The 144,179-nt window shown below is 30.6% G+C and overlaps 14 protein-coding genes and 1 non-coding gene across 22 annotated transcripts; 8 read left to right on the top strand and 7 right to left on the bottom strand.

Moving 5' to 3' along the window:
• The first annotated feature begins 27,998 nt into the window (after nt 1-27,998).
• Nucleotides 27,999-28,652, top strand: LOC126669205 (pterin-4-alpha-carbinolamine dehydratase 2, mitochondrial-like). Its single transcript, XM_050362610.1, has one exon. It carries the CDS (start codon nt 28,076-28,078, stop codon nt 28,454-28,456), a length of 381 nt encoding a protein of 126 aa, XP_050218567.1. The 5' UTR covers nt 27,999-28,075; the 3' UTR covers nt 28,457-28,652.
• A 7,899-nt stretch (nt 28,653-36,551) lies between these two features.
• Nucleotides 36,552-38,668, top strand: LOC126666742 (trihelix transcription factor DF1-like). The gene is made up of 2 exons (XM_050359602.2): nt 36,552-37,139; nt 37,226-38,668. Exons 1-2 carry the CDS (start codon nt 36,733-36,735, stop codon nt 38,421-38,423), a joined length of 1,605 nt encoding a protein of 534 aa, XP_050215559.1. The 5' UTR covers nt 36,552-36,732; the 3' UTR covers nt 38,424-38,668.
• Nucleotides 38,669-39,519: 851 nt separating this feature from the next.
• On the top strand, nt 39,520-46,153 carry LOC126669479 (E3 ubiquitin ligase PARAQUAT TOLERANCE 3-like). Of its 3 annotated transcripts, none has more exons than XM_056104467.1 (16): nt 39,520-39,809; nt 39,904-39,988; nt 40,080-40,155; nt 40,595-40,731; nt 40,834-40,904; nt 40,989-41,070; nt 41,153-41,283; nt 41,551-41,718; nt 41,823-42,065; nt 42,396-42,440; nt 42,591-42,634; nt 42,743-42,833; nt 43,134-43,320; nt 43,442-43,564; nt 43,761-44,381; nt 44,649-46,153. In XM_056104467.1, the coding sequence occupies exons 1-15, from the start codon at nt 39,635-39,637 to the stop codon at nt 44,353-44,355; spliced, it is 2,253 nt and encodes a 750-aa protein (XP_055960442.1). In that variant the 5' UTR covers nt 39,520-39,634; the 3' UTR covers nt 44,356-44,381; nt 44,649-46,153. The 3 variants fall into 3 exon arrangements, with proteins under 3 accessions (XP_055960442.1, XP_055960441.1, XP_050218915.1); XM_056104466.1 differs by having other exon boundaries at nt 44,570-46,153; XM_050362958.2 differs by lacking the exon at nt 44,649-46,153 and having other exon boundaries at nt 43,761-44,602.
• Nucleotides 46,154-55,860: 9,707 nt separating this feature from the next.
• On the bottom strand, nt 55,861-58,441 carry LOC126669560 (NAD(P)H-quinone oxidoreductase subunit U, chloroplastic). Its single transcript, XM_050363048.2, has 4 exons — nt 58,094-58,441; nt 57,706-57,857; nt 57,465-57,608; nt 55,861-56,094 (listed from the first exon to the last, which is right to left on the bottom strand). Exons 1-4 carry the CDS (start codon nt 58,392-58,394, stop codon nt 55,999-56,001), a joined length of 693 nt encoding a protein of 230 aa, XP_050219005.1. The 5' UTR covers nt 58,395-58,441; the 3' UTR covers nt 55,861-55,998.
• Nucleotides 58,442-58,550: 109 nt separating this feature from the next.
• TRNAD-GUC (transfer RNA aspartic acid (anticodon GUC)) lies at nt 58,551-58,622 on the top strand. Its single transcript has one exon. It is a non-coding gene; the product is annotated as a tRNA-Asp (tRNA).
• Nucleotides 58,623-58,758: 136 nt separating this feature from the next.
• On the top strand, nt 58,759-62,092 carry LOC126669559 (peroxisome biogenesis factor 10). The gene is made up of 9 exons (XM_050363047.1): nt 58,759-59,035; nt 59,135-59,224; nt 59,307-59,603; nt 59,702-59,771; nt 59,857-59,935; nt 60,085-60,215; nt 60,872-60,966; nt 61,389-61,480; nt 61,602-62,092. Exons 1-9 carry the CDS (start codon nt 58,814-58,816, stop codon nt 61,702-61,704), a joined length of 1,179 nt encoding a protein of 392 aa, XP_050219004.1. The 5' UTR covers nt 58,759-58,813; the 3' UTR covers nt 61,705-62,092.
• A 1,385-nt stretch (nt 62,093-63,477) lies between these two features.
• Nucleotides 63,478-66,337, top strand: LOC126670362 (40S ribosomal protein S3-3). Its single transcript, XM_050364071.2, has 6 exons — nt 63,478-63,594; nt 63,811-63,958; nt 64,090-64,261; nt 65,547-65,601; nt 65,706-65,837; nt 65,952-66,337. Exons 1-6 carry the CDS (start codon nt 63,565-63,567, stop codon nt 66,117-66,119), a joined length of 705 nt encoding a protein of 234 aa, XP_050220028.1. The 5' UTR covers nt 63,478-63,564; the 3' UTR covers nt 66,120-66,337.
• Nucleotides 66,338-76,135: 9,798 nt separating this feature from the next.
• LOC126670536 (thermospermine synthase ACAULIS5) lies at nt 76,136-78,514 on the top strand. The gene is made up of 10 exons (XM_050364289.2): nt 76,136-76,354; nt 76,436-76,502; nt 76,594-76,688; nt 76,808-76,910; nt 77,037-77,125; nt 77,404-77,560; nt 77,654-77,729; nt 77,938-77,996; nt 78,082-78,218; nt 78,304-78,514. The coding sequence occupies exons 1-10, from the start codon at nt 76,194-76,196 to the stop codon at nt 78,380-78,382; spliced, it is 1,023 nt and encodes a 340-aa protein (XP_050220246.1). The 5' UTR covers nt 76,136-76,193; the 3' UTR covers nt 78,383-78,514.
• Nucleotides 78,515-78,758: 244 nt separating this feature from the next.
• On the bottom strand, nt 78,759-79,782 carry LOC126670538 (uncharacterized). Its single transcript, XM_050364291.2, has one exon. The coding sequence runs from the start codon at nt 79,681-79,683 to the stop codon at nt 79,336-79,338; it is 348 nt and encodes a 115-aa protein (XP_050220248.1). The 5' UTR covers nt 79,684-79,782; the 3' UTR covers nt 78,759-79,335.
• A 414-nt stretch (nt 79,783-80,196) lies between these two features.
• Nucleotides 80,197-83,488, bottom strand: LOC126670534 (mechanosensitive ion channel protein 10-like). The gene is made up of 5 exons (XM_050364287.2): nt 83,025-83,488; nt 81,851-82,943; nt 81,370-81,663; nt 81,091-81,293; nt 80,197-80,857 (listed from the first exon to the last, which is right to left on the bottom strand). The coding sequence occupies exons 1-5, from the start codon at nt 83,159-83,161 to the stop codon at nt 80,548-80,550; spliced, it is 2,037 nt and encodes a 678-aa protein (XP_050220244.1). The 5' UTR covers nt 83,162-83,488; the 3' UTR covers nt 80,197-80,547.
• Nucleotides 83,489-86,101: 2,613 nt separating this feature from the next.
• Nucleotides 86,102-91,694, bottom strand: LOC126670539 (mechanosensitive ion channel protein 10-like). Its single transcript, XM_050364292.2, has 6 exons — nt 91,387-91,694; nt 88,781-89,014; nt 87,601-88,696; nt 87,117-87,410; nt 86,839-87,041; nt 86,102-86,664 (listed from the first exon to the last, which is right to left on the bottom strand). Exons 2-6 carry the CDS (start codon nt 88,966-88,968, stop codon nt 86,355-86,357), a joined length of 2,091 nt encoding a protein of 696 aa, XP_050220249.2. The 5' UTR covers nt 88,969-89,014; nt 91,387-91,694; the 3' UTR covers nt 86,102-86,354.
• A 657-nt stretch (nt 91,695-92,351) lies between these two features.
• Nucleotides 92,352-96,458, bottom strand: LOC126670531 (mechanosensitive ion channel protein 10-like). The gene is made up of 5 exons (XM_050364284.2): nt 96,137-96,458; nt 94,368-95,888; nt 93,315-93,608; nt 93,026-93,228; nt 92,352-92,815 (listed from the first exon to the last, which is right to left on the bottom strand). Exons 2-5 carry the CDS (start codon nt 95,847-95,849, stop codon nt 92,548-92,550), a joined length of 2,247 nt encoding a protein of 748 aa, XP_050220241.1. The 5' UTR covers nt 95,850-95,888; nt 96,137-96,458; the 3' UTR covers nt 92,352-92,547.
• A 1,683-nt stretch (nt 96,459-98,141) lies between these two features.
• Nucleotides 98,142-102,951, bottom strand: LOC126670530 (mechanosensitive ion channel protein 10-like). Of its 2 annotated transcripts, none has more exons than XM_056104465.1 (7): nt 102,535-102,951; nt 100,806-102,247; nt 100,585-100,705; nt 99,187-99,480; nt 98,874-99,076; nt 98,382-98,680; nt 98,142-98,203 (listed from the first exon to the last, which is right to left on the bottom strand). In XM_056104465.1, exons 2-6 carry the CDS (start codon nt 102,188-102,190, stop codon nt 98,413-98,415), a joined length of 2,271 nt encoding a protein of 756 aa, XP_055960440.1. In that variant the 5' UTR covers nt 102,191-102,247; nt 102,535-102,951; the 3' UTR covers nt 98,142-98,203; nt 98,382-98,412. The 2 variants fall into 2 exon arrangements, with proteins under 2 accessions (XP_055960440.1, XP_050220240.1); XM_050364283.2 differs by having other exon boundaries at nt 100,806-102,234; nt 102,535-102,950.
• Nucleotides 102,952-133,681: 30,730 nt separating this feature from the next.
• Nucleotides 133,682-136,723, top strand: LOC126670537 (myb family transcription factor PHL8-like). 4 transcript variants are annotated; one of them, XR_007638750.2, is made up of 8 exons: nt 133,682-133,859; nt 134,617-134,674; nt 134,942-135,112; nt 135,223-135,298; nt 135,389-135,458; nt 135,862-136,030; nt 136,261-136,418; nt 136,504-136,723. XR_007638750.2 is itself a non-coding variant. In XM_056104468.1 (8 exons), the coding sequence occupies exons 2-6, from the start codon at nt 134,649-134,651 to the stop codon at nt 135,901-135,903; spliced, it is 291 nt and encodes a 96-aa protein (XP_055960443.1). In that variant the 5' UTR covers nt 133,683-133,859; nt 134,617-134,648; the 3' UTR covers nt 135,904-136,030; nt 136,261-136,418; nt 136,504-136,723. The 4 variants fall into 4 exon arrangements, 1 of the variants encoding a protein (XP_055960443.1); XM_056104468.1 differs by having other exon boundaries at nt 133,683-133,859; nt 135,080-135,156; XR_007638752.2 differs by having other exon boundaries at nt 133,685-133,859; nt 135,080-135,112.
• A 1,008-nt stretch (nt 136,724-137,731) lies between these two features.
• On the bottom strand, nt 137,732-142,518 carry LOC126670532 (mechanosensitive ion channel protein 10-like). Of its 2 annotated transcripts, XM_056104464.1 has the most exons (6): nt 140,989-142,518; nt 140,791-140,911; nt 139,473-139,766; nt 139,165-139,367; nt 138,529-138,835; nt 137,732-137,871 (listed from the first exon to the last, which is right to left on the bottom strand). In XM_056104464.1, the coding sequence occupies exons 1-5, from the start codon at nt 142,317-142,319 to the stop codon at nt 138,568-138,570; spliced, it is 2,217 nt and encodes a 738-aa protein (XP_055960439.1). In that variant the 5' UTR covers nt 142,320-142,518; the 3' UTR covers nt 137,732-137,871; nt 138,529-138,567. The 2 variants fall into 2 exon arrangements, with proteins under 2 accessions (XP_055960439.1, XP_050220242.1); XM_050364285.2 differs by lacking the exon at nt 137,732-137,871 and having other exon boundaries at nt 138,384-138,835.
• Between the last annotated feature and the right edge of the window lie 1,661 nt (nt 142,519-144,179).

Raw genomic sequence — 144,179 nt, 5'->3', positions numbered from 1 at the left:
AAGTAGGGAAAAGGGTCATTTATACCCTTAAAGTTTGTCTTTAGGATCAAGCAAGCCCTCAACGTCCGGAAAGATTTCAAATATGCCCCCAACGTCTTGAAAAATGAACAATCAGACCCTTCAATTTTGACAATCAAGCCCCCAACGTTTCATTTATAAGTCAAAATGGGGGCCTGGTTGTTCACTTTTTAAAACATTGGGCCTATTTGAACCTTTCTAAATGTTGAGGGCTTACTTGATCCTTGAGGTAAACGTTAAGGGCATAAATGACCCTTTTTCCTTTAAAGACTAGCTCAGAGAGCATCCCCAACGGTACTCTTTAAAATAAAGAGCATCTTTTGTAAAATAAAGAGCATTTTAAAGATGAAGAGTGATATATAAAATTTTACTCCAATGGACTCTTTAATATCAGTTTTTTATTGTATATAATTTTAATAATTAATAATAAAATAAAATTATTAAATAATAATAATATTAAATTAATTGACTCTCTAATATTAAATTTTATTTTATTTTCATAAAAAATATTAATAAAATATTAAATATTAATAAAATAATATTTTTTATGTTTATTTTTTATTCATTTATTTATTCAGTTTTTTTACTAAGAGTAAAAGTATAATATTTAAAAGTAAAAATAACCATCTTATTTTTTAAAATTTTAAATTCTACTATTTGAAAATTGAAGTAGAGAGTGAAAATGACTCTCTACATGTGGAGAGCTATTTTCACTCTCTACTCTAAATATAAAGAATTTGGGATGATGAAAAAATTACCTAAAATTTTAAAAATATTTACAAAAGTACCTGTAAATTTTTTTTATTTACAAAAATACGACTGATTTAAAATTAATTACAAAAGTATCAAAAAATAAAAATTAATTACAAAAGTACGATTTGTATAATGTCGGTATAATTATGGTATAATTTTGGAATATTAAAACTATAAATCAGATAATTTAAAAATAATATTTGGTTTATTATTGGTATAATTTCAGTATATTTTTGATATATCGATAATAAATTTTTATATATATTTTCTAGTTCATAACATGTATATTTTTTTTATATGTATCTTTCACTATAGTTGGTAATGAACTAGAGAATTTGTATACTGTTGGTATAATTTTAGTATATTGTTAGGTTAATATTTAGTATGCGATGTGGTGTAATGTTAATGTAATAATAAAATTTCAGTATATTTTGATGTGTACACTCTTGGTATACTGTTGGTATAATTTTGATATATTATTAATTTAATTTTTAGTATACGATTTGATGTTATTTTGGTAAATTTTTATTTAATATTAATAAAATCTCAGTATGTATAATATTGGTATAATTTTGGTATAATGTTGATATAATGTTGATATAATGTTAGTTTATTAGTATACTGACATTATATCCACAATATACACCGTATGTCTGATATTATTTTTTATTTTTTTGTACTTTTGTAAATATTATCAAGTTTTTTGTAAATAAAAAAAGTCAACATATAGTTTTGTAATTTTTTTTATTTTTTTTTGGTAAATAGTGTAATTTCCTCTATATAGAATAGAGAGTCCATTGGACTTCTAATTTATTGTCAAACTCTTTAATTTAAAGAGTTTGATAATTTTAGAGAGTCCATTGGAAATGCTCTTCGTTTATAAGTAGAAATCGACTAAAGGCTAATTTTGTAATAATTTCGTATCTCCAGGGTTCAAAATAATACGATACCCATCATTGCTAACTCTCTCTATTTCATCTCCAAGTAAAAGTTGACTAAAATCTAACTCCTCAAGTCCGTCACTTTTTTTCTTGATGGTATTTCTGCTTTTTATTTTAGGGCTAAAAGTTGTCAATCTGAAGACAAATGCTTTGAAAGTTCATGGCTCAGAATGAACAATTTTCATTCAAACTTCCTGATTTTTTATTTATTTCTCACCAAAATCTTCTTATTTTAATTTATAACTGTAATTATTTAAATTTTAAATGATATACAAACTTTAAGTGAACTTTTATCGAACATGTTACTTAGTCAGCCTCTCTCGAAATGTTATGCAAAGTTTAGACGGAAGTAAAGATCTTAAGATGGCTAAAAGTGTGCGGGCTGCTATTACTTGATGAAGCAATAATTACACAAATGTTGGATTCACAAGATTTTTCTAATTTACAAATGAGGTTTTGAGAATATATCTATTTATACATCCAATCTCTTATCTTTAAATTTAACCTATTTGACACCTCAACTTGTAAATTTTACCTGCGTAACCTCTAAAATGTCATTGTTATAATTGTTAACCTTTTCTTATCTAGTTGGCGTAAGCGTTTGATTACAAATGAAAAATAGCGCATGATAGTACCTTTTTAAGTTGACGTGTCCAGGGGCGGATGCAAGTGCACAATGGTTAGGAAATACTTCTGCTGCTGATGTTATTAACAGGTACATCAGTTGTAAAATCCAACTTTGATCTAATACATATGGATATTTGGGGTCCTTTCAAAATAAGCTCTCATTATGGACACAAGTATTTCCTTACCATTGTTGATGACAAAACAAGGTATACATGGATTTATATGCTGAAATTCAAATCTGAAGTTCAAAGTCTCATTCAAAATTTCATTGCTCTTATTGAAAGACAATATGAATCAAAAATCAAATGTATTAGAAGTGACAATGGTCTAGAATTCAGTATGCCTCATTTTTACAAATCAAAAGGTATCATTCATCAAACAAGTTGTGTCTACACTCCACAACAAAATGGTGTTGTAGAGAGAAAACACCAACATATCCTAAATGTTGCTCGTGCACTTCGTTTTCAATCCTCTGTTCCTCTTTCTTTCTGGTCAGATTGCATTGTTCATGCAGTTTATCTCATAAACAGAACCCCTTCACCCATTATTCAAAACAACACTCCCTATTTCCTTCTAAATCATAACATTCCAACTTTCTGTAATTTGAAGACTTTTGGTTGTTTGGCATATGCTAGTACACTTAATCACTTGCGTTCAAAATTTGATGCTAGAGCATCTCAGTGTGTTTTCATTGGTTTTAGTTCAACTACAAAGGGTTTTAAACTTTATGATTTACAAACCAAAACTATTTTTCTTTCGCGCAATGTGATCTTCTATGAAAGTATTTTTCCATTTTCTGCTATGGCACAAACAAATGCTTTTTCTGATGTTACCAATATTTGTTCTATTAATCCTGCTATGAACACATCTTTCACTGATGATATTGATATAATTTCTGAAGATTTGCCTATACCCCAAAATTTCACACCACATAATGATACACAAGCCATTTCAAATCTATCAAATTCACCTACACAATCCAATTCTGGATCTTTTCAGCATGTTTCTGACCCAAACCATTCTACTTCTGTTTCTATACCACCTATAGTTGAGACTAGAAAATCTACCAGAACAAGGTATGCACCTACCTTTTTGCAGGACTATCATTGCAATATAAAAACTCCTTATGCTTCTTCTACTCCTCATCACATTAATTCTGTTTTGTCTTATGACAAACTCTCCCCTTCACATAGAGCTTTTTCAGTCTCTATTTCAACCACACCTGAACCAAAGAATTACAAAGAAGCTATTACTCATGAATGTTGGAGAAATGCAATGCAAGCTGAATTGGATGCTCTATTACAAAATGAAACATGGACAGTTACTACTTTGCCTAAAGATAAGCAAGCAATTGGTTGTAAATGGGTATTTAAGACCAAATACAATTCAAATGGGACTATTGAAAGGCATAAGGCACGGTTGGTTGCAAAAGGATATACACAACAGGCAGGTATTGATTACATAGAAACATTCTCCCCAGTTGCCAAAATGACAACTGTCAGACTCTTACTTGCTGTTGCTGTTACTAAGAATTGGTACCTGCATCAACTTGACATTAATAATGCATTTCTTCATGGGGATTTACATGAAGAAATTTACATGACACCACCTCAGGGCTTTTCTGTTTCAGCATCTAATCAAGTGTGCAAACTACAAAAGTCCTTGTATGGACTTAAGCAAGCAAGTAGGGAATGGAATTCAAAATTATCTCATTCTCTTTCTCAAAAAGGTTATTCACAAGCTGCTGGAGATTCAAGCTTGTTTATCAGACAAACTGCTTCTTCTTTTACTGCCCTCCTAATCTATGTAGATGATGTAATTCTTGCTGGTGATAGTCTTTCTGAGATTCAGTCTATCAAAGAACATCTTCATGACAGCTTCAAGATTAAGGACTTGGGTGATTTAAAATTTTTTCTGGGATTAGAGATTGCCAGATCTCAAAAAGGTCTCAATTTATGTCAAAGGAAGTATACACTTGATCTATTACAGGAAACAGGTTTTCTTGGCTCCAAACCTGTTTCCACTCCCATGCTTTCAACTCTGAAACTCTCAGATTCCTCTGGCACACCTCTTGCAAATGCTTCTGTCTACAGAAGATTGATTGGCAAATTGATATATCTGTGCACAACTAGACCAGATATCTCCTTTACTGTGCAGCAACTATCTCAATTCATGGACAAGCCAACTTCAGTCCATTTAACAGCAGTTCATCACTTGCTCAGATACTTGAAGTCATCTCCTGGACAAGGAATTTATTTTTCTGCTGCTACAGATTTAACTTTGAAGGCCTTCTCTGATTCAGATTGGGCTACATGTTCTGACACTAGGAGATCCATAACAGGCTTTTGTATGTTCCTTGGTTCTTCATTAATCTCCTGGAAGTCTAAAAAGCAATCTACCATCTCCAGAAGTTCTTCTGAAGCTGAATACAGGGCCTTAGCTGCAACAACTTGTGAAATTCAGTGGATTCTTTATTTGTTAACAGATCTTGGTATTTCACACTCCAAGCCTGTGTTGTTGTTCTGTGACAACCAATCTGCTATACACATAGCTCAGAATCCTGTGTTTCATGAACGTACGAAACACATAGAGATTGATTGCCATTTAGTTAGGCAAAAGCTTCAAGCAAAGGTCATTCATCTTCTGCCTGTTTCTTCAGAAAACCAATTGGCTGATTTTCTCACTAAACCACTCCCTCCTGCTGTATTCAAGACTTCTATATCCAAGCTGGGTATCCAAAACCTGTATACTCCAGCTTGAGAGGGGGTATTAACAGATATATCTTCTGCTGCTGAGCTGGACTGATGAGCTGGATTGATGCTGTGTGTATGAAGTCAGCTCCTTTTAGTGTGATTGAGTTAGTTATAGAATGATGTAAAGTGTGTGATTAGTTTGTTAGATTTCTATCCAATGTAATCATGACATCTGTCATGAGCAGTTATTTCTGCTAGTTTTCCAGCTCTCTATAAAAGCTGAAGATTGTATTCTTTTTCATTTTTTAAGAAAACAGATTACAATTTGTTCAATTCTCTGAAATGGTATCAAAGCTTATTTTTGGCAGTTACTGTTTTCTTCTTTCCCTTTAATTTTCTCGGGAAACAAACACACCATAATCACTTGATTCTCTTCTTCTTTTCACAAACAAATTACAGATCCAGAATCCTTGAATTGCTGTGATTCTTGCGATCAAATTTTCTTGCAAAAATGTCAACCGCTGCTACTCAAAATCCATGGAGACAGGAAGAGAATCCTGCTAGTCCATTTTACATTCATCCAAATAAGAATCCAGCTCTTGTTTTGGTTACACCTTTGTTGAATGGTGTTAATTACCATTCCTGGTCAAGATCCATGAAGAGAGCTCTTTTGGCCAAGAACAAGATGAAATTGATAGATGGATCAATTTCTGTTCCTTCTAAGGACAATCCTCTGCATTCTGTGTGGGAACGAAGCAATAATCTGGTAATGTCCTGGATCCAGAATTCAGTTTCTCCTTCTATCAGCAAGAGTATAGAATGGATTGATGCTGCATTGGAAGCTTGGATTGATCTTGAATCAAGATTTGCACTGGGAGATGCATATAGAGTTTCAGATATTCAAGAGGAGTTGAATAATTTCAAGCAGAACACATTAAGTGTAGTTGAGTATTTCACACATTTGAAGGAAATGTGGGATGAACTCATCAATCTGAGACCTATTCCAGGTTGTAGCTGTGATCCTCAATGTAAGTGTGGGGGTTATGAAAAGATAAGGGGTTATAAAGATAATGATGCTGTGATAAAGTTTTTGAAAGGGTTGAATGAGAATTTTAGCACACTGAAGTCTCAAATTTTGATTATGGATCCATTACCAAATCTCAACAAAGTTTTTTCCTTAGCTAGTCAACATGAAAGGCAAGTCATTGGCAGCTCATCAAAACTTGTTGAACCAAGTGTCTTCTATACTCAGAATGACAATACTAAGGCAAATTCTTCTACTTCTGCTAGTTCTACTTCTACTGGTTCTACTTCTGCTGTTGGAAATTTTCAGAAGAAAGGAAATTATAAGAGATTTTTTAACAATAGCACATTGAAGTGCACTCATTGTGGATATTTAGGTCACACAATAGACATTTGTTATAGGAAACATGGTTTTCCTCCAAACTATAAGCCAAAAGGAAAATCTCAGAATTCTTCCTATGCTAATCAAGTTGAAAGTGTTAAAACTGATCCTCATCATCAGTTTGAACCTCAGGGTTTGAATATGGATTCTGCAATGACAAATTGTATGCAGTTTACTCAGGAACAATACTCTCAGCTTATGCAGTTGCTGCAGAATGCAAATGTCTCATCACCATCTGTCAACACAGTCTCAACTTCAATCAACTCCATAGGCAAAGAATCAGGTATAATGTCTTTATCATGTTTTGAAAAATCATGTTCACAAAAGGAAAAATGGATCATTGACAGTGGTGCCACAGACCATATTATTTGCTCTTTGAGCTATTTTAAACAATATAAAGCTGTTTCAAACTGTTTTGTAAACTTACCAAACAATCAAAAGACTCCAGTTACTCATGTTGGTACTGTACATCTTTCAGACTCTTTCATTCTTCAAAATGTCCTTTATGTTCCTGCTTTTTCCTTCAACTTGATATCTGCTAGTCAATTGACAGATACAAAACAGATTTACATCCTCCTCTATTGTGATATATGTTTCATCCAGGATATCCAAACAATGAGGACGATTGGATTAGCTAGAAAGCTACATGGATTATACATCCTGGATAAACCTCATTTTCCTACAATCAAGCTTGCAGCTACTACAACTGCACATCAATCTTTCAAACCTCTTATTGAACCTTCTCAACTCTGGCATTATAGATTAGGCCACCTTTCTGATTCCAGAATGGATGTATTGAATTCAATAGATTCAAGAATCACAAAACCAAAAATTCATCATTGTAAAGTCTGTCATTTTGCAAAGCAAAAGAAAATTCCTTTTCCAATTAGTACATCAGTTGTAAAATCCAACTTTGATCTAATACATATGGATATTTGGGGTCCTTTCAAAATAAGCTCTCATTATGGACACAAGTATTTCCTTACCATTGTTGATGACAAAACAAGGTATACATGGATTTATATGCTGAAATTCAAATCTGAAGTTCAAAGTCTCATTCAAAATTTCATTGCTCTTATTGAAAGACAATATGAATCAAAAATCAAATGTATTAGAAGTGACAATGGTCTAGAATTCAGTATGCCTCATTTTTACAAATCAAAAGGTATCATTCATCAAACAAGTTGTGTCTACACTCCACAACAAAATGGTGTTGTAGAGAGAAAACACCAACATATCCTAAATGTTGCTCGTGCACTTCGTTTTCAATCCTCTGTTCCTCTTTCTTTCTGGTCAGATTGCATTGTTCATGCAGTTTATCTCATAAACAGAACCCCTTCACCCATTATTCAAAACAACACTCCCTATTTCCTTCTAAATCATAACATTCCAACTTTCTGTAATTTGAAGACTTTTGGTTGTTTGGCATATGCTAGTACACTTAATCACTTGCGTTCAAAATTTGATGCTAGAGCATCTCAGTGTGTTTTCATTGGTTTTAGTTCAACTACAAAGGGTTTTAAACTTTATGATTTACAAACCAAAACTATTTTTCTTTCGCGCAATGTGATCTTCTATGAAAGTATTTTTCCATTTTCTGCTATGGCACAAACAAATGCTTTTTCTGATGTTACCAATATTTGTTCTATTAATCCTGCTATGAACACATCTTTCACTGATGATATTGATATAATTTCTGAAGATTTGCCTATACCCCAAAATTTCACACCACATAATGATACACAAGCCATTTCAAATCTATCAAATTCACCTACACAATCCAATTCTGGATCTTTTCAGCATGTTTCTGACCCAAACCATTCTACTTCTGTTTCTATACCACCTATAGTTGAGACTAGAAAATCTACCAGAACAAGGTATGCACCTACCTTTTTGCAGGACTATCATTGCAATATAAAAACTCCTTATGCTTCTTCTACTCCTCATCACATTAATTCTGTTTTGTCTTATGACAAACTCTCCCCTTCACATAGAGCTTTTTCAGTCTCTATTTCAACCACACCTGAACCAAAGAATTACAAAGAAGCTATTACTCATGAATGTTGGAGAAATGCAATGCAAGCTGAATTGGATGCTCTATTACAAAATGAAACATGGACAGTTACTACTTTGCCTAAAGATAAGCAAGCAATTGGTTGTAAATGGGTATTTAAGACCAAATACAATTCAAATGGGACTATTGAAAGGCATAAGGCACGGTTGGTTGCAAAAGGATATACACAACAGGCAGGTATTGATTACATAGAAACATTCTCCCCAGTTGCCAAAATGACAACTGTCAGACTCTTACTTGCTGTTGCTGTTACTAAGAATTGGTACCTGCATCAACTTGACATTAATAATGCATTTCTTCATGGGGATTTACATGAAGAAATTTACATGACACCACCTCAGGGCTTTTCTGTTTCAGCATCTAATCAAGTGTGCAAACTACAAAAGTCCTTGTATGGACTTAAGCAAGCAAGTAGGGAATGGAATTCAAAATTATCTCATTCTCTTTCTCAAAAAGGTTATTCACAAGCTGCTGGAGATTCAAGCTTGTTTATCAGACAAACTGCTTCTTCTTTTACTGCCCTCCTAATCTATGTAGATGATGTAATTCTTGCTGGTGATAGTCTTTCTGAGATTCAGTCTATCAAAGAACATCTTCATGACAGCTTCAAGATTAAGGACTTGGGTGATTTAAAATTTTTTCTGGGATTAGAGATTGCCAGATCTCAAAAAGGTCTCAATTTATGTCAAAGGAAGTATACACTTGATCTATTACAGGAAACAGGTTTTCTTGGCTCCAAACCTGTTTCCACTCCCATGCTTTCAACTCTGAAACTCTCAGATTCCTCTGGCACACCTCTTGCAAATGCTTCTGTCTACAGAAGATTGATTGGCAAATTGATATATCTGTGCACAACTAGACCAGATATCTCCTTTACTGTGCAGCAACTATCTCAATTCATGGACAAGCCAACTTCAGTCCATTTAACAGCAGTTCATCACTTGCTCAGATACTTGAAGTCATCTCCTGGACAAGGAATTTATTTTTCTGCTGCTACAGATTTAACTTTGAAGGCCTTCTCTGATTCAGATTGGGCTACATGTTCTGACACTAGGAGATCCATAACAGGCTTTTGTATGTTCCTTGGTTCTTCATTAATCTCCTGGAAGTCTAAAAAGCAATCTACCATCTCCAGAAGTTCTTCTGAAGCTGAATACAGGGCCTTAGCTGCAACAACTTGTGAAATTCAGTGGATTCTTTATTTGTTAACAGATCTTGGTATTTCACACTCCAAGCCTGTGTTGTTGTTCTGTGACAACCAATCTGCTATACACATAGCTCAGAATCCTGTGTTTCATGAACGTACGAAACACATAGAGATTGATTGCCATTTAGTTAGGCAAAAGCTTCAAGCAAAGGTCATTCATCTTCTGCCTGTTTCTTCAGAAAACCAATTGGCTGATTTTCTCACTAAACCACTCCCTCCTGCTGTATTCAAGACTTCTATATCCAAGCTGGGTATCCAAAACCTGTATACTCCAGCTTGAGAGGGGGTATTAACAGATATATCTTCTGCTGCTGAGCTGGACTGATGAGCTGGATTGATGCTGTGTGTATGAAGTCAGCTCCTTTTAGTGTGATTGAGTTAGTTATAGAATGATGTAAAGTGTGTGATTAGTTTGTTAGATTTCTATCCAATGTAATCATGACATCTGTCATGAGCAGTTATTTCTGCTAGTTTTCCAGCTCTCTATAAAAGCTGAAGATTGTATTCTTTTTCATTTTTTAAGAAAACAGATTACAATTTGTTCAATTCTCTGAAAATGGTGGGGTCCATGGACCCCCCCTTTTTTTTAAAAAATAAAATTATTTATATATATGTATATATTAAAAACCTACTAAATTAATATAATAAACTCAACAATTGTTAATAACAATTAGTTATTTGTAAGTTATTTTATAACATTTAGCTTATAAATAATAAAACTTATAATCTAATAGATTTATGCATTATATAATTAAATACACTTTTAACATTAAAATAGCAATAAAAAATTGTTTAACCCTAGATTGTCGCACGCTTTATATCAAAATTATAGATTATATATAAAATATGAATAAGCATTGTACAATTATAATATAAATTATACTTTCATGTAAAAAGAAATCCGTCGAGTACAAATGAGAGTTTTAAGTAATTAAAGTTAAATATTAAAATACATGTGTAATATTAAGTGTTTTTAATATTTTTATATATTTATATATCATTTAAATTTTGGGTAGAAAATTATACATTTTTTATATTTTTTATCTATTAACTACTATTAAATTTTAAAAGTTTATGTTTATTTAATTTTATTTTACAATTTAGTTTTCAACAAACTTTTTTCAATGAATTACTGATATAACAATAAGATTTATTTGCAGTTAAATTTAATAAGTTATCTATTTTCAATTATTTGACTTGACATTTGAACAAATTCATATATGAAAAAAGACCGATAAAGAGTAATTTAAAAAGTACAATAAGAGATGAGTGGCTGAAATTGTATTTAATAATGTATATAAAAAATAATTTATTTAATAGTGTGAGTAAATATAAGATATTTTCATAAAATGAAAAATCATCGAGAATAATTATCAAAAATTATTTTATTAAACAATCTATATGTTTATACAATTTAAAATTTTAGTATATATGTGGACCCCACCATGCGGGATTTCTGGATCCGCCACTGGACGTGTCATACAATTAACATACATTTTGACCTTGAACTTATACTATTTACCTATATGACCCCCCAACTTTTAGTTTAACTTTTTTAGCATCCCAACTTTAAATATTATATATAATATTTTTTTTAAAAAATAAAAAAGTTAACTCTCTATTTTATATAATTATTGAACTTTCAATTTTTATAATATTTTTTTTTAAAATAATTTGTTTTACCTTTTCAAAAAAGTTAAAAAAAGAATGAAAAATAAATTATTATATTAAGATATTAAAATAAAAAATAAAAAATAAAAAATAAAAACTTATAAATTTAAATTTTATTTCTATTTCTATTTTTTTTATATATATATAAAAAATAAAATCAACTCCAAAACTAAAATCAAAATAAGAAATAAAAACACTTAAAAATTTAATTTTTAAACTACAAATAAAAATATGCTATCAATTTTTTAAAAAATGATTGTAATTTTTTTATAATTATGAGTTTGTTTGTTAAAATTATAATTTTTAAAAAATTGTACCTTTTCACTCATTTAACCCTAAATTTTTCCAGTTTAAGTCATTTGACCTCTCTTTTCGTGTTTATTAATGTGTCGAGTTAGGTGGTAGCCGAATCAATATTTTTTCACAACATCAACACATTTGTGCCTCACTTTTTTTTTTTTAGAAATTACATAAAAAATATTATAAATTGGAGTGTGAGATAGATTAATCTGAAAGATGAAGTGTCAGTTGGGTAAATGAATACAAAATCAAAAATTTAGAAATGTATTATGCCTAATTCAAAAAAAAAAATGTATTAAGCCAATGTTGCTCTTTGCTGCTATGTACATGCAGCTTTGTCTAACTTGGGAGCTTACCAATTTTTGTGGATGTAGCAATTAAAATAAAATATTTAATTTTTTTATCTTGACTCTCATTATTAAAAACTTAAACAAAAATAAAAGTCAATTGTTGCAATCTCAAGATATGATTCTCTTTTTGATTGTTTCCTATATACCAAACTTGTATGCTTCTTTGGTTGATTTGATACGTTTATGTTTAATCTCATCCTATCTATATTGATTTTGGGTTGAAATATCACTTTTATTCAAACATTATGTTTTACTATATAACTATGCACTTGCGATGGTAACTTAATTTTCTTGATTTTGATTGTGATTGTGATTTCCAATATTAGATAAACCAAACAAATTGATCGGTCTTGATCAATAGACAAGACAAGCCATTAAATGTTAGGTTTTTGTTTATCTTATATAAACATAAATTCTTAACTAATCCGAGTATCAGACTTTATATTTTATTTATGAAAATTTTATATATGTTTTTCTAATTTTTAATATTCCAACTTCTGATTAATTTAGTCCATGAACAAAATGTGGGCCCAAGCTAATTTCGTTAGAGGTAATTACACAATATACGATTAAACAACAAAATAATTTCACTAATACGGATCTTTATGTCTCGCTACAAATCAATATCAATAAGTGATAGGATGTATTATAAAAGTATTATTTATAATTTAAAGTCAATGACAAAATGTATTTAAATGATAAATAATGCTCTATTTTAATAATTTTACTACTACTTTAATAATTACTTAAAAAAATTAAATGAACATGAGATGTCAAATAAATTAATTAATTTTATACTATTAATATACATTTGTCTATCTTGAGTTACTTTTATAAACAATATACTAATCAGTTTATATACTATATAAATATCAATAAATGTATACTAAACATATACAAAAATTTAAATTTACAATTTTTTTTCCTTCAAAAAATCATATTTTTGATAGAAAAAATAACCAGTATGTATTTTTTAAAAATAAGGTTAGCTTTTTCAATATTTTTGAAAAGAAATTTACTTATTTTATAGCAAATATATGTATCGAGTTTACCACTAAAAACTTAAATAATCAAGTTTTAAATTTTGACAGGAAATCTGATTTCATGGTGTAAAGATTGAAATGATGTAACAAGTATTATTCTTGACAATGAGCTATGAACCATTTAGTAATTTCTTTTAATTTTTGAACAATTGCTTGATAGAGATATATAGATTTTAGGAAGAGAGCATGCGGATATAATTTCAAATCACTTGATTTTGTGATCAATTAAAGATTTCTACAAGTCATTATATTCTTATTAGGTTCGGCACGATATATCCATTTTGACATTTTTAAGTTATAGCATGATTACACACATTAAAGTGAAACCAGCTCAAATTTCTCTCCAACAAACTCTAGCCGCCTAGATCTTTTTTCTTATTTTTTTCTTCGGCAGCCGTCAATGGCTTAATTTTCTATTGACGGTAGCTACCCCTTTGTTTATGTTATTTTAATGTCATAGAACATAATAAATAGCCAATTTTTTTTCATTTTTCTGACGGATTAAAATTTATCATGAAACGCAATTCAATTGTCAAGAAACGACGATAGATTGAAGATCTTTCAGTAACAAAATGAATTCGTCTATGAGCTATACTAGTTTTATTTATTTTCTATTGTTTGTCTTTTTTATGAATGTTTTACTTTGTCCTTTCTTTATGAAAGGTTTGTTGTACTTTCTCTGTAAAAGGTTTGTTGTCTCCTTTTTAGAGGAGCTGTTGTCTCTTTTTTAAAAGGAGTTATATCAAGTGTTGATTGAATCGGATAATGTGAGTTTACTGCACTTAATTTGCGAAACAGTTAGTAATTTATTTTTATTTTCGTAAGTAAGATCTGCGAATCAGGCAGCATGTTGTCTGTTCCATATCAGGTTATCGGGTTTAATTTTCAAATTATCCCGAATTTCTTACAAATGTAACTGTTTTATATTCAATTTAATGAGATCCGATGAATTCAAAAAAAAAGTTATAGCATGATTTTTTAGGTTGAAAAGTAATGGCGTATCTTACCGTCAGCGACAGAGTCAGAATTTAAAAATTAAAGGGCTAAGTCGTAATATACATTCATTATATGTAGAAGACAGTTTTTTGAAAATTAGAATAGCCAAAGGCCTCCTCGTGTCCCCGAGCCCCATCATTATTTAGGGTTGGGCAAGGCGGGGAGCCATTCCATTCCGGTTTTAAGATATATGAGACCGATGGATACCAAATAATTGTTTTAAAAATATCATTTGTTTTCAAAGAGCTAAACAATGTCATTTTATCTAAACAAGTTATAAAAAGGCCAAATAATACATCGTTCTGCATATAAAAAAAGCCGAATAATATATAATTCGACCAAATAAATTCCACCCCACTTTGAAAAATATATGATTCCGCCCATGGATACAATAACAGAACCAAACAATCAAGTATAATAGAGCAAATTCATCACAAATGTACAATACTATCATAAATTTATGAAATATTTTTTTGTCACAGTTTGATTTAGTGTTCATGATGATGCCAAACAGGAAATGTATTTTTTCTCTTGTGGCTAATGCTGATGCTTACAAGATTTTGTTTCTGTAATCTTGGACCGGAGCATTTGATTCTTTAATTACCAGCATATTAAATTTTTTAATTGACAATTAGATCGGGTCAAGCCATTATAGATATTTGTCAAATCAAAATAGGCAATTAAAATGATATAAGAAAAATTAAATAACTACTGGAAACGAATTAAGATACTATGCTTACATGTGCTTGAATTGAAACTTCACCAATTCAATTCTTAATAGAAGAATTGGAAGCTTCTATGTATTATTAATTATAAAATGTTAGATTTTGCTATCAAATATTTGCCTTGAGCATGATTCATTCCTGTTATGACATGAACATATATATATAGTAATTATAATACTATTTTTTTCATCTTAAAAAAATGAAGATTCAATTCAAAATCCAGTACTCAAAATCAAAACAGAACTAGAAAAGAATTCTTAATAAATTAAGTATACCACTTAATATTATGAATCGTCCAATTAAAAGCAAATGACATGACATGATTATTTAGAATAATCATACGGTTTCCATTAAATTTTAATTATAAACAATACGTTATATATTGCACTTACTTACGTTGTATATTTGATCCAGCTTAAAAAATCTCGCACGTAAGAGGACTCGGAAGGCAAAGTCATCGTCTGTTTCTTACCTTTTCGATGTATTATTTTTATTAAAATGTCTCACATCTTCTTCAATTATTTGTTTTTATTCTTATGCGTTCTTTTAAAAAAAAATCCATCTCTATCTAGTCGTTTTTCTTGTTATATTAGAATCTAATGAGCATATCATCAATATTTGTTCGATTTTGACAACAATTGTCATCTCACATTATTTTTAATTTTGGTCAAGAATATCAACCTTATCTTATAATTATAGAGGCGTGAAAGATATGTTAAAATCAATAAGATCTGATACAGGAAATTAAGCATATTGGCATTAATTGATGTAAATTATATAGACCATCATTTTCTGGGTATCCAAACACTGTTTTGGATACCTACGATATTATGGTTGTTGAGCAGATAGATAATTGACTTTGTGCTGCTCTTAAACTTAAAGTCCTACCACAAAATCCTACATTGAACGAATACGAACAACTTCCTTCCAACACTCCACAAAATCATACATTATGAAAATTCTATTACTCTATATTTGTTATTTATTTGTTAAAAATATTTTTGTCGTTATGATAATTTTCGTGAAATGAAAGTGTTTTTGAACTTACGACTCGAGGTCAAATAATTCACTCTCAGTCACTTTGATCAGTTGAGGATAATACTCTATATTTTTAGATAAATTAAGGATAATCATTTCTATTTTTAGGTCAATTTTGGATAAAATTAGGTCACTTTGATTTCTAAACTTGTTCATATTGCACAAATTTATTCTTAAATAGCTTAGAAATAAAAGTATTTTTCTAATTAATTGATAAAAATGACGAGTTATTTTATAGACCGGATTAACACGTTATCCTATATATTCAGTTTTGAAAATAGAACAAAGGATCATTTTATCTCTTGATGTAGGAACGAACTATTAAAAAGTTTAAAGTAAATGGAAAGGTACAAAAAAAACTACAAGTATGGCAAGCCGTGTCAAAAAGGCTCTCCTAAAGTGAATTTCATAATTTATTTTAATTAATCATAATTAAACCAAATTAAATTGGACACTTTTATGTACTTTTTTTAATAATTAAATCAAATTAAATTAGAAACTTTTTTAGATTTTTTTCAATTAATCATAATTTAACTAATAAATCGTAATATAATTCTAACTAACTTCAATTAAAACACTAGATAAATATAATTAAACACTAATAAACCGCCGAAAAATTCAACCACCTGGCAAAATCTATCGCCAGAAAACTCAACCACCAGAAAAATCCACTCTTGAAAAACTCAACCGCTGACTATTTGAGAGGAGAAGAAGCAGATTTGAGGAGCTCTGCTCCTCCAAACGAGGAACTGATACTCCTCGTTTGAGACGATATGCTCCTCGTATGTTGTTTCCTAGACGAAGCTTTCTTCTTTGTTTGGGTTCAAATCCATTCGAAGATGAAAGCTTCGTCTGAGACAGTGGCGAAGGCGGGCTGTTGGTGGCTGCAGTCGAGAACACTCGAAAATGAAGAAGACAACTAAAAGGAAAAAAGACCAGAAAGGTTCCTCATTTTTTGTTTAAAATTTATGCATAATTAAACTTTTAAAATTATAATAAAAAAATAGAAATTTGAAAATTTTAAAGTATCAAATTGAATAATGAAACAAATTTAAAAGGATTTTTTTAAACTTTTTCTATACTAATAAGAGAGTGTGTTCACTTTTTAGGGTGAAAATGGGAGAGTGTGTCAGAGGAAGCTATTTAAAACGGTTTGTTATACTTCTAGTTTTTTTTTATAATTTTTGTAATTTTAACATTTTTGATACGTCCTACCAACATCAGAGAATAAAATGATCCTTTATTCTTTGAAATACTATAATTACCATAACAGTTTCTCACATAAAAGCAGATTCCTGATGGATGACTTGGCTAATCTTTTGAGTCTTTTCACAAGGAAGAAGAAAATAAAAAAGCAACATGGTTTAAAATTGATGTAAAAAAAACTTCTAAGGCCATCTCCAACAGCACACCAAATTGCCAATTTGGTGTGCAAATTCTCTCCAACAGTACTCTATATCCAACTCTATTATAGTGTATCTTATTTTTTTACTCTATATATAGAGCACTCTATTATAGTGTACCTTAAAATAGAGTACTGTTGGAGAACAAAATAGAGTAACTCTATTTTACTTTTGGTTTTCTATTTTATTATAAATTTCATTATTAAATATTTGTTTGTTTTTGTTACAATATAGTCCAAATTAAGAATGTTTGATTTAATCGAAAATTTAAATATGTAACATTAAGTAATTTTTTTGTATTAATTAATTGAACTCTTTATAAATAAAGTATATTTAATGTTTTTTATTATTTAATTAATATTTTTAACATTAGCAAACATAATTAAAAATATATATATAAACATATTTAATAAATATATTATTAAAATAAATAATATATTTTATTATAAATAAATATATGAATGTATTTTGTAACTGTTGAATAGTTCATGGGTGTAAGTGTAAAATGTTTAAAATTTTATTATTTAGGAATATGCTGAGAATATTTGTTTAGAATGAAAAATAAAGTTAGTTGTTGGAGATGAAACACTGTAAAAATGTAGTTTTAGTGTAAAAATCACACTATTTTGAGGGTTATTGTTGGAGATGTCCTGAGTCAAGGAAAAAAGAAAGGTGTGGAATAAATTCCTTACTAATTTTGTAATCTCTATAGTCCAATCAAACTCTTTAATTAGATAAAAACCCTATCACTTTGTATTAAATTGTTGATAATTGTATCTAATTTCAACCTAATAAATCAATTCCCTATGGCCATGTCAGTTGGTAGTCTATTGGAGATTAGTAACTTTCATCTCTAGTCTAGCATAGGCTGAGTCATACCTTAGCCTTTTTCAGCCTTAAAAACTAAGTTGTTTCAATGTGACAATTTAAGGGTCACTGTTTCTATTTTTAGGTACTTGCAGATTTATCTGTCATTCACATATAGTAGCCGGACCAACTAGAGTTCTATTATTAAAAATTTCAGCACTTGTGAGAGATATTTTACCTTACAATTTTAGTAGAATGTTACGTCATGTTTATACCATTTAAACTACTATATTTTATTATTCATATAGATTATTTTAAATGACTTTACTTGAAAAATTAGTGATTAAACGTTAGAAATTATAGTGGGAGAGAAATAATAATTGAGGGATTTTGAATGAAAAAGGTGCTAAGAATAGGAGTTAGGGATAATTAATCTCGCGAGATGCTAAATTTTTTAAATTGTTTTATTTTGATAACTAATTCTAATTTTATTTAATATTTTTGAGTTCAAGTTGAATTTGTGTTTATTCGGCTATCAATGATTGATTTGTACGTATATAGTAATTATTGTTTGATTATTTATATCAAATCATATCTTATTATTTTATTTAAATATGTACTCAATAATTACTCCCTAAGTGTTTTAGTGATAAAAAAAGTTCTAATTATTAGTATGAAGATAAAGTCTAGTCAATAAAATAAAGTAAATCTAAATTCGAAAACAAAACAAAATAATATAAAATTTTAGTGATTTTTAGAATTTACTCTGCCAAGAAACAATGCCTTAATGCATAAAAACTCTTGCTCGAAGAAGAAGATAAAAAAAGTGAATGTTGGTTGTCACTATTGATGATTCAATTTGGTGCATAAAAGAACAATCTCATCTCTGGTAAAGCAGGTTACCAAAAATCTGAAATCATTTTCTGTTCTTTGTTTTGTAATTGGTGCAACATGTGACTATTAGATTGATTCGACCTTTTTTAGTACATTTTCTGCTCTTTCTTTTCTTTCAATTCCAAGTTGTCATCCATAACACAATTTTTTAGGGACTAATCAACCAAAAAAAATTGACCTTTTACATTTTCAGTTACATTTCAATCTTGTGATTTTTCAAATTCACCCAAATTCGTAATTTTAATTTTCAATTTCACTCTAAAAAATTAAATTGATCCATTTTCACTTAAAAAAAAATCAATTTGAACCATTTATTTTTAACATATTTTAAATAAAAAAACACTTAGTATTATAAAAAAAACAAAAAAACTCTCTTCTTCATAAAAGTGCGGAACTCTAGTTCATCAATCTCAGTGAGGAATTCTAGTTCGTCTTCCACTAGGGAAGACGAACAGTTCGTCTTCCATAGTGGCCACCATAGGAGACAAACACTGTGTCTTCCTCACTGAGGCAGATGAATTCGTCTCATCTTCGGTTTTCCTCACTGAGGAAGACGAGTCAATGAGGAAGACAAACCAGATTTGGTTCGTTTGTACCAGATCTGGTTCGTCTTACTCGTGACGAACAAGTTTTTAAAAATAAGTATCATTTAAAAAAATTAATTAAAATTTTGAGTATATTAATTTATTAATTAGGAAATATTAAATTATTTTGGATATACGTCGGAGTCGGAAAAAAGGCGGCGAGGTCGAAAGAGTCTGGCGGGTGGCAGTTTCCGGTTGAGTGGTCTGATTTAGTTGAGTGGATTGGAATTTAGGTATGATTTGGTTATATGAATGAATTATGTTTGATTTAGTTGGCTATGTGACTTTAGATTTAGTTAGATTGGGTTGGCTTGGTTTTTCTTTTTGCTTTAAAGTTATGGGCATTTTTGAAAAAATAAGGGGTTTGGAGCGGTTTTTTGCAGCGGTTTTGGGGCAAAAGGAGTTTAGTTGATCATTAGGTAAAGTTTAGAGGGTTTAACGACCGATTATAAAATTCAGGGGGTTTAGTCATAGGACGCCCTAAGTTGAAGTGCCATTACTGATTGATAGGCGAAAAATCGACAAATTGCAATGTTGGAGTGAAACTGAAAAGGAGATAAAGGGTGCAGGTTTTTTTTGTGATTGAGCTTTTTTTTAGTGATGAGATAACATGTTAATTTAAAATTAATATGTACTTTACCAACTAATGATATCTGAATTAGTTAGAAACAAATGGCAGATGGTCGAAAATACTGGCTGAATTGCGGACTAAATCGCTTTTTTAAAAACGTTTCGCGACTTGTCTTTTTGTGAAAGCAGTTATACTGCTAAGTCGTCCCCAGTATAAAACAGCAAACTCCGTCAAGTATTGCTACTCAGTGGTTTATTACACTCTTTTGTATTACTGTTCAAAAACTCTATTTTATTTTTATTTGAAAAAACAAAGTGGATATTCATAGGGTTTTAAGAAAGTATTTTTGCACATGAGGAAGACAAATGGTGTATATAAAAATAATCAAAATGGTAATATAAATTAATGGTAGAAAATTCATTTTAAAAATTCAAAAGTAATTAAAATGTCTTTATAAAATCAAAAAATATATTTCCATAATTCAAAAGATGGTGGAAACGATTAGGGGATCGAATTTGACAAAATGAAATGTTACAAAAATAAATAACGTTAATAATAAAATAATAATAACACTCGAAAACCAACCAAACCATACCAAACCAGCCGATCGGATGACGTGAATTAGAAAGAATTTATCTTCTCTTCCACTCATAAAATTGGGTACCCTTTGAGGTCCAATCATATATGGAAGTCCACCCTAATAAACTTATTAGTTGGTTTATTTCCAAATAGTGTGGGTATCACATGCATTTTCTTTTTTTTAGAAAAAAATCATATAAAACTCATTAGTCCCCTATTTGAAATTTTTTGAAATAAATATTTTTCAAGTAATTCATGTATCAATAAAATTGCGCATAAATAAAGATATCTTTGAATTTGAACTTTTACATAGTGAATAAGATTTTGATTTAACAAAAGTGATTCATAGTCTTGAACTCTATCACAGACATCAAACCACATGAAACCTTTTCAAAGAGTGTATTCAAAAGCTGGTGCATTTTAAAACCATGCACGTACATCCCAGTTTAATGAACGCTATAGAAACTTTGCCATTAAATTTTATAGAAAACGGCCCCACTTTCATATTCACAAATGTGAAGTTATCAAGAGTACACTTGTAACTAGGCACCCCACTTTATATGGGGTATAAACTTCATTAAGAAATTATATTAATGCATCCTCTAATTGTTTCGGAAATCATGCTTCAATTTTGCATGTTCATACTCATATCACTCGTTACTTGTTATTGCCCATTAAACCTATTTTTTGAAATCTCCAATGAATTCCCATATTAAATGATTCATTCTATAAACAATAGTCTTATTCCTTTAGAAGTTTTATGGAGTTTCTCTTTAACTAATCCTTTTATTAAAGGATTTGCTAAGCTATTATTGGTGTGTATATAATTCACTATACTGTAACAGTACTGTGCTTACGTTATATCTGTCGTCTTTTATAACGGTTCTTAAATTTTTCAATAGCCACTGTGAAGGTCCCGCGAGGTTTCACTCGGGCGCCATTCGGTTTGGGCGACGTCAGTTTTTAGAGTAGATAAATTTATTTTATACAAAAATATATTTATTGAGTCGTCAGTCGGGGTTAACTGTGAAGGAAGAGATAATTAAAACATTATAGTCATCTTCACCTCTTTAGAGATTAAAGTTCAAAAATAACATCTTATTCAGTTTCTCGTTTTCTTTTTGATAATTATTGGTTAAATTTTTAACTTCTAACTATAAGAAAAAAGGTCCCAAATTAATATACATTCGTTGTTGATTGAAACCGAATTATTAGGAGTTTGTTTTAAGTGAGATTTTTCATGCAGAGCTTTTAGTTTCCATCTAAATGATATAGATAAAACCATCCATAGTTGGAGTAATAGTAACAGCTCTTGTTACAGCAATGTTGATCATTTAGTCAGCGTCCATAAAGTTGATGTTACCCGTTTTCGTCCTAAACTAAAAAAAAGGTTTATGAATTTAACATCAATTCATTTGTGAGTGTGTATTTAATATAGATAAATTAAAGTAAATAAATAAATAAGACAAATATACTAATATGACTTATTAGTAAAAAAATATTAAGTTTAACATGTTTGTAACGAATTTTTTTAGTTTAAAAAGACTGGACTTCGAACAGGATCCACAAATGCTTATGTCTCGGTCATGTTGGGAATCAAAATCAATGTAGTTCGAGTTGAAATATTTTAAAAAATAATTTAAAGATAGTAGATTTTGAAGAAAAAAATAGATTTGAGTATCATTCGAGACGCCTACGTATCCGTTATGCAAGAATCGATACCGACGTAGTTTGTAAAAGAACTAAAAATGATTTTGAGTCTCACCCGAGACATAAAGTCCATGTAGTTCGCAAAAGAACTAAACCCACAATTGGAAAAGGAGTTTGAAAGATTTAAATTTAAGTCTCGGTTTGTGTGTTGAGACGCCTACGTATCCAAAATATCAGTATTAAAGCCCTAGTAGTTGGTAAAAAAACTAAAACCACAAAGAAAATGTTCAATTTGTGAAAATTTAATTGGGTCTCTGTTTGAATGTCGAGACGCCGATATAAAAAGTTTTAACTTTGAATCTCGGTTTGAATGTCGAGACGCTGAATAAAAAGATTGTAGATTTGAGATAGAATAAATAATATTCTAACTCCAAAATATTACTTAATCATATTTAAATATAAATAAATTAACTAATTAAATTTTTAAAGTTTATAAATTAAAAATCAAATAATATTTTTACTCAAAATATTATCCAATCGGATCTATAAATAAATAAATAAAATACAGTTTTAAAGTTTACAAAATTAAAATAGATTGAATAATATTTTAACCTTAAATATTATTCAAATATTCATGAAAAAGAACAGACATTTTTTTATGAATGTGAATGAATTTATTATAATTGTTTAAAGGAAAATGGCTGAATACATAGTTTGACCCCTGAACTTGTACCTTTTACCCATCTAACCTCCAAACTTAACGTCTCACCTATCGAACCCATGAACTTGTTAAATAACTCGATTTGACCCCCGAACTTGATAAATGCGTAAAAATTTAACTCCTCCGTACAAAATTTCTTCTAGAACATTTCAAGTGACAGGTGGACACGAAGGGTTCAATACTTACATATTTATCAAATTCAGAGGTTCGATAGGTGAGACGTTAAATTTAGAGGTTTGATGGGTAAAAGGGTACAAGTTCAGAGGTCAAACTATGTATTAAGCCAAATGAGCGAAGATCTAAGTCTCAGGCTGGGCCTGAGGTGAGAGAGTCCAACTCCCTTGAAATATGGGCTTTTTATATAAAATACTGTTTTTTCTCTAACATTTACTTTTTTACTATCTTTTCTAAATTTTTACTTTTCATACCTACTTTCTTTTCTTTTTTATACTACTTTTTGAAAAACTTTACTTTCTATATTAACCCTTATTTTTCAGTAATTTTTTTTAATTTATTTTTTTACCATTATATTCCTGCATTTAATATATATTATATATTTTAATTTTAATTTTTTTAATTTTTTTATTTTTTTGACTTTTTTTAACTGTTGATGTTTTTCGTCAGTTTTAATATCAACACAAAATCAACACAATATCAACAACATTTAATAAACTAACTAATTTAATTTTTTTAAATCTTCTTTTACACTTATTTTTATTTTTTCATCATTTTTTCAATTTAATTTTTATTTTTTTTATTTTATTTCACATACAGTGTGGTTTTTTTTTATTAATGCTAAAATCAACTAAATATCAACATAACATCAACACGATATCAACACAAAATCAATATTGTAACATTACAATAATTCAACATTATTATTAGTTTTTCACCCACGCTAAAATCAACAAAATATCAACCGAAAATCAACACAATATCAACACTGTAACAATACAATAATTAAACATGATTATTTGTCTTTTTTTCAATACTAACCTATCATTATCCAGTTTCAGTTTCAGTTTAATTTTTATATTTTTAGTTTATTTCACGAATAATATTATCTTATTTGTTAATGTCAAAATAAAAAAAATATCAACACAATATCAACATAAAATCAACAACACTGTAACATTACAATAATTCATCAATCAACAATCATCAACAAATCGTACTGCAGAACTAAAAAAACACAGAAATACAACCAAACACAGTAAAAATGCAGAAATAACAGATTTTTATTCCATACAATCATAAATCATTTTATATAACATGAAAAGATAATCTTTATACATGTTTAATGATGAAAAATTATTGTTATACAAAAAAAAATAAAAAATAAAACGCAGATCTAAAACGAAGAAGAAGAATAAAATGATGAACTTCAGATCTGATAAAATTAAAATAAAAAATGGCGATAGTAAAAACGAGCGGAGAAAATGACTTCGATAGTGAGGCAAAGGTGGAACGGCGGAGATGGAGCGCGAAGAACAGATCTGAAAATGCCGATCTATTGAAGAAAAGATGAACAAAGATTATTATGGAGAATAAGAAATAGAAGCTTTGTAAAATTTTGAGTTGAGAGAGAGATGATAGAGAAATATGAGGAGAGAGAAAATAATTGTAATTGTGAAGGTTTGTTTGAGAGGAGGGGTATATATGTGAATTGTATAAAAGATATTATTTCACCCATGTACCGTATTTTAGAGATACAAAAGTTAGACCTGTATAAAAGTAAAATATTAGAGAAAGTTGGAAATTTCTTCTAGAACGTTTCAAGTGGCAGGTGGACACGAAGGGTTCAATACTTACATATTTATCAAATTCAGAGGTTCGATAGGTGAGACGTTAAATTTAGAGATTTGATGGGTAAAAGGGTACAAGTTCAGAGGTCAAACTATGTACTAAGCCAAAAGAGCGAAGATCTAAGTCTCAGGCTGGGCCTGAGGTGAGAGAGTCCAACTCCCTTGAAATATTGGACTAAAGAGCCCATCATAGCAGCCAATGCTCCCAGCATTTGCTGGGAGCTTTGGACCAGCGAGTGGACCTCGCTTTTCCAAAAGGAGTAAAGTATGGGCCTTATGGCCTATGCGGTAGGAAAGGGTAAAGGGGGTTTAAAAAAACTCCAATTCCTTTAAAAAAATTTATTTTTTTATTAGGTTAATGTCATAAAACTTCACCAACTTTACACGTTTTCTCATTTTAATCACGCAGTTTAAATTTCCTCATTTTTATGCACGAATTATCACTTTTTCTCAAATTTATACACGGTGCTGAGATGACACTCATGCATTGGTATAAAATGACTTTCACCACAGCGAATTACAAGCGAATTACAGTAAACTCTCTAATAGTTAATATTCAATAAATTAATAATTCTAATAATTAATAGAAAATTGAGAGAATCAACTTTGTTTATGTCGGATAATTAATAAATCTATTATTTAATAATTCTTAATATTTAGAACATATTCTATATAAATATAATTATTAGAGATATTTTTCTAAAGAGATTTGTATACTCACATATAAATATAGTAGATTAATTTAATTTATATGTGGGACATAAAAGTGTCATCTAATATTTAATTTAATTATTTACTAAAATAAAAAAATATATGTCTAATTCAAAAAGATATTAAAAGTTATTTTACTTTTTTTTTATCAATACAGCTTCTTGATAATAATTTTTTTATTAATATTAAGTTGATATAGTTATTTTTTTGAACTAAGTAATTGTGAAGTGTATTTAGTTGAACTTTTTAAAATATAATATTAATATTAGGTCTATGGATGTAAATATTTTAAAATATATTGGGGTAATGTTAAATAAATTTATAAATTATACATGTTTTTTCAATTTAATTACAAATTTTAAAACGTCTCAATTGTATGCAGGAAATTACATTTGTTTCAATTCGATACAATATGCTAAGATACTCATTCAATAAGGTAATTTTACTGAGGTGAACATCAGTTTTGTCAGTCACGTCAGCATATTATGACCTCGTGTATTGAATTGAGAAAAAATGAATTTTTTCATACAATTGAAACGTTATGAAGTTCGGGATTAAGTTGAGAAGACATGTATAGTTTATGATTTTTTTAACATTATCTCAAATATATTTTATATTTTATATAATTTTTTTATACAAATTCAATAAATTAATAATTTTAATAATTAATAAATATTTGATCCACCATGTATATTAATTATTAGAGGATCGACTGTATACCAATATTACCGGTATCGGTATAAATAATACGCTTCTGATACATGGCACCGTTACAGTTAGAATTCTCCATCAGACATGCATACTAAGGGTTATCTCCTCAAACCAAAATCAACTGCACAGTTAGTATACATATGTTTAGCACATAAATATGAAACACATTTTAAACTAAATTTATATACATGTTTTGGACATGGACGGTTTGTGGCTGCAACTCCCTTAAACGACGTTGGAATTATACTTATTATTACAAATCTAACTTACTAAATTTATCACTGGCTTGTGAACATCATATTTGAATCAAATTTTATTTTTTCTACGTTTTTCTTAATACAATTTCCATATCTGGCCCAGCATACCATATGTACAGCGGATCATTTAGCATTTCAGGTGGCACTATCCTATTCTTGAGTTTGGTTCTTACTTTGACTGTCTGTTTTCCTTGCAGCGTTTGATTAGCCATAAGATTTAAATGTCATATTGATATATTGAAATATGTTATTAATTGGATACGACACGTTATATATCTTTGAGAGGAATTTTCATATCTTTTTGTAATATAATAATATCATTGTGCTCTCATATATTTACTTATTATAATACTATGCTACTATTCTTCCATCTTATAAAAATAAAAAAGTGACTTCATAACGATTTTAACTTTAAAATTAAAAAATATTGTAGATATGTTTTAATAAATTACTATATTTCTTAATTTTTATGAAAATAATTTTTTTTTTATTTTATAGGATGGATTGAGTATTTATTGGTTATTTTTACTATAAGAGTAAATTATTTTTTCTGTTTTTATATTTTTATTTTAACTGCATTAATTATGTATTCAGGAGTATATGATTACATATACGGTATACCACTAAACTTTCATTAAAACCAATCTATTTGTAATGGTATATTAATTTTATTCTTGTGCATATAATTAAGACTATTTTAAATATATATTATTCGATTGGGTATTTATGATTACGGCTATTATTAAATATTTATTTGCTTTCTAGCATTCAATCAGTTGTTGTACTTTAATTTTGAAAACGAATTTTCCGAACCAACGAAAGAATTCCGTACTAATACTCATTAAAACAAAAAAAGGCATCATTTGCACAAATACTACCCGACCACTATCATTCTCTTCTCCCACCTCCACTTTTTTTTTATCAAATTAAACTTAATTCAAAATCGTTAGTTCTTTTTACGAAACTAGTTTCGCATTACGTGCTATGCACGTGGCTCGTAACGTAACTCGTCAATGAACATAATAGTAAATTTATTGTAATTATATTAATTTTTTATTTATAATTAATATTAAATTAGTTAAGAATTTTTGTAAAAATAAATGTTATTCGGTTATTAATTTTTTTTTCCATACTGAATTTATTCTTCTTTTGGTTTTATAATAACCATAATTAAATAATTAATTTAATTTTATTAATAATATCTTTAAAAATAATAAGATAAAAATTTAAATAATATTATATTAATCAAATACAGTATTTGCATTTTGTAGTTCAATCAAAATAAAAGATAGGCATTCCTACTAATTTGGAGACAATTTAGTTATTTTTTACATCTAAAAAGTAAATTGGAGATAATTTAGCTACCTATTCTAATTAGGACTTTAATTATAATAATGATTAATTAAATAACTAATTAGTTAATGACTATAAAACCTTTATTTAGTAATAAACTGAAAAGAGTCGGTTGTTGTCTCTGTCTCCACTACGCTTCTCTCTCTATAAATCTCAGGCTTCAATCTTCGGATTCTTGCTCAAACAATATGGACGATTTAGCTGCTAAGAAGTGTGTACCATGCAACGCAAAGGATATGCGTCCAATGACAGAAGAAAGTGCTACTGCATTGGTGTCAAAGGTTGATGGGTGGAATTTAGTGAAGGAAGATGGTAAACTGAAGCTTAATAAATCTTTAAAAGTAAGAAGTTTTATCAAAGGGTTGGAATTATTCCAGCTTGTAGGGAATGTTGCTGAAGCAGAAGGTCATCATCCAGATCTTCATCTTGTTGGATGGAATAATGTAAAAATCGAGATATGGACTCACGCCGTTGGTGGACTGACAGAAAACGACTTCATACTTGCTGCTAAAATCAATGGGCTTAAACTGCACGACTTACTGAAAAGGAAGCTCGAATCAGAGAAGTGAACGTAAATTTTGCAAGGTCTTTAAATGAAACAACGTTCCATCTGCGGAACAAGGAATTATCTAGGCTTTTTTTTAACTGGTACTAGTTGGCTGATTTTTTATTTCTTCATTTTTTTGGTTCCAGAAGAATGCCTATGTCGATGTGGCTATGTGTATGGATTTTGGTTTGCTGTTAGTCCCTGGTTTGAAAAAATAAGTCATGCAGCTGTTAAAAAAAAAAAAAAAAAAAAAACTGAAAAGGATTATTCAGTAAATTTGCCTGTCCCCCCCATCCGTGCTTTTATATATAGTATAGATAAAAGATAGGCATTCTTATTAATTTGGAGACAATTTAGTTATTTTTTACATTTAAAAAGTAAATTGGAGATAATTTATCTACTTATTCTAATTAGGACTTTAATTATAATAATGATTAATTAAATAACTAATTAGTTAATGACTATAAAACCTTTATTTAGTAATAAACTAAAAAGGACTATTCAGTAAATTTGCATGTCCCCCCATCCGTACTTTTATATATAGTATAGATTACTTCAAAAGTGAAAAGATAAAATTTTCTACATTAAATATCTAATCCCGTATCTAATGTTTGGAGAAAGTTAAAAGTCGTCTAATTAAAAGGAGCAAAGGATCACTTTACCCACTCAACTTGGCACAAAGCATTAAAAACGTTCAAATTGGAAAAACCGGATCACTTTTACCCCGAACTTGTCAAAACCGGCTAAAAAACCCTCTTTACTGATGTGACACCTTAGTTAGATAGTGAGTTTTATAAATATCATAATTATTCTAATTAAACTCTAATTAACCATAATTAAACTCTAATTAATTCAGGGGTCTTTTTGAATTTTTTGATTTTTTTTTGATTTCCGGTGAGAAGGAGGCTCCACCTCGTCGGAAAGAAGAGTTGCGTTGGGTTGTTTGGGTTTTCTCAGAAAGTGGCCGTCTGGGTTGTCTCAGACGAACGCATACGCGTCTAGATTCGCCTGAGACGAACCCGTGCGCATAGGCGAACCCAACAAACCCGCATCAGGCAAACCCAGATGACGATGAGTTTGCATTAAGCAAACCCATGAAAGAGGAGTTGTTGCTCCTCACTGGAATAGCATCTCATCTTCTCAGACGAGGAGGAGCTGAGAACGGAAAGTTTTAGAAAAAATATTTTTTTATTAAAAATAGAAAATATAGGGGTTAGTTTGATATATAAAATTTTAAAATTAAAAGGATTAAATTGTGTTTTTAAAAAAATTATTAGGTATTAATATAAATGTTAAATAAAAATTAGTACCATTTTAAACTGTTTACCATAAAAAAAACCATCCTTGAAAACAAAACCATTATTAAAATCGGAGAGTGTATCTCACTCTCTTAGGTGAGAGCGGGCAGGGAGGTTGTATCAAATTTGACAAGTTCAGAGTAAAAGTGATCTTATTTTGCTAATTTGGACATTTTTGATATTTTGTGCCAAATTCAGTGGGGTAAAGTAATCCTTTGTTCTGATTAAAGGTCATGTAAAAGCGATATTATTAATCAAAAGTCCTGTAATTAATAGCAACAACAAAAAATATCCATGTAGGATTGAAGTAATGGAGTCAGAGATGGTGTCAAACTGGGAGGGCAATTTTATTCAAAATTTCAAGCGTTGGAAGCATAACTGAATTTTTTTAAATGTGGTTCAATTGATCCTGTCCTTAAAATATATATACATAGATGACCCTTTTCAATTAAAGGAAAGCCATTTCATTAATAGCAACAGTGAAAGAAGCCACGTATGATTGAAGTAATAGAGTTAGAGACAGTGTCAAACTGAGGGGCCTAGTTGTTCAGACTTTAAACGTTAGGAACATAGTTGAACCTTCACCTCAAACCTAAAGGCATGGATGACCCTTTTTCCTTATCAATATCACTATTTAATTTTAATTTTTTAATTTCAATTTTTTAATTTCAAGTTAATTGAAAATAAATTTGTTTTATTGTATTTCATAGCACAAATGGAAAAGGAGACACAGAATTAAATGTCGGAGACAAGAGGACAAGGTATTGTACTGTGTTTCACGTGCACCCTCTTTTCTATATTTCGCCAATTCTCTCTCCTCTGTCGTTTCTTTTCATTCAGATGCTTCAAAATCTATCGCACGTGTCATCGTTTTGTTCTTACTTGGCCAAGATTTTTTTTTTTTATCAAAGGTGGGAATCGACTCTTTCGAGTCTCATTTGTTAGTTGTTAGTTATCGAGGCGTGGTTCGAACCCACAACCTCTTAATGCACTTAGAGGTGCCTTAGCCATTCAAGTTAGGCCCACATTGGCTTGGCCAAGATTAACAATTGCTTATTTTGGAAAATAATATTCCGAATGTTCTTAGATTTTTGGTCTTAATAGTAGTAATTTTCATTTCTAAATTGCTTTCTAAAATTTTGAAAGTATAACAAATAACCATTCTATGATTTATAAAAGAGATAATTACTACTAGTATTTATTCTATGAATTTAGGTCGGAAATATTAGTACTCCAACGATATTTTAAATGTTGACTATTTCTTGATCAAATTCACTATTTTTCCCTTTCTGTCAGTTAAGCCCATTAATCGACTAAGTTAAAACGTTTAACTATTAATAATTAAATTTAATTTAACTCCTAAATATATTTTTCTTTCAAAAAATTTCATAAAATTATTTTATAAAATTAAAGAATATTAGTAACAATAATATATTTACGATTATATATATTAATATATATATAGATTTTCAATGATTTTATGGAGTTTTTTGAAATAAAATAAAACTAACGGTTATATTGAACATAGTCTTTAACAATAATTTTTTTTGACAAGTCAACTAACGGGAACCAACTAACGGAAGGGAAAAGTCATGAATTTGATCAAGCATTAGAGTATAAACAGTTAAATTTTCAAACTCGCAAATTTCCTTCCGAGGCCTTTGTAGGCCGTTTTTGTCATCAAGTTTATCGCGCTTATTCCTTCATTGATTAGAATTATTTCCATGTTTCAATTTTCCACAATCATCGTCGCAACTAGGTTGTCGCTATGCAGGTTTTTGTGTTTTCAAAATCTTACGTGCTGAAAGTTTCTAGTCTTCTATTTTGTATCTTTTTTTTGTTGTGATACTCACTTGATATCATGTTGATCATTCCCCTCACAGGTGACAAAATTATGATTGAACTTTTGACTTTTTCCATATCGTTCTCGAGGTTAGTTCTGTTAGAATTCATCACGATCAATGAATTTCTTGGTTCGTAGAAAGCTCCTTCGAATGAGGTTTTGTAAAATTTTCAGAGTGGCGCCAATTGATGAAGTCAGGTCTTTGCAACATGATTTTGACCTGCAAAACAAGATAGATGGTTGATTGAACGGTAATTGTCTGATTAACTCTCTAATGCGTACGTCAGTAATGAGCTTAAAGGAGTATCATTCGTAAATTGTAATTAGTCTGTGTGAAGGCATACCTCGAGTTCTTTTATAGTATGAAAGGAGGAATACCTAAAATCCAAATAGAAAAGTATTTCTATTTGATAGAAGAGTCCAAGTCTAATTTAGAGAAGAGATTCCTATTTAAGAAGAGTCTTATTTAAGGAATTATGAATAGAATTATACTTTTAAGTAGGAACATATTTTCAAGTAGGAAAATATCTAAGAGATTGTAAAAGATATGGGTCTTGTAAAATCTCATATATTATTGGTATCGTAGTTGAATTGTACTTAGAATCCAGATCTTTGACGAGTCATGCTAGATCTGATTACTGAATCTTGTCGAATTCTATGGGATTCAGTTACTCATGTGTTTAGGTGAATCCTCTCTAATTTCCCTTAGCGGGCGAGCTTCTTGGGACTCGGTCACAACTTGTTTGGATAAGTCTTAGGCTTTGCTTCGATGACGAATCCTATGTGACTTGTTTGGAGTATTATCTAAGAATTCGGTTCTGGTCGATTACTATTTTAGAAACAATATTAAAAATTAAGTAAATATTATTAAAAAATAAATTTTTAATATTTTATTTATTTATTTAAAATTGTAATATTTACATTTTGATAGTTTAAATTAATTTTATATATATATATATATATATCAATGATTTATAAGCAAATAGTATAAGCACGGATAACATTATGTTTAGGTCGTGAGCAGTGTTTGAAAAACCAAACCGGTGGCCGAACCAGCAAGGCCATCGGTTCTCGATCCAAGCAGATGAACCAGTTTAATTTTTTTTTAAAGATTAAACAAAATTATGGTGCGTCGATTTTTTTACTACTTCAATCTCCGGTTTACCAGTTCAACACTCAGTTTTTTCGGTCTGATCTAGTTCAACCCAGTCCAACCCGGTTTAATGATAAGAATAAAATACTCCTATGTATTTTCGGTGTTTTTCATATGCTTTTACATGTTTCACCATACTTTTTGTTTACTTTGTATACCTTATTGCGTGTGTGTGTGTGTTGTAGGGCAAACAGAGCAAAACAAAATCTTTTTGGGAAGAATTAGCGAATCGGAAAAGGAACGAAATCTTGAAGTGTTTTTGGCGAGTTTTCTTCCCCTCTCAGATAGAGGACTCGATCGAGTCATTAGGTTTAATGAGGGGATCGATCGAGGCCTTGCATTTTGAGCTCAAGAGTGAGCTCTCGGAAACTGAGCTCGATCAAGCTCTTCTCCTGTAATGAAGAGCTCGATCAAGCCAAGGCTTAAAAAGGGGACCAAATTCAGATTTTTCACAAGACACATGATGAGGCCCAATTTCGGATTTGGCCCAACACACCTATTGTACTAGTTGTTTTATTTCCTTTTTTGTAAGTCATATATAAGGCACCTTATGTTTATTTTAGGTTAAAAAACATTTTCCAAACATAAATTTTTTTAGCTTATTGAATATTCCCTTTGTGTTGGTAATTCTAGGGCTTTGTGCCATTATCTTCAACCTTGTGATTTCCTTCATTATTGAATGCTTAAGAGTTTTAATTGAAGATTTAAAAATTGCTTTTATTTATTGTGCATGTTATTAATATCTTTAATGTTTGCTTTTGGGTTCTCTACAAAGGTAATTAATACTCTCACTTTAATGCTTTATTATTCTTATTGTGTGATTGTTGTTGACTTAGCCATGGTTAGCTAAGCCCCCTTATTTGGAGGTTGGTATGAAGCTTAGTTAAATGCATGATTGGATTAGGGTTTACTTTTGTTTTCATGTTCTAATTAATGTTCTTAATGCTTGCTTTAGATTAGCTACCTAGAGCATGATCCTAGATTAATTAAGGCTTTGAGAGAAGGTTAATTAATTGGATTAGATTGATTAGAATCTTAATTGATAACATAGTGAGAGTGGGTTAGAGATCAGGAAACCCTAGAGTTGATTATTAATTGTGAACTTGCTTACTAATCTTGTTTAGTGCCACAAGAGTGGGTTTAGGCGTGATCAGCAGGTTTGTGTTGCAGTTTTATATCTCTTTGAGGCTCGAGAGAGCGAGAGATACGCTTTAGAAACGTTCGGTTCACATTTATAGTCTTAGACCCGATTTCCAAGATTACATGACCTAAATAGAATATTGACCTGTAAACCTCTTTATCATTTGAATTCTCGTTAGTTGTTAATCGCTTTAATCTTTTATAATAGTTAATTTTGTTGTTGAATTGCAAGTTTGGTTACTTAGTTGAATTGTTAGTTGTTTAATTGATACTCCAAAACCATCTCTTTTCGTTGCTAAACGAACTGAAATTCAAGATCGATTTTGCTCACTTTAAACCTCTCATCTTCGTGGGATCGATTTCGTACTTACGGATTACTACAAGTTGGCATTAGCGCGTGAGCGTTTTTACCAACATTCAACCAAAACATCCGATTTTTTTACAGTTATAGACTAGACCACTGGCCGATTTCTGGTTTATTTGGTTCGACTGGCCAGTCTGGTTTAATCGTGAGTTCAGTTATTCACACAAATACTTTCCCTCTCTATTTATAAAAAAATAGTTTATTTAAAATAAAATATATATTTGATTTCATATTTTTCATAATTCATTTCATAAAGTATAGTATAAATTATAACGAGTGATTATATTAATAAATAATTGTAAACACCTATTTTCTCCCGCACCGCTCCCAATTATTATTGCACAATTTTATTTTTATCCAATACATTTAAGAAGTAACAGTTTGGAATTCTATCCATTATGGGGGTGTTTGGTTTAACTTTTTGGTGGAGTTTTTAACTTTTACTTTTCAAAAGCTCAACTAAAACGTTTGGTGAGATTATTTTAGGAGTTTTTTTGGAGCTTTTTAAACCTCCAATAGCTGTTGTTTGAAAAACTCAATTTTGGAGTTTTTTTACCAACAGCTGATAGCTGTTTCAGCTTTTTTTAATAATTTAGACAAAATTACCTCTATTAGAATATTTTTTTTAATATATAAAATTATTTAAATTATTTTTAAATACTCTAATTGTTTATAAATTACATAAAACTTTTTTATTTATATTAAAAAATTATAATATAGTAATTTTTTTAAAAATAAATCATAAATTTATCAAAAAAAAAATCTTTAAATAAATTTAAACTAAATATTGCTTCTTATAAAAATAATTATTAATATTTTTATTAAATATAATATATTTATAGATTAATAAATAAATACAAAAAATATGCCCTTTACGGTCATTTTATATATAAACAGTAACAGCTAATTAAATCTCACCAAACACGTATGGTTTATCAGCTATCAGCTACCAGCCAACAACTATCAGCTACAAGAAAAAGCTGAACCAAACATACCTTATGATCAATGACAGATGTGAATGTTTTATCTAGCGTGGTTATATTTTTGGAGCAAAATTCAAAACTTAAAATAAAAATTTAGGTATAAAATTCGAAAGTATGAATCACAGTTGATGAAAACATTTAAGTAAAAAGTTGGAATTGAAAAATATAGATATTTCTATTTTAGAGTTATTTTTATTAAAAGCCTAAATATCGTCCATTGAACTCTTTTTTTATATTTTATAAATGGACTCATTAATTCCATAAAGGATAAATTTTATTGTATTACAATTTTTTAATTTTTTTTGTGAACACGCTTTTTTAATTATTTTAAACTAATATATGGGTTTTTATCGAAAATTTACTTAAAATCTATCATAAGCGTATTTAAAAAAAAGTAAAAATAAAATAGACATTTTTAAAAATTATTCGACAAAATGGTATTTTTTATTTGTAAAAAGATCCTCTATGTAAGTGAATTGCCAATAATTATGATTTAACTTATAAATACATTATAATAAAGTGCTATAGCTCAAATGATAACAAATGGTATAAATATTGGTAAAAAACTGTTAGATGGTGAATTTAAATTCTTTTCCAGGCATTTCTTCCACTTCAATTATTAAAAAAGCAAACAAATAAACAAACTTTTAAATGCATTATGAGTATTATCCTTTTATCTAAAGAATAGAAATAAAGAGTCATTTGCATGTTTTGTGTTACAATTTAAGTTTAGTTTTATTTTTTCTTAATTTCATGGCAGTCCAGTGACCCCCTTTGCTCTATGCTCTATCCATCTCTGATTATGATGAGTTAGTGTAGTTGTCCTACTATCAGATATTCAGATTCAATCTAGTATACATGGAACATATGTTATTTATTTTTCTGCTATAATGGAAAAAAACAAGAGATTCTAAATCTAATTTCTTAAATCAAGACAATATATTTTCAATTCCATGTTACATTTTAAGTTAATCAATTATTGAGTGTGGAATTTAGCCAATCACACTATTCATTAGAGAGTAAAAGGTCCACGAAGTCCCTAAACTTGCAATCTAGAATCGAATAATTCACTTTTAACTATTTTGATCAATTAATTATACTCCTCATTTTTTAGTACCATTAAGGACAAAACTATATTTTTTGAACAAGTTCAAAGTTTGGAATGATCCAATTTTATCTTTAATTTATCTAAAAATTAAAGAATATCATCTTTAATTGATCTAAAAATTAAAAAATATCCTAAATTAGTCGAAATAGACGAGAATGAGTTATTTGATTTCGAGTCATAAGTTTAGGGACGGGGTTTAACTTTTATCGTTCATTAAAAAAGGCTAATTAACGAGCAAAAAGATACGACGTATAAAATATGTAACAGCTTTTATCTCTAAAAACTCTCCTCTATCACCACGTTATACTCATCTAATCTCAATCAACAACTCAGTTTCTACTACTTCTTCTTCATCTTCCCGCAAAGCGGGTCAATTCCTTTTTAGGGTTTCTAAAACTCAATCAAAGAAATGCAGTCCAGTTATGGCATGCCGCTACCACCTGAGCAATTTATGGAAAATGACGACGGTTGTTCATCGCCAGTTTTTCCTATTCAAAACCCACTTCAAAACTTGAACTATCATTATCCGCCACAACAACCACCGCAGCCTATGCCCATGACCCACCAACTGTTTCTAAATCACCAACAGAATCATTTTAGACCGCCGATATTTCACCCGGATGATAGATTACAGTCACAGTTACAGCCGCCGCCGCCACACCAGCAAACACCATTTTTTCCGATGAAATACCAGTTGGGGAATAAAGAGTGTGGTGTAAATCAACGGCAGCAGCCTCATTTTGTACCGACGGTAATGCAGCAGCCTCATTGTTGGAATCCCCAGAAAGATTCTACCTCTATGAAACAACCCTTTTGGTAATTTTAATTCTAATTATTCATTCGTTTAATTATTTTAATTTTTTTTATTGTAAAGAATGAAAATTGGTGAATTTTAATTACAGGAAACAGCTGAATACAAGTAACAATGAAGAGCAAGAAGCAGTTCAAGTAAACAACAGCAAGAATAGAGATAATTTTGACGGGCTGGAAGCTATTTATAGCGTAGCAAAAGCTGCGGCATTTAATCAAACAGGTTCCGGGTCTGCTCTAACAGGCGAAAACTCACCGGAAAACAATGTGAATCTTTCGGTTCCGTTTAGTGCTGGACATTGTACTGCCGCTGCTAATACTAGAATTGGAGTTGATCATTATGGATCAGAGAATTCGATCGGAGAAGAAGCTTCAGTTATGAGAAGGATTAAAAAGAGGAAATTAAAGGAGAATTTGAGTTCAATCTCTGGATTCTTCGAGAATTTGGTGAAGCAAGTGACGGATCATCAAGATGTATTGCACAGAAAATTCTTGGAAGCGATTGAAAAAATGGAAAAAGATAGAACAGAACGAGAAGAAGAATGGAAGAGAGAAGAATCTGCAAAGTATAACAGAGAAGCCATTTCTAGATCACATGATCAAGCTTTAGCTTCAATAAGAGAAGCACAAATTGTAGCCTGCATTGAGAAAATCACAGGCCAAAGTATCAAACTTCCTGCAAGAAAAACTCTGCCATTACTCCAACCCGAATTTTCGAAACAACCCACCAAGGATTTAACAACAAATTCAAGTCCAAATTCAAGATGGCCTAAAGCAGAAGTTGAGGGTTTGATCAAGGCAAGAGCCAGCATAGAGACGAAGTTTCAAGAGCCTGGTTTAAAAGGGCCATTATGGGAAGAGGTGAGTTCTTTAATGGCTTCAATGGGTTACCAAAGAAATGCAAAGAGATGTAAAGAGAAATGGGAAAATATTAACAAGTATTATAAAAAGGCTAAAGAAAGTTCAAAGAAACGGTCTCTACAGTCAAAAACTTGTTCATATTTTAATCAATTGGATCAGATTTACTCAACAAATTGTTCTGTTCCTCTTAGCAGCAGTGACATCATTGAAAAGCTGCAGCAAAGTGGCTATTCAGAGCTTTTAGAAGCCTTCAATGTTGCAGGGAGAGACAACAATGGCTCTAGCAAGAAGATTAAAGTTGATGAAATGGGGAATTTAGATATGGAATTTGATGAACATGAGAATGAAGAAGCTTACGAAGATGATCATAAGGATGATTCTTGTTATGTGGATAGTACTGATGAGGATCAAAGTGGCAGTAGACAGTAGTGAGGATGGAATTAATAAAACTGGTAACTAAACCATTTTTTCATAGATTGAGATTCTTTTTTGCAGATTTTTTGAGTTAGTTTTAGAGGCAAACAGTTTAACTTTTTTCTGGTTTGCAATTGTTTTGAGTATCGATTGAATTTTTTGATTAAATGACTGATATATGTAGAGATAAAGAACCATGCATGTATTTGACCAAAAATTCTTAAGCATGTGGGATTATGAACTTTCTATTTATACCACGATGTGATATTATAATTGGTTTAAAAGTCTTTAATCATGTCACGCGTATGATTATGAACTTCTTTTTCTATCGGTTGGAGATTTTATAAAAGTATGTCGTGTGTCATACTATTGATAGATGTTTCATAATCATACGCTAGAAAATGGATTCAAATCAGAATTTCTCTCGGTAAAATGCCACATTCTGTTGTTGCCTTAATAGAAGTAGATTGAAGTGTTTGGTAGTGTTTTTGCTACTCTTTCAATTAATGCACAACAAAATAAAAATCAATTTTTTTTAATGTTGAAATATGTATTATAGGCTTTATAGTACTTGATGTATATTTTATATACATCTAAAGATAATTGAATCCAAGATAAAGAATTTAAATTTCTTAAAGTTCACTTAAAATATGAACATAATTCATCTGTAATGGAAAGGAGACTTTGAAATCAAAATAATGAAATTACAAGAGTCGTGCAAACATCAATTATACTGTATAAGTATAATTTATTCATACTCTTTTTTTTTATATAACTTTCCGACAGTACAGTAGCAGCAATCCGCTTTAATTTTTATTTGTCGTAATTTTTTTTTCATTTAAAGTACATATGCATTTTACATCTGTATAACTAACATTCACATAACCTCCTTCAGAACAACAACAAAACTTTATTTTTCCCCCCTTCAAATTTGCCAGATGAAACTTAGCAGGAAAATACGTGGGCCACATATTGGCTTTTGGTGTAATGTTCTGAACCTAAAGGCCTAAAATATATAGATTTTGAGTTGGGCTCGATCTCCAAATTATAGGCCCACATTACGCTTAGAAGAGAAGATTCCGACGCCTTTATAAGCCAGACATTTCGGATATATCCGTACAACAAAAATAATTCATTTACACGAAATCAAATTCCAATTAGCAGTCACACGATAGATTTCATCTGTAAGGTTTTTTGATGTTTTGACTCGCCGGTTCAACTCAGCCATGTCGATAATTCGATTCCGATTCCGAAGCGCAGTAAATTTTGACTCGGTGGATATCGGAGAAGGCAAACATTCAATATCAGTACGCGATCTCAAATCCAAAATCGTGCTCAACAAAAACCTCAATCTGTGTCAGGATTTTGATCTTCTTCTATCTGATGCGCTAACTGGCCGAGGTCTGTAACCGTCGCTTTTCTAAGTCTTTGCTATTTTAAAACGTTATAGCATCAGCGTTTCATTTCATTTATGATAAATTTGATTGTATTGCAGAATATTGCGATGAAAATAATCAAGTTCCAGCTGGTTCAAGTGTGATTATTAAAAGAGTGCCTAAAGGAGCAGTTTATTCAGATATGTGAGTGTTTTCAGTTTAATTTGTTATATTTCGAGCAAACTGCTGGTTTACTGTAAATTTTATATGTTTTTGTTGCCTCTTTAATTTGCAGAGGTCGCGGCGAGACATCTGAGAATATTAGAATTAAGGACGGAATTTATGAAATAAAGACCGCCTCTACTTCATTGGTATGTTCATGATCACTGACTTATGAGTCGGTGGAACTAAACAGTTGCTTAAATAAAATGAAATGCATCTTTATTTTCATGATGGATGATAGTTTTAACTGGGATTGGATTGTTTGATCGCATGCTATAGTGTAGTTTTCAATTTGATTATGTTTCTGTTATTTCGTGTTTAGATGTTATCTAAATAGTAATTTAAAAGAGTTTCTTATGAGTTATGACTGAAAACGTATTAGCAATTTACCGGTTCTACATCAATTTCTTTCTCGGGCTTTATTTTTGATTATGATCTGTATGAGCTGCATTGATTCTTCTTTTATGTGTCTCCATTTTTTGGAAAGTCAATATTGCAATATGGTGCTAGTTGCATCACATTTCATACAAAAAATTTGGGCTGCTGTAAACTTTAATATTAATTCTAATTACAACTCAATCATCGCAGAATTTAGAAGATGATAATTTTGATGATTTTGGGGCTGAACTGTGTCCGAGCCTTGAGGCAACCATATCTGGTTCTGGTCTCAATGCAGATAACAAGTTGCTGTTTACCATCAATGAGACAACTAATGAAGTTACAAGGTAGTGCAATTTTTTTTCTGTTCTTATGATTTTCTATACTTTACGTAACAGATGCCTGGATTCCTACTTGTTTTGCTTTATTGCATTTTTTGAACTGCTCAGGTGCTTTGAGACACCTTTAGTAGGATATCAGAAACCTGAAGCCAGTGGACTTAGTGAAGCTACTCTAAGAGGTTTTTATGCTTCCTTAAATGTTTGTGTACTTGTATCTGATGCTTATTTTGAGTTATACTCATCAATTTACTTCTTTTTTTCAGGACCTTTATGTATAGATGGCAATCTAGACTTGCCTGGGACAAAATCAAAGTCTAGTGTTGTAGAGTATGCAAAACCAAAGATGTAAGAATTGCTTAGTTTTCCTATCTCGTTCTTGCAACTTAATCTGATATCTTATCTTTTAATGCTTTATGGACATTGAAAGGGTGGTTACTGCAAATCGTCAAGACATGGAGATTGGTTGTTTGCCAGCTGAACTTAAGTGCTCTTTGTGCGACACGTTTTTTAAGGATGCCGTGATGATTCCTTGCTGCCAGCAGAGTTTCTGTGAAAAATGTAAGTTTTTTTCCCCTTGTAAAGGTTCTTGGGTCATTTTTTCTAGTTTATTGTTGTCTATATTCCTTGTTTCCTTTGTCTAGGGTTGGCATGTGTGTGTAGAGATGTATAGAGTTCATATAATTATTATATACCTGCTTTTACACTCTTAAATTGATTTTATTGCCGCATATATATATCCTCTCGTATTTTGATGAACCATTAAGCTGAGATTGGTCATTGTTTGTTCTTGCTATGCATTAAGTCTGACATGAAATTGTGTGTTAGGCATTGATCTAGTGCTTATTGAGAAGGGAAGGTGTCCCAAGTGCCTATCTATGAAATATAAAGTGGAAGATTTGCTGCCAAATATTTCTCTTAGGCAAGCAATCAAACATTTCCTTGAATCTCAAAGTCTAATAAGAAGTTCAGAAAATGCATTTGGGTATGCTCCAGGTGAAAACAAATTATCTTTTCTTGAACTTTCTCAATACACCAACTTTTTGCTTAAAAAAATGGTATGCAAAATTGGTGCATAATGATTTGCTGATCAAACACAGATGGAGAGTCAGGTATTCAAGTCAAGGAAATGTCTTGTGCTGTGAGTATTCAACAAAGGGAAGCAGAGTCACCTCATTCTCCTTGTACTACAGGGCAGGGTTCCAACCAAATTATATCAAATGCTATTGGTGGGAAATCATCCTTTTCACCCAAGTTAAGAAAGATAAATGCAGAAAAGCATGGCTCTATGCATTCTGTGTTTTCGAGTAGCTGGCCTGAGAATTCAGCTGCTGATTTCCAAGGTGAATTTTAGTCCATTAATGAGGCCGTGTGAAGTCTGGGAGATATCGTGTTTACTTAATCTTTTGCAAGATTGAAATTTATTTTCTAAGTTACTATATATAGATTATTAATGGAAAGTTAGAAACCATACCCTGTGGTGATATTCAAAGAACAGAGTAAGAATAAAATAAAATTGTTGTCTATAAATGTACTTCTCCTGAGCTGAGTTCCTTCAGTAGGTCTTGATTGACATGCGTCTAGGTTTTATAGTTTACTGGCCTTGCTATCGCTCTCTATGTTTTTTTGGCTTTCATGAGCCCTAATTCTGTGCTTCTCATATGTCACTCCAGCTGAGTCCACTATTAAGAAGAGAGCATTGCATGTCCAAACTACAGGTAGATTCACGATTGTCTCTATTCATAAATTTTATATTTTAAAAGACATTTAAGCTTTTAAAAAAAAGTTTCCTATTAAATAAAAGTCTGTTCATACATCTGATTGAAGATCTCGTCTATTTTCTCAAATTCTTTGACTGAAATGTTTAGGCGCTGCTGATATGAGTTTTATGGAGACTGGAAGGTACAGAAAGGTAATAAGTTTTTTTCCAGATTGATGTATTCTTTATGCTGATTAACTCGCTCAACACTCAGTTTTCCACTTTGAAACATCTATTGATTGTCTATTTTGTTGGTGTCAGAGGGACCGTACGTGTTTCATGTGTGGATCGCCAGATCATTTGATAAGAGACTGCCCAGCTGCTTCAAGTCCGCATGTTATGATACAGACAGGTAAACTAATTCAGCCAAAGCTTTTGATAAATCTAACAACCTACATCTTTACGATGAATTTATTAATTGAAATTCTTATTGAATGGAAATATAGATTTAGCAGAAGTTGTTTTAAAGACCAATCCTAAAGTTTTTTTTTTTTTGGAAAATTTGTTTGGTAGTCTTGCAAATGCTCAATAAGCTATGTTTTTCCCTCCTGAAGGAAAAGTTTGCAATCAATTGAGTTGGAATACATATCTGTTGTCTGTTCTATTTTATATTCTAAAGGCGCATGTTTCCTTTTTTCTTTGTGCTATTCAGGAAGCAGTTTGTTTTCTAGAGCTGCGCCAGGCTATATGCCGCCTTTTTACAATGGGGCACCCTTTCATCAAATCAGCCCCTTTGCAAATCCATATGGGGCTCACTTCAATGCAACCATGCTTCCGCCTGCAAATTATGTGCTTCCTACTTACATGCCTCCTATGTATGGTGGCATGGCTGCATATCGGTAATGCTCAACTGTGTTAGTTGATTGTTCAACTCTGCTTCATTTGATTGATGCACTTCCATGATAAGTACCGACTTCTATCTGTCCATAGCATTATATGATGACTCTAAGCATCTTGCAGAGGCTCTACGACAATTGTGGGTACAGCATTTACTGGTCCAGAGTGGCATCTGGGCCTGTCTGATTGTCAGGAGCGTGCAGGTTATGAAAAAAGACAGAAGCTTGCACATGATAATCTGTTGAGGTAACATATCAGCTATATTACTAGCAAGTAATGAATTTGTGATGAATTTATGATTTATGCACGTACCGATCCCACAATTACAGCGTTCATTTCAAGAAAATATTTGTAATATAATCATTATTGATCTTCAAAGGTTGTACTAAAACCTCTGGTGCCAAAGCTCCTTAAATCTGATGTAAACCTTTTTGCTCATCAGGGGAAAATATCTCGATGATGACGACAAAGATAGTTATGATAAGCGAGGTCATTCTTACGAAATAGATAGATTAGATCACCCTAGATTTTATCGAGATCAGGAAGGCAGCGGAAGCCATTCCAAGATCAGCTCTACTGAAAGACCTCATAAGAGACATCGGCGCCATTATCATTATGATGATGGACTTGAAAGATCAAGTTCAGAAGTAGAGGATATGCCAAGTAGTTCCAATAAGCACAGTGAAGAGCAACACAAGTACCAACATCGGAATATTAAGGAGCGTGATAGTGATTCTAGTCTCAATCATCATCGAAGCACTAAATCGAAAGACGCTAAAAGAAAAAGTGGATCTGATGTCAAAAGAGACGAACAAAACCGTCATGGCCGATCAGGATCAGGTTTAGAACCATGCTTATCCATTGACCAGAAAAGAGGACTGAAAGATAAAGATTCCGGTCACAGTTCAAGACATTCTAAGCACCGGTCGAAGTCCACGAAAAATAAGCATATTCATGAAAGGTGGAAGATGGTTAGCGGTTCAGATGAGGATCGTGAAGATGACAATCATTATCATAATCGTAAAAGACATTATTAGAAGTTTCTACAGGACTGATTATTGAGGTAAATGTGTATAAAAGGTTGGATTTCTCATCTTAGGCAATATTTTGAGTTAGCTTTGTATCCATTAATTACTAATAACTTTATCATATATACTGTTGGCCTAGGATTGAGGTTAGAACGCTAAATTTGGATGGCAGAGGTTTTTATTATCTGATCTGGATTCTTTTCTGTTGGTTTTGTTGATACAGATAGTAAGCATTTGGAAGTGGCTTCATGATCAATCAGTTTTGTAGTATCTGCTTACTAACCCTACTTTTTTTTTCATAGCTTGAGCTTCGGAGCCTAGCCAACAAATATTTATATCAGAAAAGCAATCGATAGTTTAGGTTAGGGCTTGGATGCTTTATACCGTCACTGCCTGAATGTTTTGTGGACATTGCTGAAGATGGTGCAGGTATGTTTCTTTCAATTCAAAACAAATCTAAATTTACTATATGGAAAGAGACATGTAAAATGTCTTTTTCAATTTAATTACCGGTAGTTAAAAAATAAGATTATTATATTTATCTAAAATAGATTATTGGCATCCATAATGGTTATACGAAAATGAGTATAATAGCATGTATTTCACTCTATTACACTCTCTTCATTTATAATTTTTCTCACTATGAATTACACTTTTTAAAATTTATTGTATGTCCCACAATATCTATTTTTCTGTTTTACTATATAATTAATATTTATAATAATATATATTTTTTCAAATAATTTTAATATTATTTTAGAATTATATTATTATTAATTTCAAACAAATTTAACTAGAATAATGTTAAATCTTATTTATTTATATTTTTCAAAATAACAAATTTATAAATTATGTATAATTAATAATTATTACAATTTGATTTGTTTAGGTTACTATTTGAGTAATTTTATCTTTGGGAAGAAAAATTATTTTTATGTTACGAAAATTTAGCCCAAGTGGCTAAGACTCCATGTATTCTTGAACTCTCGATTTTGAGTCGAATTTAAAATTTGAAAATCTAACCACTAAACTACTAACTTGATTTGATTTTACCTCTGTAAAAAAGAAAGAAGTCTTTTATACATAATACAAAAATATTTAAATTTTCATTTATAAATTAAATTAATTTAATAAAAAATTAAGAAATGAACATAATAATATATTAAAATTTAAATAAAAAACTATAGTAATTTTTGTATGAAAATTTAATTGGATATATAATAAACAGTTATATCTTTTAAAAATTAAAATAAAATTTAAAAGTTATAAAAAAATTAAAAGGTTGGTTGGTGCAAATCACCATCAAATTAAAAAAGAAAAATTAAATTGTTACTGTTGCTACCTTTAAGCAAGTGTAAAATATTCATTTTAGAAATAAGTCGCACTAAAATTCTATTATACTATTTTCTACCATGAGATGGTTCTATACTATTTATTAAGTGGATTGGTGAATACTGTCCTGATTTTACTACGTATCGCTCCTATTATTATCTTTCTATCCTTTATCTATTCTAAACTTAAAATTCCATATTCAAACTCTCTTAACTCACATTCAAACCCGACGAACGAGTCACTATTCCGAGTTAAAATGTTGGAGTCTAATTGGGAAAGTGGATGGAAACCTGCGGTAACTGGTCGTTTTTAGTTTTTTTTAAAAATTTCTTTGCTGCCATACGCCTCTGGACGTTTGGTCACTTGCCAGACGCAATCTGGGGTCGTCCGACATGTATAAACAGACAAAAAATTTAAAAAAAACGTAAAAATCACCTCGAGGGAGGCTGAGTAATTTGTTTCCAGTTGACGAATTTGAAGCGTTATCGTTCATTACGATTTTGAGATTCGAATGAGGTTGAGAGAATATGTTTTTTAAGTTTTGGTAAAAGGGTGTGAATGTAAAAATTGAGGCGGTATGTAGTAAAATTAGGGCGGTATTTAGCAATACCCTTTATTAAACCTTACACTTTTTATTATAATGAGAGACTATAATGTTGAGTGTAGTAAAAAAGTAATTACACCATACACTCATTGTTAGTGCTCTAAGAGCATGTGTAATGGGCCTCTACTATGCCCACCATTATACTTTTTTTCCATAGTGTGAAAGAAGGTTTTGACATTTTTGTTTCCCTTTTAAAAGATAATTTTATTTTTGTGCTCAAAATCACAAAATTATATTTTTGTATCTGAGGACTCACCTGCCCGCACTAAAATATTACGGGCTGATTCGCCCGCAATTTTCTATTGCCGACTGGACTAATCCAGCTGATAAAGAAATTAATAATAGATAAAACAACATGTATTACAAATTGCGGGCTGCTTTATCAAGTGAAGATTGAGCAGTGCCCAGTCTTCACTTTCAGTGTAAATTTCTAAATAATTATAAAATATTAATGTATTTAGAAAATATTAACTTGTTTTTTGTTAAAATTATATAAATTGTTTATATAACGTATTTAGAAAAGTTTTTAATATTAAAAAAAAATGTTTTGTTAAAATTAAATAAATTATTTATATAATGTATTTAGAAAAGTTTATAATATTTTTTAAAAGATCAATATTTTGTTAAAATTAAATAATTTGTTTATATAACGCGTTTAGGAAAGTCTATAATTATTTAGAATTTTTTTAATATTTTGTTAAAATTAAATAATTTATTTATATAACGTATTTAGAAACGTTTATAATTATTAAGAATTCTTTTAATATCTTGTTAAAATTAAATAAATTGTTTATATAACGTATTTAGAGAAGTTCATAATTATTTAGAAATTTTTAATATTTTGTTAAAATTAAATAATTTTTTTTATAATTGTATTTAGAAAAGTTTATAATTATTTAGAAAAACTTTTGATATTTGGATAAAATTAAATAAATTGTTTATATAACATATTTAGAAAAGTTTATAATTATTTATAATTTTTTTAATATTTTGTTAAAATTAGATAAATTGTTTATAAATATTAAACTTAATAAAAAAATTAGAAAAATTTACAAATGTTAAAACGTATTTTTGTTTAGTAAGGTGTATTAAATTATTTAGGACAAATACTTGTACTAATGCCGACAAATAATATAATTATTTTTTATTATCATAATTGAAATAAAATATTAATATATTCTTTTATTATAATATTTAATTTTTTAATTAAAAATTTAAAAAATTATTGTGTTGGGGAGAGGTTGTCTCCCCAATCATAATGACCACTAATTTATACTGAAAGTGAAGATTGAACAGTGCTCAGTCTTCACTTGATAAAGCAGCCTGTAATTTGTAATTACGAGCTGCTTTATCTATTATTAATCTAGCTGATTAATTTCTTTATCAGCTGGACTAGTCCTGCCCGCAATGGAAAATTGCAAGCTGGCACCAGCCCGCAATATTCTATTGTAGGTTGGTGTGTCTCCAGGCACAAAAATATAATTTTTGTGGTTTGGGGTACAAAAATGAAATTATCTCTTGAAAGGGGAAGCAAAATTTTCAAATACCTGTGAAAAAGTGTAAAAGGTTGGTAGTTTAGAAGTGTTTCATGTTGGAAAATTGCTTCCATTTTTGGTGCTTTGCACCGGCAGCCAATTTTTTGAACTTTTAAAATTGCCATTTTTAATCATTTCTAATAGTAATATTTTTTTATATCTAATCTATAATTTTATTTTTTTATACATAAAGTTTTATTCTATTTTAATTTAAATTCTTCTATATCATTTTGTATTATTATTAATTATCAGCTATTAATTTTAAAAATATAAATAACAATTGTATAATATTATTTTTAATAAAAGTTTAAAAAATCAATAAAAAATAATGTTAGAAAAATAAGAAATGTAATTTTAATATATTTAATTATTATAAATATAATATATATAGTGAAAATAAAAACAAATACGGTTTGACTAATATATTATATTTTAAAAAATATAATTTATAGTGAAAAAAGTGTAATGAAAGAGGGTATTATAAAATAATGACATGGTATGCTTTTGCACTCATTTTTGGAAATTTTTTAGATAGACTCAGTTCACCACGTCATATGTGGACTAAACCAATTATAACACCTCATTAATATCGTTATTCAAAATTTTGTGCAAATAACAAACAAAATTACAAAAATACCCTCATTTTTGTGAGGTGTTATGATATGATCTCACGGATGACGTGGTAGACTGAGTTTATATAAAAATTTCTCTTCATTTTTGTGTAAAACCATTATATACTTTATGCTCTAAAAGTTTAGATAATGATCGTAAGGGTCCATTATACTTTTCTCGTAGCGGGAGAAAGTGTAGTGTTAATTAGGGGTTTTTAATATATGTTTACCTTTAGAACTTTAAAATTTTCAAATTTATGCCTTTAAAAAAATTAATTTCAATTTTGTGCTTGGACTCACAAAATTGGAATGCGTTCTGCAATTTCCAAATGCAGAATGCAAGCGTTCCGCAATTGAATAACGCGGAACATCTTAATTATGCCATTAAGGCATAATGGCATAATTAAGGCATTCCCTGCCATCATATGGCAGGAAACAAATGCTCACTGTCATATGATGCTAGGGAATCTTATCCAATGATTGGGTAAGATTAAAAAAATTAAATTTAAAATTGAAAAAATTAAAAATATTTAATTTATTATTGTAATATTTAATTTTAAAATATATTAATACAAATTAATTTTTAGCGATTAATTTTAATATTTTTTATTTTTATTAATTATAAATAAACTGAAATAATTAATTTTTAGTTCCGGTTATAGAGAGCATGAAGAAAATTGAGATTATTATACATATATTATTTTTAATTCTTATTAATTTTTAAATTTATCGATTTTGAGAAAATTGAGATTAATTTTTAATTCCGCATGCGGAAAATTGAGATTATTTCATTTCATTTAAAATTGATAAGAATTGAAATTAATTTTAATTATTTTATTTCATTTAATGTGAGGTCTGTTTTATTACGGTAATCTATAAAAACAATTACTCCCTCCGTTTTTTTAGTTGTCTATTCGGCTAAAATTGTACATATCAAGATAGTACTTTTTTGTCTTAATTTATAACGAGAAATACTAATATTTTCATTTTATTTAAAATGAATAAAAGCAAGGAATTCTATAATTGAAATTGATAAAAATTAATTTTTATCAATATATTTTAAAATTGAATACTAGAATGCAATAAATAATTTTATATTTTTATCAATTTTAAGATTATAATCTCACTTCCGGTTACAGAAAGCATGCAGAATTAAAATTTAATTTTTATTTCATTAAAAATTAATTAATTATTTATTAATTCAAATGAAATGAAATAATCTCAATTTTTTCAAAATTGATAACTTCAAAAATTAATAAGAATTAAAAATAATGTATATACAATAATTTCAATTTCTCACATAATCTTTGTAACCGGAACTAAAAATTAATTATTTTATTTCATTTAAAATTAAACTGATATAAAAATAAATTTTGACCAATATATTTAAAAACTGAATATTATAGTAATTAATTGAATATTTTTAATTAATTTTTTAATTTTAAAATATTTTTTTTAATTTTACCCAATGATTGGTTGCCCAATCATTGGGTAGGAGCATTTATTTCCTGCCATATGATGGCAGAAAATGCCTTAATTATGCCATTATGCCTCGAATGGCATAATTAAAGTGTTCCGCATTACTCAACTGCGGAACACTTGCGTTCCGCATTTGGGTATTACGGAACGCATTCTAATTTTGAGGGTCCAAATATAAAATTGGGATTAAATTTTTTAGAGCCAAAAATTTAGAATTTTAAAGTTTTAGAGGCACAAATGTATCAAAAAACCGTTGATTTGTATCAAATTGTTTCCTCCTAATATCTTAAAGAGAATGTGTCCTATCATGTGAAGAGGCATTTAGTGGGACCCATTTTATTTATTTGATATAATAACAATTTTTAAGAATATTCACAATGCAGTGCTATTTCTATGTTAAATTTGGCATACAAATGTAATAAAATGATACATTTAGCATACCATTCTAATTTTACCTCTAATACAGATGTTAATAAAAAGTGTTATAACTAATTAATATGAGAATTATCAATTTATTTTATTTATTCTTTATAAGATTTAATTACATGTTTCATAAATTTTTTTGACATAAATTTTATTTTTATTTGATATAATAATTTCTTTTAAAATTAATTGTTAAGAAAATTAATGATTTATATATAAAAAATGATAATATAAATTATTATTATGTTGGCGTGTGATATCTTATCAAAAAAAGTTAATTAATTGAGATTGTAATAATTTAGAAAAAGAATATAAAATTTAAATTAAAATAAGTAATCTAAAAAGGAAATTGTAGAAAATTTATAATTAATAATTAATTTTGATTGGTTGTTGAAACTTAGCATATGCTATAATTTGGGCTAAATTCAATATAGTGTATAGCATATGCTAAATTTAGCACTAAATATAAGACTCCTCAAATTAGCATGGTAATTTATTTTGCATTGTGGATGCTCTAACAATTTAGTTTGTTCTTGCTTTGCTAGTGATTTGCACCGGCAATTAATTTTTTTGTTTTTTAATATTTTAATTCGCGTGTTTTTGGTATTTAATATAATTCTTTTTGCCATAAAAAATCACCAACGTTCATTTTTTTGGCATATTTGTCCACGGGATGTGCTAAAATGGCGCTGCTTTGCGCTTAATTTTTCAAAGTAAACGGCTATGTGGACGAATATGCCAAAAAAATGAAAGTTGATGATTTTTTATGCCAAAAAAGAAGATTATGTTAAATACTACAAACACGCGAAAGTTGGTGATTTTTGGTGCAATTAAGCCTATTTTAAACTTGTACTATATTTTTTATATGTATCCGATTTAGTTTTAGTTTTCACACACAAATTTTTATAATTTTTAATTAGATTATTCATATATTATTTTGCTCATATTTTAATTTTCTCTATTAAATTAATTTAAATATGATGGAAATTAAAATATTTACTTTACCAATTCAAATATATAATATTTTCCATAAAAGTAAAATAAAAATTCACTCAAATATTCATTAATTAGTTACTATTAATTTATTTAAAATAAAATATACGGTTTGTTAAAATGCAAGGAAATATTATTGTGTAAATTAGGATGAAATTTTTAGTGGATTGTGATAATTTATGACAGAAGAAAGAAAAATAAAAGGATTAACTTTTAAGTTCCTATTTTTTCTCAAGTAGGATGACATCTAATAGCATCCACGATATAGGAATTTCTACCTTTTTTATAAATTTATACACAATGTCATTATATGTTGATGTACCGTCTACAATAAAACTTTCATATTAGCAAAATCAACCAAGGAATGAGTGTCACATAATATACTGTAATTTTGTGTATCAATTTGAGAAAAATGAAACTTTTGTTATATATTGATACATTTCAAAATTCTCAATTAAATTAAAAAAATATCAACTCATAAAAACTCTTGTTTTCGAATATTATTAAAAACTATCACTTTTTTTATAAGTGGAGTGGGTATTATTTGAAGTTAGGGGGTGGGTATGACATCGATTAATCGGTTCATGAGCTTCATTTATAAATCGGTCCAGAATGTTATGATTTTTGAAATTAAAACTCTAAATCTAAAATTTAAGACTGATAACCATTTTACTAGATCGTATAAAAATTTAGTTTTACGGTTTTCACCTATATAAATAAAATTTAAAAAATTAAATTTTAAGTGTATTCTAATACAAAATTATAGTTATATTTCATTTACAATAAATAAAAATATAAATAAATTGTATTGTAATCTATATATACTATATATATTTATACTATATATAAAAGCACGGATGGGGGGGGGGGACAAGCAAATTTACTGAATAATCCTTTTCAGTTTACTACTACATAAAGGTTTTATAGTCATTAACTAATTAGTTATTTAATTAATCACTATTGTTATTAATGTTCTAATTAGAATAGGTAGCTAAATTATCTCCAATTTAGTTTTTAGTATGTAAAAAATAACTAAATTGTCTCCGAATTAGTAGGAATATCTATTTTTTAGTTTGATTGAACTACAAAATTAAAATACTGTATTTGATTAATATATTATTATTTAAATTTCTATCTTATTACTTTTAAAAATATTATTAATAAAATTAAGTTAATTATTTAATTATGATTATTATAAAACTAAAAGAAGAATAAATTCAGTATGGAAAAAAATTTAATAACCGAATATATTATATTTACTTTTACGAAAATTCTTAACTAATTTAATATTAATTATAAATAAAAAATTGATATAATTATAATAAATTTACTAATATGTTCATTGACGAGTTACGTTACGAGCCACGTGCATAGCACGTAATGCGAAACTAGTTATATATAAAAGCACGGATGGGGGGACATGCAAATTTACTGAATAATCCTTTTCAGTTTATTACTAAATAAAGGTTATATAGTCATTAACTAATTAGTTATTTAATTAATCACTATTATAATTAAAGTACTAATTAGGATATGTAGCTAAATTATCTCTAATTTTTTTTTTTTTGAGAAATCTCCAATTTAGTTTTTAGTATGTAAAAAATAACTAAATTGTCTCCAAATTAGTAGGAATGCATATCTATTAATTTGATTGAATTACAAAATTAAAATACTGTATTTGGTAAATATGTTATTATTTAAATTTCAATCTTATTATTTTTAAAAATATTATTAATAAAATTAAGTTAATTATGGTTATTATGGTTATTATAAAACCAAAAGAAGAATAAATTTTGTATAAAAAATAATTTAATAACCGAATTTATTATATTTACTTTTACAACAAATCGTAATTAATTTAATATTAACTATAAATAAAAAATTGATATAATTATAATAAATTTATTAATATGTACATTGACAGTTACGTTACGAGTCACGTGCATAGCATATAATGCGAAACTAGTGTGTGTGTGTATATATATATATATATATATATATATATATATATATATATATATATATATATAAATTATAAATCGGTTAATCGTAATTTTAAAAGTTCTAATTCTAAATCTAAATAATTAACCATAAAAATTCAAAAACTCAACCTAATCTTAAATTTTTGGATCGAGTAACTATATGTTTGATTTACTTTTTGGTTGTAGTTCGACTAATTGGCTTGTTCAGACTTTTTCGCACCTCTACTTAAGGTAAGCAGTAATAGAGAAAGAACGAAATCTATACTATATATAAAAGCACGGAGGGAGGGGGGGGTACAGACAAATTTACTGAATAATCCTTTTCAGTTTACTACTAAATAAAGGTTTTATAGTCATTAACTAATTAGCTATTTAATTAATCACTATTGTAATTAAAGTCTTAATTAGAATAAATAGTTAAATTATCTCAAATTTAATTTTTAGTATGTAAAAAATAACTAAATTGTCTCCAAATTAGTAGGAATACATATCTTATAGTTTGATTGAACTACAAAATTAAAATATTGTATTTGATTAATATAATATTATTTAAATTTCTATCTTATTATTTCTAAAGATATTATTAATAAAATTAAGTTAATTATTTAATTATGATTATTATAAAACCAAAAAAAGAATAAATTCAGTATGGAAAAAAATTTAGTAACCGAATATATTATATTTACTTTTACAAAAATTCTTAACTAATTTAATATTAGTTATAAATAAAAAATTGATATAATTATAATAAATTAACTAATGTTCATTGACGAGTTACGTTACGAGCCACGTGCATAGCAAGTAATGCGAAACTAGTATTAGAAAAAAGATACATGATTAAAATTTGTTTTTCATAAAAAAAATTATAAAGTGCGATTGATAAAATTGATTTAAAAAAATAGATTTGAAACCGGCATCTAAAATCATCTCTAATGGTGCTTTTTATTTCTAAGAGCAATAAAGATCATCTTGAATATAAAGAGTGATATTTTCAATTTCACTTCAATGAGCTCTTTAAATTTAACTTCTTCAATGATCTCTTTAAATTTAACTTTTTATTTTTATTTTTTATAATTAATAATATTAATTTAATAAATTCTCAAACATTTATTTTAAAATTTATATTCTTTTTTAAATAATAATATGAATTCATTTTTATTTTTAACTAATTTTTTATTTAATTTTTGTATTAAAAACAAACAATATTATATTTTAAAATAAAGATAACTAAGTATATTTTTTAAATTTAAAATCCTTTAAGAAATGAAGTTGAAAGTGAAAATGGATGTATACATGTGAAAAGCTATTTTCTCTCCTCTAAATTTAAAAAATATAGAGTCTATTGGAACTTCAATTTATAGTCAAGCTCTCTAAATTAAAAATTTGACAATTTTAAAGAGTTCTTTAAAAATGCTCTAAAAGGTCGTTTGGAAGGTTAGGAATCAAAATCAGAATGAAAATGATTGTTTTTTTTTATTTGATTCAATAAAATAGTATAGGAACGGGAATAGGTAGATTTTATAAAAAATATTTTTTTTTATTTTTTTTTCTATTTTTTATTATTTTAAATAAACTTTTTATATTTAAAAATAAATAATAAAATTCTTTTATTATTTATATATTATTTATTTATTACTAAAATATTTTATTAAATTTTAATTTCTATCGATATGAAAAGTCCATTTTTATGGGTGGAAAATAGGTGGTTTCCATTAAGGTATAATTACATTCTCATCTCTTAGTACATTTGGACAACAAACACAAATAAATGAAATTATCTATTTTCATTTTTATTTCCCTTTTTTTAACCAAGCAAACGGCTCTAAATGGCTAGTCTCCAATTTTAGTCCGGCTTTGATGGGGCTGTTGTGCTCCAGTTCTGGCCCTGAATCAGCTGCCTTCAGGTTTCACCCTTTTCTTCATTTGTCCAAAGTTTGGAAAGATGGAATCTTTTTGTTGGGGTGCTTTTTTAAAATTGATACATTTTTTAAAAGAATTTAGGAGAAGTTATGTCGTTTTTATAAAAAAAATTATGTACTGTATATGATATAAGGCTATTGTTACTTTATATCATCACCTTTTGAGTTTTTTTTTTCCGATTTAAGCACAATCTTCAAAACATGTCACTATATATTTCAACCTTTTATTATGTAATATATGTAACTTACATGTCTTATACGACGTCGTTTTAGTCATTCACACGACAAAAAATGATATCATTTTTACAAAAAATAAAGTACAAAACACAAACCGGGTTATAAAATGAAAAGTTTGAAAAACTCGTGATGTGAAATGAGACGTTTTATAGACTGTGCAACGCAAAAGATGCTATATATGATAACAATAACTTTATAATATATAATGTTGTAAACATAATCGGTTTTGATATAATAATAAACTATTTTATGACTTTGTTTTGTAAATTAATTACACAATGAAGCATAAAGAAAAAGTATATAATTTGCTTGTGATGATATTTTATTTAATATAACTTTTTGAACATTAAATATAAATTATCTAAAAATTAAATACTCGTAGAATAATATGGTCGATAATTATATAAATGCTAATGAGGTTTATTGATTTATTTAAACATAATTACATAAAGTTCCATCATAATCATAATCTAATTATTTCAAGAAAATTGAAGAAGCATGGGTTGAACTTTGCTAAATTTTCGATCATAGTTGTGCTTATCGATTGAGGGCTATGGAGAATACGAAGGAGAGAAGTAACCATCCCAGTATAAAGTATCCCACCAATCTTGTTGTTTGCACATCTTCTGGTTCCTGCCATCATAGTCCACTTTTTTTTTATCATTTATCAATGCTTTTTACTAATTTATTGAAAAATAACTAATTATGAAGAAAAATATGAAACTTCTTCTAACTTCATTTTACAATGCCAACTTTGTTTTTTCAATTGAAAATGATGTGTTAGTGTTAAACTATTTTAGGTATTCTGATTTGTCAAAAAATAAAAGCTCGTGAATAATTTTGCCAAATTTAAAAGTTTCTGTTATAATTACAAAAACGCTAATATTCGTAATTTAATTTGCATCTAACTTTTTAAATAATGATGTTCTTGTATCTTTAATAGTTATACTTTAAAAGAGTTTAATATATATTTCGCTTCATCAATCTATTTCTATTTTATATGGTTTTGAATAACCGCGAACGAGAATGCAACTTTAACTTTTAAATTTTTGTTTATGATAAAAAATTAAAAAAAGATAAAATATATTTATATATTTATAATTATTATTCGTTTGTTAAATATATTACAATTTTAAACGTTTACTAGTTGAGTCAATTGTCTTTTGAACATTTGTCAAATATATTATATATCCACAACCTATTTAGAGCTGATATGACGTAATAATATATGTCTGATTGTATAAAATTTATCCTATTTTACATGTATAATACTACGTCATGTTAGCTACATATTAAGCATGTATATATTGGGGGTAACACTCAGGAAAAAATGACAGAAGATTAAATTACTTTATTTTATGATGACTTAGTAGAAGATAAATTTTCTTACTTTATTTTATAATAACTAAAAAATAAATTAATCAAAGGAATAAAGTATACTTTACTTTTACTAATTAGATCATTTTTTTATTTACTGTTCGAATATAATTGATATAAATTATAGGGTTAATTACATATAAAATCACCGCCTTTACACGAAATTGCAAAAATAACACGACCTTTAAAACGTGGCAATTCAGGGCACCACCTTTCATTTCTTTTCAAAAATAACACGGGCACATTTTTAGTGGCATTTTTGCTGACGTGGCGTGACACGTGGCACTCTCATTGGGTGTCCAAGTCAGCAAAATTTTATCAAAAAATGTGCCCATGTTGTTTTTGAAAAGAAATGAAAGGTGATGCCCTGAATTGACACGTTTTAAAGGTCGTGTTATTTTTGAAAATTTGTGTAAAGGTGGTGATTTTATATGTAATTAACCCTAAATTATATAATTGCTGAATCAAATTGTTAATTTTTTAAAAGGTGTCTCTCTTTGAAATCAAATAGTTAGTTGTTTTTTTATTTATTTTGTCAAAAATTATTTATCTTTATATTTCTCGCACTTCATTCAAAAATGTTACGAGAAAATGATAATATTAACAATGAGTAGTTAGTTGCAAACCTGCACCGGAGGAGGAGTATTTGTGGAGACTTCAAATTTTTCAATTTCATAAGGCCAAGCATATCGGTCTGGTCTCTCACTTCTTACCAGACTCCAATCATACATTCTCTTCTCGTCTGCTGATGACAGTATTGTGTAGGATTCCTATTACATAATTACAAAATCTTAAATTAGTCTCATTTTTTCTAATTTTAAAAATGTTAAAATGTAGATTAGTAGAAATTAAACATAAATTAATTACTTTAAGAAGCTCCATTTTGTCCCTGACTTGTGGTTCATCTAGTCCTTGATTTAACAATTCTTCAACCTTGTTTTTATATGCAACTCTAATCTCCTCAGTTGAACACTCTCTTTTTATCCCGAGTATGCCATAATAATCCTTATCTGTAATTGCTGCATTCTAAAACATCGACTCTATTAGTTAACAATATAATGCGGCCCGAGAAACATTATTTACTTCTATTTACTCAAATCAATATAATCGTTAGTTTGATTAAAAAAATAAATAATTGATATTAGATGGACATTACAATTTAATTTATTTTAAATAATTACAATTTTTCATACTATTTTATTTTAAATAATTATCTTAACAATAATAGAATGGACTAGTAATTTGACATACTTACGTGCGCCACGAAGAGCTCTCTCGACATTAAGAGCAGTAATCAAAGAAGTTCCTTCTGGAGCTTCAATGGATGTTTCTTCTTCAAATTCGTCTTCTTTCACTTCTGTACTGTTAGATACTGTTGTCTCTGTAAATCCGTCGCTAGAGCTGCTTTTAGTGACAATTCCATTGTACTGTCTTCTTTTTGCTGCAAAACTAATGTAATTTAAGAAGAAAATACTGTTGCTTTTAGTGGTTGAAATCGGATAATTATGCCGCGAAATGTGAATTGCTGCTGCTGTAGTTGAAGATGACACAGCCATTGAATTTTTTTTTGGTGCTACTGACTATGTTTTTATTTATGGGTTTCTTATTTATCTAGTAAAGATGAAGAGACGAAGATAATTTAACCACAAACATGTTATCCGCTTTAATTGTTATTCGACAAATGTGTTTAATTTGGGATACACAACAAGAAGGTCGTTGTAGTATAGTGGTAAGTATTCCCGCCTGTCACGCGGGTGACCCGGGTTCGATCCCCGGCAACGGCGTAATATTTTTTAAAGTTTATGTTAAACATTTTCCCAACAAACGACGTCGTTACTTGTTGAAAATCGTAATCGGTACCTGCGACGTCGTTTCAATGCGTATGGAAACTGATCACTTATCAGCTTCAATTATCACTATTTTCCTATTTTCTTTCGCAAGAAGAAGAATTGCCTGAAAGACTGTATCATTCGATATGGGTAATGAACCGGGACCGAGTGGACAACCCGATTCTACTACAACGGCTAATTCCTCTTCCGGCAACAATGAACTTCGACGGTTTCCTCCGGCGGCTCAGCCGGAAATTATGAGAGCGGCGGAGAAAGATGACCAGTATGCTTCTTATGTATACGATGCTTGTCGCGACGCTTTTCGTCACCTATTTGGTACCAGAGTAGCCGTTTCTTATCAGAGTGAGGTTACTATTATTACTTCACTATCCTTCTCTCATTTTCTATTGCTTTTCAACTCGCAAAACGACATCGTTTTTTCATACATCAGAACATTTCTTCCGCAGACGAAGCTTCTAGGGCAGATGCTGTACTATGTATTAACAACAGGTTCTGGTCAACAAACCCTAGGCGAAGAGTACTGTGACATTACTCAGGTGTTTAACTTTTCTATTTCATTTCCACAAATTCATCCATTTGCTAGTGTAATTGATTGTTTTTTTTTTGGCTAATTTTTAGGTCTCTGGTCCTCATGGCTTACCTCCAACACCGGCGAGACGAGCTCTGTTTATTTTGTATCAGACTGCTGTTCCTTACATGGCGGAAAGAATTAGCTCAAGAGTAGCTTCACGCGGCATGACTTTGTTTGATGAGTCCTACGAAGGCAACATTGCTTCTGAGAGCAGTGAGAGTCAATCTTCCGTAATGATTGACTTACAATCTCCCTCTGCGTCAGGAGCTTCTGTTTCTCTTGTTGCTAGGTTGAGGCGGAATATTAGTGGACTTTGGCTAAATGCAGTTCGAAGATGGCCTACGGTATAGTACTTTAGTGTACAAATTTTTAGTATCAGTGTGCGATTAAGGATCTATTTATTGTTATGATGGGGGTCTTAGTATTGTTTATTGCATTGCAGGTGCTTCCAGCAGTTCGTGAATTTCTGCAACTGCTTCTTCGTACAAACCTCATGTTTTTCTATTTCGAAGGTGATTACTTTTGGTTTGGTAATTTTGTATATTAATGTGAGAGTTCTAACATTTGATTGAAAGGAAACTTTATCTCTTTTTACAGGACTATATTATCATATATCGAAACGTGCATCTGGCATTCGTTATGATTTCATTGGGAAACCCTCAAACCAAAGGCCTAGGTAGAGAATTCACTATGATGTTTTATTTGTTATGAACTTGTTTGCTTGTGTGGTTTTGCGGTAATTCTGAGTAGCCTTCCAGTTTTTCTGCAGTTTCCTTGGAATTTAGCTGCTGAATATTGAACTATTTGAATTGGCTTTTGGCACAGATACCAAATTTTGGGAGTCTTCCTTCTAATTCAGCTATGCGTCATTGCTGCTGAAGGTTTGCGGCGAAGCAATTTATCATCTCTGGCACGTTCAGTTCACCAGCCTTCCTCGGATTCCCAACGAAGCTCAGGTTTTTAATCATTACTAACCAATTTTACTGTAGCTGACAGATTTCGTTCAAGTGAGCTTTAATGTAGTGTTTGATATGATAAGCTAAATCTAAGGTCATTTGTCTAATGTAGTTTTAATCTTATGAGAGAGTTAAATATAGGCCATTGTGTGGTGTGGATCTAGTCCCGTGAGGTAATGATTGCAAATGAAAAAATAGGATATAAAATGAAAAGGAATAAGACCGTTAGGCGTCTTCACATGCAAAAATGATTTCATGTTTTGTAGCTGAAATTGTTTGTTTCTCAACACAGTAATGTGTCTTACCTGCTATTATCAAGATATGTGGTAATACAAAGATACCTGCAGAGTTATTGCCGGGGAAATTAAGGAAACACCAGAATTGGACTATTGAACCTTTTATCTTTTTGTTTTAACTTAGTTCTTCTAGTGAAGTGCCTAATGATAGGTGAAATAAACCAAGTTGTGATGGTTCCTCTTTGAAAGATGTATTGTTACTGCCTATCCAAAAAGTTGATCCACATGCAAGTTGTTCTCTTGCATATCTTAAGTTCTTGATTTGTAATCTGCATCATTTGCTTTAGTATTACTGTCATAGTTTTAGTATTACTATCAGAATTCCAGTTTTCAAAGACTTTTCTCTTTGTGGGATTTTAGGACAAGGTTTGCCTGTCTTAAATGAAGAAGGTAATTTGATACCTGTGGATGCTGTAAGGGGGAATTGGGTGTCAGATCCCGCATCAACTTCAGAGGTAAATTTTAGAATTTTTTGTTGAAAACTGGATTTTCTTTTGTTTCTATTTTGTATATTCTAAAGTTGCCGTCTTTGCCCACTTGATTCTCATGTATATCTGCAAAACTGCCGAGTTCTTCTGTGTCTGGCTGCTAGCAACCGAAAATACACACAAGCCCGAAAGATAAATGAAGAAATAAATAAATAAATTGGTTCATTTAGAAAAAAAAGCACAAAGATGAGGACATATCAAATTATAGAAGAAAATATAATTTTTTTACCATACGAATTCCGTGAACTTAAAACTAATAAATGAGAAAGCTTGAAACTATTGTTGATCCATTGAAATTAGCTTTAGAATCATAGTACACCATGGAAATGACAATTAGAGAATTACTTTCTTGTCGTACTTTGTGTGACTGAATTGTTTGTTTTGATCAGTCTTCTGGAGTAAGTGGGACGAGCAAGTGCACACTTTGTTTGAGCAATCGGCAGTATCCAACTGCGACAGCCTGTGGCCATGTCTTTTGCTGGTTAATGCTCAATCTCATTTTTCTTTTCTTGTTTCTTCTGCTATTCGACACGCTCGTTAGTCGTTAGTCGTCTGATATACAAGGTTTTGCTCATTTTATTCTGCCTATGCTTTTTATGTAGGAATTGCATAATGGAATGGTGTAACGAAAAACCAGAGTGCCCTTTATGCCGAACCCCTATGACTCATTCAAGCTTGGTTTGTTTATATCATTCAGATTTCTAGCAATTTGAGAAAGATGGAGTTCGGATTTTGGTGAACTGACATGAGGTGCTATAATTTAATTTAGCAGCCAATGAGCAGTTATCTCCGACAATCCAATCCGAAAGATTTTGAGGTCTGTCTCTTAATGTGGCAATAGTTTAGCTTTTGAACAGAATAAGTTATTCATACCGGTGGGTCGACTGCATTGCAGAAGCATGAAGATCAATAGTTCATGTGCCTTAATAGGCTAATACTAAATTAATTGTATCACAAATGTAAAACTTAATAGATCGCATATACCCAACATGAAAAGGTGAAAGTTCAAGATATTGATTAGCATTCCTTATTAGTAAAATGTTTGTAGTTCAATCTAGTAAATCCAATAGCACATTTCAGTTGATTAGATAAACCTGTATACAATTCTTTGAATTGAAGTAGTGATTGATATTGATGCTTAAAATTGTTGACAGTAAATCCATTTCTAAGATTAGAAGATTTAAGTGCTGATTATTTTTTAATCGACCTACAATCTACAATTTGTATAAGAGGAAAAGTTTGAGTAGGAAACAAATATTTAAAAATGCTATTTAAAATTTAATACGGACAGTTATTGGCGACACCAATTCTACTTTTGCCATCATACATTCAGCAACGAATTTTTACTAATTTTTATAGGGCTTTTTGTATATAAAATCAAATTTTTAACATGTTTTGTGATTTAATTTAATCTTTGGGTAAAAATTTATAACTTCTCATATTTTGGCATGAAAAACCCAAGCTTCATTTTTTATTATTTTACAGTCTCAATATTTTATCCGATGTCGTTTTAGTCATTCAAAACAGGCAAAACAACATATTTTATAGAGAAAAACGCATAAACGGCAATGAGGTATAGGAAGAAAGTTTATAAAGGTTGGAACATGAGGTCCCACTTTTTTAATAGTGTGCTTAAATTGCAAAAAATGCAAAAACTAAATTTTTTTATTCAAATATTCCTTTTTTTATTACTGTTAAATTTAATTGCTTCTTCCTTTTTTGATTTTGGCGAGGATAAGTTAATAACAGTGGTTTTTATCTTGATTAATAAAATTAAGATGATTGTATAATCTCCATTGTCTAAGAAAAAACAGTAAGATTAATTGTTTGATCTGATAACAATACAAATAATATAAGCGTTGGCAGCAATCTGCTAGGTCGTGTGATCGATTCCTCCCACAAGCGCTCCCTCTCCTTCAATTATTAAAAAAAAGAGAGATAATAAAGGTATATTTTGCCTCATGAAATTGACATAAAATATATAGGCAATACATACAATTTATTCAATCTAGATGTTCTGTTTTAGAAATTCTTTTAGAATTAGACATTTGATGTTTCGAACGCGAAATTTCATTTTTTACATAGAAAATTTTAAGATAATATTGTTTCGCCATGTCTGTGTGTAAATATCTCATTCTTCCGTGTTTGTGTCCATATTACCAAATAAAACTACCAAATAAGATCAAGTTGGTGATTTCTTTTAAAAAAACTATCAAATTTGACGTTTTATCTCGTTTGTTCCCTTAAATGAGATGTTAGAATATTATTGGAACGTTATTTATAAATTAAAGTTGAGCTGAAAAAAAATTATTGGACAGCGTAAGGCTGGAGAGATAAAACGAGCACAGAATGCCAATTGAACGTTTTGTGGTAAATTCAGGGAGCTAATTGAACGTTTTGTTGGATCTGATAACATATCGAACCCTACTATATAGTTGTCCCCAAAGCCCATTTTAACCCACTTTTCCAAACTAATAAAGACTAGGGCTTTACTTTTGCTTACTGAAACCAATCTCTTTCGCGCCGATCAAACTCGTTCACTTCACCGTTTCCAAATCTCAGAAAATGTCGACCCAAATCAGTAAGAAGCGCAAGGTTAGATTTTATTTACACAGATTTCAGATTTTATGGACCGCTTTCTTATTTAGTTCAGATCAATTTACTTTATATATTGTTCTATTTAGTAGCATAATTTCGTATATGTAAAATGAAATTGAAAGATGTTCATTTAATGAATTTTTGATTACTGATTAGGTTTTGTAAATGAATTCGATTCTTAATTTTTAGGTGATAATTTAATTTGTTTTACAGTTTGTTGCGGATGGTGTTTTCTATGCTGAGTTGAATGAGGTTTTGACTAGAGAGCTTGCCGAGGATGGCTACTCTGGTGTCGAAGTTAGGGTTACGCCTATGCGTACTGAAATCATCATTCGGGCTACTAGGACCCAGAATGTTCTTGGTATTTCCTTGAAATAAATGTTTTTAAATTTGGCATCTGTTTAACTGAATCGATCAATTGACGGAAATTTTGAAGTAAATGAACTATAAATATTGTTCTATGGTGATTTTTGACTTGGTTGGTTTAATCAGGTGAGAAGGGGAGAAGGATCAGAGAGCTAACTTCTGTAGTTCAGAAGCGATTCAACTTCCCAGATAACAGCGTTGAATTGTACGCTGAGAAAGTTAACAATAGGGGTCTTTGTGCTATTGCACAGGCTGAGTCTCTCCGTTACAAGCTCCTCGGAGGGCTTGCTGTCAGGAGGTATGTGAATGTTGCAAATTTGCTTCTTTTTGGTCTTCTGCTTTGATTGTTTTAACATTACTATGTGAAGTTCTGGCTTGCTCTGTTGCCATTTTAGTGAATTATCACGCTTCTTAATACTGATTAGTAAATTTGTTTATTATTCATCTTTTTTGCTTTCACTGCCATTCTTGAATCTTGAGTATTTCATGGTCACATTTTTTTTTGTCTGAGTCTGTCTTTTTTCTTTTTCGCTAAGGAAAGGGTTTTAATGATTTAATATGCATTGGTACATTGAATTGTAAAGTTATGTTTACCAGTTGTGTTTTGAAGATTCCATCCCTACAGCCAGTTGGTTTCATACAAAAACCACTTTGTGTATGAGAATGATGATCTCAAGCAATGCCATTTAACATTTATAATGTGGTGGTTTTTCTTTTCCTCAAAATTTTATATGGTAGAATTTCATTTTCAGTGTTGATCATTTATAGTTTGTTGCATTGCATGTAATTGTTGCTATCCTATTTATTTTTATCTTTGTGTACTTATATGCTCATTGTTGGTTAGTCCATTTTCAACTCTTTTCCTCTCCGCCCCTAATTGGCTATTGGTATGGTAGCTATTGGAACTGTTTGCTTTCGTAGTTTATGGAATAGTTCTTCGAAATGAGATCCTGCGAGCTGTCACAGCCGGTTGACGATTAGACTATTGCCTGATAAATTTGTGTTATAAAATCAATTTATGACAGTAAGTCTTCCAAAATTATGTCTGAAATGTCCTGCCTTATGTCTGACATTGTAAACTTACCTGGATAAGGTGATTTAACAAGCCTTAATCATGTTCATGCACACAATCGTTAGCTGCTCATAGTGCCATACTGCTATTCAATGGGTAGCTCGTATGCTGGCAGAGAATCCTTGCAGGCTTTTTTTGGTTCATGTTTGTTAGCTTTCTGATGGCTGTTTAGGATTAATGTGGCAATGCCATTATGAAAGATATTCTCATGGGGTTTGCCAGGCTTTTGTGATGCTGTTTATGTGTTCGGAGTATTGAATATGCTTCCAGTTTTCATGTTTTTCCTTGGTCTTCAAGCGTTGTCCTCCTCCTTCCATATGGGGTTTCCTTATCTATCGGAGGTTTGGTGATTGTATGTGCATTTGTGCTTGCATTACTTTGTTGCTAATCTGTTTGTTGTTTTTAATACCGAGTTTGCAGACAATTTAGTATTTTCTTTCTGGATTCTGAAACATCATTTCAACCAATTGAGTCATGTGATTTATGATGTCTATTTTGAAATTGTTTCCAGGGCTTGCTATGGTGTATTGAGGTTTATTATGGAGAGTGGTGCTAAAGGATGCGAGGTTAGCTTTAAAGCCTTATATATTGCTTTACACTATTCTAAGTTGTTTCAACATGGATATTTCCACTATTTGTGAGGTTTAATCGCTCTTGTTTTTTCTTATAGGTTATTGTTAGTGGAAAGCTACGAGCTCAGCGTGCTAAGTCCATGAAATTCAAGGATGGATACATGATCTCCTCTGGTCAACCTGTGAAGGAGTACATCGACTCTGCCGTTAGGCATGTTCTTTTAAGACAGGTTAGTTGCATCTCATACTTGGCCGGTAGCGTGCTTTGTCACAATACAACAATGTCTATTTTTGTATATTAATTAATTATTGCACATTGTAATTGTAACCTTTTATGGAATTAGGGTGTACTTGGTATCAAGGTCAAGATCATGCTTGACTGGGATCCAAAGGGCAAGTTGGGTCCAATGACACCAATGCCTGATCTAGTCACTATTCATCCTCCCAAGGAAGAAGAAGAGTATGCTCAACCTCCGGTGCTGACAACCAATATCGAGATTCCAGTTGCATAAATCAAAATCTGGAAGAAATAAGTTTGTACTACTTGCTTTATGTCTTTTTTATTTATATATATATAAGTTAGAGGAGAAAAATACTAGATGCTTGTATCGACCAAGAATTAGTAATTTTTGTTGACAATAGCTTCTTAAGTATGTCTGAAGGAGTGATCTAGTTTTGGATATTATGTTTGAAGGAGTAATAGTTGCTAGTTTTGGACCTCTTTTATGCATACTAATTCTATATTTCAGGATCCTAAAAGATATATCTGAGGCTACGTTGTGCTGCAAAAAATGGCAATGTGGACATATCCACTTACTGTTGTTGTCTTCATAGTGGAGCTCCTAAATCCTAATTTAGGTTGACCTAAAGTCGCTTTAGCATTTTTCTTAAAGTTAATTTGCAAATTTAAGATAAGGTGGAGCACGTCTAACTTTATGTCGATAAGATTATTCGGGTTTGACCTGAATGAGCATTCATTGGAATTTTGCATTTGCGTTTTTCCTTAACCTTATCCACATTTTCGTTTTATATAAAAAATTAGGGTAATATAGTTTTTTTTCTTTAGTCTGTTGTAAATTATTCAAAGGTAGGCAGTTTTTTGATAGATTAACAAATTACCAGACATCTATGTAGCACGGAAACAGAAAATGGAAACGGACACGGGGAAACGGCGAATTTTTAAAATAAAAGACACGAAACGTGGGGGAAACATGTAAATAATAAAAATATAAGGATATATTTATAATATTAGAAATTATAAAATGCTATATATATATATTAAATTTTATTTATATATTTATACCAATTAATAAAATAAATCAAACATAATTAAATCCAACAAAAATAAAAAAATAAGCTATATTATAGATAAAGTAAATAATAAAAATTGTGGGTAATTGATTCATAAAAATTATTTATTGAGGATTTTTTAGATGTTTTTATAATTATATAATTTTTTTTTATTTATGGAAACGGCCCGAAACGTTTCCTTATGAGTTTCCGAGAGTTTCTGAGAGTTTCCGGTTTCTGAAACGTTTTCGAAACGGGACACGCAACTTTGTCGAAGTTTCCGTGCTTCATAGCCAGACATAGATAGGTTTTTAAAAAGATAAAATACTTTAGCTCTTTGGCATTATTAAATCTTTATGTTATATATTAAAAATTTATGTCTTAGCTTGGTTCCATTTCTGTTAATTTTAGATGATGTCGATGGAGCTAGACATTTGCATAGATAATTAAATTGATTTTTAATAGATATCATGTTGCGTATTCAGATCTCGGGGCCATGTTGGTTATAAAATCAGCAGTGAAAATTTAATTATACTATTTATCTAGTTGTATAGTCTATTGTTACATCATTTAAAATTAATTTAAATAGAGGCAACTTGTAAAGGACGTGTATTATAATTTTCTAACAAAAGTATATATAACTTTAATCAAACTAAAAATAGAAAGATTCAATTTTGATGGATTAAATATTTTGAAGGTTACCGAACTATTAATTTATTTCTAAAAGTTTACCGAATTTTAATTTATTTCATAAAGGTTACTGAATTTTTAGTTTATTCAAAAAGTTATTTCTATGAGGTTATTAAATATTAATTTTTTTGATCAATAATAATTTTTTTTTGGTATCCTTTTGTAATAAATTGATAGTTTGATAATTTTTTCGAAATAAATCCAAGTTCGTTTTTTTTAAATAAATTAAAAGTTTAATAATTTTTTTAAAATAAATCAAAATTCGGTAACCTTTTTGAAATAAATTGATAGTTTAGTAACCTATAAAATATTTAACCCCAATTTTGACTAACAAAATGCAGCAATTTGAAGGAAAAAAATGCAAATGCCGAAGCTAAATGTGGATTTTAACAAGATAAAATAAAAAAAATATTTGATATGAAATGGAAATAAAATCTGATTGCCAACTTTTTATTTTTCATTATTACCTCCAGTATTAATAATATCATAGGCTTTTCTTGATTACTTTTTGTGAAATGACCAAAAAAGAATAACAATTTTGCTTCGATATCATCAGCCGAACGTTGGCCCAGATTCGGAACTCGGATCCTACTTCGACCAAGACCTCAACCTCAACAATGTTTATGGACTAGACTCTCGACTCGAATTTTGACTCAAACCCTGATCTTGTTTCTAGACATTTCATTCGACTTAAATCTCGAAACTTTTACTTGAGTTTATATCCTTGACCCATGCCCTGATTCTCGACCTTGACCCTTATTCCCATTTCTGATTTCGACCCGAGTCTCAACTCTGACCCTGAGCGAGACTAGGGTTTTAGACCTAACCCCAACTAGGATTCCCGACCCAACTATTATATGAGTTTCAGACTTGAGTTACAAACCAGACTCTAATGACGGTCTAAACTACAACATCAATCGAGGTCATGAACCCCAATTCTAATCCAACTAGTGTCCTAAATCCTTTGGTTTCATCTCGATTGTTGATTTTAATGGAGTTCCTAAAATGAGTTTATGTGGGTATTACAATTAATTGTAAATAGATCTGAAACTAAACGAAGATATTTTGGTTTTTCAAAATTTTGAGGGATAATAAAAAAGCAAATAGAATTTTAATATCAATTTGTCTAGGTAACAAGTTTTAAACTATTTCTTAAAGAAAATAAAAAATATTTATCATCTTTTTGAAACATTACAGAAAAAGGCCACTTGGTGTCCTAGGAAAGCTTGAAAACCAAATCACGTTTTGTTATCAATTTTGAAGATGGCATTGGAGCACTACGGGCATGTGTGCCAGACAATTTGACGGCATGCCCATCGAGAGATGCACGCTTTTTAGGACATTTTGAGTGCCACACAAAGGGGTTGGGTTGGAGCACTAATTAAGCTGCCCACAATCCTCAACTTACAATCCATATCACTCTATTTCTCTCCAACTTTTATTATTCAATTTTGTTTTGTTTTGCTTGATTAATTGTGGGCAGCTAGCACAAATCACTTTCATTAGTTCTTGGCATTAATTCAAATTTATGTTAATTGTAAAATAAATCATGAATTTTAAAATGTATTATAATTTTAATATAATATTCAATTTGGACAATCTAAAATATAAAATAGTTTCTTTTTTTTTAATTTAGAACACTGGGAATTTTTTTGATAAAAGATGATGATAAGAACAGTGAAATATATACTGTCCCGATGTCTCATAAATATATTTTACTGAAAAATTGTCCTATATTTTAAATTATAAAAAAATTGATAGTTCATGTTTTAAATTATCAAATTGAGAGTTCGTGTCACAGTTGCAAATGACATTAAAACTAATGACTTGTTTCATAATTACTCTTAAGAAAATTTAAAATTAGACTAAATAGGTGGAACTAATTTAACTAAAAGTCATACTCCATGCGATCTAAAAAAATTACCACCTCTCGCTCGATACCGTATGATACACCACAATAGTGGGCCAACTGCGGCGAGGAGAGGACAACCTCAGTAAATCACCACCTCCACAGAGTCGGGAATGTCACCGGGTATATAGTCTGAGGGGGCATTTGCCCCGTAATTTTTTTAAAAGCGCCCTTCAATGTTTTTATTTTTTTTTAAAAAATACTTATTTTTGTACATCCACCCCCCAAAAATAAAAGTGTTCGATTACGTCCCCATTTCACAAAAGCTAATCCTGCCCTGCATAGAGTGAATATAAAACACAAAGAAACACCACGGCATGCACCATAACTGCGGTACAAACGATGGTGGAGCAAAAGTCTACAGATTTTGCGAGGAGCAGCCTAATGTCTTTTGAAGCTTCTTGTCTCGGACTAGCTTCAAGTTGTAATGGAAAATTTACATTTTCATGAGCAAATTATAAATATAATAGAAGCTGTTGTTTATGACTTACATCATTGTTGGTATAAACCTAGTCATTTGCGAACAAACTAGGCTTAGTGATTTGCAATTACATATGTATATGGTGTGAGTTAGACCTGGCAATTTTAGACACGACACGATTAAATGATACGACACGACACGAAGTTAAACGGGTTTGGGTTTGATGTAAATGAGTTTGGGTCATAAAAGGGTCAACCCGTTTATGACACGATTAATTTCGGGTCTAAATGGGTTATACACGCCTAACTCGTTTAAACCCGTTTAAACACGGTTAAGTATTTTTAATTAAAAATTATTTATTTTTATAATTTAAATGTTATTAAATTCTTAATTTTAATAAAAAAATTATATTATATATAATTAAAATAGTATTTATCTCAAAATATAATAATAATTTTTTTAATATTATATTAAATAAATTAAAAAAGTAGTTAAACAATTAAACGGGTTTAAACGTGTCACTTTAAACGGGTTGATCCATTAACACGTTTATATAAACGTGTTTATACGTGTCGTGTCGTGTAACCCGTGTAATATCCGTGTCGTGTTTTGGTTTTATATATCCAACCCGATTAATAATCGTGTCGTGTTCGTGTTTAGCCTAATCGTGTTCGTATCTAAACGGGTTTAACCCGTTTATGACCCGCATACACGAATTACCAGGTCTAGTGTGAGTTGTGATAGTAAAAGATTAAAGGTTTTCTTGACTCTTGAAGGGGAAGCAAATCCCGATCATAGAGGAGTAAGTTCGGATAAATCTCAAAGCCTATTGTATATTCTTAACAATTTTATGATGAACAAAAATTATATATTGTAACTCTGATCAATGGAGTGGAGGATGTAATTTTAAGAGTTAAAATATAAATCAATTTTTTTACATAACTCCTTTCACCATATCATTAATATTATGATAGTATAAGGTATGTCCATGAATAAATATGGTGGTTAAAATTATAATATACAAATCAAAAATCAAAAACCACCACATCATCTTTGGATAAAGACAATAATATTTTACCAGATCATAATACTATTAATAATACTATACGAGTCAATTAAAAATTAATAAATTTTATTATTATAGTGAAATATCCATCTCTTTCCACCATGATGAATAAAGTAATTGTAATACTTTTTCAAAATATTACTATTTAAAAATTAATAAATAAATAAAAAAGTAAAATAATTTAAATTTGTTAATTAAGATTTAGTAGTATGGAGAAATAACATAGTGGATAAAGTAATATTTAAACAATTGTTTTTCAAATATTTTAGACAATAATTAAAAGAAGAAAAAAAAAAGAAAAAAAAGGATTTTGACTCTTTGGGATGTGATTCTCATAGGACTATTGAAATCCATTGACTTGAGAGAACTTTAAAAACGTAAAATAAAATAAAAGTGGGTATTGAAAAAGAAATCCCACAAAGGTTTTGAAAAGGACAATGAGCCGCCTTGCAAATCAACAATGAACAACCACCACCGTAAGTAAATTAGAGAAATAACCGTCATCCATGAAGAAACTGTGCAATAACCGTCCTTGACAATTTGTTGATTGTGGGATCTCTTCGACGACAACAGCGTTAGCAAAGGCTACAGGATCACATACTGAAATAGCATGTTCTCCACTGCCTGCGCATCCACCCACAGTCTCCTGCATCTCAACTAATTTGACAGGTTTATTAAAATTGATTTGTGAGACAAAATTATACATGCAATCGGAGTATTACAGGTTTGCTCCACTATACTCATTCTACTTTATGGTTCTATTTTGGATTTTTTTAAATGCAATTCACCAAATTAGTCTCCTGTTTGTTCATATGATTGTTTGTTTTTGACTTTGTTTTTGTTTTTTACTATTGAAATTATAATTATTAGTATTAGTAATGCTAATGACTATTATTGGATTCAGTTTTTTAAATCTATCCAATTTCTTACTAAATTTTACAAATAATTTGATAAAATAATTTAGATCTGATGAGATTATTTGCTAAACATATGAATCAACATTTCTACGAAATAGTAACTTTTCAAAGAGGTTAATGAATTTCAGAGACTATTTTTTGTTAAAAACTCATTGTTTGAAACAATTAACCAAATGATTTGCAATTTAGATCTAATCAACATTACAGTTCATATATTTCTATGCTCTGATAAAATTACATAAACAGTTTTTTTTTTAAAAAAAATAACCGTCATCTTACCAATTGTTGTTCCTGCCTTTTGCTAATGTCCAATATTTTATTTCATACTTTAATTTAAAGTTGAAGTTGAAGTGTTAATTATTCAACTCATAGTTATAGAATTTTATAGAATCTGAACTGGTTTTTGATAAGAAAATATATATTTCTTATTAAATTTTACCTATTAATCAAAAGAATAATCTCAAAATTGCTACAAGTTGCAATTAATAATTTGATTTAATTGGATATTTCATATCATTGCCAATTCTTATCAAGTTGATTTTGATGATTTGTTGTCTCTATTCCATCCCCAATTGGGTGTTTATTTCCTCTTCATGAATAAAATATCACATATAAATACTATTTTATAAATTATAATTGCTAATATTTTCTTTGTTTGTGTTTTTTTGGTTTTTTGGGCATGTACATCTAAAATGGGATCTCCCAAGCATTCATTCTCTCCATCGTCAATTGATTCAATCATGTGTTTCTACAAATCAAGGTGATATTTATATTATGTCATTATATGTCAACAGTAAGTTGATTTTTTTATAAGTAATTTATTTATTTTTGTTGCTACCGTTCGTTTAGCAAATTATGCAAGTTTTGCTTTTTAATTTGTTAAACGAATGTGTATTTGGATGGCTCAATTAGTAGCCGCGAAGTCCACTTTACTTTCCCGTGTTTAAGAATGGTTCATCATCTTCATGAGGTGGCCATTCTTCTTATTGTTATATATTGTTATCTTTGGCAAAAAAAAAAAAAAAAAAAAAAAAAAAAAAAAAAAAAAAAAATCAACAATGAACAAAACAATGGATTATATTATGCATCTAAATTAAAATATTGGATTGCACCCTTGTCTCCCCATTACAAGTAAAGTTCTTTACCACTTCCTTTTGTTGCTACTCATATTTCTCCATCTTTACTACTTTGCCCCTATCAATTCATTTTTTTTATATATAGAAAATGAATATTTTAGTTATTTTTTAATTAAAGAGGGCAACAAAAACATATTTCAAGCTGTTGTTATGATTTATCATTTTAACACACAAGTAACCAAAAAATAATTAAAAATATTTATTTAATCTGTTTTTAAAAGCAAAAATAGTAATTTACGACAGATCAAAATAATTTTTGTTTTATTTATCGGAGTTCTCCATATAAGCTATACAATAGAAAATGTTCATATTTTTATATTTATAAAAGTGATAAACACTCATGTAATTTAGTTCTCTCAAAGAATTTGTTACGGATTCTGTTTCAACTATATTGTAATAATAATGTACACCCATTTAAATGATATGAAAATTAGAAATTATAATTAATTTGATAATAAGAGAATGGTAATAAGGTAAATGAACGAAAAGGACATGAAATGCACGCAAAGAAATGGTGATACGATCATGTTGGTGGTCTCTCCACAAAATGGATATTATCCCACCCTATGAGTGGACTCATCCCACGCTCAACAACACCAATACTAATTACCAATGTTTTTAAAACCGGAACGGAAAGCGAACCGGATTCATCGGGGGTTCATGGTTCGACCGGTTCAACCGGGTCGGAACGGATTTTTTAATTTTAATAAATTTAAATTATTTAAATAAAAATATATAATATCATAAATTAAAAACATGATAAAATATTATATTAACATATTTTTAGAATTTTAATTAAAAATATAATTATAAATATAAATTTTAAGAGTATATAAAATAATTATTTGTAAGGAAAAAAATCATTGTTTTGTTTAATAAATAATAATTATTAAATTAACATTGTATAGAAAAAATAAATAAAAAATAACAATATATATAAAGTTTATTATTACATAAGTAAAATATAATTATAATTGATTGAAAAATTATGATATATTTAATTTTTCCGTGCTTGTATTTTTAATTTTAAACTAAAATTATTAACTAAGTTAATAAATAAAAATATTTTTTTAATTAATTTAATAATCAAATTAATTATATTAATTACACAAGTAATTTTAATTTATGAAGCTACAACTTATATTTAATTCAGAACTTCCGTAACAAATTTTGTTTTTAGTTATTATCAAAATATTTTAAATGAAAAAAGAAAACAATTTAAATGAAAGAGAATGATGTGTATAGGTATTAGGGGTCTATCAAAATGACATAAAGTGGAGGCTGCAGTGTTACTGATCCACTGACAATTATGTTTTACCTTCGAAAATAAGCAATATTCAAAAACCGGAACTTTACGGTTTTGTCATTAGACCGGATTTTTCCGGTTTAACCCGATCTCCACCCGATTTTTCAGATGCTGGATTTTCATATCTAACCGGACCGGATATGTGGCCGGTTTCCGGTTAACCCGGTCCGACCGGCCGGTCCGGTCCGGTTTTGAAAACATTGCTAATTACTATACAAATATCTCATCAGTAGGACCCATTCATCTCTTAATTCTTCTAAGATCTAACATAATTTTAAAAGAAAAAAAAAACTCCTTTGAAGGAGAATTTAGAAAAATATTTGAATTCATACATTGTACTATAATTTTATTGAGCACTAAAAAGAAGTGCAATATATATAAAAAATACATTTATAAGTCAAAATAAAAAACACTACCATATCAATGAGTTATAACTCAAATGATATAAGCGTTGTGCATCAAACTGTTAGGTCGTCGGTTTAAATTCTTTTAAAAATATTCTCTCCTCGATATATACAAGCCCCATAAGCGCAAAATATATTGCTGAACTTCACTGAAAACGTAAGAGCAAGACAGTCTTTCAAAATATATTGCTGAACTTCACTGAAAACGTAAGAGCAAGACAGTCTTTTACAGATTCATTGTTGGGGGGGTTAGAAATAAAGCTGCCGACTTTATTACGGGATGTCGAGTTATGTTTTTAATGTATTCAAGAGACCTCCCTTAGCCCTTAATAATATTATTAGGGAGAATATGCAGGCCAATTATAATAAAAAAAAACAATCATAATATATATTTATATATATTTTAAAATTGTAACTATTAAGTGGATCCTATAATTAATAAATAAAAATCACAATTTATCTTAACGCTCTATTCAATCTTTCTTTTAATATTAAAACTTTCTATTAACAAAGAAAAATGAGTATAATTTGTAATAGACAAATAAATTATCTATTTAAAAAAAATACATACAAATCATATTATAGAATCGAGTATTTTCTTTAAAAGTCATCAATCGTGTTGACATAATAGCTATATACAGCATCTTAGCTGTGATTGGCACATAGACGAAAAATATATTTCATTTGGCAACTTTACTAAGCCACATATCAATTTCATTGTCGCTCGACGAGTTTTTAAACTAGTACGATTTCTTGTAGATAAAAAATTAACTCTTGTTAATTTCTGTTTTCATAAAAAAACAAACAAACTTCTATAAAAGAAAACATAAAAAATTCAATATTTGATTGAAATATTAATAAACAAAATAAATTTCCAACCAAATAATTTCGTCGCATTGTCAAAACATTACAATCTAATCTTCAAAATTAAATTTCTTTCTACCATGATGGGATTTTTAAAAATAAATATTTAATTTTTATTGTACAAACAAAAAATGTAAAAAACAAAAATAAAATTGAGGCTACCATCATCAATAGTTTGGCACAGGATTATGATACAACCCACTTGAGGCACAAATGTAGTTAGATTGTGGACACTCCATTTTTGATCTTTAAGCTCTAAAAGGCTAGTGAGAGAGCCTATCCATTAACACATTGCCATGTGGCAATCCTGCCAATTTGTGTAGTCCACGTGGCAGTCCTCAATATGAAAACAGGTCCCACCATGATCCCACGCGGACTGCCCTTTTCATAATTTTGGTAATAAGAATCCCAGTCACTCATTGCCAACTTTGCGCATGCCATGATCCTCTAACTCTAACATTAATACATTAATTAATCTCTATATATACTGCCACCTTCTCATTGTCTTCCTTACTACAGCAAGCTAACTAACCAGTTTTATCACAAACTTAACCTAGTTCTAACGTTTGTTTTTGTAATAAGAATGGGTGAGGCTGTTGAGATCATCTACACCAGTGCTTTCTCTAAGCTTTGTTCCCAACCGCCCGATCAGATTCACCATCAGATTTTTGTTAATCAACAGCAGTCTTCTTGGTATGAAGAAACTATCGATGATGATCTTAAATGGTCCTTTGCTTTGAACAGGTCTGTTAATTATGTTTAACAATGTTTTTAATTTAAAGTTTTTAACTTGAAATAATTATTATTGATATTCAATTAATACAGTGTGCTGCATAAGGGGACTAGTGAGTTTCAAGACATTGCTCTCTTGGACACAAAGCGGTTTGGCAAGGTTAGAAATGTAATTTAATTAGTTATGGGATTGAACAAAAAAAATTAATTAATTAAAAGTTGGATAATTTTGATATATTTTTTAATTGCAGGTGTTAGTGATTGATGGGAAGATGCAGAGTGCTGAAGTTGATGAATTTATATATCATGAATGCTTGATCCATCCTGCTCTCCTCTCTCACCCTAAGTCGGTCCACTCTTTTTCTTCGTTCTTTTGGTTTTTCCTTTATGTTTGCATGATTCGGTTTTGAATATAAAAAAAAATGCAAAATAAATAAATATAACATAAAGTTTAATTTGAAACAGGCCTCAAAATGTGTTTATAATGGGAGGTGGGGAAGGGTCTGCTGCAAGGGAAGCTCTCAAGCACAAGTCCATTGAAAAAGTGGTCATGTGTGATATTGATCAGGTAAATTATCTTTCATTTTAATTATAAATTAATTAAGCTCCTAATTAATCCATTTAATAGTACTAATACATACTTCATTAAAAGGAATAGTCCTAATTAAGTTTAATGATGTGATTTATTTTGCAGGAAGTGGTAGATTTCTGTCGTACACATCTAACTGTAAATCAAGAAGCATTTCGTCACAACAAGCTTGATCTAGTCATTAACGATGCCAAGTAATTAATTAACTTTGTTCTATTTGTTCATTCCCCATTTTTTTTAATTTTTGTTTAAATAAAATATAAAAATAACTATCACCCTTAAAGTTAGATCTAATTACAATTTTCCTCCTATATTTATTTTTTGACACATTTAAATTTTCGATAATTTAATTTTTTTTTCCTTGCAAGAGAAAATAAAATGAAAATGTTAAAAAAGAAAAGTATTTTTTATAATTCAGAAAAAATATGTAATTCCAGTGTAGGACTAATACTGTGCGTTTTTGATGGTGAAGGGGTGAGTTAGAAAATAGGAATGAAAAATTTGATATAATAGTAGGAGACTTGGCTGATCCAGTTGAAGGAGGGCCTTGTTATCAGCTCTATACTAAATCTTTCTATCAGAATATTCTCAAGCCAAAGCTCAATGATAATGGAATCTTCGTCACTCAGGTACGAATATATAGAGAAATTATACAATATAACGGATATGTCACGTCAATATACAACATATCTCTTACCGTTATAAATACGTCGGTTATATAGGCTGGACCAGCAGGCATTTTCACCCACAAGGAGGTCTTTTCTTCAATTTACAACACAATTAAACAGGTCTTCAAATGTAAGTTCTTCGAACCCGTATAAATCTAATTCATAGACCGAATTTAGATAATCAAAATTAGATTCGAATCAAATCCGGATTCAAATGGATATTGTCTATATAAAAGAATCAGACTCGCTTGGACCGGTCCAAACCCGTTTAAATATGATCACCACTTTAAATCCATTTTTATGTCTAGTATTGAATTAATCTTGCTGTAATGTGGCAGATGTGGTAGCTTACAGTGCTCATGTGCCATCTTTTGCTGATACATGGGGGTGGGTCATGGTAAGTAGATGATCCAATTTACTTAGTATGATAATATTATATTAATTGACTAATTAATAAATATATTTTTGATTGATTAATATAGGCTTCGGACCAACCTTTTTCCATAAATGTTGAGGATATAGACAGAAGAATTGAAGAAAGAATTGATGGTGAATTACTATATTTAAATGGTGCTGCTTTTCTCTCCTCTGCCACCTTGAATAAGACTGTTTCTCTTTCGTAAGTTCTATGCACATTTTAATTTAATTAAACATAATTAAATAAGATGATTACTAATTTTAAATCTCTTAATTTGTTGGATCAGGCTGTTAAAGGAGACGCATGTGTATACTGAGGATGATGCAAGATTTATTCCAGGGCATGGATTGGCTTATAGAATTTGAGATTTATTGATGTATAAAAAAACAAGATTGGACTTTGAAGAGGGTTTAAAACATTTCAAAAAAATTGGTTAAAAATGCTTTATATTTTACATAATTATATGTTAACTGCATTGGTTGGATGTTTCATGTGAATGTTTTCTCTTAATTTAATCAATTTTTAGGCATTCAGATATTGTAGTGTGTTATATAATTAAATAGGTCAAATTTAATCAATTATAGTCAAATAGATCCCAAATATTTTAAAATCAGATCAAATAGATATAAAATTTAAATGGAGTAATAAGCTAATTTGAATTTATTTGACCTGAAATTGTAAATTTCTAAATCAATTTAACCTTAATAAATGAAATCAGAAGTAATTGATCTACCATACAAATTTGTGGATCAAAATAACCCTTTTCTCTCATAAATTTATTTGAAAACTCAAATGCTTAATGATGATACAAAAGTTAAAAGACAGTAAAATTAAAGCAAAACAAATATCAAGGTCCTTTTACTATGCCTTTTTTTATTTATCTGTTCCTTAGAAATCAATTGAAATCCATCAAGTCCCTATAGTTTTGTTTTTCAATCATCAAGTCCTTATCTAAATAAAAATGAAAAATTTACAATCACATCGTTAGTTAACATTTATAATTCATCATTAAAGATCAAGTCAAAGTATAATATCTCAATTAAATTATGCTTTGACTCGGTCTTTAATGATGTGCAGATTAATTTTTTTTTTTATGCTGATTTATAAATTGTAGATGTTAACTAACAACGCGGGTTGTAATAATTTTATTTCGCTCCATTTCTGGTAAGATAAAGACTTATTAATATTTAAAAAATAAAAGTACCGGATCTTGATGAATCCCAATTGATTTCCGAGGACGGTACAAACAGAAAACGTATAGTATAGTTACCTTAAAATGGGTTTTGCATAGAAACTTTTTGCGGATTATGTCAAAGCTTCAGCTTCTCTTAACAGGATCAAAGTTTGAAACAGCAATAATAGCTCCAAAAATGGCACCAAGAACAACTCCACCAGCTGCAATGCTGAGCAAGAAGTTATTGAGAGATGGAGTTAACACTGCTGCTTCTGCAACATCTGGCATCACCATTGAAGCTGACAGTACAGCAGCTGTTAATCCTGTCGCCGCCTTCTCCTTTAGAGAAGCTTGCACTTCAAGCCTGGCTCTGGACTTGTAACTTGTAGAACAAGCCACTGATGATGGTCTTGCAGCCAAAGGTTGAAGAATGAGTTGGGAGTTGAATGACTGTTTTAAACTTAGTGGCGCAGACATTGAAATTGAGGCCATTTTGGTTTGTTTTCTTAATTTCTTAGGATAAAATTGGTGGATATAATAGGAGAAGAAAAATGAGATGAGAAGCAGAAAGTAAAACAAATTTAGGAATATGTCCTGCGTGGCTAATTCTCAGCTGGACTTATAGGATAGGGTTATCTATCTATATCAGTGAGTAAAGGACCAGACCGGCCGGTTCAATTAGTTGAACTTCTTATGGCCTAAAATTAGACAGTATTGTTGAAATAATTAAGTGTGAATTAATTGATCCCGACTCTTAAAAGTTCAGGGACTGAAATGACCTTTTGTTTATTAAAATCCTAAATCAAAAGATTGTCCACTACTTAGCTTTACCAGCAAATGATACCCTCTCTGAAACAACTTCATAGACAAAAACATGATAACAACAGTTACGTCTTCTCCAAGTTACAAAATAAACGGTCAATAATTAGTAATTAGTTGCCCATGCTGAATAAAGACAGCTCGTAATTGTTAAGATCTCTAAAATAGCACTTGTTGCTGCATCTGTAAGTAAGGTACATGTCCTGAATTATGGAGATAACATAAGTATTAGAACAAACAAATTTGAATCAAAATGAAAAAAACGAAGAAGAACAAACTTTTGATACAAAAGTCAATCTCTTTATGATCAGAGATTATAACTTGCTAACGAAGTAAACTGATTTCCGAGCAACTCGATTTTCTTGCTATCAAATTGCAGACTATTAACGGACAGAAAATGAGAATGACATCTTGGTTACAATTGTTGATTCTGTTCCGATTTGGCGCAATGGTGCAGCCAAAAAGTTGCTGAGGGAGGAGAACTATAAAGGAAGAAATTTAGTTTCTTCATACCGATAAGGGCGAAACTTTTTTTTTCTAAAGAAATTTACGTCTCCGACCAACTCTGATCAATGCGGGCATACGGGTCCGCCTGTGAGCAACTCCGCCACTTATGCGGCGGAGATGAACTTGTTGGGGCACAAGATAGTATTTTACACTTAACTCTTCGAAAATCCTTTTTATCTCAAGGACAAGTTCAGTTCGACGCTTGTTTTTCTCCCTGAATTCTTGGAAGTTCATTGTGTGATTACAGTAAAGAGCCATTCTTAATCTGCTCACATTCTCAATTTCCTTCACCACCACACTGTGATTAGGATGCCAGTGTTGAGGATTGCTCTCCAAGTAACTGGCCAAACCACAGCAAACCATCAAAACAACTTGCAATAAAACATTCTTATCGTCTACATACACGTTTCAGTTTCAATATGCCAGAACAGCTTTACTATTTATGCACCAATAGGTAACTGTTTCGAGTTCAAACTTTCGATCAGAACGATTTCTGATCGTGAAGAATTGGATCGAAACAATCACATGAACTCGAGTCCACTGACAGAAAGAATAAAGTTACAGTCAACTTACTGCTTGATTTCATCTTTCAGCAATCGGATCTTTTTCGTTGGCGTTTCAAAATCAATTGAGAATTCCACAGTGTCACCCATGGCAGGGCTTCTGTAAAAATTGGAGATCGGCTTCTTAGCCAAAACAGCATTCGGATAGTAGACCTTTTCGTTATCAAGCTTCAAGAAAACCGTCGTTAATATGTTCATTTCCTCCACCAACAACTGCCAAGCTTCAAACTAAATCAAGTTCATGAAGAAAAAAGAAAAAAAGCAAAGAAATGATTGATATAAAACATACAGGTACACCATCAACAACACACCGATCTCCAACATCGAACGGATGCATCACGAAAACAAATATTATTGCTTCGAATATGGTCTTGCAGGTATTCCCAAAGATGAAGGCTGCAACTAAAAGCTGTGATGAGAGAACTACGAGTATTTTAGTAGTTGCAATTTCCATCAAAATAAGCCAAATAACAAAGGTCACAATTATCACAATCCCTGTCACAAGTTTGTTCAATTGTTTCACTGCTGTTTTGGTATCTTTCAAAGCATGCGCAAGAGCTTTCCGACCCTTGTAAACCTTAACCTGTCGAAAATTATCACTCACATAAAGCAGAGAACTTCTTCATTATCCAATGCAAGTCTAATAGTACTAGTATCATGATTAAGAAACAAATAGGCTACATTCATAGTAGTGCAATCCAATAATATGAGATAGAAGTCGAAAAGGCGAAAATCAGATCATTGCAGAGAAAAGAGAAATGAAAGTTTACCACCCAGTCTGTTAGAGATTTTCTGTCAATTTGTCGATTCTCGGATCCTACAAACAGCGGGAAAACAAGATCCACCTCTTCCTTAATCACGAACCTTAAAAGGTCCTCCTCATCAATGTAGTTCCAACCAAGCTTCGCAACATTCCTGAAAATGTGACAGGCTGCAGAAGTTGCTTCCATCTCATTGGTAATCTCCATATCAGTCAGTTTGTTCCTTTCACCAACACTCTCATCCAATGTATTAGAGATTATAGAAAGTCCTGAATTTGTGACTGCATCAACTAAAACCTTCATGGTCCAAGCTGAAACCTTTTCTTGCTTCATCTTATGAACCATTCCCATATCAATCACCTTATTCTCCTTTGTTTTTCCCTTTTTGGTGCTCCTGAAGCTCAGTTCACCTGTGCTAGACGATTTTCCAACCCTTTCGGCCTCTTCTATGAGTGGAGGCCCCGAAAGAGTTTGCAGAACATACTGACAAAAGACTGTTTCTTGGATTCTATCAAAGAATCTGTTGACATGGAAATTAGATGCTAAAATCTGTAACAATGAATTCTTCACTAACCACAAGAATGACCCAACAAGAAGTGAAATAAGAGTCCAAGTAACAAATTTTAGAAACTTGGTGGCAGTCTTAGATCGCGTAATTCCAGGAGTAAATAGAAATTCCCAGGCAAGAAGAACCAAACCAATCCAAACAAATACTTGAACACTCTTCTTTAGCCCATAAACAAAATAGAGTACTTTCTTATTTAGCAAAAAATTCCTCTCAATCAGAAAAACAATAAACTGCATAATCCAATTAGTGATTGACATGCCAGACAATATAACCAGCACAAGCACGCACCATTTCCAGAATTCCAAGCCCCAAATCATGGGGTTTTTCAGTTTCTCAGCAGTCAAGCTTGCCACCAAGCACCCAACAAGCCACACAAATGCAATCCCTTGAATCACAGCCTTAATACCTACTCTCTTACGCTTCTCTTGACTCGATTCAACTTGCTTGACGACATCCTCCTCCACTCCATCCTCATCATCTGCAGGCTCACCAGGAGACACCATCTGCCGCGTTTTCGGAGTAAAGGAGTTTGTCCTAACATATATAAGAAGCATAGTTATTGCGTAATGATCCTCTATTAAAGAATGAATTCACTAATCAGGACTAGGACTAAACCTTGATGCCTCAGATAAAGAGTTGCTCATAGAACTCGGTTTGGTCGGACAAGTATCAGCCTTATCTGGTTCTTTTGAGCCAGATGAAACTGTTATGAGCACTTCCCCTCCTCCACTGATTCTTCTCTGCTCTCCCATGCTTATATTTTCAGTACTGCTACATCTTAAACCTGCAAAAAATGACTGGCTTTGGTAATCAACTAGAGTGGAAATAAGCTCAAAACACAAAGAAATCCAACTTTAACATAATTAAATTTCATTTTCACACTCTTTCAAGTAAGTAGGCTACTTATGAACAATGAAAAAATAACTTGAGAGTCAAGATTATGCACTGTATTTGAAAGCTGCAGCTTTACTGAAAATGTAAATGGCAAAGAAATTTTTGTTTGTTTTTGTGTAATACTATATGGCAAAGAATGGATGAGCCAAATAATGGTAGCAATTATTCTTCATGTCCGGTTAACACATAAAGCAAAGTAAATGAACAGTCGTAATTAATGCTATAAATGGAGTACTTTTTTTGACTTTTGTTCTTCGCCACTTGATGTGGCACGAATCACGACATTATTATTGTCTAATTGATAATTAAATCAGCAAGTGGACAATATCCCATGTAGCAAAATTATTATTTAATTAATTTAATTTAACTTATCTGAAATGTTTTGATTTTATGACTACCGATTGAACTGGCTAATTTTCACCAACCATCCCTGAACTTTCTATTTCTCCCCCAACCGTCCTTAAACTTTAATTCATACTACAACCATCCCTGAACTTTAATCTCACATCCCAAAGATCAGTCACTTTTATAGTAATTTTGTCCAATATATATGCTGACCTGGAAACGTGACTACCCGTCTTTATTTTTTTATTTCTCCATATAAACGTCATTTCATCATTTTTAATTTACATCATCTAGACGCTTAGTCATGTTTTCAGGTCAGCCTATTGGACGGAATTATTATAAAAATGATACTCCCCCGTCGCAATAGAATTGTCCACTTTGAGAAATTTAGTAACTAACTTTTACTCGTAATTTTTCTATATTACCTCTATTTAAAATCCACTGATGAATAAATTGAAAGTAAATTGTAAGTGGCTTCTATATTAGATAAGGGTATGAAAAGAAAAGTAAGGAAAATTTTACAAAATCCATAAACAATAATTATTGCTCTTCTTAAACTGTGTAATAAAAACAAAATGGACAACTCTATCGGGATGAAGGGAGTATTAAAAATCTTTGTGATATGAAATTAAAGTTCAGGGACGATTAGGGTACGAATTCAAATTCAGGAACAGTTGAAAAAAAGAGACGAAAGTTCAGGAAATTATCCAATTGAACTATTTCTTCCGTTTTTCTTAATTGTTTATGAATTTATTTATAATTATTTGTTCATTTAAAATTTTAAAATGATTTTAACTACTATTATTTTTTAAATTTATTCTTCCTCACGCAATGAATCAAAACATTGATTGACTAATGGTTAATTAGTCTAAGATCCTGATGTTTTTATAGAGAGACAAAAAAGTCCCTAAAGTTTTTACAAATGGACAAATAAGCCCTTCCATGTGCACGGTGTGTAAACTTTACTTACATGGCAAACATGAATCTTCCGTGGCATTTATAATTTACAAATTGCATCTTTTAAGCTCTCTTAATAATAATAAAAAGATTTTAAATTTAAAAATCCTAAAATCTCAAAACCAAATCAATCAAAAACCTTAATTTAAAGCGTGAAAGTAAATTCAAAATTGTTCCAATTAGGATTCTTAATTGATTTGGATTTGAAAATTGAATTTTTTTAATTTTGAATTTTTTTTTCATTATAAAAAAAGCTGAAAAAAATGCAATTCGTGTATTTAAAAATATCATGTAGAATTCACATTCATCATGTCAACAAAATTTACACACCGTGCACACACAGTTAACGCTGTTTAAGAGAATGGCCTATTTGCCCCCCTTTTAAAGACGTTAGGAATTTATTTATCCCTTTTTAAACTTTATGGGCAATATTTGCTCATGAACCCAAATATTAAGACATATTTTCCCCTTTCTCTATTAGTCTTTACTCTTATAATTTAAGACACAAAGACACTTTATTAATTTGTGTGATAGACAAATATAAAAAAAGAGTAATAAAATATTAAGATTTAAAGAAAACTAATATTTGAATTCTACCATAAACTAAAGAAAATTCAATCATATGCCAGAGTATATCTCAAAAACTAAGTCAGGATAATTATATATCTAAATTTTATTCGTTTCCTCTTGATACAAATGTGTATATAATTGATTATGAATATTCCTCAATAATCATCTTAATGAATTAAATTTACTAATAGATATAATTAGCGCCATTAAAATTTCTAAACATATCTATATTCATAAATAAATTATATTTAATTCTCTAATTCATAATTCACCTCTAAATTCTTCACATAAATTATAAAATAAAAATATTTAGATAGCTAATCTTAACATTTATCATTATCACAAAGAAATTAAAAGAAAATTTTGTTTAAATTAGGCTATACCACTAATCCTAATTTGATAAAACAATGAAATTGATTAAACTTCAAAAATATATAAAAAAAAATTGAAAAAAATTCTTCAATGATAGAGAGAATTTAATTTGAGACAACTAATGTATGGCTCAATACGAAACTAATATTGAAATCTCTATCCAAATGGTCTATTCATGGTAAACTCTTAAAGCTAGAATTATGGACATTTTGTAGTTCATTTGTAGTTCATAATTGATTTAGGAATAATTTTCAAGAAATATTTTTAATTCAACCTTGCATGATGTTTGAGTCGGAAATATTTTTTTTATATATATTTGATATAGGAATATTCCTTAAGAATAATTTTTGAGAAGTATTTTAATTAATTATGCTTCTGATGGCAGTGCATATTCGCCAGCGTAGCCATATCTTGGAGTTTTATATTATGGCTACACCGACTTGATCTCTAGGGCCAGCGTACTAGCGTTCGTTTGAAAAATTCCTACCTCTCTATCTATCTCTGAGTTGCAGCATCTGTAAGGTACACAACCTGAATTATATAGATAATACAAATATCAAAACCAACTAATTTGAATTAACTTGAAAAAAATATATAAGAACAAACTTTTGATACAAAAAGTCAATCTCATTACGATCAGAGATTATAGCTTGCTAATGAAGTAAACTGATTTCCGAGCAACTAGATTTTCATGCTAAGTGAGAATTACATTTTGGTTACCATTGTTGATTATGTTCCGATATGGCGCAATGACATAGTCAGAAAATTTAGTTGGAGGAGGCGAACTATCAGCTTCAGAATCTTTTTCTAAGGAAATTTGCGTCTCTGACCAACTCTTACCAGCGCTGGCATACGGATGCGCCTGTGAGTGGCTCTGCCACTGATATGGCGGATGTAAACTTGTTGGGGCAAAAGATAGTATTTTACACGTAACTTTTCGAAAATCCTTTTTATCTCAAGGACAAGTTCAGTGCGACGCTTGTTTTTCTCCCTGAATTCTTGGAAGTTCATTGTGTGATTACAGTAGAGAGCCATTTGTAAGTTGTTCACATTCTCAATATCTTTCACCACTACACTGTGATTAGGATGCCAGTGTTGAGGATTCCTCTCCAAGTAGCTGGCCAAACAAGAGGAAACCATCAAAAACAACTTTCAATATACCAGAACAGCTTTACTATGAATGAACTAATAGGTAATTTTTTTTATCAAACGATTTCTGATCGCGAAGTATTTGATCGAAACAATCACATGAACTTCACTGACCGATAGAATAAAGTTATAGTCAACTTACTGCTTGATTTCGTCTTTCAGCAATCCAATCTTTTTCGTCGGTGTCGCAAAATCAATTGAGAATTCCACAGTATCACCCATGGCAGGGCTTCTGTAAAAATTGGAGATCGGCTTCCTAGCCAAAACAGCATTTGGATAGTACACCTTTTCATTATCAAGCTTCAAGAAAACCGTCGTTAAGATGTTCATTTCCTCCACCAACAACTGCCAAGATTGAAATTAAATCAGGTTCATGAAGAAAAAAGAAAGAAAGTGCCAAAGAAATGAATGATAACATACAGGCACACCGTCAACAACACACCGATCGCCAGCATCGAACGGATGTGTCACGAAAACAAATATTATTGCTTCGAATATGGTTTTGCAGGTATTCCCAAAGATAAAGGCTACAACTACAAGCTGTGATGAGAGAACTACGAGTACTTTTGTAGTCGCAATTTCCATCAAAAGAAGCCAAATAACAAAGGTCACGATTATCACAATCCCTGTCACAAGTTTGTTCAGTTGTTTCACTGCTGTTTTGGTGTCTTTTAAAGCATGCGCAAGAGCTTTCCGACCCTTGTAAACTTTAACCTGTGAAAAATTATCACTCACGTGAAACAGAGAACTTCATTATTCAATGCAAGTGTAATAGTACTAGTATCATGATTAAGAAACATATATGCTGCATTCATATTACGTTAGTACAATCCAACAATATCAAGATAGGAGTTGAAAATGAGAAAATCAGATCGTCGCAGAGAAAAGAAAAATGGAAGCTTACCACCCAGTCTGTGAGAGATTTTCTGTCAATTTGTCGATTCTCGGATAATATAAACAGCGGGAAAACAAGTTCCACCTCTTCCCTAATCACAAACCTTAAAAGGTCCTCCTCATCAATGTAGTTCCAACCAGGCTTAGCGACATTCCTGAAAATGTGATAGGCAGCAGAAGTTGCTTCCATCTCATTGGTAATCTCCATGTCAGTCAGTTTTTTCCTTTCACCAACACTATCATCATCCAATGTATTAGAGATTATAGAAAGTCCTGAATTTGTGACTGCATCTACTAAAACCTTCATGGTCCAAGCTGAAACCTTTTTTTGCTTCATCTTATGAACCATTCCCATATCAATCACCATATTCTCCCTTGTTTTTCCCTTTTTAGTGCTCCTGAAGCTCAGTTCGCCCGTGCTAGACGATTTTCCAACCCTTTCGGCCTCTTCTATGAGTGGAGGCCCCGAAAGAGTTTGCAGGACATACTGACAGAAGACTGTTTCTTGAATTCTATCAAAGAATCTGTTGACATGGAAATTAGATGCTAAAATCTGTAACAATGAATTCTTCACCAGCCACAAGAATGACCCAACAAGAAGTGAAATAAGAGTCCAAGTAACAAATTTTAGAAACTTGGTGGCAGTCTTAGATCGCTTAATTCCACGAGTAAATAGAAATTCCCAGGCAAGAAGAACCAAACCAATCCAAACAAACACTTGAACACTCTTCTTTAACCCATAAACAAAATAGAGTACTTTCTTATTTAGCAAGAAATTCTTCTCGATCAGAAAAACAATAAACTGCATAATCCAATTAGTGATTGACATGCCAGATAATATAACCAACACAAGCACGCACCATTTCCAGAATTCCAAGCCCCAAATTATGGGTTTTTTCAGTTTTTCCGCAGTCAAGCTTGCCACCAAGCATCCAACAATACACACAAAGGAAATCCATTGAATCACAGCTTTAATACTTACTCTCTTATGCTTCTCTTGACTTGATTCAACTTTCTTGACAACATCCTCCTCCACTTCATCCTCATCATCTGCATGCTCACCAGGAGACGCCATCAGCGGTCCTTTCGGAGTTAAGTAGTTTTTCCTAATATATATAAGAAGCGTAGTTATTATTTGGTGATCCTCTATTAAAGGGTGAATTCACTTATCAAGACTAGTAGGGCTAAACCTTGATGCCTCAGGAGAAGAATTGCTCATAGAACCAGTTGATTCTTTTGTAAGCGAATTTGGTTTGCTCAGACAAATAGCAACATTATCTGGTTCTTTTGAGTCAGATCCTTTAGGGATTTCATCACCTGAAACTGTTATTAACACTTCCCCTCCTCCACTGATTCTTCTCTTCTCTGCCATGCTCATATTAGTTTGCCACCTTTACATTGCTACATCTTAAACCTGCAAGAAACTAGAAGCTTTGCTAGTTAACTAAAGTGGAAATAAGCTCAAAACATAATCATCCCAACTTTAAAAATAAGGAAAATTGTCTTTTCAAACTCTTTCAGGTGAGTAGGCTACTTATGAACAATGAATATATGGACATACATATAGTATTTGAAAGCTGCAGCTTTGCTGAAAATGTGTTTGGAAAACTAATATAATTTCAGTGAAGAGATAAATGGAGTGAACTGAATTCAGTGAAAGAAGGAATAAAAGGAGTTTTCAGCATTTGATTGATTGTTAAAATATTTAGCAATCATTTAACACAAAGTAAATGAGCAGTGCTAATTAATACTATATATACTTTTATTAATTTAGTGCTTTGCCACTTAATATGGTACGAATCAGGATACTAAAATTGTTTAATTAATAATTAAATCAGCAAGTGCACGAAATCTACTGTAGCAAACAATATTCAGGAAATTTGAAATCAAATCCCGGACGAAATCTTTAAAAGTTATTTATTTAATGTAATTTAACTTATGTTAATTGTTTTGATTCAAGAGCTACCAATTGAATTAATAAGATATCAAGATTTAAAGACAACAAAGATTTGATTTTACCATAGTTTGAAGGAAATCCAATAGTACTTTATATTATATCTCAAAAGCATTTCCATGATAATTATATCTAAGCTATTTTTACTTCCTCTTAACACAAACGTGTATTTAATTAATGAATAAACGTCTAATTTAGGAAAGCTTCATGAATGTGTAGAAACCGGATTCTGACAGTTAGAATTATAACCAGTTCTTGAAACTATAATATCACTTTTGAATTTATTTCAGCAAAATTCATCTAGCATAGTAGTTGGTGATATGGCAATATGATTTTAAAACATCACATGCATGAATGAGCGATTTTCCAATAATGAAGGTTGAACATGAGAAGATTCTTATAGGTAAAATTAGATCAGATTTTCAATAATAGAATAAGTAAAGTATAATCAGTGTTTTAAAAATCAGACCGGACTGGCCGGTCGAACCGGTTGAACCGGGATCTGGTTAGTGGTCCGGCTCTAAAACAGAAAAAAAACGGAATTCCGGTCGAACTCGGTTGGACCGGATTGAACCGGACAAACCGGCAGTTGAACCGGTCAAACCGGAAAAAGAGAATTAGCGACAGATAAAAATTTGAAATCCGGCGCTAATTTTAAATATTTTTATTTTTTAAAACTTTTCAGTGAACTGGTTCAATCGGCATTGAACCGGGACCAGTGGCTTCACCGGTTCAGCTACCGGTTCGGTTTTTAAAACACTAAATATAATAATTAAGTTGGTTAAAAAACAACTTTAGTATACTTGGAATGAAAGAAAGTATGTGGGCAACCGCTCTGAGACTGCAACATGGAAATATTGGAGGAATAATAACCATGCTAATTAATTAAACTCATTAGTAAATATAATGAGCATCATCCTAATTTCTTAGACATATCTATATTTATAAATAAATATTGTCTAGTTCATTCTTCACGCTAAACCTTTCACATAAATTCTAAAATAAAAAGGGTTAATTTCAATAAAATATCAAACCTTTACGTATTTCATAAGTTATACCCAACTCTTTTAAAATCGGTTATTTTATCCAATTTTAAGATATATTGAAACCTTTTTCAGTTATTCGTGAATCAAACCAAAATAGTTGCCACTTCACCCGCCATATCTTTAATTTTTAAGATTGGATATTTAAATGATGAGATGATAAGAAAAAGGGTTTCATCCTAGCAGGGATGTCCGAGATAATTTTCTCATCTAAAGAAAATTCAATCTACTTTTTCAAATTAAATGACTGACCCGTAAAAAATTTCAAAGTCAATAAATATTTTCACTAATTACAACATAAATTAAAATCAATTAATAATAAATAGATTTTAGGCCTATTAATCAAAAAGCCACTCCCCTTTTAACTCCTTTTCAATTTCGCCATGGCGTTGGAATTTCGTCGATTGCACCCAAATCTACACATTTGGACTTCAATTCCACCCTCAAGTACTAAATTATTCTTGTTTTAATTTGAAAAAGTTCAAATAAATTATTCATTTTTAACTCTTTGAGTGCAAAAAGAGTACAAATAAATACTATATAAGGATTTTTATGAATTTTTCTCGAGTGAAAAGAATCCGATTTGATTTTAAAGGTGGAAATGAAACTCAAAGATGTGAATTTGGGTGCAATTGACGAAATTATAACGTCGGAGTGAAATTGAAAATGAGCTAAATTGTGGGTAGTTTTTTTTGTCATTAGGACTGGATTTTATAAACATGCAAAAGTTATTGCTATTACTCCCAAAATTGTGACATGCTCAAGAACAAATCATTTAATAACGGAGAAATTAACTTACCCAAGCAATTGGGAATTGGGTGGTAGCCAAACAAAATCTCTGGTCATCGCCCATCCAATCAAAACAATTCAAGACCGAAAATGATTTAGATACTCCGCCTGAGTCTCTGTGAAATTGCTGAACAATATAGGCCAGAATCCAGCCGAGGTTCAACATTGTCTTCCCCGTCGACATTTTTTCCGGTGCCCGAAGACGCCCCAACACTGCACTCTTAATCCTCGGCTGTAATAGAAATTTCTCAATTTTATTCACAGCATCCAATAATTCCGTCAGTAGGTAAATAACTGTATATGAGATTAAGGGCCCTTTTGTGAATGATTTCCATATAGAATTCATTTGAAATTATTCCAAAGGGGCCTAAAGAGAATTAATTTGGGCAACCAATTTAAAAAGTTGAGGGCCCAAATATTAATGAAAAAAAAATTAAATTATGTGCTCTGGGAAAATTGTATGGGAGAAAATTTTAATGATAATTTCTTTATATCAATTAGGCCGGAGCTTCGCGTCGGGATTTTTTTTCCTAATTTTTTTTGAATATCCAACCAAGGCGGGTGCACGATCCCGCCACTGAATTAGGTCTATAATGCATAATAACTCATTGAATCCTACGTTTTAACCTTTCATTTCCAAAAACGCTTCTAAAGCTCTAAAAAAATTTATATGTTTAACTTATCTCCAAAACTCTACATATAAACTTATTTTTGTAAAAGAATCATCTCGCGTTTTCGCTTGAGCGTTTCCATTTCCGTTTCCGCGTATCATTATTGCTGGCATGTAATGTAAGAGCTCTACCCATATCTGTTTTATTTGCAGATGAACAAATAAATCTTTGTCACGAGGAAATACCAGCAAATAACGTTAATAGCAGTTACGTCTTCTCCAAGTTAGGATAATCAATAATGAATGTTGAAGAAATATGCTCGTATTTGTTAGGATCGCTAGAATAGCTCTTGTTGCAGAATATGTAAGGTAAATGACCTGAATTATATAGATAATATAAGTATCAGAACCAACTAATTTAAATTTACATGAAAGTAACCAAGAATAGTAAACTTTTGATACAAATGTCAACCTCATTTGATCAGACATTACAACTTGCTATTGGAGTAAACTGATATCCGAGCAACTCGATTTTCGTGCTATCAAATTGCCACGAGAGTTTCACATTTTGGCTACAATTGTTGATTCTGTTCCAAGGTGGCGGAGATAAACTTGTTGGGGCAAAAGATGGTATTGTACACTTAGCTCTTCGAAAATCCTTTTTATCTCGAGGACGAGTTCAGTTCGACGCTTGTTTTTCTCTATGTATTCTTGGAAGTTCATCGTGTAATTACAGTAGAGAGCCATTCTTAAATTGTTCTCATTCTCAATTTCCCTCACCACCACACTGTGATTACGATGCCAGTGTTGAGGATTCCTCTCCAAGTAACTGGAAAAACAAGAACAAATCATCAAAAAAAATCCAGTAAGACATTCTTTTAGTCTACATTTTTCTGTTTCAATAATACCAGCACCACATTATTATGAATGCAGTAATACGTAATTATTTTGATCAAAATAATTTCTGAGCGTGAAGTAAATGATCGAAACAATTACATGAACTTCACTGACAGAAAGAACAAAGTTACAGTCAACTTACTGCTTGACTTTATCTTTCAGCAATCCAATCTTTTCCGTTGGTGTTGCAAAATCAATTGAGAATTCCACAGTATCTCCCATGTCGGGACTTCTGTAATAGTTGCTAATTGGCTTTGTAGCCAAAACAGAATTCGGAAAGTAAATCTTTTCATTGTCAAGCTTCAAGAAAACTGTACTTAAGATGTTCATTTCCTCCACCAACAACTGTCAAGTTGCAGATTAAATCAGTTCATGAAGGATTACGAATCTAAAAATTATATAAATTTCAGGAAATGAGTGAGAGAACATACAGGCACGCCATCAACAACACACCGATCACCAACATCGAATGGATGCATTACGAAAACAAATATTATTGCTTCGAATATGGTCTTGCAGGTATTCCCAAAGATAATGGCTACAACTACAAGCTGTGATGAGAGAAGTACGAGTACTTTTGTAGTTGCAATTTCCATCAAAAGAAGCCAAACAATAAAGGTCACGATTATCAAGATCCCTGTCACAAGTTTGTTCAATTGTATCACTGCTGTTTTGGTGTCTCCTAAAGCATGCGCAAGAGCTTTCCGACCCTTGTAAACCTTAACCTGTCAAAAACTACCACTCATGTAAAACAAACAACTTCTTCATTATTTAGTGCAAGTCTTTGCTTAAGATGAAGCTGTATCATCGTACCAACCTTTCAGGAAAAAAAATGGTCCAGTCCATCACTACTAGCATCATGATTACATTCATAAGAGATTAGTATGATCAATTAATATCGAAATAGGAGTTTGATAAGGCGGAATTTGTATACACATTTTTTAATTTAATTATGATTTATATTGGTATATATTGAGATAATATACATAGGAAGGTTCTGTTTTTGTATGTTCTTCATGCAATAAAGATATGGACCAAGGATCAAAGAATATCACAAAGAAACAAAGATAAATAAGTCAATGCACATATTAATCAAATCAAAAATAATATATTTGATTCCTGTTTTTGAATTGATATTTTTGTCATTCTTAAAGACCTCAAATGAGGAAGTGTACTCCATATGAATTACAATAGACATCATCATCTTTCCGAAATTATTAATAATCAAATAATTTGGAGGTTTCTAACTCAACCTATCATGTTTTGAAAAATGACCGTTTAATATGGAACTTCAAAACCTTTATTTGTTGTTTAAATGATAGGTTAGTTAATTTAATTGGTACTAAGTTCATTCCTCATATGATTGATACTCGACTTTCCATTATATAATTTAATTTGCGAAATTGTATACTTGCAGCTTTACTTATCAGAGTCGGAAAGGAAAAAATCAGATCATTGTAGAGAAAAGAAAGACGGAAACTTACCACCCAGTCTGTTAGCGATTTTCTGTCAATTTGACGATTATCGGATACTGCAAACAGTGGGAAAACAAGATCCACCTCTTCCTTAATTACGAACCTTAAAAGGTCCTCCTCATCAATGTAGTTCCAACCAGGCTTAGCAACATTCCTGAAAATGTGATAGGCAGCAGAAGTTGCTTCCATCTCATTGGTAATCTCCATATCAGCCAGTTTCTTCCTAACACCAGCACTCTCATCATCCAATGTATTAGAAATTATAGAAAGTCCTGAATTTGTGACTGCATCGATCAAAACCTTCATGGTCCAAGCTGAAACCTTTTCTTGCTTCATCTTATGAACCATTCCCATATCAATCACCTTTTTTTCTTTTATTCTTCCCCTTCTGAAGCTCTTGAAGCTCATTTGAGGACTGCTTGGTGATTTGCCAACCCTCTCGGCCTCTTCTATGAGTGGAGGCCCTGAAAGAGTTTGCAGAACATACTGACAAAAGACTGTTTCTTGGATTCTATCAAAGAATCTGTTGACATGGAAATTGGATTCTAAAATCTTTAACAATGTATTCTTCACCAGCCACAAAAATGACCCAACAAGAATTGAAATAAGAGTCCAAGTAACAAATTTTAGAACCTTGGTGGCAGTCTTAGATCGCTTAATTCCACGAGTAAACAGAAATTCCCACGCAAGAAGAACCAAACCAATCCAAACAAATACTTGAACGTTCTTCTTTAACCCATAAACAAAATAGAGCACTTTCTTCTTCAGCAAAAAATTCCTCTCAATCAGAAAAACGATAAACTGCATAATCCAATTAGTGATTGACATGCCAGATAATGTAACCAACACAAGCACAGACCATTTCCAGAATTCCAAGCCCCAAATCATGGGGTTTTTCAGTTTTTTAACAGTCAAGCTAGCCACCAAGCACCCAACGACGCACACAAATGGAATCCACTGAACCACCGCCTTAATACCTGCTTTCTTACGCTTAGCTTGATTCGATTCAACTTTCTTGACAATATCCTCCTCCACTTCTTCCTCATCATCTGAAGGTCCATCGAAAGATGCCATCAATGGTGATTTCAGAGTGGAGGAGTTAATGTCTGGTGATACTATATTAAACGGTGAATTCCTGACCATATGTTGTTGAAGAGTAAGACTATCATCTTCCAATACAGAAGCATCAACAGGAACTGGCTGTTCACCAAATCTAGACTTGGGTTTTGCATACACAGATGGCTTTCTTCTAGTGAGATTTTCAGTGGTGAGGGGGAATTTTGGGCGCTTATTAGGACTAAGGCTAAACCTCGATGTCTTAGGTGAAGAGTTGCTCATAGAATCAGGAGATTCTTTCAGAGGTGAATTTGGTTTGCTCTGCCAAGTAGCAAAATTATCTGCGTCTTTTGAGCCGGATCCTTTAAGAGTTTCATCACTTGAAACTGTTATGAGGACTTCCTCTCCTCCACTGATTTTTCTCTTCTCTTCCATGCTTATATTAGTTTTCCACCTGCTTTTACACTATTAAACCTGCAAAAAGAAATTATTGGCTTTGCAAATTAACTAAAGTGACAAAATACAAATCAATCCAACTTCAAAATAAATAAAATCGTACTTTCAGATTCTTCAAGTAAGTAGCTACTTAGGAACAACGAATCAATAACTACAGAGTCAAGAAATCACAATATTACATGATAACACTCATTTTGTTAATCCATTATGACTCAATAAGTTGGTGAAGTGGTAGAATAGATGAATCAAAGAGTAAGTGGACTTACATATAGTATTTGAAAGCTGCAGCTCTGCTGAAAATGTGTATGGCAATCAATGGATGAGCTAGAAAGAGAGAAATGGAGCGAAACAAAAGAACAAAAATAGTACAAATTATTAGGACATTTTGAGCATGTGATTGATTGTTTAAAATGTTTTAGCAATCATTCTTCCATGTCCAGTTAAACACATAAAGTAGAGTAAAAGAACAGTGGTACTTAATTCCATGTATATGTTTCTTACTTTAGTGCTTCACCACGTGTCTCGTAATGACACGAAAATAAGTATAATTATTCAATTAATAATTAAAAAAATAATATTCAATAACAATAATTTATTAATAATTAATTATATTTATTTGTAAATTATCATATTGAATAGTAGTAGTAGTTTACTTTATCAAATAATTAAAACCATAGTTTACAGTTTATTTATTTAATTAATAAATAAAATTAAAAAAGAAAATGAAACAATACTTCCTCTACCCCATTTATGAAGTCTCATTGTCACTTTTACAATTCCTATTAGATTTTTTAGTACTTTTTTAACTTATGTTTTGTTTTCTATCTCTTTTGTTATCTTAATGGTTGAATACAATTCATAAAAAAATTAATTACTAAATAGAATTTCAAAGCAATTAACAAGAGTAAAACAAGAATAAAAAATATATAGTTACATCTTTTTAAATTGTTTGTAAAATAAAATGAGGCTTTTCAAATGATGCAAAGGGCATAGTAGTTTAATAATAGAGGAATTATATCTTTTATATATTATTATATTGAACTAGTGGTAAACTTTAGTTCTTTAACTGCATTCTAACTTTGATAGTCAAATAAAACTAGAATATAATTTATAGTTAGTTCAAATTTTAATTTTATTAAGTAGTAATAATCTACGCGAAATATAACTATACAAAATAAGAAAGAAATTAAATTATCAATTGACTCAGATTCAAGCCTACACCCGTAAATTAACTTCTATATACATAAAAATAATAAGAATAGAAATTCTACAGTTCATACTTCATAGTCATAGAAGCAAACTAAATACACATTAACGATCATATAATTTTTTTTAATTAATAATTCAAATAAAATAAATAATAGTATTTTAATAAAAAAATTATTTTCTTTTGGTTGATTATTGGAGACTACATGAACAAACTGGAACCAATTTAATTATTAATCATACATGTCAAATAATAAATTCATCAAAAGTTTAAGTTGTTAGCTCATATTTTCATAATGGCTTTTATTATTAATTTTAACTTTTAATACAACTCTTGAGAGATGAAGATACTGCTGCTTCTGCAACATCTGGGATGACCATAGAGAAGCATGCACTTCAAGCTTACCTCTAGACTCAGAATTTGTAGAAGAAGCAGCCATTGATGGCCTTACAGGCAGAGGGTGAAGAATGAGTTGGGAGTTGGGTGACTGTTTTAAATTTAGTGGCTTAGCCATTGAAACTGGGGCCATTTTGCGTTGTTTTCTTTCTTAGGACAAAATTGGTGGATGAATATGTAAGCAGAGAAGCAGAAAGTTGAAGAGATTCAGGAAGATGTGTTAATGCTATCCTACGTGGCTGATTTTCAGCTGGATTCACAAGATAAGATTTGATTGGCAACTTGGCCTGGCAAGTATGAATGCAGTACTCTTGTCTCCTGCTGTTTATAATCTATATTGCTCGAAACTTAATTGAATTTTACGTTTTTACCTCCGAAAACCTTTCAAAACTACAAACTTTATATTTATAATTTATGTTTGTAAATTTTACTATTTCACCCGTGTAAATTAAAAATTCTAGATCAGAATATTGTCCACTTCATAGCTTTGCAGATGCAGTAATAAAACTTTGTTACTAGAGGATATACTACAGCATTCCTAGCAAATGATATATCTTTCTGAAACAACTTCATAGATAATAACAGGATAACAGCAGTTACGTTACGTCTTCTCCAAGTTATAAAAATGAATGGTCAGTAATTAGTTACCCATATTGGAGAAAGATAGCTCGTAATTGTTAAGATCCCTAAAATAGCTCCTGTTGCAGAATCTATTAGTAACGTGCATGACCTGAATCATATACATAATAGGTATTAGAACCAAGTAATTTGAATTAACATGAAATTAGAACAAACAAACTTTTGATACATGAGATTATAACTTTCTAATGAAGTACACCGCTTTCCTAGCAACTCGATTTTCGAGCAATCGAATTGGTAAGACAGATGGGGAAAGAACAAGCACATACTTGCAGAGTATCAAGAGGCAGAAAGTGAGAATCACATTTTGGTCACAACTGTTGATTCTGATCCAATATGACGGAGGTGAACTTGTTGAGGTAAAAGACAGTATTTTACACTCAACTCTTCGAAAATCCTTTTTATCTCAAGGACCAGTTCAGTTCGACGCTTGTTTTTTTCTCCAAATTCTTGGAAGTTCATTGTGTGATTACAGTAAAGAGCCATTTTCAATTTGTTCACATTCTCAATTTCCTTCACCACAACACTGTGATTAGGATGCCAGTGTTGAGGACTGCTCTCCAAGTACCTGGCCAAATAAGAGCAAATCATAGGCTTATTTTCCTCTACATGTCTCAATCTCAATTATACCAAAAGTACTTAATTATGACTGCACTAATAAGTAATTGTTTCGATCAAAACGATTTATGATCGTGAAGTATATGATCAAAACAATTACATAAACTTCACTGACAAAAATAATGAAGTTATAGACAGCTTACTGCTTGATTTTATCTTTCAGCAATCCGATCTTTTCCGTTGGTGTTGCAAAATCAATCGAGAATTCCACAGTATCACCCATGTCAGGACTTCTGTAATAGTTGCTAATTGGCTTTGTAGCCAAAACAGAATTTGGATAGTAAATCTTTTCATTGTCAAGCTTCAGGAAAACCGTCGTTAAGATGTTCATTTCCTCGACCAACAACTGTCAGGTTTCAAATTATATTAAGTTCATGAAGGTTTTCGAATCTAAAAAGTAAATAAATTAAATAAAAAAGGAAAGAAAATGCCAAGGAAATGAGTGATAGAACATACAGGCACGCCCTCAACAACACAGCGATCACCAACATCAAACGGATGCATCACGAAAACAAATATTATTGCTTCGAATATGGTCTTGCAGGTATTCCCAAAGATAAAGGCTACAACTACAAGCTGTGATGAGAGAACTACAAGTACTTTTGTAGTTGCAATTTCCATCAAAAGAAGCCAAATAACAAAGGTCACGATTATCACAATTCCTGTCACAAGTTTGTTCAATTGTTTCACTGCTGTTTTGGTGTCTTTTAAAGCGTGCGCAAGAGCTTTTCGACCCTTGTAAACCTTAATCTGTGGAAAATTATCACTCACGTAAAACAAAGAACTTCTTCATTACTCAATGCAAGTCTCTCTTGTAGAAGATGCTGAGAACATAAATTTGTCCGCTTTGGTTAAGATGAAGTTCTATCATCATTGTAACGACATATCAATAAATTTAAGGGGTATTGGCATATAAAATCTCATGTTTGTAGCGTCTAATCCCATGGTTTAAAACGATGCATATCCCAGCCTTTCGCGTTTTTACATTTTATAGCCCAAATCTGTTTTCCGACAATTTTGATCATACGTGGTATCCGTGCATCCGTGCCACGTTGTACATGACCTGTCACTCTCGTATTGCCATGTATGATCAAAATTTCCCGAAAACAGATTTGGGTTACAAAATGCAAAAACGCAAAAGGTTAGCATTTTATATGTGCCGTTTTAAACTATGGGATTAGATCGCTACAAACATCATACGTTGGAGTAGAATTTTCTTTCATGGCTATCGCTTAATATACTAATACCCTTAAATTTAATGGTCCAATCCCTACTAGCAATTAACATCATGATTAATTAACAAATATGCTACATCAATAAAAAATTACTCCGTCCCATAAAGATAGAAAAAATAGTCATGTATTTTGTCCCATAAAGATAGAAAAAGTAGTCACATTTAATGTCAATTTTAAATAAAATTATCAATATACCCTCATAATTATATTGTATGGCATTAAATGCAATGGCTTCATAACGATGCACTATTGAAAATTTTAAAGGGCGGTTTAGGAATATTTTAATAAATTAACTATAATTAATGAATTTCTTAATTCTTGTGAAAGACTACTTTTTCTATTTTTGTGGGACAGAGGGAGTAGTACAATCCAATGATATCGAGCTACTAGTCCAAAAGGCAAAAATCAGATCATTGCAGAGCAATGTTGCACGAAAACTGATTTGAAATGGAAAATGTTAAAACGGAACAATGAAATAATATTTTTTGAAAGAATAGACCATAAATTTAAAATACCAGAGTTGAGAAGCATTTTAAAAAGGGTAAATAAACGATGAAACATAGAACTTGACAAGTTTTTGTGCAAGATATTTGCTGATAAAAGAAAAATGGAAGCTTACCACCCAGTCTGTTAGAGATTTTCTGTCAATTCGTCTATTCTCAGATACTTCAAACAGTGGGAAAACAAGATCCACTTCTTCCTTAATCATGAATCTTAAAAGGTCCTCTTCATCAATGTACCTATTCACAAGAAAAAATTTACCAAGGGAAAAGTACTAACAGGGAGAGAAAAAAAGGCATAAAAACTTCATAATCATCTAGAAAAGAAAAATATTCTTACTTCCAACCAGGCTGGGCAACGTTCCTGAAAATGTGATAGGCAGCAGCAGTTGCTTCCATCTCATTGGAAATCTCCGTATCAGTTTGTTTGTTCCTTTCACCAACACTCTCATCTAATGCATTAGAGATTGTAGAAAGTCCTGAATTTGTAACTGCATCAATCAAAACCTTCATGGTCCAAGCTGAAACCTTTTCTTGCTTCATCTTATGAACCACTCCCATATCAATTACCTTTTTCTCCTTTGTTTTACCCTTTTTTGTACTCCGGATGCTCAGTCGACCCGTGCTACTTGATTTGCCAACCCTCTCAGCCTCTTCTATGAGTGGAGGCCCTGAAAGAGTTTGCAGAACATACTGCGAAAAGACTGATTCTTGAATTCTATCAAAAAATTTGTTGACATGGAAATTAGATGCTAAAATCTTTAGCAATGAAGTCTTCACCACCCACAAAAACGACCCAATAAGAAGTGAAACAAGAGTCCACGTAACAAATTTTAGAACCTTGGTGGCAGTTTTAGATCGCTGAACGCCACGATTAAATAGAAATGTCCATGCAAGAAGAACCAAAGAAATCCAAACAAATACTTGAACACTCTTTTTCAAGCCATAAACAAAATAGAGTACTTTCTTCTTTAGCAAAAAGTTAGTCTCAATCAGAAAAACAATGAAATTCATAACCCACTTAGTGACCAACATGCCAGAGAATATAACCAACACAAGCACACACCATTTCCACAATTCCAAGCCCCAAATCATGGTTTTTTCCAGTTTTTCAACAGTCAAGCTAGCCACCAAGCACCCAACAAGGCATACAAACGGAATCCACTGAATCACAGCCTTAATTCCTACTTTCTTATGCTTCTCGTGACTCGATTCAACTTTCTTGACAACATCCTCCACTTCCTCCTCATCATCAGCAGGTCCACCAGGAGATGCCATCAAAGGCGTTCTCGGACTTGAGGAGTTTGATCTAGTATAAGAAACAGACTTATTATCCGGTGATCCTATATTAAACGAAACCCTATAGGGTGAATTCTTATCCATTTGTTGTTGAAGAGTTAGACTATTCTCTTCCAATACAGAAGTATCGACAGGGACTGGCTGTTCACCAAATCTAGACTTGGGTTTCGAATACACAGACCTAGCAAGTGACCTTTGTCTAGTGAGGTTTTCATTAGGGACAGGGATTTTGGGTGGCTTATTAGGACTAGGGCTAAACCTTGATATCTCAGGTGAAGGGTAGCTCATAGAAGCTGTTTTTGGGGTATATCCTTTTGGACTCACATTACCTTTAGGGGTTTCAATTTCATCACCTGAAATTGTTATCACCACTTCCCCTCCTCCTCCTCCGCCGCCGCCTCCATTGATTGTTCTCTTCTCTGCCATGCTTGCATCAATTTGCCACCTTTATAGACTGATTTATCTCAAACCTGCAAAAAGTGACTGCCTTTGCTAATTAACTAAAGTAAAAATAAGCTCTAAACACAAATCAAACCATCTTCAAAACAAGGAAAAACGTTATCTTTTCAGATTATTTATAGTAATTAAGCTACTAACCAACAATGGACAAATAACTAAAGAGTCAAGACTAAAAGTCAAGATTTTACACGATAAAACACTACACAACACTCATTTTTCGAACTTCACTATAAATAACAATGGTGCAATTTCACTTATTTTGGTAAACAAAACAACCAACAACTAACAAGAACAAAAAAAAATGATTTCACCTGAAAGAAGCAGCAATTTCCTTAGCAAATCAAACCATTCAACAAATGCCCAAAAATTTAAACAAAAAAAAACAGAGATAATACTACAAGCAAATGACAAACTGGCTGTTAATTTACAGAGGAAAAACAAGTACCAAACATGGATATTAAAGAAAAAAACACTAAAGAAAATAACCCAAAAAAATTTAAAGTTGATGGGTTTTAAGTGAGAATGATGAGGGGAAAAAAAGCAAAATTTTCAGTAAGGTGGTGAAGCTGTAGAACAGAGGGAAAAAAAAACATACGGACATAATTATAGTATTCGAGAGCTGAAAATGCGCATGCTAAACTATGATGAACTTTTTTTTTTTTATGAACTTAAAGTTTAAGAAAGAAGAAACAAAAGATGTTCAGAATTTATAGGACAGTTTGCAGAATCTGAATGATTTTTTTTTTCTAAATGTTTTTAGCAATTAACACATTTTTCTACTCAGCACAAATAAAGTAAAGAAGATAAACTATGGTAGCCAGTTTTTTTTTTTTTAATAAAAAATAGTAATTACTAATTTCTGTATCCACTCAATGTTGGTCAAATTCACTATTGTTATTTTTTAAGTAATAATAAATATTTTTTAAATAAAAATTATTATCATAGTTTAATCTACAAATAAATAAATAAATATTCAAAGGGATAACTTCAAACAGCCCATGACAATTGAGATTCTTTTTAACTTAGTTGATGGAATTTTTTTTTAATATGTGACTTGTTGATCTGTTTGCTCCATTCAGTTATTTTAATTAAAACCCGATTATTTAATTTTTAAATGGGTTTGAATGTTATATGTCCAATTTATATGTGATGTCATGTTGAAAGGTTGTATGTAGCTATATTTTTTTATCGATAGACATAATCTAATTACATTAGTTGTTAGTAGTTAATTGTTAGTCGTTAGATGTTAAATTGGCCTTAAACTACTTGACTCTACTGAAACTCGAAGCCGAAACCTGAAAAATACATTTGGAACCACTTGGGTTAGACGGCATCGGCGTATGTAACTATGTTTAAATCATAAATCATAGTTACTTGATTAAAAATAACATTTAAAAAAAATTAATTACTAAAAGATTCAATAATTTTTAATAATTCTTAGTAAATTACAATATATTTATAGCTATTTTTATATTATTTAAAATATTATTTTGAGATCAAATTAATTAATTGTAACAATTTTTGGTTTGGTAAATATGTAACATTCAACATGTATTGATTCAATTTGAAACTATTAAATTTTTTTAATTCAAAATTAAACCAGTCTAAAAATATTAAATTTTAAAATATTCATAGATATATTGTTAATTAATATATAATCATAAAGATAATTATGGTTTTTATGATTGTTCTATCAATTTTTTTAATAACTAAACTCATTAATTGAGAAAAAAACTACTAAAATTTTGATCAAATATTAGATGAACGAAATTTTAGTGATTATCTCTTTTATTTATACTAGTGTCGCTTTACGTGTTTCACACGTGGTTCGTAGGGTGACTCGTCAAATTATCAAATAAAATTTGAAAATAATAGTTAATTTGAAATAGTTTATCTTATTAAATACTTTAGATGACTGTTTTAATTGTTTAAATTTTTTTAATTGGTATTCAAATTTTGTAATTATAGAAAATTTTAATAGAAAATATAAAGTAAATATTAAAATAGTAGTTAATTGAAATAGTTTACCATATTTAAAATTCTATACAATTAAAAAATAATTAAAACAATAATCATTAAATAGTCAAAGTACTATATTTTAATTAGTACTCTAGACAATTATTTCAACATAATAGTTTATTTTAGTTAGTACTCTAACTTACCTTAATATAGTAATTTATTTTAAGTAGTATTCTAATTTTAATGATTATTTTAATAATTTTTAATTAATAATTAAATTTTATAAGTGAAAAGGACAATAATGTAGTGCCCGTCCCCCCACTCTCCAATCCGTGCTTTTATATATAATATAGATTTATATTACTAATTATTAGGAAGGAGTGGTTTTAATTTGTATCAGTTATTGTTAATTATATTAAAATTAAATTTTTTAATTCATAGTATTCTTTGTTTTATAATCATCTACAATTTAAATTGATATAAATTTTATTAGTTGTATTAATTTTAATTCATAAAATTATCGCTATTAATATAGTATTTCAGTGTCTTGGTGATTGACAATATTAATACTTTGTAGTCTCAACCAATAGAATAATAATATAACGGAACAAATATTAATTGTAAAATTTATTTTAGTGTTCCTGAACTTTAAAAAAAGAAACCCTATTTTCTCATTAAAAGAAAGCCCTATAAAAGTTTACTTTAGATAAATCATATACACACAAAATTTCAAATGGTAAAAGGCCGAAGAAACCAAAATGGTAGCATAATAGCAGCATCAGGTGACAGACGCGTGGCTATTATTTAGAGGTTGTTAAGTCGGTATCTAAAGTTTGTTTTTTCACAATTCACATTTTAAGTTGAGGATATTTTAAAGGGAAAAGGTGTTAAAATGACAGTATATTTTTTGTTGACACCTCATGTATTTCAAATTTCAAATATGATCCTAATATTATAAAAAAATATCAAAATAACACAAAAAATGGACAACGTTAAACCGAAATGTGTATGGCATTAAACAGAAATGTTAACGGAAGAGTTATTTTTGATATTTTTTCAAGATGTTAGAATCATTTTTGAGATCTGAAATATATGAGATGCCAACGTGAGACGCAGACTATACATCAAAGTTATTTTTGCACTTTTTTCCTATTTTAAATAGCAAATTATGCTGAAGTCTCTAAATTACATCATAATTAATAGTTTATCAATTTTTTTTTGTAATGTCTATTTAATGTTTTTTCAGTTTTAATTTTATTAACTGAGAGACCTTTCTGTTAATTTAGAGGACCAAATCGTTTAATGAAATTAAAACTGAAGTACCAAATCGTTTAAAAGTGAGGCACTAAATCATTTAACACAATTAGAAGTGAGGGATCAAATCGTTCACGAAATTAAAGATGGGGTATCAAATCGTTTGAAAATAAGTGTCGAAATTAACGGAGAGGTCTAATAGTTTCTTTTAATGAATGATTTTATTAAAATCAAAGCCACAAGGAGGGACTAAAGAACAGAAACCAGAGAAGCAACTACAAAAACTAATCAGGAAAGAACAAAAAATCTAAGTATTACAGTAGACCTTATAATAATTAATACTCAATAAATTAATAATATTACTAATTGATAAATATTCAGGGAGTCAATTTCAATATTATATTTTATTTAATGTACAATAAATTAATAATTCTAATAATTAATAAATATTTCATCTATCATGTATATTAATTATTAAAGAACCCACTGTATATCATTGCCCGAGTAAGCAAAACTTGAATTTCTGCACTTGTAAAAGAAAACTAACTTGTAAATAGTAGAGATCACCAAAGCATGAAACAATTTGTTCAAATTATAATGAATGGTCTTTTAAAAAATAAAATTAACTCAATAAAATTTAAAAATAACTTATAATCAATTTATAATTTTAGAAAATAATTTTGATCTTTTAAAAAAATCTTATGAAATAAATTTTATGCGATTATTTGCAAACTTCTTTTAGATTAGATTCAATTTTTAAATTTTATAAATTAAATTATAAAATTTATAGCAATGCATCAAAATACAATTATCTAAAATATCAAATCACTACGTTTTTATGATCCAAGTATCAATTTTTATTAGTTTGACTAATTACTCAAGTTTATTTACTTTGGAATGAAAATGATTCATAATATATTTAATTTTTTTGAAAAAAATCAAAACAAAGATGTTAAGAATATCATTCATCTATGTTCCAAAATTAAAATAATTATAAAAGGGGACCGCTGTTTCTGAATTGTAAAACCAAAGTACATATAATGCAAAAAGAGGGGGCTTTTGTTTTTATAGAAAAAATAGACCGAGAACAAAATGAGTGAAAAAAATAACTCAAAAGACAAGAAAGTGAGGAAGCATAAATGAAAAACATTTTATACTCTCCGTTTCAATAGAGTTGTCCATTTAAAAAAAAAAATTATTCCAAAAAATTTATTTATTTTTAAAAAGTAACTAACTTTTACTCTCAATATTTCTATATTATTCCTATTTAAAATCTACTAATGAGTAAATTGAAAGTAAATTGCAAGTGAACCCTATATTAAATAGGGTATGACAAGAAAAGTAATTTTTTTTTATAAAACCCATAAACAATAATTGTTTTTCTTAAATTGTATGATAAATGCAAAATGAACTACTCTATTGGAATGGAGAGAGTATAATTTAAAACACATAAAAAAAACCATTTTATGTGTTTTTTTGTCTCTTTACATAAAAAATAGGGTTAATTTCATATAAAGTCACCACCTTTACACGTTTTTTCATTTTAATCACGCCCTTTAAAAAGTGTCAAATAAAATCAGCACCTTTCATTTTTTTGCAAATTTATCATCGATAAGTAAAATTTGATGTCTTTTTCCTTCCAAATAAATGTTTTAATTTGACTAATGCTCTAGTAACACTCAAAATACATTCCTCTTACTCTTTTCTTGTTGATTCCGGTTGTCGAGTCAATAAAGATACACCGAATTTTCACATCCACGATAGATTTGCAAAAAAAATGAAAGGTGGTGATTTTATTTGACACTTTTTAAAGGACGTGATTAAAATGAAAAAACATGTAAAGGTGGTGATTTTATATGGAATTAACCCTAAAAATTATTTCTTTTTTTACTGTGCTTTTACACCACTACTGAAAATAATATATTTTTTTAATTGGGTTAATTTCATAAAAAATCACGACATTTACACGAAATTTCATTTTTATCACGACCTTTAAATATTGTCTTATAGAACTATGCCCTTTCAATTTTGTTTCAAATTTATCATTTTAGTGTATTTATGTTGACTAAATCTTTTATTAAACTATTAATTAAAACCTAAATTATAAGTCGACATCAAATATTATTATCTTTCAATTAGAGTATGTAAGATTAGTAATTTTTAGTCTGAAAAATAGAACGAATTTTATTTTGATGATAGATTTGAAACAAAATGAAAGATCGTGCCTTTAAATGCCAACTTTTAAAGGTCGTAATTAAAATAAAATTCCATGTTAAGGTCGTGTTTTTTTATGAAATTAATTTGTTTTTATTTAATTTGATGAAGAACAATTGTATGTTCTGAAAACAAAATAAAAATAGTATTTGCTTTTTTTATTCCTCAATTTTACATTGATTCAATTATTTACATTACTTTTTTGTTCTTATTCACCATGGTATATTGTTTGCTATCATGCACAACGCAGCATCAACTAAAAGTGAGTAACTCAAACTGAAGAAATGAGAGACAATATTTTTAACTTGTTGAGCTAAAAGAAATGTTGTGGTGTTAAGCCATAAAGGTACATGTTGAAGTCGACACTCTTAAAATGTTGATAATAAATATCAAAATATTCTGACACATATCTCAAATTAAGTGAGTTACACGGGGAGCATTACTTTAAGAAATTAATTGTGTCCAACTTTTTGACGTAGCCCAATTTAATACTTCTAGTAAATCCATAAATTTCAAAATACCATGATCCCAAATATATCAATACAAAGCATCAAATCGATCAATGATCAACCCTGTACTACATCAATGACACCGGAAACAATTTATAAAGTAGTTGCATTGAAGTCTTAACTTTACAGTATATATAGGTATAATCTTCTAATGGTATAGTGCATTTGGATGGGGTTGTTAAGGCATGTGTGTATTTTTTGACTAAGCCTGTTTCGCAAGATATAATGAGGTCTCATTCAAGACATGTAGAAAAAAAGTAAGGGTCTCGAGAGACCTACATTGTCTCGATCGAGACATGAACTTAAGAAAAATAAGATCAGACGGGCTTAATTAATTTGTGGGCTTCGACTTGACCCGGTTCAATTGGTTTGAGTAATTACTCCTAATTAGACTTGTATTAGGTTAATTTTAGGCTTTTTACACAAACAACCTATTATGCTAAATTTTTAACTTTTATACGGATGCAGATTTGGGTTTTCTAAACTATCATGTGCGGACTGAATTATAACTTTTATACGGACTCTATATATTAAAGCCTAACAGCATACAAATCATAATTTCATTTATTTTCTCTCTTCTCATCATTCAATTCTCTTTTCCTCTCAGTTCATCTTCCTCTCTTTTTTTTACCGTTCGCCGTCTTCCGCTGAGCCGTCCTCTGTTCCTCTATTCCTCCGCTCCTCTGTCATCGTTCTCATCATCGTCTTCGTTTTCATCTTTGCCAACGTCATCATCTCCTCTGCTCATCGTCGTCATCTATTTAATTTCAGATCTATAATTTATTCATTGTTCTTCTTCTTTTTCTTTTTTATTTTCAGATCTATAATTTTTTTTACTGTTTTTTCACCATTAAACATGTATAGAGATTATATTAAAAGAATATAATGCTAATTTCATGTTATGTAATATAAATTTATGGTTATATGGAATAAATTTTTGTTATTTCTGCATTTTTTTGTGTTTGGTTGTATTTCTGTGTTTTTTTATTCTGCAGTTCGATTTGTTAATGATGGTTGATTGCTGAAATATTATAATATTACATTGTTGTTGATTTTATGTTGATTTTGTGTTGATAATCAATTGGTATTTTCTTGATTTTAACATTGGAAAATTTTATTCTAAAAGAAACATTGGAAAATTAGATAATTTTGTGCGTGAAATAAACAAAAAAAAACAAAATTTAACTGAGATTAGATAAGGATATGTTAGTATTATCATGTTGACTTGTTGTTGATTTCTTGTTGATATTTTATTGGTTGTCACAGTTTTTCAAAAATATATGTTTTATTTTATTTTTTATGTTGATTCGTTGTTGATTTATTGTTGACATTATGTTGATAAGCATTTCAACTCTTTTTTATATTCAATTTTATGTTGACATATTGTTGACATAATGTTGATAATATGTTGATTTTTCAATCATTAAAAAAAATAAAGTTAATTGTCACGACCCAATTTCATGAATCGTGACTGGCGCTAGGGTATGGGTATGGTTGTACCAAAACCCGTAGCAAGCCTTACGGAAATCAAATAAACATTTAAACCTGCAGAAAAACTGCTCGGGGGCAACCGAGACTCCAACCTAAGTCTAGCAATTTATAATACAGTTCTAATATAAATAACTTAAGTATCTGAAATATTCCACAGCATGCCTTAAATATAATAATAAAATATTCCAGTGTAAACATGCTAATAATAAATAATCGGTCTAAACAATAATCCCAATGCAATAACAAATGTAATATATAAACTAGTTCTACTGCGGTCTAAGAGTTTGAAAACAGAAACTAGTTTAATAACATAAAAACCTCCGAGGAATCAAAAGAATCGGAGTGGATCAGCTTTCAAATCATAAACCTGGAAAATTTGGGAAAACAAAGGGGTCAGATATACTGAGATGAGTTCGCAATACTATTTACATTTATTAAGTTTAAAACCCTTAAATCAAAACATTTTATACTAATATAGTATGATTATGGAAAGCAGTATTGAAATGATCCCAGCGTAAGTATGACATAGCATACTGATAAACCCAGAGTGGACGGTAACATATCCTCGTCATATACCAGTGTAAGCAAGACATTTGTCTGCCGATCCCAGAGTACTTACCGGTGCACACAGTCTCGATACAAGCCTATCGAGTAGCTCGTTTCAATCCAGATCCATAATCGCTTTAAATAGTTCAAAAGCATTTATAATACTAAAATAAATTGCGGTACTTAATAAAGCGGTAAATAGCACTACAAACTCACTGCTTGCTATCCACGTGAATCTTGGCAAACAGCTAACCCTGCGTAGACTCCGAAGCACGAGCAGTCGACGGGTCTAAAACAATATATAAGTTAAAATCCGAACATCCCCTAACTCTAAGATTACTAAACACCACATAGGACTAGTATCTTAACACAACCAAAGAACAACATTCAAAACACAGTACGCCCAAATCCAAAGTACATTACATATCCAACTAATACAATAACTAGTTAAGCTTAGGTGAGTTCTCGTTTTAAAAACAATCTAGAGTAATATAATTCAAACACCTTTCGATATCCAAGAAATCCCAGAGTAACGTGTTAGCCATATATCAACTATATGCTTAACACAACATGTCGGGCGACACAAGTCTAACCCGACCCAGCCAGAGTAAAATCCAAAGTTAAATCCTTTAAAACCAAACCAATGTATTTGAAAATAAAGAGCTCACTATAAGCTTAACCCAACACAAGTCAAAGCCATAACAACAAAATACAACAATATTGCCAACACTTGGCCACTTTCACCCGGAGTTCATACATCTCAAATAAAACACCTTAAGTGTAACTAAACATGATTTCAATCATTTTAAATTAACTAAACTCAAATCTGAAGTATATATTTAAAATAGCCTTAAAATCCTGTAAGAATATCCACAACTCAAATGCCAAGACAATCATCGATTATCAAGACAATCCATGGTAAACTAACATCTTTTATAAGTTCAAATCATTGTCAAAATATATTTTCCAGCCTTTAATAACTTGGTTTAAATCAAAATTAAGCCAAAGTACTCAAATAATCAAGTATGGCAATTTTGCCGAAAATTGCCTAAACTAGGCAAACGATTAAAAACCAACAATCGATGAAACAATGTATGTTACTACTGATTTAAAACCTTTAAAACATCACTTAGAATATATTATATCAGTAGGTATAGAATTTGAAAACCATATTGTATTCGTAACGTTCAATTTCCTTAAAATCGCCATTTTCGCAAATCGTAGAATTTTTACAAACCAACCAATTTCGATTCTCATTTACAAATAAAAACTTTTTATATCAGTAGCTATTGATATAAGAACACATAATAATCAATCAATTTGGATTCAACCATTTAAATAATTCATTAAACGAATCCAATTCGCACAAGTCTAGAAATCGCCTAATCATTGTTTAATTACACCAATTCGTTATTGAATCATGCTAAACTCTTTCCAAAACTTATAACATCAGATTATATATGTATAACCCATCATTTAAACATATAAGATCAGTAGCTTAAACATAGCATACCAATAACAACAATTCAATCCATCAAAATCTTATATTATGCATTTCTAGGCAAAATCACACAACAACGAATCCATAAATCAATTCGGAGTAAAAACATTACCTAAGAATGATGAACAGGATTATAATTGATGTATTAACCCAAGGTTCAAAGGGCTGGACCGAAATCAATTGGATCCACAAGCCACCAGCGAAGAACACAACGTAGAAATCGCGTAGATCTTGCGAGTATGATGAAAAATCAAGTTCTTAGCGTAATGAATCGCATCCGGGCTTGTTAGAACAAAGGAAATGTGTATTTTATATAAAGATATTCGTTTTAGGATTTGTGAAAAAGAAAATGGGGCTGCTCACATGAAAATAAGGGTCTATTTATAGACTTATGTGGGCTTTACATGGGCTTTGATAAAAGCCACGGTTTAATTATCATTTTGAGAGTTGGATGCATCCAAAAAACTTGAAAATTTAACACATGCTAGAATATACTCTTATGAACAACATATCAAAAAATGGGCCTGATCCGATATTTCAATTGGGAGATATCAACGTTTTACTAAAACAGGGCAGTTCTGGAAAACATGCGAATGCTGTTTTGATATATACCCGAAAATAAATCGAATCAACATCAAACACATACGAGATCAGGGGACACATATAAGACACTCAAAAAGACACAACCAAGGTATCACAAGTGTTACTTCTAACATATAATTATTCAGAATCAAGTTCGAAACATAACAAGAAAAATGTTGAAATGCAAAATAACAACGAATGCAAGAAAACAACCAATTTGTAACGGATAACTAAACTGACAAATCATGTTTGAAAACACGGGGTATTACATTCTCTCTAACTTAAAAAAAATTCGTCCTCGAATTTAACACAAAGCATACAACACTATATACGCGCACAAAGCAACCAAAGTAGAACATATAACACAAATCCAAAGTACTAAATTAGCATCGAACATTCGAAGCAACGCTAAACCCAACGTACCTCAAGGAATGAAAGATAAAAATTCCACATAATGGACTCCGTCTCCTAAGTATACTCCCCAACTATATAACCGAATAAAACTGAAACCATAGGCATACCTCCACTCATCAACCTACGCACTTGCACAACCACAACTCGATACGTTGTACCTCGAATGATAACTCAAATCACCACTAACATAAAACAACAACTCAAATTTTTACACCAAGTATGCGCAAAATTATAAATTCGACAGTTCAATGCTCCAACTATTACTTGATTAAACAAAATATAAACCTCCAAGATTATTCAACTATAAACATTTAACATGCTCACAAGGAAGGTTACTAACCTCGTTCGAGCTCTAACAGCTATCAAGACAACATTGAGAAGGTTTAAGGACAAGCCTGAAACTCAAATTGCAGTTCTTACAATACCAAAATCTAACACTTCAAATGAAAACCTCGAAATCCCCATTAATAACATCATGCAATCCTTGCCACCTACTTAACATCTCTACACCTAGTATCCCATATCAAATATATAAATAAACTTGTTATATCAGACGAACGGTCTAGTCCAAAATTTACTAGATAAGGTTCTCGCTAATATAAATCAGCCAACTTTAAAACATTATGAAAATCGAGTTGTACACACGACAAGGACTAAGCTCGACAAGACCATCAACCTTAACGAATCAATAAACACGTACTCACCTACCGACATTCCAAAGAATATATCACTTTAACCTATGATAACGAAATCTCCAAGTTACATACAAACCGACTCATTCAGAAAGATTCTTCCACTCATACCATAAGAAAGCATACAGCCCGAAGTTACCTAAGGTGATTAAATACCAATATACATACCGATTTTGTTTCACAAACTAAATCTATGCCGCACATAAAAGGTTAAACAACCAAACAAAATGATATCAAATTTTCAACAACAAAAATTCACAATCAATAGTATCGATCTACCAACCTTTATTGTCGAAACCTACTCATCACGATTCTCGAATCAGCTAACTCATAAATCCGAACCAACTGAAATTCTCAAAATTGTTTCACCAAATATAATTGTAAACTTGCTAACAAGAGATCACCTAAATCACATTCACCAGTAATTGGGTCATTGGTTATGCTCAAAACCAAACTTATAGGGAAATAATTCAAATTACAACACATTAGAACTTCCCTCTTCTCTTTAAAAGACATTAATATCTTATAACTCCTTTTATATTTAAAACCAAAATACTTTTACTGTTGGAAAACTCCAGTTTTGAGAACACATTAAAATTTTCAAAATATTCGTATTTGAATTTACAGTTACACCTTACTTTCAAATAAGTTTTCAAATCTATAAACCCGTTCAACTAACAAAATTTTTATTCTCTTTAATTCAAACTTGATAAAATTTTATCCTTTGTCAAAATGGGAAAATAAATTTATATTGAAAATATCATCGCTCGCACAATATTCTATTTGAGTATACCAAAATGTTTAAACAAAATCGAACATGTAAAAACCAAACTTCTATTAAAATCACAATATATACACACACGTGGAGCATAACCAAATCCCCTAATCCAACAACTCTCAAATCACAACTCGGAAGTTAGCACGTAAACCTTCCAATCTGACCTCAAAATCCTATCATACTTATTACAACAATAACTCGAGTACAACCTTATATCCAATACTGCTTACTACGAAACACAAAATTATGATACTACATACCAATAAATCATAATGTAATCGTTCTCAATTCAGCACCATCATCACAGAGTATTTGTCTAGCTACCTTTTGGTAAAATTTCAAAACATTTAAAATTCATCAACTTTATAAATACATTTATCCTAAGGTGACTCGCGAGTTCGTTTTAAAATATTTTTTTCAAAAACACTTTATTGCCAAAATCTACTTTACATAATTGTGCGACAGGATGATGACACCTCTCATCCCCAAAGAGTTGCATCCAACTCTAATCTTTTCAATGCATATGATGCATGTACTATTATGCATGGACCAATTATTTATTTTCTTTTTATTTATTGAACATACTCTGTGCTCAATGCAATTTCCTATTCGTGACATACAAATATGCATGTTCATGGTATATCTGGGCACAATTACGTGATAAAAACATTTCAAATACTCTAACAAATTTTGCCTAAAAATATTTCTCAAACCCCATTATTGCAATTCACTAAATCATACAATACTATCATCACAATTCAAACCGATAACTACTATAAAATCTCTTATAAGACAATAAACTCCCAATAAGCTTAAACTTAAGTCAAGGGAAAATAATACATCGCATACGTTTTTACAAAACAAACCACCAATTCCCGCATCGCATCATCCAATCTTGACGAAAAACGCCAGTGTACTAATACACCAATCTATCTCTTCGAATAAGAATTTCCAACCTCCTTGTTCAGGATAATCAAAAACTACCGAGGAAACATTTTCTTCATCTTACTCATATCAAAACCATAAGACTTCGATCCACAAAACAACACACTAAACCCAGCGTAACCCGAAGCTGAAACTAAAGCAATACAGGGTCTAAACGTAGGTCCTACTCACAATTAAAAACCAACATCGAGGTTAAGCCAAACCAACACCTGCTAGCAACGACCTCATGTGCTATCCGCACAATGAGACAAACAAGATAAAACAACTAACATAGAAAATTTAGCCAATATACGAGGCATACCAACACGAAACAACACAAAAAAGATGTGATTTCCACCTAACCATAAATCACCCAAGCATGCCTTAACCCGTATTTAACCCAAACATCGTGCCATATAACAAATCATAAACATTGTAGGCAACTAACATGCTATCAAAAGAAACGAGCATGCAACATCCAATTGATCATTATATATCTACCGACATGGTATACAAAACCCATATAACCTAATTAGATCTCAAATCTTAAAATAAAACATGCCATAGCATACTCAGAATCGTAAAACAATTATCAACATGTAATAAATCATCGATCAAGAGTACGTATTAAAATTCATTTTGAAATATAAAATCACCCACAAAAGGTTTCAAGTCTAACTGAGCCCCACGGTTTAAAACAAATTGATTTTCGGAAAACTTCCTTCTATAAACCAATTAATTAAAATTTTCCAGTGTATCTTAATCCACAAAACCATCGAGTTAGCCGAGTCATTACAACTACCAAGCTCAACTTCCAAATTTGGGTGACCCAAGTTAAACTCGAAATAATCTTTTATAAAACGTATCCAAAACATTTGTAAATCCGGAAAACATTTTAATAAAAACACAATCTTTTAAAAATAAGAGATCAAGCAACCCAAGTATCAAAAATCATCTCAAAAATTTAAGTGAGAAAATCTTTAATCTCAAACAATCATTCTGTAAGCACCTAAGCAAGCCAAACATAATTACCAAACATATGACCAAACGACGCTTCAAACGTCGACATACCACAACATGGTAAAATAACAGCCAAAAATATTAAATTTTCAATACGGTAGGAAAGTCTCATAAATAATATTATTTTGTAAACAATCGTTTGTCAACACTAAGTCAAACGTAAGATTCTGAGATATGAAAAAAAAATTACTTGAAAAGTAATTAAAAATCACACACATATATTTTTAAAACCAGACTTCTTTTCAGATTCTCGTGTCAAAACACAAAATCAAATCAAAATAGTTTTCTCAAAAAAACCATAAAACAAACGCGTGAACAAACAACGTGTAGCCACAACACATGCTTAAAGATTTATCACAAAATCCTTTAAAAACCACATAAGGCCAATGCCTAACGTATCATAGTACGTGCCAACCTATTTAGCACCCAACAAACACATCCAGAACAAATTTACTCACCAACGAGGTGAAAGCAACCCAAATATAATCAAAATCATCCAAGGCGTAAAAGCCAACAACTAATCACTCAAAGTAAACATCATATATGGCACAACAGCCAACAAAGCATCACCCAAAATAAACACCATATAAGGCACAACAGCCAACCAAAAATCACCCAAAGTATATCTTATATATGGCACAACAGCCAACAGATCGCCCAATGTATAAGCAATAAACATTCTAAAGTAAAGCATCAGTAACACATAAGACCGACACTCGACATTCCTATAGGTGAAGGTAGAAAGTTTTGAAAATAAAAGATGACGTTTCAAAAGACAAGACTTGAATCCTAATTCCGCAGTAGAACCTATGACACGACAAAAACACTTAACATGCCTCAAAACGATAAACACATAACATGCAATTATTTGGCCTTAGTTCGAAACTAAAGCTCTGATACCAACTTTGTCACGACCCAATTTCATGAATCGTGACTGGCGCTAGGGTATGGGTATGGTTGTACCAAAACCCGTAGCAAGCCTTACGGAAATCAAATAAACATTTAAACCTGCAGAAAAACTGCTCGGGGGCAACCGAGACTCCAACCTAAGTCTAGCAATTTATAATACAGTTCTAATATAAATAACTTAAGTATCTGAAATATTCCACAGCATGCCTTAAATATAATAATAAAATATTCCAGTGTAAACATGCTAATAATAAATAATCGGTCTAAACAATAATCCCAATGCAATAACAAATGTAATATATAAACTAGTTCTACTGCGGTCTAAGAGTTTGAAAACAGAAACTAGTTTAATAACATAAAAACCTCCGAGGAATCAAAAGAATCGGAGTGGATCAGCTTTCAAATCATAAACCTGGAAAATTTGGGAAAACAAAGGGGTCAGATATACTGAGATGAGTTCGCAATACTATTTACATTTATTAAGTTTAAAACCCTTAAATCAAAACATTTTATACTAATATAGTATGATTATGGAAAGCAGTATTGAAATGATCCCAGCGTAAGTATGACATAGCATACTGATAAACCCAGAGTGGACGGTAACATATCCTCGTCATATACCAGTGTAAGCAAGACATTTGTCTGCCGATCCCAGAGTACTTACCGGTGCACACAGTCTCGATACAAGCCTATCGAGTAGCTCGTTTCAATCCAGATCCATAATCGCTTAAAACAGTTCAAAAGCATTTATAATACTAAAATAAATTGCGGTACTTAATAAAGCGGTAAATAGCACTACAAACTCACTGCTTGCTATCCACGTGAATCTTGGCAAACAGCTAACCCTGCGTAGACTCCGAAGCACGAGCAGTCGACGGGTCTAAAACAATATATAAGTTAAAATCCGAACATCCCCTAACTCTAAGATTACTAAACACCACATAGGACTAGTATCTTAACACAACCAAAGAACAACATTCAAAACACAGTACGCCCAAATCCAAAGTACATTACATATCCAACTAATACAATAACTAGTTAAGCTTAGGTGAGTTCTCGTTTTAAAAACAATCTAGAGTAATATAATTCAAACACCTTTCGATATCCAAGAAATCCCAGAGTAACGTGTTAGCCATATATCAACTATATGCTTAACACAACATGTCGGGCGACACAAGTCTAACCCGACCCAGCCAGAGTAAAATCCAAAGTTAAATCCTTTAAAACCAAACCAATGTATTTGAAAATAAAGAGCTCACTATAAGCTTAACCCAACACAAGTCAAAGCCATAACAACAAAATACAACAATATTGCCAACACTTGGCCACTTTCACCCGGAGTTCATACATCTCAAATAAAACACCTTAAGTGTAACTAAACATGATTTCAATCATTTTAAATTAACTAAACTCAAATCTGAAGTATATATTTAAAATAGCCTTAAAATCCTGTAAGAATATCCACAACTCAAATGCCAAGACAATCATCGATTATCAAGACAATCCATGGTAAACTAACATCTTTTATAAGTTCAAATCATTGTCAAAATATATTTTACAGCCTTTAATAACTTGGTTTAAATCAAAATTAAGCCAAAGTACTCAAATAATCAAGTATGGCAATTTTGCCGAAAATTGCCTAAACTAGGCAAACGATTAAAAACCAACAATCGATGAAACAATGTATGTTACTACTGATTTAAAACCTTTAAAACATCACTTAGAATATATTATATCAGTAGGTATAGAATTTGAAAACCATATTGTATTCGTAACGTTCAATTTCCTTAAAATCGCCATTTTCGCAAATCGTAGAATTTTTACAAACCAACCAATTTCGATTCTCATTTACAAATAAAAACTTTTTATATCAGTAGCTATTGATATAAGAACACATAATAATCAATCAATTTGGATTCAACCATTTAAATAATTCATTAAACGAATCCAATTCGCACAAGTCTAGAAATCGCCTAATCATTGTTTAATTACACCAATTCGTTATTGAATCATGCTAAACTCTTTCCAAAACTTATAACATCAGATTATATATGTATAACCCATCATTTAAACATATAAGATCAGTAGCTTAAACATAGCATACCAATAACAACAATTCAATCCATCAAAATCTTATATTATGCATTTCTAGGCAAAATCACACAACAACGAATCCATAAATCAATTCGGAGTAAAAACATTACCTAAGAATGATGAACAGGATTATAATTGATGTATTAACCCAAGGTTCAAAGGGCTGGACCGAAATCAATTGGATCCACAAGCCACCAGCGAAGAACACAACGTAGAAATCGCGTAGATCTTGCGAGTATGATGAAAAATCAAGTTCTTAGCGTAATGAATCGCATCCGGGCTTGTTAGAACAAAGGAAATGTGTATTTTATATAAAGATATTCGTTTTAGGATTTGTGAAAAAGAAAATGGGGCTGCTCACATGAAAATAAGGGTCTATTTATAGACTTATGTGGGCTTTACATGGGCTTTGATAAAAGCCACGGTTTAATTATCATTTTGAGAGTTGGATGCATCCAAAAAACTTGAAAATTTAACACATGCTAGAATATACTCTTATGAACAACATATCAAAAAATGGGCCTGATCCGATATTTCAATTGGGAGATATCAACGTTTTACTAAAACAGGGCAGTTCTGGAAAACATGCGAATGCTGTTTTGATATATACCCGAAAATAAATCGAATCAACATCAAACACATACGAGATCAGGGGACACATATAAGACACTCAAAAAGACACAACCAAGGTATCACAAGTGTTACTTCTAACATATAATTATTCAGAATCAAGTTCGAAACATAACAAGAAAAATGTTGAAATGCAAAATAACAACGAATGCAAGAAAACAACCAATTTGTAACGGATAACTAAACTGACAAATCATGTTTGAAAACACGGGGTATTACATTGTTGATAACATGTTGACATATTGTTGACATAATGTTGATAACATGTTGATTTTTCAATCATTAAAAGAAAAATAAAGTTAATCTTAATTTACTGTGTTGATGAGATGTTAACATGCTTTTAATAATATGTTGATAGTTTTTAACTTAAATCAATCAATGTTCTCATTTTACAAACATTTTAACTAAATTAGCATTAATTGTTGATATCGTGTTGACATTATGTTGATAACTTGTTAATATGATAGTAGTAATTCTACTAAAGAACAACAAAGGTACAAAATGTTTAAAATAAATGAAACAGATAAAGAAATTATCAGAGTTAGTAATCAAAACAATATGAAAAAACAACAACAATAATTCAAATGAAAAAAAAAATTATTCTTACATATAAAAATAAAAATATATTAAATATACACTAACACAATAGTTCACAAATTAAAGAAATCTATTTCAAAATATTTTTCTTCCTCAATTCTCTTCGTAGCTGCACAGTTTCTTCAACATCACTTGTATAATTGTTTTCCGTTTTCCACCTCTCATACCTAACTAAATTTCGATAAAGCCGGTTATGATACAGTTTCATTTCATCAAACGAAAGTTTATTTCACAGACAATATTATCTTATTTGTCAATGTTAAAATAAAAAGAATCAGTTGACATCAACATAATATCAACATAAAGTCAACATAAAATCAACAACACTGTAACATTACAATAATTCAGCAATCAATCATCATCAACAAATCGCTCTGCGGAATAAAAAAACGCAAAAATACAACAAAACAAAAAAAAATGCAGAAATAACAGAATTTATTATATAAAATCACAAAATTATTCTATATAACATGAAATAAGTATTAGATTCTTCAAAGATACTCTTTATACATGTTTAATGGTGAATAAACAGTAAAAGATAAACAAATTACAGATATGAAAATAAAAAAAAAACAAAAAATTTCAGATCTAAAATTAAAAAGATAAAAGAAAGATGACGCGGCGAGACAAAGGCAAAACGATGGAGGCAAAACGGCGGAGGCAAAACGGCGGAGGCGGAACGGCGAAAGCGTAGGAGCAGAAATCGTGAATTTTTTTTTCACAGCTCAAAAGAAATCGTGGAGAAGAAGAATGATTGAGAGAAATAAAAAAATCGTATAAAAGAAAGGAATTTGAAGTACAAGTTATCAAAGTAAGAAAATGAGGTAGGTAAAGTAAAGATTTGGGTTGAGCCGTATAAAAGAAAATAATGGCTGATTTCCTGTATTTTATATAAAAAGCCCTTAATTTTATTCCTATTTTGCATTGACTCTATATATAGTTAATTTTGAGTCAATTTTAGTGTTAACAACTTTATTATTTTTCAAACTCCTTTTGAAATTCCAACATTAGTTTTATTATTATTTTGGGACAAGATTAAAGATTTATCTTGTAATCAAAGTACAATTATTCTGTTATTGATAAATTCAGTGTTTTTAGTTTCATTTATAAATTTTAATAGGAGTAGAAATACTCATATTTCTTAGTCTATTTACGTTGTAATTTTGCATAATTGTTATATATATTATTTGAGCTTTATCTTCTCATTATTTTACTTGAGTCATTTCAGGGTCAATTGTACAAGACAAAAGGTGTTTGGGAGCTTATTTAAAGTGTTTCAAAGTTTCGAATACCGGAGTGAGAATAATCGGAGCCTGAAGGTCGGACCTTAGCTTGGTCTGACTGGACCAAGCCCTTAAGCTGAGCAGGACCTGTTTTGAACCCATGGTCCAGTCGGACCATGGCTGGTTCGGTCGGACCACGGCCCCAAGATAAGGGCTGTAGTTCTTTTAATCGGTCCACCATCTTGGTCCGGTCTAACCACCACATAAAATCAGCCTTGATTGGTCAGAAAAACCGTACTTTTGGTCCCCTTAACCCCCTAAACTTGAGGGCAACATGGTCATTTGGAAGGGTATCCTTAATTTCGAGACATAGGAGTAAAAGACATGGATTTCAATTGAAGGAACACACTTCATCACCTACTTTGAGAATATTATCTACACACATTTACTCCATTGTTGACACTTACAATAGCATAGTATAGCTGTGATTTTTTTATTGTAATCTCCATATTTTGAATATTGAACAAGGTTTATTGTGGATTCTGATAGGAGTAAAATACTCCTATGATTTATAGTTATTTTCATATGCTTTCGCTACATTTTATCATGCTTTTCGGTTGTTTCAGATGACTTATTGTATGTGTGAGCATTGTAGGGAAATGAAGCATTACGAAGTCTTTTGGGGCTAAAAGGAGCAAGAATCAACAAATCGGAGAAAGGTCGAAGCATTGGATTGAAAAGAGGATGAAAGCACATTCGAGAATCTGACCTTGCTGCACTAATTGATGCATTTGGACTAGTTAGAAGCTCCCAATGAAATCGCATTCTTCATAAGAGTTGCAGTAGACGTCCTAAGCTTTCCAAGGGTTCAAGAATCATCTCATTTGGAGTTTTCTACAAGAAGTTATGAAGATTTGAAGTCAACGGTTCTGCAGCGGATCGAAGGAAGTGCTCGATAGAGCACTTCAAGCCTTGCTCGATAGAGCAAAGCTCTCGGTTTCTCTGCTCTATCGAGCAAGGGAGATGCTCTATCGAGCAAGGACAAAAATTGGGGTTAAAAGGCTTTTTCTCACTTCAAGACAAGGTGGACCCATTTTCAGATTTGGCTAGACATAACTATAGTACTAGGAGTAAACTTTCTACTTGTGTAAGCCCTATATAAGGCATTTTTATCTTCAAATTAGGTTAAGAAATATTCCATAGAAATAACTTTGAGAGCTTTTTGAATATTCTCCTTATTTTAGTAAATTCTAGGGCTTTGAGCCATCTTCTTCAAGTAGTATTTACTCCATTGTTGAATGATATTGAAGCTTTTTAATTGAAGATTGTGTTTCTTATTTATGGATTGAAGAGTTATCTTATTATTGAATGTTCTCATTAGTTGTCTCTACAAAGGTAATTAATACTCTATCTTTAATGCTTTATCATTCTTATTTTGTGATTTTTGTTGATTTAGCCATGGTTGGCTAATTCCCCTTATTTGGGGGTTGGAATGAAGCTTAGTTAAATGCATGATTTGGGTTAGGGTTTGGGTTTATTGTTTTTCTAATCGATATTCTTAATGCTTGTTTTAGATTAGCTACCTAAAGCATGATTCTAGGTTGGTTAACACTTTGAGAGAAGGTTAATTAATTGAATAGATTAATTAGGATCCTAATTGCTGACACCATGAGAGTTGGTTAGAGATTAGGAAACCTTAGAGTTGATTGTTAATCATTAATTGGCTTGTTAATCGTGTTTAGTGCCACGAGAGTGGATTAGGCTTGGTTAGTTGGTTTGTTTGTGGTTTTGTAGCTCTTTGAGGCTCGAGAGAGCGGGAGTTATGCATTAGGAACGCTCGGTTAACGTTTTGTTGCCTTAGACCCGATTCCCAAGATTGCATGACCTAGGTGGAGTTTTGACCTCCAAACCTCTTTTATCATTTGAATTCTCGTTTATTGTCTTTAGCCTTTTACAATTGCTAAATTAGTTGTCAGTTCTAGTTGTTAGTTGCAAGTTTGGTGTTAGTTAAATTGTTAGTGTTAAATTGATACTTGAAACAAATCCCTTTTTGTTGCTTTCCGAATCGAATTTCACAATCGATTTCACTCACATTAAACCTCTAGTCCTTGTGGGTTCGACCTCGACTTGTCGAGTACTACGAGTTGGCTTTTTGCTAATAGATTCTTCATTATTGGGTATCAATATACTTATTATTTGAAGATTTTTCTATGTTGCTTTTATCTCTACAATGGTGTTTGCTTCAAAGGTAATGGCTAGCTAAACTTCAAATTGGGTATCGACATTCTTGTATGCTATGAGAAACTATTGATGTATGATTGTTATGTTGGTCGTGTGGAATGATTAATATGCTAAATGTGGTTTTAAAGGCCTTAATATCCTTTGCTTATTTTAGACCTAGACTCTAGGCACTACTAGAATGTAAGGTTTCAGCAACAGAAATTAGCGACGATAAATCTGTCGCTAATTTGATTTGTCGCTAATTTGACCGTTTATTGACGAATTTGGCGATAGAAATTGATTAAACATGGCGGGTGATTGCCCGCCAATTTAGTGATGGAATTTCTTTGCTAATTTGGCGGACACTTGGAAGTCGTGTATGACTTATTTATATTTTAATATGTCGTCAAACTCTGATATATTATTATGATAATAATGCGTATGTATGTATGTATGTATAACTGCGCAAGTATGAACACGACATCTAAGTGTGTATGATGACTATGTCGATTATACGAGATAAAGTTATTAAAATAGTTATTGCCAAGTTTTATCGTGAGTTTTAATCGAAACATTTTAAAAGAAGTTTAAAATGTTAAATATAATTTGAATAATCAGCAATTTTGTTTTGTGAAAGTAAGGCTTTCTACGAATTTCGGAGCAACCACTCTCATTCCTTAACGCCGGTCTCGATCCAAGAATCGGGTCGTGACAGATAGCATTTGAAAAGTCCACATGGGTATACGATATATTCGGTAAATCTCCTTCTATTTCCGAAGGGTTTCTAATTTTATTAGAGTCTCCATACAAAGTATAAGAGTTCAGTAACATAGCTTGCATATTAACAAGATACATAAGTTTATATTCCTTAATATCACTACTAACGTCCAGATGATAGACCATCGTATCAAATATAATACCTAAATTAGAAACTAACAAACAAACCACATAAAAAGGAGCTATATTGTAACATCGATACCGATTATTAAAGCTATGGTACCAATTTTTGTGGCTGGTTCATGACAGGATTGATATGTATAGCAGAATCAAAACCATTTGGTAGATATTTAATTATGGATTTGATTAACAAATAACAATATAGCAAAATAATTAAATAATACAAGAGATTTATGTGGTTCGGCATTAAAGTGTACATTCACGGACAAAAATTGAGCCATCCACTAATCATTAGAAGGATTATAAAGTTAATGGAGAATCACCATATAGATTACATCTCTAATAAACATGACTTTAGAAGAAAAATCCACAAAATGTTTAACTCTCTACAAGAAGTAACCAAAAAGGGTTAGGATTAACTTATATTCCTCACATCACACACATTCCACATTTTCCCTTATTCACTGTAATGTCCCGTAAAATTTTAAAAATGTAAATTGCGAGTTCCGATAACATTTTAGTAGTTTTACGTAAATTAAACAAGTTTTGTGATTGGATTCGAAATTGGATTAATTCTAGTCCGGGTTTCGAAAAGGGTTAATTAAAGTCCGGGTTTCGAAAATATATATTTAAAAAAAAAAGGTTCGGGTTGGGTTTCGGTCCAACCAGAATTGGTTGGACCAGGTCTCGTTGAACCGAGACCTGGTCTCGTACGAGAATGCAGGTCTCGTACGAGACCTGCGTTTTTGATGCAGACCTGATCATATTAGCAGGTCTCGTTCGAGACCTGCTATAACTTAGGTGAGGGGGCAGTTTTGCCCCCGGATTTCTCTCGATTCTTTAAGTATTTAAACTCGAATCCTAAACCTAATATCTTCATCACATTTCAGTCTAGCCCTAGCCGCCTTTCCTTCTCAAAATTGCTGAGAATTATCGAGCTAATCATCAACCAAAGCTTAGTGAAAATCACCAGATAAGATTGATTATTAAGTTTCTTTCAAAATCGAATTCTGTTTTCTATAAATGATAAGTTTGGTTTGATTTGGATGCTAATTGAAGATGATGAGGAGGTGTCCATGTGTGGTTGGCCCATTCAAATTCTTATTGGTTAAATGATGACTTTGGTTATCGAGTTTTTGTATCTTAAATCTTTTGATTCCTAAACTTATATTTTAACTGTTTTAAATTGATTTTTGGTTTAATTTACAAAATTGATTTCGACTTATTGATTAGAGATTTAAATAATAATATTATTTATAATTTGAAACTTTCTTCGGGAATTAATATTTTAAATTTAAATTAATATTAAACTTATTATGGATTATATATATGATTTTATAATTGACTATATTAAATGAGAATTTGTGAATTTCATTTAATTTTTAAGTTGTCAAAATTAGTTATATTATTTTAAGACCTAAAAATAATATTCGTGTTATTTAAAAATTAAATAAATAATTATTATTAATTATTATTTAATTGTTAAATTGATATTTTTGGCTTAGAATGCCTTTGGGTTAAATTTATATTTTGATTTATTTAGTTAATTAATTATTTGAGATATTGGCCGGTAATATTTAATTACTCGGGTTCAAGCTATTGAGTTCTATTTTGATATTAATTAATATTTTATTTAATATTAATTATAAACTGTGGTTTATAATTCGGAAATATCAGTTGGGTCGGTTTGGACTTGGGTCACCGACATGTGGGCTTAGTTTGGTAGTTTTGAAAAACTCGGCTAACCCACTATTTGAGGAATTGATTTTATTTATCAATTAAATATTATTTTAATAATATTTGTGGATTGAATTTAAGTGCGAACTCAATAGTCTTGAATTAATTACGGCATTACAATTTATTTAAAAATTGTGTTCTCTGTGATTTATCTGGTTATTTAATTGTGCTAGTCCTACGTGGTGTCTAGTGATCTTAGAGTTAGGGGTAAATGGATTTTAACCTATTTATTATTTTAGACCCGTCGACTGCTCGTGCTTCGGAATCTACGCAGGGTTAGCTGTTTGCCAAGATCACGTGGATAAGCAAGCAGTGAGTTTGTAGTGCTATTTACCGCTTTATTAAGTACCACATCGTATTTTAATATTATAAATGCTTTTGAAATGTTTTTACGAATTATGGATCTGGATTGAAACGAGCTACTCGATAGGCTTGTATCGAGACTGTGTGCACCAGTAAGTATTCTGGGAAACGGCAGACAAAAGTCTTGCTTACGCTGGTATAAATATATGACGAGGATTTTCCCGTCCACTATGGGTTTATCGGTATGCTAAGTCATACCTACGCTGGGATCATTTCAATACTGTTTTCCATAATCATATTATATTAGTATAAAAATGTTTTGATTTAAGGGTTTTAAACTTAATAAATGTAAATAGTATTGCGAACTCATCTCAATATATCTGACCCCGTTGTTTTCCCAAATTTTCCAGGTTTATGATTTGAAAGCTGGTCCACTCCGATTCTTTTGATTCTTCGGAGGTTTTTATGTTATTAAACTAGTTTCTGTTTTCAAACTCTTAGACCACAGTAGAACTAGATTATTTATTACATTTGATATTACACTTTGGGATTGTCGATATATTCGATTATTTATATTTGGCATGATTACTCTGGATTACGATATTGTTATATATAAGGCATGCCGTTGAACATTTAAGATATTTAAGTTATTTATATTTGAACTGTAATATAATTTGCTAGACCTAGGTTGGAGTCTCGGTTGCCCCCGAGCAGTTTTCTGCAGGTTTAAATGTTTGTTTGTTTTTCTGCGAGGCTTGCTACGGGTTTTGGTACAACCATGCCCATACCCTAGCGCCGGTCACGATTCATGAAATTGGGTCGTGACATTCACATTAATATTTCATCTACATAGTGTATTAAATACTATTCTAAAAGATGAACAAAGTAGGATATTTAGTGAGTAAATAATCCATATGGCATTAGGAGTATGAATCCTAATTGGATTACACTTCCTAATAGCCAATGATAATAAAGTTATCCTTTATCCAAATACTTTACAATAGAGTCCTAAAATAATTAAAATTCTAGGCATTATTCCAACAAGCTACCATATGCATTTATAGCCTAATTTCTCTTCTCTAGAGCCCCCCACACCCCCCCCCCCCCACCTTTTCCAAAATAAACCAATTAGGTTGACTCATTGCACCATTTGAAAACCCTAACTTAGCAACCAGCTTCAGAACTTAGGATTCTTGATTTTTTTGTTTCAACCAAACATATTACATCTAGGGAATAAGATCTTTGTAAATCTTGCAAGTATCAAAATGTCAAGGGATTCCTCCAACCCTTGACAGTTCTCGAAAATTATCTGCATAGAGCACTTTGAGGCTTTTTTGGTTTGGTCTTGCCCATCTCTTGTATTCCGTGACCATGCAATTATAGTTGGAAAGTGATATCAGCTAATAACAACTAATTTACTGGAAGTGGATACCTAAATGATGTAGACTTTGAATCAATCTAGGCATGTCTAGAATATAAGAGAAAATATGAGAAATTTATTTTCACCAGTAAATCTAATGAGATTTGGTTCTGATAAAAATAGATAGATGTTATCCCATCTAGATCTTTTCTAGTTGGAAATTCAAAATTGTCTGCATACCCCTTTCATAATTTAGAATGAGTAATTATGCTATTACAAGTCTTTTCTTTTATGTTCGTAACAGTGAACAAATTATCATAGGAAGCATAATTGAATTCACAGCAGTGTCGTTGAGTAGAGAGATTTGATAATGTTAACCTCTTAAATTAAGGCACTATTGATACCCAATTTCAACCGACACAACACGACATCCACTAATTCCTTTGTGTCTTCTTGTAAAATTGATGTTGATAGTTTTGAGAATCATACGCTATAGTGGAACATAAATATTTCGCATCCATATTTATCTGCTCCTCAGTAGATAGTAAGATGTTTTGTAGCAATGTTCGTAATATGCTTTGGATATCGAAAAAGGAGTACATCTGAGTTTGTCTCTTAATGCACTAACTCCCCTTTCCCTTTGCAGCTAGGCCAAGCCAATTGAAGCCTAATCACTTTAGATCGCAGTAACAAATGTTGAAAAGTTTAGAGTACTTGCACGCCATACATAAACAAAACTATTCAAAGGCAAAGCACAAGTCTGGGTATCATAATGCACCAGCAACAAAAGGGCCTCAACAACAACAGTTATAGAAGGCTGAAATCCCAAATACTATCTTAGAGGGGGAGGGGGGTGAATAAGGTTATTTTAGAAATTAAAATTTGATTAATGTTTAGTTTAGAGTTTGAGAGGTAGAAGAAAGAACACACAAAATTTAGAGTGGTTCGAATCACAAACCGATTTTACTCCACTACTCAATTAAAGATTGAAATTAGTAATAAATTCATTGATGGGTGTTTTAAGCTTAACACCTAACTAATACAATAAGTGTTTTTCTAGAGTTCAATACAAACTCATAAAGTGATTTTCTAAGGCTAATCACAAACCTACAAAACACTAATGATAAATCAAAATTGATTATCAACAACAAATAAAAGCAATCAATTAATGATGCACAATTTAATAAGAAAGAGAATATGTTTGAATGCTTGTAGTTGTTGTTGTTGTAAGAGTGTCTAACCACATAAATGTGGTAGATATGGGGTATTTATAACCTCCTCTAAGTCTTCAAGGGCAAAAGCTGTACTTTTGTAAAAATCAGTAGTGTCACGCCCGTGACACATGACTTGGACAGGTAGTCCAATGATGAAAGGCCATGTGTCATAGAGCCGTTGGGAGGTTAAAAAATATGACTGTTGTATCCAACGTCTATGTGTGTCACGTCCGTGACACACCTTCGTAACGCCCGTGAAACCTTATCCAAAATGAAGACAAAATCCCTTGCTTGTGTCACGACCGCGAAGCTTTAAGTCACACCCGCGACTCATGTGTCACGCCAGTGACACTCCTTTGTTACGGGCGCAAAATCTATTATGGATTTCAAAAACTCGAAAATTTGAATTCTCGCTGGACACCTTCGAATTGCTCTACGATGGTTTTGATAGGTTCCTATACACTAGTAAATAATATTATAACATTTAAATTGATTGTCAAAAGTTAAAATTGAAGAGATCAAAAGGACTTGGTCCAACAAAGAGCCCATACCGAAGTAACAACAAAAATCTCATGGCTATTCCTCGGACCTTTTCTAGTAATCTCGCGAATCGCGATTATACTTCTGATTATCATCTTTATAACTATGCAACAAAGGGTTACATTTCAACAATTCTCTACGTCTACAATCACTAACCCTATGACCTAAAATACCATGATAAAAACACATAGGATGAATGTTTTTCTATTTAAATGATATCCATGTAGGATTAGCTGGGTTAATGTCATTGTGAAATCCTTTGAGTAATGGTTTATTAACATCTATAAACACTTTAATACGGAGAAAAAGCTGGCGCCACAATGAAGCAATAAGATCTATGTCAAAATTAATGTAGTTTTCAAATATAAAACCAATATATTTGGAAATTATTTGTATTCATTCAATTAGGCGGTACCTCTAACCTGAATTTAGAAGTCTGAAAATTGAAACTATGACTGATTTAAAGACAAATGAGTTGAGGAGCATAAGTAAATGGTCTTGAGGAATCCAAGATCGATTTAGAAGAGCAGCTTCATAATCATCAAGATCACTGAATTAGCACAGAAACAAATTATGATTCATCACATTTTCAATGATCATTAAGTCTTGTATGCCCCAAGTATTGCAAACACTTATAAAACATAAATTGGTGCAGTTGTAGTTGACAACAACTTTACTAGTATGATCCATGTTATGGACTCTGGATTTCATTAATCGAGATCTGTTGAACTCACGATTAATTTAAATTATGATCTGATTTAAATTCTAAAAAAATCTTTAAAAGTCTACCAGAGGTGGGTTTTTGGTGAATTTTTAGTGATTTTTAAATTTAGTATTTTTTTTATAAAAACAATTATGTGTAATTTGGAAATAAATTTTTATGCCAATATTTTTATAATAGTTGTATAAAAATTTCAGTTACATAATACAAAATATTTTTAACTTAAATTTAAATTGAAATAATGTCATATAAATTCACCAACTATATATGTTTTCTCAATTTATTCATGATTTTTAAAACATCTCAAATGTATACATCGACTTTATTTTGTCTCAAATCGATATACTGCTTTCAAATTTAATGAAATCAGCTAAATTGGCATCCAGAAAATGATTTTAACCTCAGCAAATTACATCAAAAAATAGCTTGCACTCCAGCAAATTATAGCGGAGAGTGATTCCCACCTCAACAAATTACACTGGATTGGTGTATCTGTTTGACACAAAATAAAAATTGGAATATAGATTTGAGATGTTTTATAATCACAACTAAATTTAAAAAAATATGTATAATTGGTGATTATTTTCTTATTCATTACTCTTTTAAAATTCAGTGCCTACAATATATGTCATTCTCATTAATATGATGCGATAAATTTATTACATATTTCACAATAAACTAAAATTTGAGGATAAATTAGCATAACTAATAAAAAAATTATTGATGTGCATATTATACAATGAGAATACAATAGTATAAAGAAAAATTAATGATAAATTAATAAATGAATTATTATAATTATATATAGGAGACAAATATGTCAAATTTTCATAGTGAATTTTGAGACAATTAATATTTTTTTGATCAGCCACGCTTTAATTTTTAATAGCGAAATTCATCAAAAAAACAAAATAGTGAAATGAAAATGAATAAAGGGGCAACGCGCCTTCTGAATTTGTAACACTGGATCATCTAATCTAATTTATATTTTTTGAGCAACTAACCCCAAAATTTTTCATTTTTGGATCGAATAACCTCATAATTTATATTTTTATTTCAAAAAATAAATTTAGTATAATTATATCGCAACAATTAGGGAAGTAACTAATTACTTTTTTGCATCCCCCACCTCCAATTTGTATTTTACGCGTTTTAAAATAATAATTATAGAATTATTTGACCTAAAAATAAAGAGTTTTGGGTTTAATTATTTAAAAAAAATATAAGAGTTAGATGATTCCGCGTCATAAGTTTATGGGGCGCGTTGACCCTTGTCACCGTCATAAACACTGTTTCTTGATGGTGCATGTACACAGCTTTTGAATGTTTCATTAAATCCCCCTTATATTTAAAATATCCTATCAGAATTCCTGTCTGTTCCTGAAAGCAAGTAGACCCTAAAAAACAAAACTTTGTGAATTATAACTTGTAGGTCGGTCATTTTTTTTGAGATAAATATCAGAAAGAACCTAAGATTACATAAAAGGAACTTGTTTTCCTCCATATTTTAAAAATATATACAAAATATTTTAACATTTGACCAAATTTACTGTTAAGTATGACAGTTAATTTTGTTAAAATATCCAATTATTTATAATTAAATTATCTTTGATCTATTAAAATATAATTTTTAATTAGTAATTTATTTCTTGTTAGTTATTTTTATTTAAAATTCACATATTATTTAACAATGAAAATATTTATTATTACTACTACCATTATTATTTAAAAAATAAAAATTAAGAGGTGACTTTTTAAGAAAATTATATGCTAAATTTAATTTAAAAACCAATTGTTTTTAAATGAAAAGACTCAACCGATAAAAATATATTTATTTTAAGTAGTATATTATTAGCGTGAGTGCGCTACTTCGCTTGTACGCCCGTGCCAAGGCTACTTTATAATTTTTTTCCCTGAGAAAAGGCTACTTTATCCTTGCAAGATCCTTTCAGAAAGACAATATTCCAGCATAGGATAACATTATTCCGGCAGCCAATTTGTTAACATGGTTTATTTTAATTTTTTTATTAACAAATATTTATGTAATTTAATGTTCAAAATTTGCAGATTAACATTTTTACATGTGAGGTGATTTTTCATTCATCGCCAATTTAAATTATCATTCTTTAGTATATAAACTATATTCATGCACCTCAGTGAATTAGCATGCTTTTCATATGTTTTACGTATTCTAAATTTCCCCTTTATGCATTGACCATATTTATATGTATTTTAAATTTTCTCTTTCCAAATTCGCTATACATAAACTAATTTAAATTCAGTATTTTTTATCAAAAAAATTATGTGTATTACGTCCTGTACACTTTTTTTTAACTTTTTTTTACAAAAATACGCTCTAACTTTTTACTGTTGAAAAGTATTTAAGCAAGACCACATAATCGGTGTGAGAATGTTGCCATGGAAAATACACACTCTTAAGCATGTTAAACAATCTTCACACGCAGCTCAGTATTCTTAAATCAATAACATCATAATTGGATCCTCTTATGGCAGTTGTATCTGTTAGCACAATAGAAAATAAATAAGAAAAGACACTACCACATAAGTCACTTTCAGCAACATTAACATAGCAACACTTTTAAAACTGTTGCAATAGTATATATAAGGCAACAGAAAGGTTACGGTTAAAAACCGTTGCAAAGAAATTAATAAAATTAAGAAATTTATAACATAAGATATAAGACAGCATATATGGAAAACTGTTGCATTAGCTATAAAAAATACAACAGTTTCACGGAATCTAGCAACACTTTTAAACTGCTGTCTTTTCTACATCATACCTAATTATATTTTTAATTTTTTGTTCACTTTCTTTCATAGTATTTTAATATTTGTAAAAAAAAAAATTTACAAAATCTACTCAGTATTTGTTTTATCTCTTTTTTCTCCATTTATCAAGCATGATATGCAAAAGAACATATTCACTGATTTTTAACACTACACCACAAATTTTTTTAGCAACAATTTATAAGAGAATGGTTTATAATTACTCCCTTATTTCTCTATTTTAAAGTTAATTGTGTTCTATTTCAAAAAAAAGTTAACGGTTTTCTAGGGGCATTTGGTAATCTTTAAATGGTAAAAAATTAAAAATAAAAACATTGGGCAAGTAAATACGACTTTGAAAACTCTTGATTTTTTTTCTTTCTTCTCTAAGTTTTTTTTGCCAAATCTCTCTTCTCTAAGTAATTACTGATTTAGCATCCTCGTCAACATCATCACCTTCCTCCGTCTTTCATATTATCTGATACTGCTCGCGGTTCATCTTGTTCGACAGTTGAACCAGGTAATTAACGCATAATTAGAAATTAATCTTGATTTTAGTATTTTTTGTCAAAAATCGCTTGCTTTCAAATTTCACTTTGGAGCTTTTTCATTTCAATTAGTTTTCATTTTAGGTTTTAATAGATTGAGCTTGATTTGGATTTTATTTTAGGTTTTCATTTTGATTTTGATTTTTATATTGGATGACCTAGTTTAATCCACTAAGCCCGATGTCTGCACTATTGCCAGTTCCAAATAATTATTTTCTTATGTAGAAGTTGAGTTGCTTAAAGTCTTCTAATGGTCACTCAATACTTTTGTGATAAAATTAAACCACAAATTTCAGTGATACAGCTTAAAAAGAAATTAATCTAGTGAAATATGGATGATGAACTTTTGTCTCACTTATGGTAGCATGTATACCCCTTTTGGCATAGAATGTTTATGAATTGACATAAAATGTTCAGTTCAACATTTTTGTTCACAATGTGCCTTTGGTTGTTTGAAGTTTATTCAATGTATGTGGTAACACTTGGTTTTGGTAAAATCTTAAACTCTGGAATTGGGAAAGCGTGGTTGTTTTCTGCCATGTCTGTTTAGGCATGGTGTTTCTGTCCATATCCTCGTCTATATTATTATTGTTTTTTTTAAGTAATGTTTTTTTCCCTTTCAAAAATAGTTCCTCAAATGCAAACCATTTGCTTGTGATCCTTCAATTTTAATGATTCATTTTTTTTGTAAAATGAAAAACTGAGATAATTCTTTGAAATCTATGCTAGGTTTATTAATCGAGAGAGCATAGACTTCTCATATGCTCAAAGTGTGCAAGCCGTTCAGGTACCATTTCTTCTTTAGTTCATTGGTAGGTTATATTATAATTTATAAACATAGCAGTTCAACTTCTAACATTGATTTATGCATTACGGTTTACGATGATGTTGTTGCATCTAGAGTTTGAAGTTATTTAGCAGATTAAAACAGTAGGATATCAGATTTGGATAAAACACTTAGAATAGTTATAGCTTATAGGCCTTTGTTTTGTCATTCAAATGTTATGGCGGATTATCACACTCATTCTTCAATTCCTTAATAATGGATTTGCAGAATCGAAACATGAAGGTGGTTTAGTCTACTGATGCAAAACTTAGGCTTAAATGGACTCCTGAGTTGAGTATCTATATATGATCTTATCATTAAACTATAAAAAAATGGCAAGCTTCTAATTCTTTTGGACATTGACAGAGGCAACGCCAAAGATTGTGTTGAGGATGATGGGTATTATTGGACTAACTTTGTACCATTTAAAGAGTCATTTACAGGTTTAAATGATTGGATCAATCCTCCTTGCTTTTACCAATTTAGGCAATGTAAATTTTTTGATGCAGATTACAAAGAGATACAAAGTACTCAAGGCGAATCTAAAGCACGCATTGCTGAGGGAATCCGAAATCCAATCAACGAGTAATGCTTAAAAATTATGCGTTTTAATTGTTATTATAAAAGAAAAGCTCTTAGACTGATAAAAATTGAATGTGTTGTGGTGTTGAACAGAAGCTTTCAGATTGCTCAGCCTCTTGAAATGAAAAAGGAAGTGCAGAGAAAACTTCATGAACAGATTGAGGTAGGATTAGTTAAGTAAGAAACTTAATTTCATTAAGGAATGAAGAATACCAATCCAATTAAGTATGTAATTCTCTGGCGTAGAGACATTTACAGCTGAGAATATAAGAACAAGGAAAATACTTATTTTAATGTTCCTTGATGATGAATTACCAGATTAATATCATAATGATAACTCTTTTGAGCCATTAACTGTTTTAGGGATTTATCTCAAAGAATTATGAGACTTTTATATCTAAATTAGTAGGCCTCTTTCCATCTCCTATTAATTCAAAACCAGAGACCTTAGTTTTGTTATTCTTATTTGACTCATACTTGCTTAATTTGCTAGATATTTGACTTATACTTGCTTAAAGCAAAGGGAAACATGATCCATTAAAGTACGGAATGCATCTCATTTTCAGGTTCAAGTGGTTGGCTTGCTTTGCAGAATTCCTGAGAAATAAAGCAGGCATGAACTGCGATGGAGAGTTGCTGTCGGCGGTAGTGCCTTTGCTAGTAAAAATAGAACCAATTCACATTCTAGAGGAAAATCTAAATGAGATAGCCAACTAAACAGATGATCTACTGGAGGTACATATAACATAGATACTGCATTGTTACATGATCTGACTCTTGTTGTCGGATACTTAGTTCAGCAGTAGCTTTGAACTTGTTACTTTTTAGTCAGTAGTCATTCCATCTATTCATTGAACATATGAATTCAATTTTCTAAATAGCATTCCTTACAGTTTTATGCAATGTTAATAATTGTTAGTAGTGATTTGTTTTCAGTGCCATGATTATGTATCTTATTAGTGCAGGTGAACTTTTTAACCAAGCTGGTGGCTCTAAAACCTGGGAAGACTGGTTAAGAAATGATAAAAAATGTAATGCTAGGAAAAGATGACGGAGCTGAAGATACCGCGAGTAAAGAGGAAAACACTAGGGGTGAAAGTAATTCAAACGGACAGCTCTTTCAGTTAAGTACTTGTTCTTTTGCACATTTCTCTCATTATATATTCTGTTTGTATATTCTGAATATTATCTTTTATGTGATTTTGTAGGATTTCATGAAGATATTTGTGGAAAATGATTCTGTAGCAGAAAAGACATTCAATGTTTTGTGATTTTGAATATCGTTATTTTTGATGGAATATTTTCCATTTTTTAATTTTGGTGAATATTTTTTTTGTGATGTAATGGATGGAATAGATGGAATTTGTTGCGATATAATGGATGGAATATTTTCGTGATGTAATGGATAAAATATTTTCCGTTTTGTAATGTAGTGGGTGGAATCGTTGCCTTATAAAAATAAGTGTTGCTTAAAGTACTATATAAATTGTTGCCTTATAAAAAGTGTTGTCTAAAGTATTATATAAATCGCTGCCTTATAAAAATAAGTGTTACCTAAAGTACTATACAAATTGTTGCCTTATGAAAATAAATGTTGCCTAAAGTACTATACAAATCGTTGCCTTAAGAAAATAAATGTTGCCTAAAATGCATTACAAAACTGTTACAGTAGATGTTTGAGTCCGTTGCTTTTGTTAAAAATTGCAGCGATTTTATTTCTATTACAATAGTATAAAAAAACTGTTGCAATAGCTATCAAAACCTATTGTAGCGGCCGCAAATGTAGCTGATTGAAAAGCGTTGCAATAGACCTAAGGCAACAATTTTTGTACATACAGCAACACTTGTCTGGTGTTGCTGAAAGTGACTTATGTGGTAGTGAGAGAAAAAACAATCACATAAGATTTTACGGGATTCGATCAATGTGACACCAAGGATAGAGAGAGAATTTTATTCTATATATTTGTAGTGAGTTTACAATAAGGTTATTATCACTAGTATTTATAATGAACCTTTAAGATACAATTTAAGTTCTAATCCATTAAAAAATTAGACTTCTAATCTTAATTTTAATAGAAAACCAATTAGCAAATATGAATCATAACTCAATAGTATCTTCAACAGATTCACACTTGTTTGAATTTGAAGTTTCTGAAACAGTAAAATGATTTAGTATAGAATAACCAAAAGAATACTTATCATTAAGTTAGTTAGTCTATATATACTTGTATTTTTATTCTCTGCATTATATACTACTTGCATACAATATGATTTTGGTATCTCTCATGTTCCACCATTTTTCTTACGTATGGACACACCAATTTCATGTGTTTTGGACAATAAAATTTTACTATTACAGACACAATTCTAATACATGCATCTTTTTCCTTTTGAAAATTCATTTATATCAATGATCATTTACCAGAACATTGCAGATAAACGCAAGAGGAGAACCATCTCATTCACAAAGGTTAGAATATAAAACATGCTCTTGATAAGGAGAAATAGTCCATAATCTTACGTGTCGAACTAGATTATACAAGAATTTCTCCTAGCTACGGCATCCACCTTGTTCGCTGGTCAATACACAAAATAAAAGTAACATTGAGTAACTCATCTAAATGAGATTGAATATCATCAATCAAAATCAAAATAAAATCAGAAACTTCATTGTGATGTTCCCTAACACTAGTAATCAACTCCGTAGAATCAGTGTCAACTTAGTGCCTCCTTTACACCTTTGGCCATGTTTGGTTCATGGAATAGGTGCGGAATGGAATAGCTATTCCGTATAGAATGAAAATTCTTTACTTTGGTTCACGGAATAGGTATTCCACGGAATTGCTATTCCATGATTTTGTGGAATAAGTACTCCTCTCAAAAACTAAAGAATGGCTATTCCATTTTTTATGGAATGACTATTCTATTCCATATTATTCAATTCCATGAACCAAACATAGCCTATAGCCTATAGGCTATAGCTTTTGCAAGTCGAGCTTTATGGAAAATCTTCATATATAATGAAAACATAAATTTCAAACCAATGCAATTTAGGTGAATTCAAACAAGAAAAAATAATTTTTTTGAGTTGAAATAAATTTTATTCCCTATTAATTAGAATAAAAGGATTTGTTTTTTTTGAACAAATTAGAACAAATTATCAAATACTCTGCGGCTATCGGATAAAAGATTCACCAGCAGTAGTCAATTGTCTAGCTAAGTTACAAACTGACCGGTCAGGATTTTTTTGCATTGGTAATCTGAGCTAGAGATCAAAATTTGGAGGCAATTGTAGAATCTGATCCAATACGGCGGACATGAATTTGTTGCGGCGGAAGATAATATTTGATTTCTAATTCTTCGAGCATCGTCTTGAGAGCAAAAACAAAGTCACTCCTTCGGCCGCTCTTCACTGGCCAGTCTTGAAAGTTGATTGTTTGTGAACAATACACAGCCATTTTTAATTTGTTCACATTCTCTATTTCTTTCACCACAAATCCATGCCCAGCGTACCAGTGTTGGGGATTGTTTTCCAGGTACCTATAGGCAAATCAAGAAATTAAAATTTACGTCATATAGATAAAAATCTTGTCATATAGATAAAAATTAAAATTTACGTCACCTCTGCATAAATTGGGCTCAAAATTAATCGCGTATGCATACATTTCAACTTGAAATTTATTAGGTAAATTATGTATACGTAATAAGTTTTCAGATAAACAAAAAAATAAAAGTCGGTTGCCATGTAAACATTTTTCGTCAGAAACCTTCCGTAAAAATAAATTTAAAATTTCATAACCAAAATGAAATAAGAGATAATATAAATACCCTGAAAATTAATTATTCCATAAAAGGTAGAATGAACTTACTGCTTGATTTTATCTTTGAGCAGTCCAATTTTCTCCATTGAAGTTGCAAAATCAATAGAAAATTCAATAGCTTCGCCCATGTCAGGGCTTCTGTAAAAATTGGAGACCGGCTTCTTAGCCAAAACAGCATTCGGATAGTATACCTTTTCATTATCAAGCTTCAAAAAAACTGTCGTTAAGATGTTCATTTCCTCCACCAACAACTGTCAGAATTTCAAATCAAACAGAGTCCGTCAAGGTATGTATAATCTCTCTATCTGAAAACTAAATCAATTTAAACAACTAAAAAATCAAATAAAATGACATACGATCGCTCCATCGACAACACAACGATCACCAACGTCGAATGGATGTGTCACGAAAACAAACATTAGAGCTTCAAATACGGTTGTACATGTATTTTTCATCATAAAGGCGATCACTAGAAGTTGTGTGGCGATGTACCAAAGCGATTTTGAATCTGCAATTTCAAGCAACAGAATCCAAATAAAAGTAGTCACAATTATCAGAACTCCCAACACAACTTTGTTCAGCTGTTTCACTGCAGTCTTGGTATCACATAAAGCATGTGCAAGTGCTTTCCGACCGTTGTAAACCTTGACCTGATAAAACAAGAACATAATCACTTATTTGGAGTTATGATGCGCATAAACTTATGTTAGAATTTGAAAATATTTAAAAGATAAAATGATTTTTTCTATCATTTTGATGATCTATCAATTTTACAAATTAGGATAATTTTATCCATATTTTAATTCAATCAAAGTTGTAGAGTTTCTTTTTCCTACTTGGACCAATCAAACAAATACATACAAGCAAATCATGTTGGACTAGATACGTTTTGGATATATTTGTTCCAATTTAGAAATTGACGGATTCAATCTTTCAGGGACATATATTTGACAAAATCATCAGCGTTTACAGATAGAAAAAAATCTTTTTGCCTATTCTAAATACGTTTCATCGCATACATTAACATTTCAATTTTAATATAATGTAGAAATGTATAGAAGCATAGTTAAATAAAAAAAAATAGGCGGAATATAACGAAGGGAAGTGCAACTAAATAATCTTACTGGAAAAATGAGAGTAAAAAACAAAAAGAAAAAAGGAAAGAAGAATAGTAGTGGTACGTAGGAGAAATTTTTAAGTAGACCCAGTCCACCACGTCATCCGTGGACTAAGCCTATCGCATAATGACACGTCATTAAAATGATGACAATCTTGTAATATTACTATTCAAATATGTAAATAAGTAATAAACGAATTCACAAGATTGCCATCATTTTAATGATGTGTCATTATGTGATAGGCTAGTCCACGAATGATGTGGTGGACTAAGTCTACCTAAGAATCTCTCGGTACGTAGGGTATGGGATGGATGAAGCGATTTTTTCTTTTGCGAGACATAGTTTATCATGCGAGTTTATAAACTTTCTATGATTGTATGACTTGCTTAATGAGTTAAATAATTTTTATATCAATTAATATGACATTTATTGTTTAATCCAATTATATCACATGTTATATATGTTAGAGGAAAATTCACATTAACTTGTAATAATTTTGACATAAAAAAGCACAATCAATACTCATAGTTGGAGCTAAGAAAAATGGAATAATTACCACCCAATTTGTGAGAGATTTCCTCTCAATTTGTCCATTCTCAGAAGGTTCAAAGAGTGGGAAAACAAGATCCACCTCTTCCCTAATCATAAACCTTAGAAGGTCCTCTTCATCAATGTACCTATTTAAAAATCAAACACAGAATTATAAGTACAGAAACATAGTAATCAATCATTCAGAATAATAAATTTTACTTACTTCGAACCAGGCTTAGCAACATTATTGAAAATATGATATGCAGCAGCAATCGCCTCCATCTCATTGTGAATCTCACTATCATAAGTTTTTTTATTCCTTCCATTAACACTCTCTTCCAATGCATCAGAAAGTGTACACAGCCTCGAATTAGTGATTGCATCCACCAAAGCTTTCATAGTACCAGCTGAAACTTTTTCTTGCTTCATTGTATACAGTTTCTCCATATCAATCACTTTTTTCTCGTTCTTTTTACTTCTTTTCGTGCTCCGAAAACTGAGTTGACCCGTGCTAGTCGATTTTCCAATTTTCTCGGCCTCTTCTATAAGCGGAGGCCCTGAAAGTGTCTGCAAAACGTACTGGTGAAAGATGGATTCTTGAATTCTGTCGAAGAACGTGTTTACGTGAAAACTACAGGCTAAAGTCTTTAATAATAAAGTCTTGATCATCCACAAAAATGATCCGATGAGAAGCGAAGCAAGAGTCCAAGTTACGCAGTGTAGAAACTTTTTAGCTTTCTTGGATCTTTCAGTTTTGCAATCAAATAAAAGTCCCCAAGCAAGAAGATTCAAACCGATCCAAACGAACACTTGAACACTCTTTTTCAATCCGTAAACGAAATATAGAACTTTTTTTCGCAGTAAATAATTCCTTTCGATCAAGAAAACAATGAAATTCATAAACCAAGTAGTAACCATCATTCCAGAGAAAATTACCAGCACAAGAACACACCATTTCCAAAGCTCTAAGCCCCAGATCATATATTCCTTCATTTTCTCAACTTTCAAGCTCACCACCAATAAACTCAAGAGGCTAAGAAATACAATCCACTGCATAACAGCTTTAAAACCTAGTTTCTTTTTCTTTTCTTTGAAAGATCGAACTTTCTTGACAACATCCTCCACGTCATCGTCATCGTCATGGTCATGTACATGACCAGACAGTCCTAGAGCTGTTTTATGAGCGATGGAGTTTGTCCGAATAACAGAATAACCAGATTTGCTATTATGTGATCCTCTGCTCAATGACCTCCTCATAGACGAATTTCTTGAAATGTGCTCTTCAATATTAGCTAAATTATCCTCTTCCAGTATAGAAGCATCAACAAGAAGTGGCTGTTCTCCAAATCTTGATCTAGGTTTCGAATACATTGACCTAGCCAGAGACCTTCTTCGCGTGAGAGTTTCACCAGAAACTGGAATTTTTGGGGGCTTACCGGGGCTCGGGCCGCACCTCGGACTCATTTTTGCTAACTCACAAGCTGAGTCACTCAGGTAACCATCGCCTGGGACTGTTATCAGCAGTTCTCTAGGGGCTGTTCTATTCTCTGACATGCTTCTTTCAAAGATGTAAACAGAACTAGAAAATGAAAAGCAAGAGCTCAGTGATGGTAGTGTTTAAGTGACTGGGGAAATATAAATCACGTGCTAATGCATAATAAAATAAACAAGATTACAAGAGCCATTTTGTTTTTCTTGAAGAAGATGTGTAAAGGGAGCAGCGAGTATCTTTGGGTATCGGTGCCTGTATCTTGAAATCGTGTGCCAACTTGTTGGTAGGTTCAGAGATCCATCCATGAATCCTCTTATATATTTGTATTTTTCTTGAGCGGGCTTTTCCAGGGGGGGAGTAAATAATGTAGGTTTTAATATTGTTTAAATCTAAACTTTTATGGGTAATTAATTTTGATTGTCACTGAATTTTTTATTTTTTTTATTTCAGTGACAATTTTCTTTTTAGTATTTTCTGGCTAAAAGTACTTAGATGGCCATTGGATTTTACTAGTGTTTTTTTGAAAATTTATCACAAAAAAGTAATTTTAATTTGGAAAAGAGATTTTAGGCCACATTATTATTTAGATTCAAAATTTTTGTTTTTTCTATCAATTATGTTCAAACTTTTTAATTATTACAATTGTGTCCAATCTGAATCTTTATTGAGAGAATTTCTTACACTATACTATTTTCTATTTTATTTATAATTTTACATTTTTTTGTCCTTACTTTTGTAATCTTTTTTAATTTCACAAATACTTTTTTCACTTTTAAATGATTTATTTTCTTTTTTTATAGATTTTTTTATGGTGTTTTTTTTTAATTTTTTATCGTGTTTTTAGTATAACGTATGGTATATTATAGTGCATCTATTGTGTTTTTTACTGTAACTATGATGTTTTAATAGTGTAATAATAGTGTATCTACGGTGTATTTTTAGTGTATACCACAAAACACTACAAATACACCATAAAAACATCAGAAATACACTATAATTACAACAGAAATAAACTATAACGTAAATACATGATTAAAATACTACAAATACACTATAAATTAATTAATTTTGACAAAATCAATAGCATCAAAATAAAGAACAAATCTATAAAATAAAAAAAGACGAAATAATTATAAACATAAAAATAAGATCTACAATAATCTCTTTAAAAAAATCTAATTTATCACAAAAAACCTAAAAAATTACAAAATATCTAAAAACGACGTCGAGGAATCCATCGAAAGAAACACGGCGCGGGAAAATCATTAGAAGAATCGCGACGATGAAAATCAACCGAAAAACGAGACAGTAAAAAAAATACGACGGAAAATTTACCGGAAGACATGTGACGATGAGATGGAAGAAAGCGACAATCGAAAAAGAAGAAGACAAAAAGAAAAAATTTGATAGAGAGAGAAGTTAAAAAGAACAGAGAAATTTAATAGGGAGAGAAAACTAGAGAGAAAGAGAGAATTTATATGGAGAGAGAAAGAGTGTTGTGGTTATAGGAATCAAATGACCTTAGAAAGGTATTTTTAATATTATATTTTAAATAAAAATAGAGAGAAAATTTATGAAAAAATAGGTAAAAAAGTTTAAATATGTGTTAAAATGAAGTATTTTGAAAATAATTCATTTTTGTGTCAATTACCACCAAAATTTAAAATTTTATTTTATAAATCTAAATTTTTACATTTTTTTCATCTATTGCACTAAACATTCATATTAATTCTTTCAGAAGTGAGACAAAAATTTGAAATTTAGTCGTAATTGATAAAAAATATTAATTTAAATTTAAAAATAAAATTCAAAATTTTGATCACAATTGTAGAAAAATTTCAAATTAGACATAATCGTAAAAATTAAAAAAATTAATTATAATTGATAAAGGATGAAAGTTTGTACTTTATTAAATGGCCTAA

The sequence above is a fragment of the Mercurialis annua genome, linkage group LG2, assembly GCF_937616625.2.
Source record: "Mercurialis annua linkage group LG2, ddMerAnnu1.2, whole genome shotgun sequence".
NCBI lineage: Eukaryota > Viridiplantae > Streptophyta > Magnoliopsida > Malpighiales > Euphorbiaceae > Mercurialis > Mercurialis annua.
Note: the sequence above shows the minus strand (reverse complement) of the source record. Positions and strands in the feature narration are given on the sequence as shown.

Bases quoted from the DNA above. Each gene is read 5' to 3' on its own strand.
- LOC126669479 (XM_056104467.1), top strand. From the start codon at position 39,635: ATGTCGATAATTCGATTCCGATTCCGAAGCGCAGTAAATTTTGACTCG. The intron at 40,905-40,988 runs GTTTTTATGCTT...TCTTTTTTTCAG, and splicing joins TAGTGAAGCTACTCTAAGAG to GACCTTTATGTATAGATGGC. The intron at 42,635-42,742 runs GTAATAAGTTTT...TGTTGGTGTCAG, and splicing joins AGACTGGAAGGTACAGAAAG to AGGGACCGTACGTGTTTCAT.
- LOC126669560 (XM_050363048.2), bottom strand. From the start codon at position 58,394: ATGGCTGTGTCATCTTCAACTACAGCAGCAGCAATTCACATTTCGCGG. The intron at 57,609-57,705 runs GTAATTAATTTA...ATTATGTAATAG, and splicing joins ACAAAATGGAGCTTCTTAAA to GAATCCTACACAATACTGTC. The intron at 56,095-57,464 runs GTTTGCAACTAA...CTATGATGGCAG, and splicing joins ATACTCCTCCTCCGGTGCAG to GAACCAGAAGATGTGCAAAC.
- LOC126669559 (XM_050363047.1), top strand. From the start codon at position 58,814: ATGGGTAATGAACCGGGACCGAGTGGACAACCCGATTCTACTACAACG. The intron at 59,036-59,134 runs GTTACTATTATT...TTTCTTCCGCAG, and splicing joins CCGTTTCTTATCAGAGTGAG to ACGAAGCTTCTAGGGCAGAT. The intron at 59,936-60,084 runs GTAGAGAATTCA...CTTTTGGCACAG, and splicing joins CCCTCAAACCAAAGGCCTAG to ATACCAAATTTTGGGAGTCT.
- LOC126670537 (XM_056104468.1), top strand. From the start codon at position 134,649: ATGCTCAAAGTGTGCAAGCCGTTCAG. The intron at 135,157-135,222 runs GTTTAAATGATT...TTTTTGATGCAG, and splicing joins ATTTAAAGAGTCATTTACAG to ATTACAAAGAGATACAAAGT. The intron at 135,299-135,388 runs GTAATGCTTAAA...GGTGTTGAACAG, and splicing joins ATCCGAAATCCAATCAACGA to AAGCTTTCAGATTGCTCAGC.
- LOC126670536 (XM_050364289.2), top strand. From the start codon at position 76,194: ATGGGTGAGGCTGTTGAGATCATCTACACCAGTGCTTTCTCTAAGCTT. The intron at 76,911-77,036 runs GTAAATTATCTT...TTTATTTTGCAG, and splicing joins TCATGTGTGATATTGATCAG to GAAGTGGTAGATTTCTGTCG. The intron at 78,219-78,303 runs GTAAGTTCTATG...TTGTTGGATCAG, and splicing joins AATAAGACTGTTTCTCTTTC to GCTGTTAAAGGAGACGCATG.
- LOC126669205 (XM_050362610.1), top strand. From the start codon at position 28,076: ATGGACGATTTAGCTGCTAAGAAGTGTGTACCATGCAACGCAAAGGAT.
- LOC126670534 (XM_050364287.2), bottom strand. From the start codon at position 83,161: ATGGGAGAGCAGAGAAGAATCAGTGGAGGAGGGGAAGTGCTCATAACA. The intron at 81,294-81,369 runs GTATGTTTTATA...GAAGCTTGGCAG, and splicing joins GTGTTGTTGATGGTGTACCT to TTGTTGGTGGAGGAAATGAA. The intron at 80,858-81,090 runs GTAAGTTGACTG...TGGTTTGGCCAG, and splicing joins CTGAAAGATGAAATCAAGCA to TTACTTGGAGAGCAATCCTC.
- LOC126666742 (XM_050359602.2), top strand. From the start codon at position 36,733: ATGCAGTCCAGTTATGGCATGCCGCTACCACCTGAGCAATTTATGGAA. The intron at 37,140-37,225 runs GTAATTTTAATT...TTTTAATTACAG, and splicing joins TCTATGAAACAACCCTTTTG to GAAACAGCTGAATACAAGTA.
- LOC126670530 (XM_056104465.1), bottom strand. From the start codon at position 102,190: ATGGCAGAGAAGAGAACAATCAATGGAGGCGGCGGCGGAGGAGGAGGA. The intron at 99,481-100,584 runs GTAAGCTTCCAT...AATTTTCCACAG, and splicing joins AATCTCTAACAGACTGGGTG to ATTAAGGTTTACAAGGGTCG. The intron at 99,077-99,186 runs GTATGTTCTATC...GAAACCTGACAG, and splicing joins GTGTTGTTGAGGGCGTGCCT to TTGTTGGTCGAGGAAATGAA.
- LOC126670539 (XM_050364292.2), bottom strand. From the start codon at position 88,968: ATGAGCATGGCAGAGAAGAGAAGAATCAGTGGAGGAGGGGAAGTGTTA. The intron at 87,042-87,116 runs GTATGTTATCAT...CAATCTTGGCAG, and splicing joins GTGTTGTTGACGGTGTGCCT to TTGTTGGTGGAGGAAATGAA. The intron at 86,665-86,838 runs GTAAGTTGACTA...TTGTTTGGCCAG, and splicing joins CTGAAAGACGAAATCAAGCA to CTACTTGGAGAGGAATCCTC.
- LOC126670362 (XM_050364071.2), top strand. From the start codon at position 63,565: ATGTCGACCCAAATCAGTAAGAAGCGCAAG. The intron at 63,959-64,089 runs GTATTTCCTTGA...TGGTTTAATCAG, and splicing joins TAGGACCCAGAATGTTCTTG to GTGAGAAGGGGAGAAGGATC. The intron at 65,602-65,705 runs GTTAGCTTTAAA...TTTTTCTTATAG, and splicing joins GTGGTGCTAAAGGATGCGAG to GTTATTGTTAGTGGAAAGCT.
- LOC126670531 (XM_050364284.2), bottom strand. From the start codon at position 95,849: ATGGAAGAGAAGAGAAAAATCAGTGGAGGAGAGGAAGTCCTCATAACA. The intron at 93,229-93,314 runs GTATGTTCTCTC...GCAACTTGACAG, and splicing joins GTGTTGTTGATGGCGTGCCT to TTGTTGGTGGAGGAAATGAA. The intron at 92,816-93,025 runs GTAAGTTGACTG...TTGTTTTTCCAG, and splicing joins CTGAAAGATAAAGTCAAGCA to TTACTTGGAGAGGAATCCTC.
- LOC126670532 (XM_056104464.1), bottom strand. From the start codon at position 142,319: ATGTCAGAGAATAGAACAGCCCCTAGAGAACTGCTGATAACAGTCCCA. The intron at 139,767-140,790 runs GTAATTATTCCA...TTGTTTTATCAG, and splicing joins AATCTCTCACAAATTGGGTG to GTCAAGGTTTACAACGGTCG. The intron at 139,368-139,472 runs GTATGTCATTTT...AAATTCTGACAG, and splicing joins GTGTTGTCGATGGAGCGATC to TTGTTGGTGGAGGAAATGAA.
- LOC126670538 (XM_050364291.2), bottom strand. From the start codon at position 79,683: ATGGCCTCAATTTCAATGTCTGCGCCACTAAGTTTAAAACAGTCATTC.